Below are 143,799 nucleotides of genomic sequence, written 5' to 3'. Positions count from 1 at the left end.
GAATAACAATCACTAATCCTAATGTTTGACAATTTTGGCGCATCAATAAAAATCCGAATTCGTTTCAGATACCACCACGAATTCATACATATATCCAACGATTTCAAATTCGGCGAAAACACATTCACCAAAGAATGTGGATTCTGGGGTTGTGGCAAAGAAATCAAATCAAAACTCAATTGCAAATCTTCCAACAATGGACAAAACTCAAACATATCACGCAACATGATCGGAACATCGAGAAGATAGCATAAACTAAGCTTCTTCAAATTAGGAAGTCGAATTTTAACATTCTCAGGCAATTCAATCTTAAGCATACCAATCAATTTCAAACTTACCAGAGATTGCGAATCAAACAGACAAGCCGCAGGAACCCTAAAGAAGCTCCTGAATCCTGCATTGACCACAATTTGTTCAATTTTCCGCCTAAAAATTGTTCGAAAGCATTGCTCAGTAGCATCAGGTCGATCTAAGTTGGATTCCGATGGAAATACGAGGTGAAATCCATAAAGTTTTGGGGCGATCATCTTATGTAAGATGTTGTTGACGATTAAAAGGATTTTTGATGAGGTTTTTTCGGAGAGATCGAAGTCGAATTGGAAGCAGGTGACGGTGGTCCAAAGGTGGCGCCAACGGCGGGATAAGACGGAGGTGGTGGCGGCGGAATTGGTTGGGAGGAGAGAGAGTATGTCGGTGAGAATGGAGTCTGGAAGTGAGCTTAGCCGATCTTGTTCTTCGTTGTTTAGTTTCCGGCGAAGGCGTCTGCCATTGTTGCTGGTTGTAGGATCAATCTCTTGGAGTTTCATCTTTGAAGGAAAGAATTTTGCTAGTGTGACTTCAATTTCTCATCATACGTAGTATATGATATATATACATATTCTTTAGAAGGAATAATAAAGTAATTTGTGTTTTTAGGCCTTTTTAGTTGGGAGGGTGGTCGAGCCGGGAAAAATTCCATGTCGTGTTGGGTTGGATCGAAAATGCTTGTCTAAAATCTCAACTCTTATGGTTTTTATATCCAATATTTGCTGGTCAAACACTTTGAGAGTGAGGGAGATTGAACCTCATTAGACCAAACTTAGGTTGGTACTTGTTATCTGCTACTTCCTCTGTTCTTTTTTACTTGACCTGTTTATTTTATCACGCTTGCCAATGCAAAACTTTAACTATCAGCAACTTTGATTACCCATACATAAAAAATATAAAAGTTATATATTATGATAGTATTTATTGAGACGAATTCAAAAAGATCCAACATGAATATGTTTTTCCTTACACATTATTCACAAAAGACGGTCAAAAGAGGAGAGGTGAATAGTGTAAAAGTCAAAGCGGGTCAAGTAAAAAAGAACAGAGGAAGTATGTAATGTTCTGTACTTGTAACTTTAAAATACTAGTACAAAAAATGAAATGTTGGTATAATTTTGGTGTACTTGTGATTTACAATGTAATGTTTTGTACTAGCATAGACAAGTATATATCTTGTGTTTAATCACTTGAGTACTAAACATGTCATGTGATCATGGTTGAGGATCCCACATCAATCATAGAATTCCGTAGTTGTGTCTCGTGTTCATATATATTGGTATAGGGCGCATAGATTTTAAATGTGACAAATTACTTATTTCAGAGGATTTATTGGGTCAGTCTAATATACGAGCACACCCAATCTCAAGCTATGCTATGCAATTTTATCAAAGCTACATCTAATGTAACTCCACAATTACAAACTACTCGGTACAACTATTTTAAAATTACTATTTTAAAATTATTATACAAGTTAAGAACTTATTTCCTCCGTCTTTTAATAGTTGCAACACACACTTTTCACGGTATTTAAGAAATTTGAGGTTCACATAATATTTTATTTTATTATTTTTTAGATTCACATGATATAATACACTTTAAAATAAGATAAGTGGTTGTTAAGAGTGTAATTTTGTACTGAACTTTGCCAAATGTATCAATTAACAACCAAAAAAAAAAAAAAAAAAGGAAAAATCTAAAATTCTGACACAATTAAAGCAAGGTGCTAAACTTTCAATTTTTTCCGTGCACATCAAGATCAACATCATTTCAATTTGTTGCGGTGGTAATTGATTGTTGTAATTAGTGGCTGAAGGTGCAGGAGAGGGATGAGTGTGGAGAAGGCGGGAGAGGAGGCGGAGTGCAGTGGAGGGTCTGGTTGCCATTGATGGGCGGGAGGAGAGAGAAAGGGGAAGAAGGAGAACTAGAGAATGAAGATGGTGAAAGTCATTGACGAGTGGTGAAGGAATTGATCGCCATTGATGGGAAATTAGGGTACTAAACTTTCAATTTTTTTTTTAGAAAAAAATCGAATAAGGGTCTGTTCACATTTACTTAATTTTAGTTTAGTTCACTTCAGTTCAGCTCTAATCAGTTTAGTTCAGTTCAGCTCTAATCAGTTTAGTTCAGTTCAGCTTCTAATTTCTCTCTCTCATAAAATATTCATTTCAGCTCAGTTCAGTTCAGCTCCAATCAGTTCAGTCAGTTCAGCTCAGTTCAGTAAATGTGATCAGACCCTAAACCGGCTAATGTAAGTTGCAAATGAAAAATTTACCTGTTGTAAAGGTTATAGTACTCTATTTGATACAAATGAAAGTTCAGTTGCTTAATTAATACATTTGGCAAAGTATAGTACCTAAAAGTGTATATAAGTATATAACTCAATTTTGTGGGCTATGTGCTTTGAATAAAAGAAATAGTATAGTTTTTCCCTAAAATAGCTTTTCATTTATAGTGTGTTGCAAATATTGTATCATTTCTATTTTAGAGAAATGTTGTTAGTATTAAAAAAACGGAGGAAGTATATAACAGCATTGTGTGGGCTCTTTAGCTTGATAGGAGCTTTGACACGTCACTAGCGCCTATGAACATGTCTAGTGATTCAGTGGTATGATCACACTTCTCCAACACAAAAAATGTGCATTGCTTGATTTTAAGTGTATAATCATTTTTTCAGTTGGAAACTATTTCGAGAAATGAAAATATAATTGCTTTGAGAATATATAAATATAGGCCTTGTTTGGCAATTGGCTGTTGGCTGTTGGCTGCTGGCTGTTTAACTTGGCTTGTTTGACTGGCTGTTAGTATTGGCTGTTTGTAGTGGCTGTTTGACTATTTATTGTATGTAAACATGTTTGGTAAAATCAGCTGTTAGATATTGGCTGTAACTATGCAAAACAACCTTAAAGGGCATTATTATGTATTCTTATACATTTATTATCAGTATTATTAATTATTAATTACTAATACAAAATATTAACTACTAATTTATAATTACTTATTATTAATTATAAACTACTAGTTATTAAGTACTAATTACTAATTATTAAGCACTTAATATTAATTACATATTACTAACAATTGTTAATTACTAGTTATTAATAATTAAGTACTAATAATTACTAATTACGGAGTACTAACTATTAATTTTTAAGTACTTATAACTACTAATTTACTAATTATTAAATAATAATTATTAATTATTAATTACTAATAATAGATTATTAATTACTAATTATAAATTATTAATTACTAATTTTTTTATTACTAATTACTAATTATAAATTATTAATTAATAAGTATTGATTATGAATTACTAATTATAAATTATTAACTATTGATTATTGATTATTAATTACTATTTATAAATTATTAATTACTAATTATTAATTACTGATTACTTATTATTAATTACTAATTACTAATTAATTATTAATTACTGATTATTAATTATTAATTATAGATTAATAATTATTAATTATTAATTACTGATTATTAATTATCAATTATCAATTACTAATTACAAATTAATAATTAATTATTAATTAATTACCAATTATTAATTACTAATTATTGATTGATAATTATTAATTATTAATTACTAATTATTGATTGATAATTATTGATTGATAATTATTAATTAATAATTAATAATTAATAATTAATAATTAATAATTAATAATTAATAATTAATAATTAATAATTAATAATTAATAATTAATAATTAATAATTAATAATTAATAATTAATAATTAATAATTAATAATTAATAATTAATAATTAATAATTAATAATTAATAATTAATAATTAATAATTAATAATTAATAATTAATAATTAATAATTAATAATTAATAATTAATAATTAATAATTAATAATTAATAATTAATAATTAATAATTAATAATTAATAATTAATAATTAATAATTAATAATTAATAATTAATAATTAATAATTAATAATTAATAATTAATAATTAATAATTAATAATTAATAATTAATAATTAATAATTAATAATTAATAATTAATAATTAATAATTAATAATTAATAATTAGTAATTAGTAATTAATAATTAATAATTAATAATTAATAAATAGTAATTAATAATTAATAATTAGTAATTAATAATTATCAATCAATAATTATCAATCAATAATTAGTAATTAATAATTAATAATTAATAATTATCAATCAATAATTAGTAATTAATAATTGGTAATTAATTAATAATAATTATTAATTTGTAATTAGTAATTGATAATTGATAATTAATAATCAGTAATTAATAATTATTAATCTATAATTAATAATTAATAATCATTAATTAATAATTAATTAGTAATTAGTAATTAATAATAAGTAATCAGTAATTAATAATTAGTAATTAATAATTTATAAATAGTAATTAATAATCAATAATCAATAGTTAATAATTTATAATTAGTAATTCATAATCAATACTTATTAATTAATAATTTATAATTAGTAATTAGTAATAAAAAATTAGTAATTAATAATTTATAATTAGTAATTAATAATCTATTATTAGTAATTAATAATTAATAATTATTATTTAATAATTAGTAAATTAGTAGTTATAAGTACTTAAAAATTAATAGTTAGTACTCCGTAATTAGTAATTATTAGTACTTAATTATTAATAACTAGTAATTAACAATTGTTAGTAATATGTAATTAATATTAAGTGCTTAATAATTAGTAATTAGTACTTAATAACTAGTAGTTTATAATTAATAATAAGTAATTATAAATTAGTAGTTAATATTTTGTATTAGTAATTAATAATTAATAATACTGATAATAAATGTATAAGAATACATAATAATGCCCTTTAAGGTTGTTTTGCATAGTTACAGACAATATCTAACAGCTGATTTTACCAAACATGTTTACATACAATAAATAGTCAAACAGCCACTACAAACAGCCAATACTAACAGCCAGTCAAACAAGCCAAGTTAAACAGCCAGCAGCCAACAGCCAACAGCCAATTGCCAAACAAGGCCAAAACCAAAAAGCTAGTAACACTAGCTTTTTGTTTTTGGCGGAAAAGCCGGCTTTTTCACCTAGCTGAAAAGCCATTTACCAAACAAGTATTTTGGCTGTTTGACCAAAAGAAAAAGCCAAAAGCCAAAAGCCAACCAAAAAGCCAACTAAAAGCCAATTACCAAACAAGGCCATAATGTTAATGGAAATAGTTGCATTGAAAATTGGTACTTGTACAGTGTACTGTACTATAGAGATAAATACTACACATAAGGACTTACTCCCTTCATTTCTAATTATTTTTTCTACTTTCTCCGTTTTTTTATTAGGGTAATGCTATATGTAGCCTTAAGGGTTATATATAAGCATTATATACACTAAATTAGAAATTTAGGACAAAAACTCGTGTAAATCAGTGTAATTAATGCTTAAATTTTTATGATTTCTAAACTTTTTACGATTTTCAAGTGTAAATTTAATGCTTTATATGTAGCCCTAAGGGCTATGTATAGCATTTTCCTACTATTGCACCATACACGTTGGGCACACATTTTTTGGTAGTGGAAAAGATGAGGAGAAAGAAGGGTAAAAGTACAAATAAGACCATATGATTTAAACATAAAGTAAAGATCAAGTGTTAAAAGTAAGGGTATATTGGATATTTGCAGTGTGAACACACATATCTTGTTTCTTTAAATGGAAATGGTGCAATATTTGTTAAATTTCCTTAAAAGTCAAGTGGTGCAATAATAAAAGAACGGAGTAAGTATTTGACTTTTTGCATTTTAAAACGGTTATATCTCAATTTACACAAATGTAAAAATTACGGAGTATAAAAAGTAAATGTCAATAAAATGTACAATGAGACGTATCCAACAAGATCTCAAATTATTACGAGTATATATTTTTTTTGAAACCATCTCAAATAATTATGTTATCACTTATAGATTAAGAATATTTTCGAGTCAAAGTGCACGGAGTATAAAATTTGACTCAAATTTTTGTTTAAAATTTAGGGACAAGGGAGTAAGAGTTTAGAAATGTACTCCCTCCGTCCCAAAAAGAACGACCCATTTGGGTTGATTACGCGGGTATTAAGGAAGTTAAGTAAAAAGAAGTAAAAATATATTGGAAAGATAATTTACATGGGGTTTGTAAAAAATTAGAGAGAAAAAGTAATACTCCCTCCGTCCCTTTATTACATGCCTATTTCTCATTTTGCACGGGAATTAAGAAAGTTAAAGATTTCTTAAAACTAAAAATTGGGAGTACAAATATGCATGTGGGGTTAGAGAGAGATAGAGAGAAAGAAAAAGGTGGTTGAGAATTAGGAGAGATAAAGTATTGGGAATTGATGTAAAGTACAAAAAAGAAGAGGAAAAATGATGACTAATCATCAAAACAAGAATAATATTTATAAATAGAAACAGGCATTTAATTTTGATTACCCAAAAAGGAATACAGGCATGTAATAAAGGGACGGAGGGAGTAAAATAACATGGAAAATCAATTTTTTTTTTTTTTATATGAGAAGCTAATTTTGCACAAATATTTACTCCCTCCGTCCCTAAATTACATTCCTTTTTAAAAATTTACACGGGAATTAAGAAGCGAAGAATAAGACAAATAATAATAATTAGATAATGCAATAGGAAATACAAAGATAGAGTAGTTATTACTCATGACATGTCATCAATCCTTTGCAAAAAAAAAAGGACCAATCACATGCTCCTAATTGAAAATTTTTAACCAATCATATCCATTGTAATTTGGTACAAGGATTATGAGTGAGATTAGGTAAGGATGAGTGAGAAAGCATTAAATATATAACAGAAAAAGAGAGTTGATTTACTAAAAAAAACATACCAAAAATAGAAAGGAGGAATGTAATTTTGGAATATCAAAAATAAAAAGGAGGAATGTAATTTAGGGACGGAGGGAGTAGCAAATTGGTGGGTGTTTTAATGCAAATGGATCATTATTTTTGGGACAAAGTTTTAGCTAAATGGGTCGTTCTTTTTAAGACGGAGGGATTAGTTTAAATAAAAAAAAAAAAAAAATTGAGATCCTTGGGAGTTGGGAGTGACGATTGAGTGACTGACGACTATGACGAGTGAGTTTGAAATCCTTGGGAGTTGGGAGTGACGATTGAGTGACTGACTGCATTTGATGCAGAGAGTTTGAAAATTGAATGTCCAATTAAAATTTAAATATAATTAAGTTGAAATTCATACATCTATGATCTATCCAAATCCCCTCAAATTCTAGTCTCTCTAACTCAAATTCTAGTCTCTCTAACCCAAAGCTACCTTTCCAAGTCTGATCAAAAAATGGCGGAAAACCAGCCTAAACTCATCCCCGTGAGACGACGGCGCAGGAGGTTAACTGACAACAGAGAAGACCGTTTGAGTTCATTTCCAGTCGAAATCATCCACAACATTCTCTCGCGCCTTCCAATTAATTCTGCCGCCGCTACCTCGGTCTTATCCCGCCGTTGGCGCCACCTCTGGACCGACGTCACTCGCTTTGAGCTCTGCATTAGTGAATCACCAAACCTCACTCGCTTTCTCAGCAAAATCCTACAGAAACTGACTTCCAATAAACTCGACGTTTTCAAATTTGAGGTCAGGTCCATAACCTCTTCACTTCAACTTGAAAAACTAGAGTCATGTTTTGATCTTGTTTGCCGCCGAAATGTGCAACAATTCATTTTTCAAGGGGAAATTGTGGACGATTTTATACCAATACCTTCCTGCTTGCTTAATTGCAAATCTCTCGTTATTTTAGAATTGTTTGGTTATTTTGATTGGGATGAAAAAAGAGTTGTTCAACTTCAACTTCAACTTCACAATCTCAAGAAACTTACATTAAGCTACCTTGTTCAAGTGCCTTCTTGGTTAGGGTATTTATATGAGTCTTCCCCTTTGTTAGAAGAATTAACTTTGAAGTTTGATCTCTTATGTAACGGACAGCCTCCAAATGCAATGCCTCTTCTAAATCTTACTTTTCCGAATTTAAAGTCTTTCAAGTTGGTAGTTGAGATTCCCAGTTCGAAGCCGGGTTTTGATGAGATATCTATTGATGCACCCAAATTAACACACCTTGAAATTAATCATGTATTTGTGTCCACTTTGCCTTATAGCTTTCGCCGTAATTCAACAGCATTAGTCAACGCATGCATTAATTTGAAGAGGATGGGTGAATATGAAGGGGAACCGGATGGATTCAAGGTTTCTGAATTTTTCAGAGGAATGTCTAGTATGTACGACCTTGAACTAGAGGTGGCGAAGTGTTATAATGTATACAATTACCTTGCTTTGAGCGTGAATCCGCCCATGTTTTTTAATCTAGTCCATCTTACAACGACCTTACATAGGTTTAATGTTCATGATTGTAAGGACTTGTTGGTTTCGCTGCAATGCTTCCCAAACTTAAAGCATCTTTGGGCAAATGTTGTTATATATTATGGTAACCAAGAGGGGCAGAGGAATTGGCATGCACCAGATTTTGTACCAAGTTGTTTGCAAAGTAAGCTCAAGACGATAGAGATAAAGGGACTTAGTGGGAATGCTAGTGCACTCAAGTTGCTAAGGTACATTCTAGGTAATGCAAAAGTTTTGAAAAAGCTTGATTTAGATGTTAGTTTTGAAAAAAAGTCTAACCAAGAAAAGCTCTGGAAGGAACGTGAGTTTTGTGAGTCCTTGTTTAAGCTTCCTAGGAGCTCATCGACTTGTGAGGTTGTGTTTTCGGGTAGCTTTATGACATCTTCAAGTAATACTTTCAAAAACGGAAGGCTTACCTGTTAAATGGAATAGCCAGGTTCATTGAAAATATTCTTCCTAGAGGATGCATATGTATGGCCAGCAGGTACTGACTACTAAATATCTTTTTAATTTTGCTTTGATAAATTTAGTTTGGTTTGTGCTTACAACCGCTTGTCAATCAATGTGTTAGATCTGTGTCAATGTACAAAGCCTTAGCTTGCTATGGAACTGTAAACTTGCCTTCTACTAGGACAATGGCTATTGTAAAGTCGGGCTCTTTTGCTTTTCGATCTATATGTTATGGTTATGGTGTATTTTCTTACTTGAATTGTTTAGTTTTATGCATTTCAATTTTAAAATGCTAAGGAACATGAACTACTAATGTTCTTGTAATGTCAGTTTTAAAGAAAGCAATTCGTATTTGTTTTCACTCAAGTTTAAACTTTTTGTGACAATTGAGGGTCTGAAAGCCACAAGAGTACAAGACTCAGAATGCAGTACTAGTCAATAGACAAAGTTTGTTTTGAAAAATTTGCTCAAGATATACTCTGTCTATCACTATATCTATTTAAAATGTTTGAGCTAAAGTTAAAATGAATGTTGATGATTAAGCTTAATTTGTATTAGTTGGATTCAAGGGGGCTTGTTGAAATATCGATCTCATAGAATTATTAACCATATGAGACATCTGTGAAGCCAGAGCTACCTAGTACGAGTATGCGATGCAATTAGCTACCTAAATTGTTAAATTTGGCCAAATATTACCCTGTTATGCTATAGTTTCCCTTTTTCAATACGCCATGATACATTTATCAACAAGAAAACTGTACTATCATTTTGTACCAAGGATGCATATGGCTGGCAGGTACTGACTACTAGATTTCCTTTTGAATTTGCTTTGATAATTCAAGTTTAGTTTTTGCTTACAACCAATGTGTTAGATTTGTGTAAATGTACAAATCCTTGCTAAATTTGCCCTTCTAGTAGGACAATGGTTATTGTAAAGTCAAGTTCTTTTGCTTATTTATATTGTATGGTTATGGTGTATTTTTTTGCTTAAATTGTTATTTTATTTATGCATGTCAATTTTATAATATTACTGGACATGAACTGCTATGATAATGTTCTTATAATGTACAAGAAAATAATATATGTTTGTTGGCACTCAACCCTTTGACCTGTTGTGACAATTGAGGGTCTCAAAGCCACAGGACTCTGTTAAAAGTTTGCTTCAAATTTAGTTAGCAAGGATGAAAACAGTCGTAGTCAATAGACAAAGTTTGCTTAATGAATGTTGATGATTAAGCTCTAATTAGTATTAGTTGGACTCAGGGGAGCTAGTTGAAACTTAATCTCATAGAATTAATAACCATAGGATTCTGTGAAGCCATAGTTATCTAACAAGCTATGCAGTTAGCTACCTAAATTGTTTGTTCAAAAAATTACCACTGTTGTGTTATAAGCTTGCCTTTTTCAATACGCTGTACACAGGGGATATATAAGAATATTAGGAAGTAACACTGCACGGGGCTGCTACCGCTGCTTCTCAACATAGAAAGGGTGGCAATAGCTGGTCTCTTCTCTTGCAATCTCTCTGTCATTTGTGTGAAGGTAGCTGATAGCAAACTTGTGCTTTTTATCCCCACATGATTTATCTACAAAACCAAAGAGAAAATTGTATTATTCTTATCAATTGCAACCTATATTCATGTGAGGTCATTTACAAGCACTTTTGCTACAAGTCACATATACTGAACTAAGCCTTTTTCCTCTTCTTTGGTTACTTGAAGTTTGATTGGTTTCTTTCTATAAAAGTATACTTGTAGTTGCTAGTACTTTCTGTTTAATAAGAATGCAGACTAGCCAAGTAATTGAGGAGCAAAAAATTAGAAATCATTGTGCTACAAAGAATGGGGAAAAAAGAACTAGTATGGCAGGAATATAAATTCAATGAAGCCTTTTCAAACTTCCAAGGAGCTTCTTAACTTCAGATGTGTTTTTCACTTTTTCTAGCTAGTGTGTATGAACGTTAGAATTTAAGCCATGCTATGCAATTATCCCTCTTTACTATTACTTGTTCATTGGTAGAACGGTTATTGTTAGTTTGTTACACCAAGTTTATTAATCCGTACCCCGTACATAGGGAGTATTTTATGGAGTACTTTTATGTCGTTCATACCGATTCACTTGAAAATGAGTACTCTCTTCGTTTCGTAATAATCGCAACATTAGGGAGGGTACAAAGTTTTATGAAAATTACAGGATGAAGTCCAAAAGGAGAGGGTTTATATATATATATATATATATATATATATATATATATATATATATATATATATATATATATATATATATATATATATATATATATATATATATATATATATATATATATATTTTATACTTTGTATAAAGTAATTAAAGAGGATATATATATGGGAAGGTCTTGTATGTACATGGTGTGGCCACATTAGATTGTAAGAGTAATCTTCGTTTAAATGTATGATTAACCTCATTTTTTCATAAGAATAAACTCATGTTGTCCATAAAAGTAACCTAAATTTATTATACAAGTAAAATCAAGTAATTTAGAAATAAGTAACCCCATTTGTTCATTTGAGTAACCCCTATTATTTTGTTTTTAAAAAATGGAGTAATTCCACATATTTAATAGATAACTCCTTTTTTCCATTTAAGTAATCTACATACGTTAAGGTAACCCCATTTATTCATTACCGGAACCCTATTACTTAATTAATTACTTTATAGTTAGTGATTACATATAAGAATCTATGTTAATAAAATAAATTATTTTAAACAAGGTAATTATGATCTAATATGATCTACAAATTTCTTTTTTTAATTTTAAAAAATCAAATTATTTTTGCTAATATGATCTACAATAAATAATACGAGTACAAGTAAAGTTTGAAATAAGGTGAAATCATGACCTAAGTTGACGACTGGTGACTTGATGAGTGACTCATTTGAGTCATTCCCTACAAAGATACTCCCTCCGTCCCTTTATTACATGTATATTTCTCATTTTACACGGGAATTAATAAAGTTAAAGATTTTTAAAATAAGTAATTGGGAGTATAAATATGCATGTGGGGTTAGAGAGAGATACAGAGAAAGAAAAGGTGGTTGGGAATTAGGACAGAGAAAATATTGAGAATTGATGTTAGAGTACAAAAAAGAAAAAGAAAAAGGGGGACAAATCATCAAAAAGAGAATAATATTGTAAAAAAGTACAACATATAAATAGAAACACACACTTAATTTTGGTCATCCCAAAAAGGAGCACAGACATGTAATAAAGGGACGGATAAGTAAATTGAAAGTTTAAAAAAAAGGAAAAATTGCTTCCATTGATCTGAACTTTGGCTCGTTCGTTCAAATTAATCCGAACTTTCGATTATTATCTATCACTTCCAACTTTATGGGGTATTAATTTCTATTGCACCCAAATGACTTGCAACTGGTCAATCAGGTAAACAATTGTGAATTAAATTTTTTTGCACACGTATCAATATGTAATTGGTTGAAAAAAAAAATGTAAAAAAAAAAAACCTAAAACCAAACCCAGCCACTCATAGCACCCCGCTGCCACCAACGACCACCCCGCAGCAACCCATGACCAGCCCAACACCGTTCCCCTCGAGCGCTGCCCAGTCATCCTTCCCCCTCCTTGTGCCGGCGACGCTCGACCACTGGTAGAGGGATATTCGGTCGTTGGACGATCACCCTCAAGCCAAACAATATTTCTACCTAAACCAACCTAAGACAAGTCTAGGGTAAGTAGAGGATCGAATCCACAGGGAATGGGTAAGTACACCGAGAGTATGAAACGGTTGCAATCTAGTTCGGTCACAAATTGGGGGTTTTGATTAGATAACTACTATGGAGACAAACACTAGGGGGGAATAGGGATCGACTCCAACCAAACCAACGGATCAAATCAATAGGCAAGCACGAACACAAATTGGGTGATAGAGGGGGCACTCAATGTTACCTTCTTTCGAAGCCACAACACTAAGCATTCCTAAGCCAAACTCAACTAACAAGATAGGCCAACCAAGTCTTAACAATGAGAAGTAGACTACTAACTCGGGTTTGTCTTTCGATCGGTCCAAGAAAGCATTAAAGCACAAGCAATTGAGATTTCTCACCTAATTGTTGCAACTAAGACTACTACATCATTCAAACAAGGAACCATAATCAAGAGGAGATTAGCATAACCATAATAAGAAAAGGCTCACAACTAGACTTCATCTCTCAATGCAAGCATAGAAGTGAATACATGAGCAATAAGTGGCCATCCAATTACACATGCAATTAACCATCTCTTTAACAATCAATCATCAATCCAAAATGAACATGCAAGCACAAACATCAATCAACCCATGGCTTGGTTGGGTCTTCACCCAACCCCTAGCTAATTAACTACTCACTAAACATGGTGAGGGACATCAAAACAACAAGTTCTAATCCAAGCATTAAGTTAATAAGTTAAGAGGAGTAGTAGGAATAAGGTAGATTGGACATGCAACAACAATTAAGCAAGATCAAGAGAGAAATTAACAATTAAAAGTAAATAAAAACTGAAATTAAAGAGTAAGAGATAGAGGAAAGAGATTACTTAAAATGCTTCAAAGTTGAGAAATTGTTGAATTCAAGAGAACAATCTTCAATTAATCTACTACAATGATTGAGTTTGAGAAGATCTAAGCTAATTAATGAGGGTTGAGAAGAACTAAGAGCCTAAGAAAACTAAAGGGGAAGAAGATCCCCAAAACTGAAGCTAAGCGTCCTATTTATATGCCCAGAAATTACATCGTAAAATCCGTCAAAATCGGGCTTCAGAACAGGAGGAGCGCCCGCTCCTAGGTGTGGAGCGCCCGCTCCTGGGCTCTCTGCACGCCCTCTCCTCTTGCACCAGTTTGAGGCAGTTTGTAGGAAAACAGGGAGGAGCGCCCGCTCCTAAATAGGTGCACGCCCGCTCCTAAAAGTGCTAGGGAGGCAGAATGTGGCAGTTCAGGCAGGAGCGCCCGCTCCTAACAGGCTGCACGCCCTCTCCTCTTGTGCTTTGCTTCCAATATAGTTCTTCATGTTCATGCTATGTGACCAATTTCTCCTTGCATCTACAAACACGAACACACACATAAAAAGGAACGGGGAAGCCAAAAGTTGTAATCATACACAAAAAGGAGTCGGAAAGGGGGATAAAGAGGGGAAAATGACAACAAAATTGTGCTAAAAAATACCATGATAAGTGGACAAATAAAACACTTATCAAATTCCCCCAAACTAGCCAATTGCTTGTCCCTAAGCAATTCACTTGGCGCAAAAGAAACCAATAGATTAATCCGCTCAAAGAAAAGCACATGTAAAGATAAAAGAATCCTTAAGCAATAAAACTCGAGCATGAGGTATATGCCTAAGATCAACCACGGTCATGACTAGCCAAGGCCTAGCTAACCTTCCCGAATGTACTCAACTTTGGTCCATTCAACCAATCTTACCGCGTCCCCAACACAAAGTTCAAATTCCCCCTAATGGTAGTGTCTCATGACTCCTCGAAGGAGCCGGAAGAAAAATAGACAAAAGAAGGTTTAGAACACTCGACATCTCAATGATAAGCACCCTCTCCATATGCTTGTGAACCAACTCCCTCCACCGACTATGGCTTCAACTACTCTACTAACATTACAAGACTCAAGGATTACGGCACAAATTAAGGCATAGAGAAAACTAGAAGTGCTTTGCAATTAAAGTCAAGCTAAGGTATATAGCACTAAGAGCAAACCTAAAGAGGTTTCTAACTTTGACCCAAATTACAAAATATGAATAAACTTGAAATAAAAACGCACCCCCAAGCTTGTTTAATTGCTAGGGTGATGGCTATTCATCACTTCTTTTCTTTCCCTTCTTTTTTTTTTTTTTTTTTTTTTTTCTTTCTTTCTTTCTTTCTTTTTTTTTTTTTTTTTTTTTTTTTTTTTTTTCAAACTTGAACATTTACATCACTAACTACTAATTACAATAAATTAAAAATTGAACTAAGAAAACAAGAATGATATGCCTTAATTTGGTAGAGGGATATTCGGTCGTTGGACGATCACCCTAAAACCAAACAATATTTCTACCTAAACCAACCTAAGACAAGTCTAGGGTAAGTAGAGGATCGTATCCACAGGGAATGGGTAAGTACACCGAGAGTATGAAACGGTTGCAATCTAGTTCGGTCACAAATTGGGGGTTTTGATTAGATAACTACTATGGAGACAAACACTAGGGGGGAATAGGGATCGACTCCAACCAAACCAACGGATCAAATCAATAGGCAAGCACGAACACAAATTGGGTGATAGAGGGGGCACTCAATGTTACCTTCTTTCGAAGCCACAACACTAAGCATTCCTAAGCCAAACTCAACTAACAAGATAGGCCAACCAAGTCTTAACAATGAGAAGTAGACTACTAACTCGGGTTTGTCTTTCGATCGGTCCAAGAAAGCATTAAAGCACAAGCAATTGAGATTTCTCACCTAATTGTTGCAACTAAGACTACTACATCATTCAAACAAGGAACCATAATCAAGAGGAGATTAGCATAACCATAATAAGAAAAGGCTCACAACTAGACTTCATCTCTCAATGCAAGCATAGAAGTGAATACATGAGCAATAAGTGGCCATCCAATTACACATGCAATTAACCATCTCTTTAACAATCAATCATCAATCCAAAATGAACATGCAAGCACAAACATCAATCAACCCATGGCTTGGTTGGGTCTTCACCCAACCCCTAGCTAATTAACTACTCACTAAACATGGTGAGGGACATCAAAACAACAAGTTCTAATCCAAGCATTAAGTTAATAAGTTAAGAGGAGTAGTAGGAATAAGGTAGATTGGACATGCAACAACAATTAAGCAAGATCAAGAGAGAAATTAACAATTAAAAGTAAATAAAAACTGAAATTAAAGAGTAAGAGATAGAGGAAAGAGATTACTTAAAATGCTTCAAAGTTGAGAAATTGTTGAATTCAAGAGAACAATCTTCAATTAATCTACTACAATGATTGAGTTTGAGAAGATCTAAGCTAATTAATGAGGGTTGAGAAGAACTAAGAGCCTAAGAAAACTAAAGGGGAAGAAGATCCCCAAAACTGAAGCTAAGCGTCCTATTTATATGCCCAGAAATTACATCGTAAAATCCGTCAAAATCGGGCTTCAGAACAGGAGGAGCGCCCGCTCCTAGGTGTGGAGCGCCCGCTCCTGGGCTCTCTGCACGCCCTCTCCTCTTGCACCAGTTTGAGGCAGTTTGTAGGAAAACAGGGAGGAGCGCCCGCTCCTAAATAGGTGCACGCCCGCTCCTAAAAGTGCTAGGGAGGCAGAATGTGGCAGTTCAGGCAGGAGCGCCCGCTCCTAACAGGCTGCACGCCCTCTCCTCTTGTGCTTTGCTTCCAATATAGTTCTTCATGTTCATGCTATGTGACCAATTTCTCCTTGCATCTACAAACACGAACACACACATAAAAAGGAACGGGGAAGCCAAAAGTTGTAATCATACACAAAAAGGAGTCGGAAAGGGGGATAAAGAGGGGAAAATGACAACAAAATTGTGCTAAAAATACCATGATAAGTGGACAAATAAAACACTTATCAAATTCCCCCAAACTAGCCAATTGCTTGTCCCTAAGCAATTCACTTGGCGCAAAAGAAACCAATAGATTAATCCGCTCAAAGAAAAGCACATGTAAAGATAAAAGAATCCTTAAGCAATAAAACTCGAGCATGAGGTATATGCCTAAGATCAACCACGGTCATGACTAGCCAAGGCCTAGCTAACCTTCCCGAATGTACTCAACTTTGGTCCATTCAACCAATCTTACCGCGTCCCCAACACAAAGTTCAAATTCCCCCTAATGGTAGTGTCTCATGACTCCTCGAAGGAGCCGGAAGAAAAATAGACAAAAGAAGGTTTAGAACACTCGACATCTCAATGATAAGCACCCTCTCCATATGCTTGTGAACCAACTCCCTCCACCGACTATGGCTTCAACTACTCTACTAACATTACAAGACTCAAGGATTACGGCACAAATTAAGGCATAGAGAAAACTAGAAGTGCTTTGCAATTAAAGTCAAGCTAAGGTATATAGCACTAAGAGCAAACCTAAAGAGGTTTCTAACTTTGACCCAAATTACAAAATATGAATAAACTTGAAATAAAAACGCACCCCCAAGCTTGTTTAATTGCTAGGGTGATGGCTATTCATCACTTCTTTTCTTTCCCTTCTTTTTTTTTTTTTTTTTTTTTTTCTTTCTTTCTTTCTTTCTTTTTTTTTTTTTTTTTTTTTTTTTTTTTCAAACTTGAACATTTACATCACTAACTACTAATTACAATAAATTAAAAATTGAACTAAGAAAACAAGAATGATATGCCTTAATTTGGTAGAGGGATATTCGGTCGTTGGACGATCACCCTAAAACCAAACAATATTTCTACCTAAACCAACCTAAGACAAGTCTAGGGTAAGTAGAGGATCGTATCCACAGGGAATGGGTAAGTACACCGAGAGTATGAAACGGTTGCAATCTAGTTCGGTCACAAATTGGGGGTTTTGATTAGATAACTACTATGGAGACAAACACTAGGGGGGAATAGGGATCGACTCCAACCAAACCAACGGATCAAATCAATAGGCAAGCACGAACACAAATTGGGTGATAGAGGGGGCACTCAATGTTACCTTCTTTCGAAGCCACAACACTAAGCATTCCTAAACCAAACTCAACTAACAAGATAGGCCAACCAAGTCTTAACAATGAGAAGTAGACTACTAACTCGGGTTTGTCTTTCGATCGGTCCAAGAAAGCATTAAAGCACAAGCAATTGAGATTTCTCACCTAATTGTTGCAACTAAGACTACTACATCATTCAAACAAGGAACCATAATCAAGAGGAGATTAGCATAACCATAATAAGAAAAGGCTCACAACTAGACTTCATCTCTCAATGCAAGCATAGAAGTGAATACATGAGCAATAAGTGGCCATCCAATTACACATGCAATTAACCATCTCTTTAACAATCAATCATCAATCCAAAATGAACATGCAAGCACAAACATCAATCAACCCATGGCTTGGTTGGGTCTTCACCCAACCCCTAGCTAATTAACTACTCACTAAACATGGTGAGGGACATCAAAACAACAAGTTCTAATCCAAGCATTAAGTTAATAAGTTAAGAGGAGTAGTAGGAATAAGGTAGATTGGACATGCAACAACAATTAAGCAAGATCAAGAGAGAAATTAACAATTAAAAGTAAATAAAAACTGAAATTAAAGAGTAAGAGATAGAGGAAAGAGATTACTTAAAATGCTTCAAAGTTGAGAAATTGTTGAATTCAAGAGAACAATCTTCAATTAATCTACTACAATGATTGAGTTTGAGAAGATCTAAGCTAATTAATGAGGGTTGAGAAGAACTAAGAGCCTAAGAAAACTAAAGGGGAAGAAGATCCCCAAAACTGAAGCTAAGCGTCCTATTTATATGCCCAGAAATTACATCGTAAAATCCGTCAAAATCGGGCTTCAGAACAGGAGGAGCGCCCGCTCCTAGGTGTGGAGCGCCCGCTCCTGGGCTCTCTGCACGCCCTCTCCTCTTGCACCAGTTTGAGGCAGTTTGTAGGAAAACAGGGAGGAGCGCCCGCTCCTAAATAGGTGCACGCCCGCTCCTAAAAGTGCTAGGGAGGCAGAATGTGGCAGTTCAGGCAGGAGCGCCCGCTCCTAACAGGCTGCACGCCCTCTCCTCTTGTGCTTTGCTTCCAATATAGTTCTTCATGTTCATGTTATGTGACCAATTTCTCCTTGCATCTACAAACACGAACACACACATAAAAAGGAACGGGGAAGCCAAAAGTTGTAATCATACACAAAAAGGAGTCGGAAAGGGGGATAAAGAGGGGAAAATGACAACAAAATTGTGCTAAAAATACCATGATAAGTGGACAAATAAAACACTTATCAACCACCCTCCCCTTTCCCTGGAAAATTGGCCGCGCGCTGAAAATGACCACCAGAAAACACCACTTCTCCCTGCAAACGACCACCGAGATTTGGGGCCATTTCAATCTGATTATCCCATGAGAATTTCGTTCGTGGCTGGGCGGGATTTGGGGAAGAAAAAGGGGTGGGGGAGGGGTTTTCAGGGGTGGGGGAAGAGAAGGGGTGGCTAGGCGGCGGTTTCCGGTAGCGGAGGAGGGGTTTTCGGGGAAGGGGCCGATTTTCCGACGGGGTGGGGGTGTGGTGTTTTTCGGGATAGGGTGGGGGGCTGTGTATTTTTCCTTTTTTCAAAATTTTTGTTTTTATTTTTGTTTTTTGGACCTATCACGTGTTGACACGTTTCTAAGTAACTTACTACATCAGGTTGGATGACTTATTAGGTGCAATAGAAATTAATACCCTAAAGTTGGGAGTGATAGATAATAATTGAAATTTCGGATTAATTTGGGCGGACGAGGCAAAGTTCAGATTAATAGGAGGTAATAGAAAAGATGAAAGTCATCCATCTTCCAAATCCTGTCATATTCTAGGGTCTCTAACCCAAAAACCACCTTTTCAAATCCTCAAGAAAAAAAATGTCCGAAAACCAGCATATTCTGAACCCTGTGGGACGACGGCGAAGGAGGTTAACCGATGACGGAGAAGATCGATTGAGTTTACTTCCAGACGCAATCCTCGCTGAAATCCTGTCTTGCCTTCCAATCAATTCCGCCGCTTCCACCTCCGTCTTATCCCGCCGTTGGCGTCACCTCTGGACCGGCGTCACTCGCTTTGAGCTCTACAATGTTAAATCGCCAATCCCCACCTATTTCCTCAGCTTTGTCAGCAACATCCTAATGCATCTGACTTCCCCGAAAATCGACGTATTCAAAATCAAAATAATTACTAAATTTATTGAACCTGATAAACTAGAATCATTCTTTCATGAAATTTGCCGCCGAAATGTACAGCAATTGATTTGTAATTGGGATGAGGATTACTTTCCAATACCTACTTGCTTGCTTAGTTGTCAATCTCTGGTAATTTTGGAATTGTTTGGTTCGCTTGAGTATGATTGGGAGAAAAATAGAGATGTTCAACTTCAACTTCCTAATCTCAACAAGCTCACTTTATGCTACCTTCGACAAGTGCCTCCTTGGTTAGATTCTTTATCTGAATCTTCACCATTGTTGGAAGAATTAACTTTGATGTTTGATCTCCTTGATTATGGGCAGCTTCCAAACACAATGCCTCTTCTAAATCTTAGTTTCCCGAATTTAAAGTCTTTGAAGTTGATGGTTGAGGCTTATTATGAGGAGCAGGGTGTTGATGTGATATCTATTGATGCACCCAAATTAACACACATTGAAATAGAACATACATTTGGTTACCATTTAGGGCCTTTACCCTACAAATTTTGCCATAAACCAACTGCATTAGTCAAAGCGTGCATTAACTTCTATTATAGGGATAAAGATGAAAATGAAGATGAAGTTTTTTTTTTTTTTTTTTTTTTTTTTTTTTTTTTTTTTTTTTTTTTTTTTTGTTTTTTGAAAGAAAAATGAAGATGAAGTTGAAGATGAGGATGAGAGGATTCACCGGTTTTTTGAATTTTTCAGAGGAATGTCTAGTGTATACAACCTTGAACTAAAGTTGGAGAAGTATTGTAATATATTCACTTACCTTTCTTTGAATGTGAATCTGCTCATGTTTTCAAATCTTGTCCATCTTACAACAACCTTGGATATGGTTGACCTCAATGATTGCAAGGATTTGTTGGTTTCGCTGCAATGCTTCCCCAACTTGAAGCATCTTCGTATAAAGCCCATAAGAACGGATTATGGTAGCGAAATGAAGCAGAGGAATTGGCATGCACCAGACATTGTACCTAGTTGTTTGATGAGTAAGCTCAAGACGATAGATATAAAGCGACTACAACTTAGTGGGAGTATTGGTGGGCTCAAGTTGCTAGGGTACATTCTAGGTAATGCAAAGGTTTTGGAAAAGCTTTACTTAGATGTTTGGTTTCATGAACGTACTAAACAACAAAAACTCTGGACGGAATGTGAGTTCTGTAGGTCCTTGTATAAGCTTCCAAGGAGCTCATCGACTTGTGAGGTGGTGTTTTTGGGTAGGTTTATTACATCTTCAAGTAATACTTTCAAAAATGGAAGGCTTACCTTTCAATGACAAATTCTTCCAACATTATGGATGCATATATATGGCCAGCAGGCAGCAGGTACTGACTTCTAAATTTCCTTTTGAATCTGCTTTGATAAATTTAGTTTGGTTTGTGCTTACAAACGCTTCTCAATTAATGTGTTAGGTTTGTGTCAATGTACAAGCCTTAGCTTGCTATGGAACTGTAAACTTGCCTTTCGTTCTACTAGGATAATGGCTAATGTAAAGTCGGGATCCGATCTTTTGCTTCTCGGTCTATATGGTATGGTTATGGTTTATTTTGTATTTTCTTGAATCGTTTAGATTTATGCATGTCAATTTTATAATGTTAAGGAACTTGAACTACTAATGTTCTTGTAATGTCAGTTTTAAAGAAAGTAATTCGTGTTTGTTATCACCAAACTTAAACTTTTCATGACAATTGAGGGTCTGAAATCCATAGTACCCAGAAAGCAGTACTGGTCTGTTTACAGTTTTTTTAAAAAAATATGCTCAAGATATATTCTGTCTATCACTCTATCTATTTAATTAGTATTAGTTGGACTCAAGCGGACTTGTTGAAATATCAATCTCATAGAACTATTAACCAAATGAGAATTCTGTGAAGCCAGGGCTACCTAATACGAGTAATTAAGTGATGCAATTACCTACTTAAATTGTTAAATTTGGCCAAATATTACCCTGTTCTGCTATAGTTCCCCTTTTTCAATATACCATGATTCATTTACCAAGGAGAAAATTGTACTATTAGTTTGATCAATTGCAACCATTTTTAAAAATACGTTCTCTGTGATCATCCACGAGCTGTTTGGAATATCATCACCCCTAAGAACACCCAACACAAGAGAAGTAACAGCAGGACCAACAATACGCCAATAAGTTTGGAAAAATAAAGAACACATACCATCCGGACCGGGAGCTTTAAGAGGATGCATTTGTTTCAACACGGTAAGCACCTCATCCGCCCTATACTCCGCACAAAGAAGCTTATTCATATCATCCGTGACCCTATTATTAATACCAGCCAAAGCCGCATCATAATCCACCGTCGGGGCAGCAGTAAAGAGAGTACTAAAATAATCAACAGCAATCGCACACACCCCTTCCGCATCATCACGTCGCTCTCCATCCTCAGTCACAAGAGAATTAATTGAATTCTTCTGTCGCCGCTGACTAGCTTTCCTGTGAAAGAAGCTTGAGTTACGGTCAGCCAACCATAACGCTCTCGACCTTTGCCGCCAGTACACCTCCTCTACATGGAGCATATCAGAAATTTCCTTCACAATCTTGCGTCTCTCCCGCACCTGAGCCGCAGTTCTCCAACCCCTATTAAGCCTACTAAGCTTCCTTCTTTTCTTGCGAATCTCCCTAAACACTTTCCCAAATTCCTTATCACTCCAAGACTTTAAATATTCAGCACACACCTCAAGTTTTTTCTCAACACTATCACCCCCAATCAACCACGCATCCCCAACAACACCCTCACAATTCTCACTCTCCGTCCACACTTGCTCGAACCTAAATAATTTTTCTTTATTAATACGTGATATCTTGAGTTCTATCTTTTTTTTTTTTTTTTACACAAAGTTCTATCTTTTCTTTCTGCTACTTTATCTTTTTTTTATCCAAGAGAATTTTTTTTTTTTTAAATAAATAAATAAATAAATAATGTAGGATATATATTGAAATGAATATATTTATGATATCTACGGTGTACGGATATTCTCTATCAATTTTTATATCAATAATTATAATTATGTTAATTATGGTAAATGGAACGTTTATAATTTCATACAGTGTACTCCCTCCGTTTCATAATGTTAGTCCTATGGAACCAATCACATAAAATAAGAAAAGAAAAATATTTGAAATCTAACATCAAATTACAAAATAATTCATAATTAGTTTAACTTATTTAATTTTTTTATATTTTTGAAAGTCATAATTGCATAATTCAAGGTAGAGATTTCCTTACTTGGATCTATGTCATCAATCCACAACCAATTATTTCCAAAAAAATTAAGTTAAAAAATGTAACATATTTAATATGGGTAGATCTTTTTGAAACGCCCAAAATAGTATATGGACTAACATTATGAAACGGAGGGAATATTTTTTTTAAAAACAATAATATCCGACCATAATAGAATACACAGAATATTAATCCTATATCCTACCATAACAGAATACACAGAATATTAATCCTATAAATTTAATCTGGAATAATTGTTCTTGATTATTTTTTAAAGTATTAGCATCCCATAACCTTTGTTTTTTGACAGGTGCAATACCACCACCTTAGCCCTCAACTTAACCTACTCAATTCTGCAGTATGTCTACTGCTACAGCCTACAGGAGAATGAAGAGCAAGGAAGACAAATTGAGTTCTCTTCCAGATGATATTCTGGCCAATATACTCTCTCGTCTCCAAATCAATTCTGCCATTGCCACCTCCGTCTTATCTCATCGATGGCGCTACCTTTGGACTGGTGTCACCTTTTTCAAATTCGACAATGATGGACATTACGTTTCCAAACGAACATCAGACTTATTCTCCAATGCTGTTGTTGACATTGTCCGACAACTGACCTTTCAGACACTCCGTGTTTTCAAACTTCAGTTAAGTTCTCTGTCCTACTTATGTGACCCTAGTGTAGCAGACGCATGTTTCCGGGAAGTTTGTGGCCGAAACGTGGAGCAGATCATTATTGAAGAGGATCAGCCTTATTCTAAGGATTGCTTTCCTGTTCCGGCGTCTCTGTTTTCTTCCAAGAATCTGGTAGTTTTGATATTAAAAGGTATGATCAAGTTTAATTTACCAGAAAATACAGATATTCAACTTCCGAATTTGAGGAAAATTAGGCTGAACTATATCGTTGGCGTCCCTCATGAGTTTTTGGGGAATCTATTTAGGTCAAGTCAAAGTTTGATGGATGCAGATTTGATATTTATTAAAGACCATATATCCCAACCCGAACCCCAGATTGTTCTGAATATATCAGCACCGAATCTGAGGTTGTTGCGAATAGATTTGTTGGCATATTGGCACAGCCAACAGCCCAAAATCCTCATCTATGCACCCAAATTGGAGACCCTTAATCTAGTTAGCTTCACTTCAGATTATTACTCTATTCAGAATCCGTCGAAATTAGTCAATGCATCGATTGACATGTACTGGAATCTGAGGCATTTAGATGTACCGCTTGGACGGGAAATGTTCAAGTTTATTCGGGAATTATCTAGTGTTAGGGAGCTTTCTCTCCGGATAATGAATGATGAGCTTACCAATCATGATCCATATCATTGCCTTAACTCTGTAAATCTCGGGACCTTTCCTAATCTAGAACGTCTTGAAACGAGTTTAGGTTATGGTGGGTGGAAGGAATTGCTACTCTCGATGACATGTTTTCCTAATTTAAGGCATGTTGAGGTATGCCAAAGTATAATAAAGTATTCAAATCCCGTAATGGATCCCATAAATTGGTGTGTACCAGAGTGTTTAAATAAGCTCAAGACGATAGTAATAACAACCGGACTACGAGCTTTTGATGATGAGCTCAAGTTGCTAGGGTACATTCTAAGTAATGCACTTGTTTTGGAAAAGATTCAGATACGGCGTGAGAATTCTTATGGTTACAACTTGATGACTGAAAAAATAATTGTGCGATGGAACGTGTTTAAATTCTGTAAGTCTTTGTTCCAGCTACCTAGGGCATCTTCAACTTGTGAGATTGTGTTTCGTATATCTGGGCTAGTTAGAGTATGAAGTAATGACTGGAAAAATGGAGAGTTTATAAGAGAAATCTCCAGCCTAGCCTAATTGACTATATGTGAACAATTTCTTGATTTCCCAAAGCCAACATTAATCCAGCTTATGAGGTATTGATTTTTAATTACTCTTTTGATGTTTGTTTAATGCTTTAAATCCCTTTTCGAAGTGTTTGATGTGTATCAGCGACGTAAAACCTTGTTATTTATTCATCTTTTTGGTTATTTCTATGTAATAAACTTTACAAGTTCATTTCTTTTAGTAATTATGTGCATTGCTAGTAGTTACTGCTGGTTTGTTATTATCAGGGAAATTTTTTTTATCTAATAGGTGAAACAAAACTAGAGCGAAATCTGAAAGTTAGATGTAAATTGTTTGCTTATTAGAAGCGGATAAGGTATAAAGGTGGGATTATTAAGGGAAATTATCAATGATACCCTGCAGATTTTGACTTTTATCAATGATACACCTCATTAAACTTTTATTATCAGCGGTACTCCTAAACTTTTCCCTAAATTGCTACCGTAATCATACCGTCAAGTAAACATTAATTACCATTAGTTGATAGCGATTTTGGGCTGACTTTGCTTGACTAAAATTCCCCCCACTCAATAAGACCCCCTCCAATCCCAACCAACAACATTAAATACAAAATTTTTTATCGTTGATCTCCCTCATTTTTTCCCCTGTTCTTCTTCTTCTTCTGTAAACCTTAATTGACGTTCAAGTGAAGCAAAATCCTTGGAGGTTAATCGATTCTTTATGGATTTTAAAAGGTTAGTGCTTACTTTTGTTGTGAATTTTGGCTTTTTTGGTTTAAATTGTTGTGTTTAAGTTAATGTATGCATCTTTGCATAATTTGTAGGATTTTGTGTACAATTTGTAAATGTTGTTAGATTTTGCTCTGAATTATGCTCGATTTCCATATGATCAAGTTTGCATACTAAATTTTGTATTTTGTTAGATATAAATATACATTTGAGTAGGAAATTGTGTTTGTGTTTGCATGAAACAGTTTTACTTCTTAAATGTTGAACCTAGGTTTGAATTTGTATTGTTCTTGAGTGTGTATGTGATGTTTTGGTGTGGTTAAATTAAGGTAATTTAATCTGATTTTGCAGAATGTATCTGTTTTGATTTAAGTATAAGATGCATACTATTGACAGTGATGTGGACCCTCATATTTGTAACCTCATGGGTTTAATTATAGAATTTGAAGATAGGTTACAAAAAAGGGAGTAGTTATATTAAACTCTATTTAATTTTTTCTTATGCTTATATTGGTAAACACTGGCCAATATATGATGATGGTGGGTTACGGAGAATGTTTAGGACATTCCCAAATGCCAAATTTTATGAGATTTTAGTTAGGACAGCCCCAGAAGAAGCCATTGAAGTGTAAGAGTTGAAAGAATTCTGAAAGAGAAAGGAAAAGAAGACAAAATACATGGGAAATGAAAAAAAGAAAAAAAAAGTTGGGAAAAGGTTAAATAGGAAAGAGGGGAATATCGAAATAAAAGGAGGGAAATCTGAAAGGGAATTTTTGGAGGGAGATTAAATGGTAGGGGCATTTGAGTGTTTTCACCTTCCCAACCCATTAAACCAGCCAAAACACCCAACTTAACGTTTACTTAACGTTGTGCTTACTGTAGCAATTTAGGAAAACGTTTAGGGGTACCGCTGACAGTGAAAGTTTAATGAAGTGTATCATTGATAGAAGTCAAAACCTGGAGGGTATCATTGATAATTTCCCGATTATTAAAAAGAATCCCAAAGGTAGGATTATTAAAATCTCCAACGCTCAAAAGATGGGATTATTCCCATCAATTTTTCCAAATATTTTATATAGCTATAAAAAAACATTTTTACCATAATTTTAATCATTTTCTACATCAGTTTATATATATATATCACTACTAAAATTCGGCCAATTTGCGACCGTTTTTCTATGACCGTAATGAAAACGGTCGCAAAACCGTTTTGAATGCGGTCACAGATTTGCGACCGTTTTTAAAGCGGTCGCAGATTTGCGACCGTTTTTGGGTTATAAAACGGTCGCAAAGGTATTTAAATAATTTTGTAAAATAAAATACATGTCAAAAATAATTCAAAATTAAAATAATGCTATTGCGACCGTTAGTAGCGGTCGCAAATTTCTACAATTGCGACCGTTTAATAGTCGGTCGCAAGTTTGTACAATTGCGACCATTTAATAGTCGGTCGCAAGTTTGTACAATTGCGACCGTTTCAGAGTCGGTCACAAATCTATAAAATTGCGACCGTTTGTGAGTCAGTTGCAAAATTACGACCGCTATTGCCTGTCGCAAAAGATTTTTTTTTTTTTAAAAAAAGATAATATAAAAGAGGGACACGCCCTAACCCTAATGTACAGCCGCTCCACTTCCCCTCTCTCATTTTTTTTCATTTCTCTTTCTTCTCACGCCTCTCTCTCTTTCCTCTTCTTCTTTCCCTGATCTGCTTCCCCTTCTCCGATCTCTTTCCTCTCTCTCTCTGTTCTCATTCGACCCTCTTCCTCCATTTTCCTTATCCCCACTCTATCCTTCTCACGCCCATCCTCTTTCACTCTCACCTCCTAATTCTCTGAATTTCACTGCCGAAAATGAAGCAAAGCACTTGAGAATTGAAGAATAAGAAGCCGAAAATCGCTGCTCATTCAAGCTTTGGCTCAAATCGGAAGCTAGCTTCGCTTGTGGTGTTGATGCCGGCAATTTCTCTCTCCTCCACGCTGCTTTCCACCGTCACGACCACACACCGTAACAAGACCTCCACCGTCACAAGAACGAGCCTAAGAGAAGTCAAGGTTTTCTAGATCTGATGTTTTTTTTTTTGTGAAAACTTCTAGATCTGATATTTAATTTAGGTTTTATTGTTGATCTAGATTTATTGTTTCTAATTTCTGATTATGTATAATTGTTTTATTGTAATTTTAGTTTTTAATTTTGAAAGATCTATATTATTGTTTTATTTCTGATTTGTGTTACTTTATTGTAATTTTATTTTATAATTTTTGAAAGATCTATGTTATTGTTTTATTTTTGATTTGTGGGTAAATTTCTGTAATTTGTATAATTATTGTATAATTTTATTTCTGTTTTATGGGTAATTTTCTTATTTTTTTTTAATTTTTTGGGCGGCGGTGGGTTAAGGTGGTTTCGGGTGAGTGGCGCTGTGTTGAGGTGGTTTCGGGTGGGCGACTTTGGGTTGAGGTGGTTTTAGGTGAGCGGCGGTTGATTTACTAGTTAGGGTGGGGAGTTGTGGTGGGTAAAGGTGGTTTGGGTTGGCGGTGGTGGTGGGTTAGGTGGTTTCAGGTCAGTGGCGGTGGGTTTTCGTGGTTAGGGTGGGCAGAAGTGGTGGGTGAAGGTGGTTTGGGTTGGCAGTGGTAGTGGGCAAAGGTGGTTTCGTTGGTGTGAGGCTAGATGTGAAGTACAGTAGTGTGATTTTTCTTTTTTTTTTTTGTTTTTTTTTTAATTTTAGCGACTGCTTATGGCGGTCGCTAATTCCAAAAATTGCAACCGCTGATATTACCTGTCGCAATTTTTAGTTTTTGCGACCGTTTTCTAAACAGTCGTTGAAAATAATAATAACGGTCGCAAAAAATCTGCGACCGTCAAACGGTCGCAATAATGATTTTTTGCGACCACGTGAATAACGACCATCACCTTACGACCGTTGACGATCGCAATCATTAATTGCGACCGTTTTTACTATAATCTGCGATCGTCAGAGATGGTCGCAATTTGGCCGAATTTTAGTAGTGTGTGTGTGTGTATATATATATATATATATAAATTTTGTTTTTTCATTTACTTTTAATACTTTATTTTTCTACTTATTTACAAACCCATGTAAATTTATCTTTCTAATATACTTTTATTTCTTTTTATTTAACTTTCTTAACACCCGCAAAATTGACCCAAAAGGGTCGTTCTTTCGGGGACGGAGGGATAACAACCTTATTATAGAAATAGGTCTTTAGTTTTGATTTGCTAAAACAGAAATACATGTTTTGAAGAAAAGGACTAAGGGAGTATATGTTGGGTAACCGAGTTCCCAACTGGTTCCTTAATTTATCACGAAGTACCCGGAAATAGAACCACCGGGTCCCTTTTCAATTTCGTACCCGTCATTTCCTAACCGAATCCGATTTTAATTCCAGGTACTCAAATTTTTTTCACCCCTAGTCAAATCATAACTCTCTATTTTCGAAAGAAGGAAAAAAAATATATGCGCCATCTTATTTCCCATTGATTAACCTTAGGTGATTATGCTAAGTGATTAAGTTTTTGTTCCACGATTTATTTTTCTCACCGAAAAATTTGGTTCATGTACACAAAAAAAAAAACTTGATCATTAAAAATTGAAAAATGTGAAAACTTAGGGCTTGTTTGGCATCATTTTTGATTTTCAGTTTTCTGTTTTTTTTCAAAACTAAAAACCAAAAATAGGAAACAAGAAAATGGTGTTTCCACTTTTTTGTTGCCAGTTTTCAAAAGTATTATGATTTTAATATGTTTATACTCCCTCCGTCCCTAAATTACATTCCTCTTTCTCGGTGCGAGAAAGAGGAATGTAATTTAGGGACGGAGGGAGTATAATTCTTGATTCATTATGTGACATATATCATATACTTTCATATAACAAAAAACCAAAAAACAGAAAACCATAGCAATGCCAAACGAACCATTAATTACCAAAGTTTTAAATTAACTTATTTTTTTTGTAAACCTTGGTTACTATGGTTAGTGATTACATTTACACCATAAGGATATTTTACTCCATTCAACTCATACTTGTATATAAAGTGTCTCTAACCCTAAAACTCCAAAAGTCACATTTTCAAGCTGACAAAAAAAAAAAAAAAAAAAAAAGGCCGAAAACCGGCATAGCCTCAACCCTGTGAGACGCTGCCGCAGCAGTTCAACCGATGACGGAGAAGATCGATTGAGTTCACTTCCGTACGCAATTCTCACCGAAATCCTCTCTCGCCTTCCGATCACTTCCGCGGCTTCCACCTCTGTTTTATCCCATCGTTGGCGCCACCTCTGGACCGGCGTCACTCACTTTGATATCTGCTATTCCAACGAAACAAACCCCGTCTCCACAGAATTCCTCAAAAATATCCTTTTACAGCTTACTTCCCCGAAAATCAACGTATTCAAAATTCAGATCTGGCGGTCAATTTCATCTGCTCAAGAAGAACTAGAATCATGCTTTCATGAAATTTGCCGCCGAAATGTTCATCAATTGATTTATACTGAGGGAGATTGGGACCATGACAACTTTCCAATACCTACTTGCTTGCTTAGTTGTCAATCTCTGGTAATTTTGGAATTGTCTAGTTTGCTTGAGTTTGATTATATGAAAAATAGAGATGTTAAACTTCCTAATCTGAAGAAACTCAGTTTAAGGTACCTCATACATGTGCCTGCTTGGTTAGGGTCTTTACATGAATCTTCCCCATTGTTGGAAGAATTAACTTTGATGTTTAATCTCTTCCGCAATGAGGAGTCTGTTGATACACTGCCTCTTCTAAATCTTAATTTTCCGAATTTAAAGTCTTTGAAGTTAGAGGTTCTTGCTTCTTATGTGGAGCCGGGCGTTGATGAGATATCTATTGATGCACCCAAATTAGCACACATTGAAATAGATCATACATTTGGCACCCCTTTACCTTACAACTTTTGCCATAATCCAACTGCATTAGTCAAAGCGTGCATTAACTTTGATAAGAAGTGTAAAGGTGATGAGGGTGAGGAGATTCATCGGTTCCTCGAATTTTTTAGAGGAATGTCTAGTATATACAACCTTGAGCTAGAGGTGAGGTGTTGTGATGTATTCACTTACCTTTCTGTGAATGTGAATCCGCATTTGTTTTCAAATCTTGTCCATCTTACAACGACCTTGCATAGGGTTGATCTTAATGATTGCAAGAATGTGTTGGTTTCGCTGCAATGCTTCCCCAACTTGAAGCATCTTAATTTACAGCTCAAAAATATGGATTATGGTAGCGAAATGACGCTGAGGTATTGGCATGCACCAGACATTGTAACTACTGGTTTGATGAGTAAGCTCAAGACAATAGATATAAAGGGACTACGACTTAGTGGGAGTATTGGTGGGCTTAAGTTGCTAGGGTACATTCTAGCAAATGCAAAAGTTTTGGAAAAGCTTTACTTGGATGTTTGGTTTGCTGAACGTGAGTTTTGTATATTCTTGTGTAAGCTTGACTCAGAAAAAAAAAGACTCTGGGAGGAACGTGAGTTTTGTATATCCTTGTTTAAGCTTCCAAGGAGCTCACCAACTTGTGATGTTGAGTTTTCGGGTAGTTTTATAACATCATCATCAAGTGATTTTGATTTCGTAAACGGAAAGCTTATTTGTAAAATGGCCTAGCCAGATTCATTGACAATTCTTCCAGTATTAAAGCATGCATATGGCTGGTAGGTACTGACTACTAAATTTCCTTTTCAATTTGCTTTGATTATTCAAGTTTAGCTTTTGCTTACAACCACTGTCATTGTGTTAGATTTATGTTAATGTACAAAGCTTTGCTAAATTTGCCCTTCTAGTAGGACAATGGTTATTGTAAAGTAAAGTTCTTTTGCTTATCTATATTGTATGGTTAAGGTGTATTTTTTTTGCTCAAATTGTTATTTTATTTGTGCACGTCAATTTTTAATCGTTACTGATGGACATAAACTACCATGATAACGCTCTTGTAATGTACAAGAAAATAATTCTTGTTTATTGTTGTCACTCAACCCTTTGACCTGTTGTTACAGTTGAGGGTCTCATCTCTTTTTTTTAGGGGATCTAATCCCTTACACTTTTGTAGATAACAGTAACACAATGGAATAGGGGAGGAGCTCATTAATTTTATCTTTAATCATTCTATCTCCTTGGATGCTCTTGTGGTCAGTTTGCATCCAATTTATGCTATTCTGCTCACTTGACTCGATCTGCAGGTGCCACAGATTGAGATTAAAGGCTCCTTGTAACCCATTCAATACAGAATCAAGGAAACTGGCCTCCTTATTCTGCCTAGCCTGCTGTAGCACTCCTTGCTCGAGAACAGTCTCATCATGCTTTACAGTCCAGCGCCATATAAGACCCCTTTCTTTGTTCCTAGTGTGATAAATCCTAACTGTTGCAGTACTACAGCTCCCTTGCCCTGACACTAGTTCTAATCTCTTAAGCTGGTGCTGGTCATTACTTGTTTCATCTCTTCTTTGTCTTTCAAAACCAGGAGGCTCAGGATGCCTGTCAAAAGCTTGCTCTAAATTTACTTGAGCGTCTCATCAAAGCCACAGGAATGTTAAAAGCTTGCTCTAAATTTACTTAGCTAGGATGAAAACAGTAATAGTCAGTAGACAAAGTTTGTTTCACAATATATGCTCACCATTTACTCTTACAAAAAAAAAAAAAAAAAAAAAAAAAAAAAAAAAAAAAAAAAAAAAAAATAGTTTGAGCTACAATTTTTTTTTTTTTTTTTTTTTTTTTTTTTTTTTAAAATGAATGTTGATGATTAAGCTTTAATTAGTATTAGTTTGTATCAGGGGGGCTAGTTGAAATATCAATCTCACAGAATTAATAACCATATGATTCTGTGAAATGAAACTAGAGTTACTATTAAGTTGTGCGATCCTGATTGTTAAATTGGGCCAAAAAAGTACTGATTTGTGCTATAGTTCACCTTTTTTAATACACCATGATTCATTACCAAGGCGAAAATTGTACGGAGTACTACTTCTCTGTGATCATCCACAAACTCTATTGCTACTAAGTCACATATACTGAACTAGGCCTTTTTCCTCTCCTTTTGTTGCTTGAGGTTGGTTTGTTGTTATTTATTCATCATTTTGATGTAATAAACTTTTTTAATAAATTGTTTGCTTATAAATTTTTGATCTTAAAGAAGATATGGAAGTGATTAATCCTCTGTTTTAGGGGTTTGGTAATTTAACCTTCTTTTTATTGACAGAGAACCAAAGTTAATGATGATTGATAATATCATAGAAAACCTAGCTAGCAAAGTTCATGGGGTTGATTTAATGGCTTAGGTCGCATTGAGGTATTTGATAGAGGAATGAGCATTAGTGTATGTATCTGTCCAAGTCTCATCGTCGAGACTAGAAAGCTGGTGAAGTAAACAATTCAAGTTGTCTCTTGGCATGTCATAATGAAAAATTAAACTGTACATGAGGCTAAGCTAAATAAGCTTGTGTTCATCATGTCCGTGTTCATTTACGACTTTGCTCTTTTATGGATTAATTTAATTGGATTGAAATATGAAGGATCTCTATAAATATATACAAAGCTTCACTAATTATAATTGTCTCAATTGAAAGATTCTTTGCATTTGCTTCATGCCCATATTCTGCAATTGCATGTATCCTTGATTAACTAAGACTTTTAACTTCAATCTTTGTTGCTCAATATGAAGTATCTGTTAAATTGTAGAATATGGAGATAAGAGGAATAACATAACTCTAACCAGTGATGTAACCCAGCGGGTTCCATATTTGGTTTCTTTTCAATTTTCATAATTTTTTTGCCCTACACAAAGAGCAATGTATTCTTTTTATAAGGCTATGATTTTATTCATTTCCCCAAATTGGCTAATAAGACTATGATTTTATCATTTTTCAAGTTCTTGCCTAGGCAAAAATAATCTTTTATAATAAAAATTTCTAGTTTTTGGACGGGATAATACCTAGAGTAGGGTAAAAAAAAAAAACAACAACAATCGCTTTTATTTCTACAACTATTATTGTACATCAAAATTTATTTATTATTGCAATAACCTAAATTTTACATATATGCTAGGAGTATAAAGCAACATAGTATACTAGTGAACATGGTCATATAAAACAACATAGTAGTCATTTATAATGTACATGGACATATACATAAAAGAACATAATGTTCATTTATAATGTACATTCGTACAATTTGTATATATATTTTTTTTAAAAGAAATTTGTATAATGAAATAGATAAGTAGTACTATAATTATTTTTTTACCATACATTAATTACAAATCATTTCAATTTTTTTTTTACCAAAAGTTCACTTTCTCTCTCCAAACAAAACTTCAAACCCATTTAAGTTCCTTAAACCTCAAACAAAATTTCAAGAAATTCGAAATTTTGAGCCCAAAATTGTTCAAGATGACAAATAAAAACGAAAGGTAAGACCAAATTCGACATTTATACTTGTTTATTTGACATTCATACTTGTTTATTTTGAGTTTGAGTGCTTGTTTTTTATAAATTTGATTGAAAATTGTAATATTTGATTTTATTGGGAATTAATTGCGATTTTGATATAATTTTGTTGTTGCAATGAGAAATAAAATGAAAATCTTGAAGAAGATCAACCAATTAATATATTTTGGAAGAAGAAAGCAAGCAAATAGACAAATTTAGAAAAAGTTGTAGATCCAAATAATACAATGTACATTAAAATATAGTAAAATGTTCTTTTTTCATATACTTACATGATGCAAATAATACAATGTACATAAAACATGTAACCAACATTATAACATATATGTTCATTAGAATATAATCCAATGTACATTATAATATAGTAAAATGTACATTTTCATATGCATACATGATCATTTATACCAAATGTACATTTACTATACGAATAATGTTCTTCCTATTATCAAGTTCTTTACTAATATTACAAATGTTCTTTAGATTTACAAAAAAAACATATAAAACAGGATGATCTTTATAAAATAGCTGTATGTTCTTTACAAAAACAACTATATGTTCATTACTAAATAGCTAAATGTTCATTTCGCCTTTTTTTAAAGAACACCGGATGCACCAAGCAGGCAAGCATGGTGCATCCGCCTCCACAGAAAAAATTTCACTAGGAGTAGTATATATTTTGATGTGAGAAGTATTCTTATTGTGAGAAGGGTGAGAAGCAATTACAACCCTTAGATTTGTCAAATCCAATGGTTGAGATTTAGCCCACTTCATTAATGGCATAAGTGGTAATTTAATCAACTTTACTTGAAAAATAAAAATGCTTTCATTCATCCACTCCAACAAAAAAAACAAGCTACTGCCATTATCCCCGTTACTTCTTCTCTCTCCATTAACTAGCCGACGACTTTGGAAACCACTTTGCAACCACCGTCTCCGCTCCTTAAAACTCTTCCCCAACTTCTCACTCCTCTAATATGCCCTAAAATTATATGATCCTACCCAGATTTAGGCCTGTTTACTTCATCTTATTTTTTGCTAAACTAAAATTATTTTTACTGAACTGAAATTATATTTGATGAACTGAAATTATTTTAACTGAACTGAAATTATTTTTGCTGGTTTTCTATTATAATTCTTCTTTAAGATAACTGAATTTTACTGAACTGAATTTATTTTCACTGAATTGAACTTATTTTTACTAAATTGAAATTATTTTTACTTATTTTTAAGGAGAAGTGAACAAGGCCTTATTCATCAATAAATAATAACCTTTTTCAGTGTAGAAATTAATTTCTTTTGTAGATTGATTGAAAATGATGTTAATTAATGGCGATGAAGCCAATTTGCGGTAATTTGGAGTGGGAACAATGGTGAATAACGTAAATAATGGAGAACTAGGTTAAAACCCGTGCGATGCACGGTTTATATAAAACCTATTTTTAATTTGTATATTTTAAAAATAAATCACTATTGTACATGAATATAAATAAAAATTACGTACATTTTGTAATTTTAAATTTTTTATTTTCATCAAAATTATGATATAGTGATCAACGTTGTCTAATTCATAGTTTAATGTAGGAGGTCATATATTAGTGTGTTATTCAAAATTGTTTAAATTTCTAACGATAAACGTTGTCTAATTCATAGTTTAATGTAGGAGGTCATATATTAGTTGTAATGTAGAAGTTTCTAATATTTAAATTTCAAAAATGTAAAATGTGATAGCAAAAAAAAAAAAAAAAAAGATGATGACTTCATCATTGCATTTAGGCGGGAAATTTTTTATTGAGGGAGCGACACGTGTGCAATGATGACGTCATCAACTTCTATTTTGGTAATAATTAATAGATGTGAATTTTACTATTTTTTAGGATCATGGGCCGGACGATGACCTTGGTTGGCCACGCCACCCCCTAAATCCGCCTATGTTCGTTCTTTCTTTTGCGATAGTAATGGCATACCAAGTTAAAAACTGTTATTTATATTGAAAATTGGAATTGTGGAACACCAGTGGGACACAAATTATGGGATAGATGATTTTCTCCCTTTGTTTGTTATATCGGGAGTATGTTAATGTTACATAAATTCACTACTGAGTTTTTTATTTTTTTTGAAGAAAAATTCACTAATAAGTCAAAACTATCTTAACGTTGTTCCTCAAAGGAAATATTTGGGAGCCTCTAAAAGACAATTTTAGAGGTTTATAGTAGGTTAATGGCAATGATGCAGTTGAACCTAGAGCTGTCAATTCGGATAAACGGGTCGGGTTTGGGTCGGGTTAGTGTGGGTCGGGTCAATACGGGTTAATGTCGTAACATATGCGGGTCGGGTTCGGGTTGGGTCATGCTTGAGTCGGGTTTCGTCGGGTCATACATCTTATTGGGTTTAGGTAAGGAGTCTAAGGACAGTAAAAGGTCGGATTACATTCGGGTCAGGTGAAAAATAGGCCGGGTTAAATTCGGGTCTTTGCGGGTTTAAACGAGTTAGGGCCAACTTGAACCTATACTAGATTCAAAAAAACGAATAGGTTTTTTTTAACAAAAAAATAAAAATAAAAATAAAAATAAAATAGCTATAAGTAGTACTCTGCGCCTACCCTCTCGCAGTCTCGCTATATAACGCGCTTTCTACTAGTAAAATCCTTACTTATTAGAGTAAGATTAGCCCTAGGTTTTAAGACTATACATGACATCAGCAAATCACTTTTAAATTGTGTTAAGACAAGATCGACTTCACAAAAATTTATGCATTTATGAAGCAAAGTCTTGAACGGAACTTAAGACTCATTTTATACTTTATAATGTATTTTTTTCTATACACGTATATTAAAGCACAACTTTTATTTTGTAAAATATTATTGTTAACAATAATTTAGTTTAATTTTATTGGAAAAAAAATTTAAAGTGTAAATTTAATTGCAATTGATTGTTGTATTTATTTTTTTTGTAAAATTGTTTGTTGTATTTTAATATAAAGTATTCCAATATTTGCTATTTTTTTGTTGTATTTATATTAATTTAAAGTATTCTATTACTCGTAGGTAGTATTTGCTATCATTTTCATCAACAAATTTAAATTATAAGAAAATGTAAATTTTACGGCTATGGTATTATGTATATATAATTCATGTAATTCCATTATTATTTATAATGTAGTATCTAGTGGTTTGATATTATTTTTCAGCTATGTTAGATATACTCCCTCCGTCCACTTTTGATAGTCTCTTATGGACAAATTTTAGTCCCAAAATGTTCACCCAATTTGCTTTTTCCAACAACCATTATTATTCATTTTTTACCAAAATTCCCTTCAATTTACAACAATACTTGTGCAAATCTATATTTCCCATGTATTTTTATTACTTTCTCTCTCTACTTTTTTGCATACCCAATGTCAATTTACTTTTTCAATCTAGTTTTACTATTCTCATTTGTGTTTATTAATTCCCGTGAAAAATGCCCATAAGGGACTATCAAAAGGGGACGTCGGGAGTATAACTTACTACACCATTGCAAATTATACTATTGAAATATCATATATAAAAAAGAGAAATAACAATAATACGTATTTAAGGAATCTTAAATGAGTATGTGGAATGAAGATCTAAATTTAGTTGAATTTTAAGGATTATTAACATAATTATAAAATGATAAAAATTATTAAAATATGATATGGTATGGAAAAAAAAATCTTAAGATAAGAGATAAGACAGGGCTAATCTTGCTCTTAGGACAAAGGTTAGCGGATTCGAAACCCAGGACCTTGTTTTTTTGTTGTGTTAAAATTCATCCCCCAATTTCCAATTTACACAAAAAAATCGACACTCAAATTACGGAAAAAAGTTTGAATCCCTAACTTCTTCCTCTCTCCTCACTCTCATTGAAGATCCGCCGTTGGCCGTCGACCGGCACTCGGCTGCTCGCCTTCTCTCTTCAATTCGACGGTTCGACAGACGACAATTCAGGTTTAGTTTTTAATTTTTTTAATTGTAAATTGTTAATTAAAATTGAGGTTGATTCCATAACCTACTCAATTAAATCTGATGATATAGAATCTTAATTTGTCGCCGAAATGTACAGCAATTCATTTACATATAATGCGGAAAATGAACATGATGAATTATTCCAATACCTACTTGCTTGCTTAATCGCAAATCTCTGGTAATTTTGATATTGTTTGGTGTTCTTGAGTTTGAGTATGATTGGCATAATTAAACAGCTGTTCAATTTCAGCTTCCTTCTAGAATTGTCTGCTTGGTTAGGGTCTTTGTCTGAATTTCATACATCATTTCAATTCAGGAAAATATGGCCGAAAATATGCACCGGCATAGCCTCAACCCTGTCAGACGACAGCGCAGGAATTCAACCGATGACGGAGTAGATCGATTGAGTTCACTTCCTGACGCAATGCTCACCGATATTCTGTCTCGTCTTCCAATCAATTCCGCCGCTTCCACCTCCGTCTTATCACGCCGTTGGCGCCACCTCTGGACCGGCGTCACTCGGTTTGATCTCTACAATGTCAAAACACCAAATCCCACCGACTTCCTCAACAACATTCTTCAGCAGCTTACTTCCCCGAAAATCGACGCATTCAAAATTCAGGTCAAGTCCATAAACTCTTCATATCGACCTGATGAATTAGAATCATGCTTTCATGAAATTTGCCGCCGAAATGTTCAGCAATTGATCTTTAATGGGGAAGATTATGACTATTACATTCCAATACCTGCTTGTTTGCTTAGTTGCCAATCTCTGGTAATTCTGGAATTTGTTGGTTCGCTTATGTTTGAGTATTGGAATAAAAATAGAGTTGTTGAACTTCAACTTCCTAATCTCAAGAAACTTTCTTTACGCTCTCTTCATGAAGTGCCTACTTGGTTGGGGTCTTTATCTGAATCTTCGCCGTTATTAGAAGACTTAACTTTGATGTTTGTTCTCCTCCGGCCTGATTCTGGAATGCCTATTCTGAATCTTAATTTCCCGAATTTAAAGACATTGAAGTTAGAGGTTCTCACTTTGAGTACGTCGCGCGTTTCTCAGATATCTATTGATGCACCCAAATTGACACACCTTGAAATAGGTCATAGCTATGGTTGCACTTTACCTTTCACCTTTCGCAGTAATCCAACTGCATTAGTCGAAGCCTGTATTGACTTGAAGAGGGAGGAGGAGGAAGAAGATGATGAATTTGATTATGATGAGGAGGAGGAGTTTCACCGGTTCTTCAAATTTTTTAGAGGAATGTGTAGTATCAGCAACCTTAAGATATTGGTGGAGAGGCATTTTAATATATTCGCTTATCTTTGTGTGAATGTGAATCAGCCCATCTTTTTTAATCTAGTCAGTCTTAAAACGACCTTGTTGGATGGGTTTGATCTTAATGATTGCAAGGATTTGTTGGTTTCGCTGCAATGCTTCCCCAACTTAAAGCATCTTTGGGTAAAGCTCGATGATATGAATTATTGTAGCGAAATGGAGCAGAGGAATTTGTGTGCACCAGATATTGTACCTAGTTGTCTGATAAGTAAGCTCAAGACGATAAAGATAAAGGGACTACGACTTAGTGGGAGTATTGGTGTGCTCAAGTTGCTAGGGTACATTCTAGGTAATGCAAATGTTTTGGAAAAGCTTCACTTGGATGCTTGGTTTGATGGACATTCTGAACAAGAAAATCTCTGGAAGGAACGTGAGTTTTGTATATCCTTGTTTAAGCTTCCAAGGAGCTCATCGACTTGTGATGTTGTGTTTTCTGGTAGGTTTATTAGGTCATCAAGTGATCTTGATTTCAAAAACGGAAAGCTTATCTGTAAGATGGTCTAGCCAGGTTCGTTGACAGTATTCTTCCAACATAAAAGGATGCATATGGCTGGCAGGTAGACTACTAGATTTCCTTTTGAATTTGCTTTAATAAATCAAGTTTAGTTTTTGCTTTCAACCTCTGTGTTACATTTGTGTCAATGTACCTTGCTAAATTTGCCCTTCTAGTATGACAATGGTTATTTACGCTTATCAACTTTAAAATGTTGCTAGACATGAACTACTATGATAATGTTTGTGTAATGTACAAGAAAATAATTCGTGTTTGTTGTCACTAAAGCTTGTGGCTTGTCATGACAATTGAGGGTCTCAAAGCTACAGGACTCTGTTCAAAGCTTGCTTCAAATTTAATTAATTAGGATGAAAACAGTAGTAGTCAGTAGACAAAGTTTGTTTTACAATACATGCTCAAAATTTACTCTCTCTATTTAATAGTTTTAGCTACAAGTTAAATGAATGTTGATGATTGAGCTTAATTTGGACTCAGGGGGGCTAGTTGAAATATCAATCTCGTGGAGTTGATAACCATATGACGATTCTGATGTGTGAAGCCAATGTTCTATGCAATTAGCTACCTAAATTGGACCAAGCATTATCATTGTTGTGTTATTGTTCGCCTAATAATTGTATGCAGGGGATATATAAGAGTATTAGGTAACACCGCGTAGGGCTCTGCGTCTCGTAGAAAGGGTGGCAGACTGGCAGTAGCTGGCCTTTTCTCTTGCAATCTCCCTGTTTTTTTTGTTTTTTTTTTTTGGATGTAGCTGATAACAAACTTTTGCTTTTATCCCCACATGTTTCATCTACCAATAATAGGAGAAAATCCTATTATTCTAATCAATTGCAATTGCTCTTTTGCTCTCCTAAAAGCCTTATTCCTCTCCTTTTGTTGCCTTTCTATAAGAGAATGCTTGTAGTTACTAGTACTTCGTGTATAATACTAGCCATGAAATTGAGGAGCAAAAAAATTATAAATTGTTGTGCTAGAGAGGTTGGGGAAAAAGACTTTGGTTGGGGGTCTGGAGGAACACCATTGTTGAGCTTCTCTGTCGAAATCCGGCCTCCCCTCCTTTCTCCTCCCCACTCCGGCTGCCATTGACGGTGGTTGCCGTTTAGGGTGGATGGATGTCGGAATGGGAAGGGGATGGGAGGGTTATGGTCGGAATTCGACGGGGAAGCGGTGGAATTCGACAGGAAAAATGATTAGAGGGCGAAAATCGACGGGGAAGCGGCGAAAACGAAGGGGAAGAGGGCGGTGGCCGGGTGGAAACGACGGGGAAGCAAGGAGGAGCAAGAGACATTACACGAAGGGGAAGTGGACGGTAATGGGGTGGAAACGGCAAGGGTTGCCACCGGCCGAAAATGGCAGGGGCTGCTGCCTGCCGGGAACAACAGGGGCCGCCACCTGATGGGGTAGGGGTTAGGGTTTTGATAAATTTTTTTGATTTTTTTTGAATTTTAATTTAATTTAATTAATTAATTTATTTTTACCTATCACGTGCTGACACGTGTCTAGTAGCCTGCTACACCAAGTTAGATGACCGGTTGGGTGGGATAGAAATAGATACCCCCTAAAGTTGGAAGTGATGAATAATCCAAAATAAGGATTATTATTGGCGGATGAGACAAAGTTGGGATTAATGGGGACAATTTTTTTTTTTTTTTTTTTTGTAAAAAGGTAATTGTATGCTAAAAAACAAGATTTAAAAGGTGCTTATATGCAAAATTACTTCATTCATTGACCTAAATTTACATGTTGGTTTCCTTAAAAAAAAAAAAAAATATTTTACACGTTGGTCACATCGATACACTTGAAAAATGGAATTTGTGTGCCTAAATTGAACGCTTCAACTAAGACCATGTTCACTTAACCTTAAAAAAAAATTTCAGTACAAATAATTTTACTTTAGTAAAAATAAGTTCAGTAAAGTAAAAATAATTTCAGTTTAGTAGAAATCGGCAACTTTAAAGAGAAAATATAATAAAAAAAACCATTAAAAATAATTTCAATTTAGTAAAAACAATAAGTTCAGTTCAACAAAAATAAGGTGAGGTGAACATGGCCCAAATATAACGAAGGAACAAGGAAGTACTCCGTATTATTTTATTCCTTTGCTTAAAATTATACTTCCTCCATTTTCTTTTACTTGCAATACTTCTCTAAATAGGAAATGTCACAATATTTGCAACACACTATACAAGGAAAATTACTTTAGGAAAAAACTATACTATATCCCATATTTAAAGCACATGGGCTATTAAATTACACTTTAACAATCAATCATCCTATTTTAAAATTTATTATATCATGTAAACTTCACATTTCTTAATTACCGCACTAAAGGGTGTGTTGCATCTAAAAAAACAGAGAAAGTATGACCAAGAAGAGTGTATGGCACTTAAAAAAAAAAAAAAAAGAGTGAGTAACTTAAGTTTGGGATCCTTGGGACTTTGGGAGTGACGATTGAATTGACTAATGTGCATCATACACAGTTTTTAAAAATTGATGAATGTTCAATTGAAAATTAAATACGAGTATAATTAAGTTGAAATTCATATCCTTCAAAAAAAAAAAAAAAAAAAAAGTTGAAATTTAGTTGAAATTCATATCCTCCAAATCCCTTCATATTCTAGTGTCTCTTACCCAAAATTAACCTTTCTATTTTCCAAGTTGATAAAAAAATGGCGGAAAACCGGCATAGACTTAACCCCGTGAGACGACGGCGCAGGAGGTTAACCGATGACGGAAAAGACAGGTTGAGTTCACTTCCAGACGCAATCCTCACCGAAATCCTGTCTCGCCTTCCAATCAATACCGCCGCTTCCACCTCCGTCTTATCCCACCGTTGGCGCCACCTCTGGACCGGCGTCACTCGGTTTGAGCTATACAATGTCAAAACACCAAACCTAACCGACTTCCTCGGCGGCATCCTACCGCATTGACTTCCCCAAAAATCGATGTATTCAAAATTGAGGTCAGTAAGACAACCTACTCACCTAAACCTGATGCAGTAGAATCATGCTTTCAAGATGTTTGCCGCCGAAATTCTTTGGTAAATTTGGCAATTTCTTTCCAATACCTACTTGCTTGCTTAAATGCCAATCTCTGGTAATTTTGGAATTGTTTGGTTCACTTGAGTTTGAGTATGATTGGCATAAAAATAAAGCTGTTCAACTTCAACTTCCTAATCTGAAAACACTTTGTTTCAACTACCTTGTACAAGTTCCTGCTTGGTTAGGTTCTTTAAATGAATCTTCGCCATTATTAGAAGATTTAACTTTGATATTTAATCTCGTCGACCCTGATGATGCAATGCCTGTTCTGAATCTTTATCTTTCAAATTTAAAGATATTGAAGTTAGAGGTTTCCGGTTGGAACCTAACCGCGGGTCTTAATTTAATGATATTTATTGATGCACCCAAATTGACACACCTTGAAATAGATCATAGTTATGGTTGCACTTTACCTTACACCTTTTGTTGTAATCCAACTGCATTAGTCAAAGCGCGTATTGATTTGATAAGGAATGATAAAGATGAAGATGCATTTGGTTTTAATGAGGAGGAACTTTATCGGTTCTCCAAATTTTTCGGAGGAATGTCTAGTATTAGACACCTTGAGCTATCGGGGGAGAGGAATTTTAATATGTTCACTAACCTTTGTGTGAATGTGAATCCGCCCATCTTTTTTAATTTAGTTAGTCTTAAAGTGACTTTGTTTAAGTTTGATCTTAGTGATTGCAAGGAATTGTTGGTTTTGTTGCAATGTTTCCCCAACTTGGAGCTTCTTTCATTAAACCTCTATTCGGGTGATTTTTGCAAAATAATCGAGCAGAGAAATTGGCTTGCACCAGATAATGTACCAAGTTGTTTAACAAGCAAGCTTAAGAAAATAATGGTAATAGGACAACGATGTACTAGTGTGCTCAACTTGCTAAGCTACATTCTAGGTAATGCAAAAGTTTTGGAAAAGCTTTACTTATTTACTTGGTTTGAAAAAGATGCTAAAGAAGAACAGGAACGTGAGTTCTGTAGGTCCTTGTTTAAACTTCCAAGGAGCTCATCGATTTGTGATGTTACGTTTTCAGGTAAGTTTATTATTAAATCCACCAGATATACTATCGATAAAAGAATGCTTACCTTTCAGATGGCCTAGGCAGGTTCATTGGCAATGCTCTTCCAACATATGGCCGGCTGACTACTAAACGTGCTTTTAAATTTGATGTGATTAATTTAGTTTTGTTTTTGCTTGCAACCACTCTGGCACTCTCTATATGCTAGATTTGTATCTATGTACAAAGCCTTAGCTTGCTCTGAAACTGTAATGCCTATCTTCTACTAGGACAATGGTTATTGTAAAGTCAGGTTCTTTTGCTTATCTATATTACTAGTATATGATTATAGATTTATGATGTTTTTTTTGCTTAAGTTATTTTGTTTTGTTTTATAAATGCAAGTCAATTTTAAAATGTCACTGGACATGAACTGCTATGATAATGCTTTTGTGATGTAACATAAAATAATTCTTGTTTGTTGTCATTTAAGCCTTTGATTTTTTGTGACAATTGAGGGTCTCAAAGCCACAAGCTAAGACCTCAGTGTTAAAAAGTTTGCTTCAAACTTAATCTGCAAGAATGAAAACAGTAGTAGTCAGTAGATTAAAGTTTGACGTACATGTTAAATGAAGGTTGATAATTAAGCTTAATTTTGTATTTGTTGGGCTCAGAGGTATTAATAACCATATGAGGATTCTGTGAAGCCAAAGTCACCTAATTAGTGATGCAATAAGTTACTAACATAGTTAAATTGGGCTGAGAATTACCATGGTTGTGTTATAGTTCGACTTTGTTAATCACTGTATGCAGGGGATTGCGCAGGGCTCTGGTTCTTGTCGAAAGGGTCTCTTCTCTTGCAATCTCTCAATTATTTTTGTGGAGGTATCTGATAACAAACTTGAGCTTTTATCCCCACATGACTCATAAAATCATAAGGAGAATTTTGTGCTATTCTTATCAATGACAACCATCTTATAAGAGATTCTTATCAATTTTGCACTTGTTTATCGGTAGAACTGTTATTGTTACCCCAATTTATGAACTCCCTAGAATTTATTTGATTATATGTATATCTTAGCGAGTCACTGATGTTGTTTTAGTAAAAGATAAACACCATCTTGATCTTTATCATATTATAAATTGACCAAAGATTTTTTTTCGAAAATGTTATACATAGCCCTAAGGGCGACGTATAAGCATTAAAAACACTCTTGAAAATTATATAAATTTAGAAAATCGTGACAAAAACACACTAATCAGACTGATTTAAGGGTTATGTATAACATTACTTTTTTTTTAATACTAGAGTAGATCCCGTGCTATGCTTGGTTTTTCAATTTTTGTTAAAATCTTTTTTTTTTTTTTTTTCTTAAATATTTCTTTTTTATTTTTTATTTTTTTTAATTCTTTTTTTATCATCTTCTTTGAATACATATTATATTGCTTCCTTTTATTTTGAACCTTGATGACATTTTTATTATTCAAATATGATAATTTTTCATTCACCAACCACGTTAAGCTGAAAAATACGTATTCATGTTTTTTTTTTTTTTACTATAAATAATGATTATACATTAAACAATAATTAATAATATATGAACTTATAAAAACAAAAAAAATAATATATGAATTTGTTTATATAAAGATATGGTTAGATATTTAACTTTATAAATATTTTACGTATATTTTCTATCAATTTTAAAAAGTTTTATTAAAAAAAAATATACTAAGGACACACTAGAAGATGACATATGTCATTGCTATGTGTTTTTTAGTATATTGTTATTATTGATTGAGGATTGATATCTAATTTTTAATTTATGGAGATTTAGTTCTTAGCATCAAAATAAAAAGGTCTTTATTTGTTTCCATATCAAATTATTATAACCATTATTAGTGTCTTTACCTATGTTTATTGTATGGTAAGTCAATTATTTAAAGTCAATAATATTATAGTAATTTATTTATTTTTTTTTATTTAATTTTTTTTTTTGGGAAAAGGTTTTATAGTAATATAACTAGGTTAGTTCCTGTGCCATGCACGGTTATTTTAATTACCCCATATTTTCTTTTGACAAATTAATTTATTTATAGCATAAAATATAAAAATTGTTTTAAATATCTTGAACAAAATTGAATAAGAATGGTAAATATTATTGCTCATTTTATATATTTGACAAAAACAAACATCTTTTTAAAAATAATTTCCTTAAATAAACTATACTTCGTAGTAATTAATATTAAAAAAATAATATACTAAGTACACACCAGATATTGACATGTGTCATTGCTGGTGTGTCTATTGACCATTTATTATATATTACTATATATTATTATTATTATTATTATTATTATTATTATTATTATTATTATTATTATTATTATTTTATTTTAATCTTTGTTAAGTCTTTTATTGAAGGGTATTCTTTTTAAGTCTGCAAATATAAAATTAAATTTTCCTTATGTTTGTTAAATCAAAGATTTTTTTTAGGGAAAAATTGCATAATTATATATCACTGTATATATGTTAGGATAATCATGGTATATTTAGTGAATATTTTCTTGGTGATTATTATTGTTTCCTTAACTCTGTGAGATAATTGATGGTGGGAATATATATTCATATATTTGTCATTATTGTATCTTTGTCATGTTATTTGTTTCTTTAAATAAATTTATATTTTTTTAAAAGAAAAATATACTATGGACACACCAGGAGATGACACGTGTCATGGCTGGTGTGTCTTTTAGTATATAGTTATTGATTGATGATTGATTGATGATGATTGATGTCGAATAATTCTTAATTTTTCTTAAGTATTAACAGTAGGTCATAAGGCGCAGTTTAAACTCTTTAAAGGACACAATTACCTAACCCTCGCTTATATAAGACGTAGTACTAAATAAAGATTTAGGAGAATTTAGAAGAAACAAAGGAGTGAAATTGAGTTCTCAATAGGAGAATGGAGAGCAAGGACAAATTGAGTTCTCTTCCTGATGATATCCTGGCCAATATACTCTCTCGTCTCCAAATTGATTCCGCCGTTGCCACCTCCGTCTTATCTCATCGATGGCGCTACCTTTGGACCGGTGTCACCACTTTCAATGTACTTTACGAATGCGAACTAGCCTCAAACAAATTCTCCACCGTTGTGGTCGATATCGTTCGACAACTGACCTCTCGGACACTCCATGTTTTCAAACTTCATTTAAGTTCGCTAGCTGTCCACCTTGTCTAAACCTAGTGTTACAGACGCATGTTTCCGGGAAGTTTGCAGCCGAAACGCGGAGCAGATTATTATTAAAGAGAAAAACGGTTATGATAATGGAAACTTTGATATTAACGCTCCATGCTTATTTATTCCGGCGTTTCTGTTTTCTTCCAAGAATCTGGAAGCTTTGATACTAACAGGTACGATTAAGCTTGATTTACCTGAAAATACAGATATTCAACTCCCGAATTTGAAGAAAATCAGTCTAAAAAATATTGTTGGCGTCCCTCATCAGTTTTTGGGGAGTCTTTTTAGGTCTTGTCAACGTTTGATCGATGCAAAATTGATATTCGAGGAGGAGTATATAACCGAACCCGAACCCGAACCCGAACCCCAGATTGTTCTAAATATATCAGCGCCGAATCTGAGGTTGTTGCGAATAGAATTGTTTTTAATTTATCAACAGCCCAAAATCCTCATCGATGCACCCAAATTGGAGACTCTTAATCTAGCTAGCCTCACTTCAGATTATTACTCCATTCAGAATCCGTCAAAATTAGTCAAAGCATCGATTCGCATGCTTTGGCATCCGAGGTTTTTAGATGTACCGCTTGGATCGGAAATGTTAAAGTTTATTTGGCAATTGTCTAGTCTTAGGGAGCTTTCTCTCCGGCTAGCGGATAAAGAGAATACCAATCTATATCATTACCTTAACTCTGCAAATCTCGGGACCTTTTCTAGTCTAGAACGTCTTGAAACGAGGGTGGAGTATGGTGGCTGGAAGGATTTGCTACTTTCGATGAGATGTTTTCCTAACTTAAGGCATGTTTCGGTATACCTAACTAATATGGGTTATACAAATCCCGTAATGGATCCCAGGAATTGGTGTGTACCAGAGTGTTTAAGTAAGCTCAAAACGGTAGAAATAATAACCGGACAACGAGCTGTTAATGATGAACTCAGGTTGCTAAAGTACATTCTAAGTAATGCACTTGTTTTGGAAAAGCTTGAGATACGGCGTATAATACTTGATGTAAACTTGTGTGATGATAAAAAAGATCATCTATGGAACGCGTTTGCATTCTGTAAATCTTTGATCCAGCTACCCAGGGCATCTTCAACTTGTGAGATTGTGTTTAGTATAAATGGGCTGGTTAGAGTATCAAGTAAAGACTGTAAAAATGGAAATCTAATATGTGAAATCTCCAGTCTATTTGACATTTCGTGAAGTTCTTGCCTTCTCAAACCTGACATTAATCAAGCTTATGGGTGACAGATTGACAGGGTATTGATTTTTAAAATCTCTTTTGATGTTTGTTTTAGGCTTAGAATCACTTCTTGAAGTGTTTGATGTGTATCAGCGACTTAAAACCTTGTTATTATTTATTTATTCATTATCTTTTTGGTTATATCTATTTTATAATTTACCTTCACTAGTACAATTGTTTTAGTAATTTTGTGCATTGCTAGTTACTGCTGGTTTGTTAGCAGAAAAAAAAAAAAAATCATCTTTGAAGCAATTGGAAGTGATTAATCCTCTGTTTTAGGGGATTGGTAATTTAGTCTCTTTTTTATTGATAGAGAACCAAAGTTAATTATGATTGATAATTTCATTAAAAACCTAGCTAGCAAAGTTTAGGGTAAATTCAAGTTGATCTCTGAGATAAATGATGAGAATAAATCTCCTCACACAATTTATTCATTTTCTTTTATTTTTTAAATGATAAAAGTAAAATAATAAAGTGGCACAAATTTCAACACATAAAGTTGTGAGAGGAGATAAATTAGATTGTTAATCTCTGAGATCAACTGGGGCTCCCTCTGCTGATTTAATGGCTTAGGTTATATTGATGATTGAACATTAGTGTATGTATCTGTCCAAGTCTCATCGTCGAGACTAGAAAACTGGTGAAGTAAACAAGTCATCTTGTGGTATGTCTTAATGAAAAATTAAAGTAGATTTACATGAGACTAAATAAGCTTGTGTTCATTTACGACCTTGCTCTTTCTTGATTTAATTGGATTGAATCATGAAGGATCTCTATTAATATATAACAAGCTTTACTAATTATAATAGTGTGGATTTATTCATCTCATATAAGTGAAAAACATTCTATCATTTAGCACCTATTCTTCTCAATTGAAAGATTCCTTGCTTTTGTTTCATGCCCATAATCTGCAATCCATGTATCCTTGATCAACTGACTTTTAACTTTTCTTTGTTGCTTAATATGAAGGATCTGTTTAATTGTAGAAAAAGGAGAAAAGAGGAATAACATTACTCAAATCAGTGAAGTAACTCAGCGGATTTAATGTGTTTTTTTTTTCTTTTCAAATTTTCTTAATTTTTTTGTCCAACACATGCAAAGATGAAATTTTATAAAATAGGCGTTAGGCAGTTGTTATCAAAAGTGGTCATTTAATTAAATGGTGGTTAGTTGTTGACAAAATTTCCTTTGAGTTATTCTTTTATAATACAAAACTTACCATTTTCCTAACGTATTATTTACCCTTAAATAGGACATTTTGTGAAAAACTACCTTATAAAGCACTTTTTTATGTAAGAAACTACCTAATAAAAAAATGTTGTAAGAAACTACCTCATAAAAGGGTAAATGTTGTAAGAGACTACCCTTGGTCAAAAAGTCATCATTGACTTTTATTTTCCGGCGTTGACCACATCACGTGCCAACTAAGAAAAAAAGGAGGGAAAGGGTAAATTAAAAGGCACGTGATTTGGTCAACGCCGGAAAATGAAAGTCAACTATGACTTTCCGACCAATGGTAGTGTCTTACAACATTTACCCTTTTATATATAGGGTAGTTTCTTACAACATTTTTTTTATTAGGTAGTTTCTCGCAAAAAAAGTGCTTTATAAGGTAATTTTTCACAAAATGTCCAAGCATTTATAATGTACTACGTAGTATATTGAATTAATCATATTACCATTAACAATATGTATCAAATTGAAATTACAGATTTAAATACAATTAAACTCATTACAAATCAAAAGTTAAAAGAATTTAAGTTACCATAAAAACGTTGAGTAGGGTTTGATCATAATGATGTGTTTTGAATGAAAATCGGGGAAGACATTTACAATTGCTAGTTTTTCCGTTAGATTGTCAAATTATAACTAGGATTATTATTTGGTTGCAGTATTATTCATCAGGAACATTTTTTTTTGAAGGCCTTGCCATAGTAAAATTTTTATACGTGAGTTTTTTTTGTAATTTTAATTTTCTCGGATAAAACGAATAGTTAAAAACATTTGTAACTGTTAAAAATTTGTGTCAAATGTAATGATTTCACTTGTTTTTTCTTTAAAAAACTGATTCAGTATCCAAAGAGTGAAAAAAAAAAATGAAAAAATGAGTACCTAAAAGATGAAAAAAAATGTAGATAATAGAGCCCTTATGTCGGCTTAACTCTAAAAATTGTTATAGTTATCTCAAATTGTCTCATAAGCCTGCCTTATACAAGACTTTTTAGACTAGCTATATTATATACAGTCAACACTAATAAATAATTACTCTAAACTTTAAAATATATCTTAGTCTAGAATAAGTATAGATAATTGTCTAGATCAAAATAGATTAAGTTATGATTTATGTAATATGAAAAAGCATTCTTTGCGTAAGGTAAGAGTTCATATTTCACAATATCCATTAAAGTGTGTATACATATTTTTAATTTTGTATTATAAATTGTATATAAAAATCAATCGAAACAACTTTTAGGTTGAATATTTCCAAAAGTTGATCCCTCACAATTGTTACAGAAAGAAGAAGATTGCTTGTTCTTGTGAGTCAAATTTATATTCTTCAATTTTATTCCCGAACAATGATGTTTTGGGCTGCAATCAAATTTCACAGCAATTAATGTTGCTGATGATCCATGGATATCATCATATGTCACGTCACTTATCCTTACTCCAGAAACCTAATCACCAAAAAAATCATATTATAATAAGATTTTACAAAAAAAATAAATAAAATATTAAAATAACATAATATTAAACATAAAAAATATAGTTTAATATACCTCTCCAGGACAATCCTTATGATTGGGGCAATATTTTTGGTCGATTATGATAGGATTTCGAGCATTCTCCATTGTGAGATGTTGAAAGACAACATTGCTAACCAATCCATCACTTGGTCTTCCCCATGACTTAATTCTCACCCCATTCTCTGTATTAATGAAAGTTGATGTTTGTACCGTAACATTGTGCACTTTTGCCTCATGTAAACTTTTTCCTAAACTCCCAATACTTATGCCATGACCGGGACCACAAGTGATATCTTGAATCCACAAATTTTTAGTTCCCGGTCCAATTGAGATACAATCATCTCCCGTAGCAATGTTCGAACTCGATATTGTAACATCAATCGATGATTGGACATGAATCCCATCGGTGTTAGGACTATGGCCCGAGGCAGAAATCGTAACCCCTTGCACTTTCACGTTTCGACAATCATCAATAACAATATGGTACAATTGACTGTCTAATGAGGTTATACCATTTATTTCAATATTTTGGGAATTTAAAAAACCTAAACTCTGCAATTAAAAAAAATGGTTATGTTAATAAAAAATCATAACATATTAATAAAGATTAAGAAGATTATTTTTCATTAAATAGATGGGTTATTTGTTCCAAATTGCATGTTAAACCGATTAAATATTAATTTGCAGAAAAAAATAAATCATCACACGCTCTTTAGAATAAGTTAATAACATAACATTAACACAATAAAATACCACGGAGTACAGTATATGACTATATATCGGAATCACAGCCCCAAATCTAACAATGCTAGAGGGTAGAAGATTAAATAAAACTAATTAAATTTCTTAAAATAATTCTTTTAAAATTAAATATTAATTTGTGTGGCCCTTTAGGACTGTGATCAAATAACATATTAAGATCCTTTAATATAAAAATAATAATAGGTACATACTACAGTATATGAGTAATATGACTATATATCGGAATAACAACCCCAAATCCTAACAATGCTAGAAGGTAGAAGATTAAATAAAACTAATTAAATTTTTTAATATAATTCTCATAAAATTAAATATTAATTTGTGTGGCCCTTTAGTACTGTGATCAAATAACATATAAAGATCCTTTAATGTATGTAAAAATAATAATAGGTACATATATACTAGTTAAATTAGAGCATTACTTTTTCATGCTAGCATATTAAAGTTTAATTATACATAAAAAATAAATAACTTACTTCCACACCACGAGGACATGCTTCTTTTCCAGATCGTTTACAATTCCATAACTTAGCTCCTGCTGCGTTAAACACTCCACCAGAAAGTGTAACACCATTGACATGCTCAAATAACACCCATGTTTTTGAGTTTTGAAGCACTCGAAAATCACTGGGGGCTATAAGGGTTCCGTTAATAATAAAATTTATCTTACTACTTTGACATTCCTTTCCGGAAAACTTAAGGGATTTACTAACAAAGAATTCTCCTTCGGGAATATGAATTGTCGACTCGCCCGATGAATCACAAGCTATATTCCAAGCCTCCTCCAACGCCTTAGAAGAGTCCGAATTCGAATTGGGTTTAGCTCCAAGGGTTACTACATTATAATAGTTGTAAGTTGCTGTAACAGAGTTTAGATTGAGGATCACCAAAATTATTGACAATGTTACAGTTATGATCTTCATAATTTTTATTATGTAACAAAAAGCGACTATATAATTATTAGTGAAATTTTGGTGCGACTCTAGAGAAAGAATATGTGAAAATTTGGTGTTTGACACATTAATTTATAGATGTTGGATACTAGTTCCATAAGCATACAAACTCGTACAATTTATGATTATGGATAATCTTGTTTTTAGTCTAGATGATTTGATAAATTTTCATAAGATTCTAATCATATGTCACCTTTATTTAATTTATCAGTAATATAGTCTTCCTATAAATTGATAAGATAAAAGATATAAAAAAAAAAATGTTAAACTTATTTATCTCTAGAGCTTATATTACAAGTGATCAATCATGATTCTATTTTAATTTTAAGGAAATTTTGTAAGGATAAAAAAGAGGAGAAGTTGTGAGAAAGAACCTTATAAATTGTGTGAGGTTATGAAGAAGAGTTTTGGTTGGTTTTCCGTCTAGTAATATCACACATAAAAAAAAAACCCTTTTGTACTTTATTTATGTCAGCATTTTGATCAATAATAATTAGTCTATCTATTGCAACTCATTTTTTTTTTTAAATATACATATACTTATTACTTTTATTTTTTGAATGATTTTAAAATTTTCTTACTTATTACATCGTGTATATTTTTGATTATGGGTTCTAAATAGATTAAATGTGACTAGGTTTATGCACAATATTTTTTAATAAGAATTTTTATATTTCTTGTACATGATATCTTGAGTTCAATCTTTTCTTTTAGCAATTCTATCTCTTATTTTTCAAGAACCTTATTAGGAAAATATATATTTTTTTTTCTTCTGAGGCTAAGTTTTTTCAATTGTTTGATTAATCCAACTACTTTATTTGATAATTTTGTATCGGATAAAAAAATCTAGAATATTATGATGATTTTGTTTTTGTAAATAAAAAAACACTTACGTTTATTATTTAAATTGTGGCAAGGTGAGATGCTAGGGGATGGGATGAATTTGTATCTATTAGTCTTTTTTCTCAAAGTTTATCAATTTTGACGTAAATTGATCTTCTTTAATTATTTAAATCCCCTGTTTACTGTTTAAAAAAAATTGTCATTTATGTGTTTTTTAAAGAGAATATCAGTAGAATATTTTCCTTCTAGGTTTAGGATATATTTGTTTGAGAATATCGTTGTAATATCTACAGATAATCTCTATTTATATCAATAATTATAATTATGTTAACCATGGTATGGAAAATTAATAATTTTATAAACTTAATCGTGAATAATTCTTGATTATTTTTCAAGTATTAGCATCCATATATACCATCATATATTTTTAACAGGACCCGTATCATCATCTTAGTCCTTAGCCCTCGACTTATACAATAGATCGACAAGAAACTGAGAAATTGGAGGGTTTCAATAAACCTACTCAATTCTGCAGTATGTGCACTTCTAAAGCTACAGGAGAATGAAGAGCAAGGAAGATCGCTTGAGTTCACTTCCAGATGATATTCTGGCCAATATACTCTCTCGTCTCCAAATCGATTCTGTCGTTGCCACCTCCGTCTTGTCCCATCGATGGCGATACCTTTGGACTGGTGTCACCACTTTCAAATTCGACAGTGATGGACTTTGCTTTCACAGACTAGCCTCAATCAAACTCTCTACCGTTGTTGTCGACATTGTTCGACAACTGACCTCTCAAACACTCCATGTCTTCAAACTTCAGATAAGTTCGCTGTCCAACTTATGTGACCCTAGTGTGGCAGACGCATGTTTCCGGGAAGTTTGTGGCCGAAACGTGGAGCAGATCATTCTTGAAGAGGATCACCCTTATTCTAAGGACGGCTTACCTGTTCCGGCGTTTCTGTTTTCTTCCAAGAATCTGGTAGTTTTGAAATTACAAGGTAGGATCAAGTTTAATTTGCCAGAAAATACAGATATTCAACTTCCGAATTTGAGGAAGATTGATCTAGACTATATTGTTGGCGTCCCTTATGAGTTCTTGGGGAATCTATTTAGGTCTTGTCAATGTTTGATAGATGCAAAATTGATATTCGATAACTATATAACCCAACCCGAACCCCATATTGTTCTGAATATATCACTGCCGAATCTGAGGTCGTTACAAATAAAATTGTTGGCACATTGGCACAACCAAAAGCCCAAAATCCTCATTGATGCACCCAAATTGGAGACTTTTCAACTAGATAGCTCTAGCTTTGATTATCATTTTTTTCAGAATCCGATGAATTTAGTCAACGCATCGATTCACATGTTCTGGAATCAAGATTGTCGATGGGACATGTTAAAGTTAGTCGGGCAAATTTCTAGTGTTAGGGAGCTTTCTCTCCGGCTATGTGCATTACATGATCAGGACACCAATCTATATCATCACCTTAACTCTATAAATCTCGGGACCTTTCCTAATCTAGAACGTCTTGACACGAGTTTAAATTATGGCGGATGGAAGGATTTGCTACTTTCAATGAGATGTTTTCCTAACTTAAGGCATGTTACTCTAAGCCTAAGTAGACGTATTTTAAATCTCGTAATAGATCCCATGAATTGGTGTGTACCAGAGTGTTTAAGTAAGTTGAAGACGTTAGACATAAATGGACTATATGCTATTGATGATGAGCTCGTGCTGCTGGAGTACATTCTACGCAATGCACTTGTATTGGAAAAGTTTTATGTATCGCGTGGTAAACCTTGTACTGCTGAGGAAGACGTTCAATTAAGGGGAATATGTAATTTCTGTGAGTCTTTGTTCAATCTAGCCAGGGCATCTTCAACTTGTGAGATTGTGTTTAGTTTATGTGGGCTTGAAACATCAAGTGATGGTTGGAAAAATGGAATTACCCTTACACCTAAAAGAATCAGACGTTATTTTATTTAATTTCATTCTCTTTTGATGTATGTAGTAGTTTGTTTTATGCTTAGAATCACTTCTCGAAAGTGCTCAATAATGGTGTTAATGACCTTAAACCTTGCTATTTAATCATCTTTTTGGTTATTGTTATGTAATCACCTTTAATTTAATAGTAGTTCAATTATTTAAGTAATTTCTATTATGTGCCTCAGCATGACATGGTTATTATAGTGTGTATATGACTCGAAATGTCATGCTCTATACTTGGAATTGGCTAATTCATGTATAAGTGTTCGTTCTTAAGTTGCCTGAGTACTAAGAAATTTGATAGTCATTAGCATAGAAATATAGAATCGATATATAACAAGTGATTGCACAAGCTAAGTAGTCTATTGAATTTATTTAAGAAGATATCGAAATTATACTTCTTCTGTTTCAGGGGATTTGTTCGTTTAGTCTACTATCCGCGATCGAGAACAATAGTGTGAAGATTGATAAATCCGCAAGTAATCACGAAGCCCGGCTTATGGCTGAAACAAGATGGCTAGAAAACATATATAGATCGACCAAGGAGGCTTACGCATTAGGTGTTACAAACCCCTCAATAATATCCTCAAGCTATATTTGTTCGAATGCACAACCAAAATGATACGTCCATCAGAGTTTTAAAACATAAATACTCAAATGCAGGTTGTAATATTAAAGCCTTTCCTTATGGTTCTGTTCTTTACAAGGGAAACGGACAGTAACAAGAATGCCTTAATATGAGAGTGCCAAGTATTAAAAGATATGTACTGTGTTGCTCATCAAAATACTCAACATGATTCCCTCAAATAAAAAATATTAAAAAAAAAAAAACTCAACATGATTATCTCTCTCTAATTAACTCTATTAATTATAAAGCTTTTCCCCAACAAACAAACAAACTAAGTTTCCTTCAAGCTATTAACAACTTTATTATAGCTTAACTCACTATTACCCCTCTCCCCTAATATCGCATACCTCATAAAACATCTCTGATCATGAGCCCTCTCCTTGTCCTGATAACAACTGATTTCTTTCTAATTTATTTCTCTGTTTTCTTGGTTTGTCTAAGGTTAGCAATTTTCTCCATACCTGTTTTTATTTTTGTTATACTATGTTTTCTGCCTTGACTTTTCCTCTTTTAATTGGTATATCTCTAGCATACTCGTTTATGAAAATAAAATCTCTATTGAACAAGCAGCAGCAAATTGTCAAATAGATCAAACATTCAAAATTACTACGTATATTTTTCAAGTGGGATCAGAGTAAGATTGAAATATCGACTTAGGGAATATACATTTCAGTGGATTCTGAAATAAAAATCATTGACTGTGCCATAAATAGCAAATATTTCTGCTACTATATAAAGAGAAGTAGCAAACTATTAGGAAAAGATATAGTAGTATCGTTGCAAAATCTTAATGTTAGGCAAGATATATTTGTTAGCTATATTTTCTAGCTTATGTTAGGAAAGAATAATAATTAGTTTCATAGTATGATTATATTTGCTAAATCTCTTCCTTGTGGCTCAAGGAGAGTAATTGTATAAATATTTGAGGTCTTGGAATAATATGATCAAGTGATCGAGTTTCAATAAACCTACTCAATTCTGCAGTATGTGCACTTCTAAAGCCTACAGGAGAATAAAGAGCAAGGAAGATCGTTTGAGTTCTCTTCCGGATGATATTCTGGTCAATATACTCTCTCGTCTCCATATCAATTCCTCCTTTGCTACCTCCGTCTTATCCCATCGATGGCGCTACCTTTGGACTGGTGTCACCACTTTCAAATTCGACAATGATGGACATTACGTTTCCAAACGAACATCAGACTTATTCTCCAATGCTGTTGTTGACATTGTCCGACAACTGACCTCTCAGACACTCCGTGTTTTCAAACTCCAGTTAAGTTCTCTGTCCTACTTATGTGACCCTAGTGTAGCAGACGCATGTTTCCGGGAAGTTTGTGGCCGAAACGTGGAGCAGATCATTATTGAATCGGATTGCCCTTATTATAAGGATTGCTTACCTATTCCTTCTTTTCTGTTTTCTTCCAAGAATCTGGTAGTTTTGATATTAAAAGGTGTAATTCAGTTTAATTTACCAGAAAATACGGATATTCAACTTCCGAATTTGAGGAAGATTGATCTAGACTCTATTGTTAATACTTCTCCTTATCAGTTTGTGGGGAGTCTTTTTAAGTCTTCGAAACAATTGATAGAAGCAGATTTGATCTTCAGCTGGGACTTTATAACCCAACCCGAACCCCAGATTGTACTAAATATATCAGCACCAAATCTGAGGTCGTTGCGAATAAAGATGATGGCAGATAAGCTCACCCATCGACCCATAATCTTCATTGATGCACCCAACTTGGAGACATTTTGTGTAACTAGCTTCACTTCAGATTATTACTCTATCCAAAATCCGACGAAATTAGTCAAAGCATCGATTGTCATGGTTTGGAATGAAGGGCATTCACATTTACCAATTGGGGAAGAAGATTGTCTACAGGACATGTTCAAGTTTGTCAGGCAAATGTCTAGTGTTAAGGAGCTTATTCTATATCTAGAGGATGACAGGCTGACCAATGTATATCGTTACCTTAATTCTGTTAACCTTGGGCTTATGATAACCTTTCCTAATCTTGAACATCTTGAAACGAATTTGGATTATGGTGGATGGGAGGATTTGCTACTTTGTATGAAACGTTGTCCTAGCTTAAGGCACCTTAAAGTGGACCTAAATGTGGATACAAATCTTGTAATGGATCCCACAAATTGGTGTGTACCAGAGTGTTTAAGTAAGTTGAAGACGTTAGACATTTGTGGACTAGATGCTATTGATGACGAGCTCGTGTTGCTCGAGTACATTCTACGCAATGCACTTGTTTTGGAAAAGCTTTATGTTTCGCATGGTGTATATTTTAGTGGTTGGAAAGATGATCGATTATGGGGAATGTGTAATTTCTGTGAGTCTTTATTCCGTCTAGCTAGGGCATCTTCAACTTGTGTGATTGTGTTTAATTTATGTAGGCTTGAAATATCAAGTGATCGTTGGGAAAACGGTGTTACCCTTACACCTGAAAGAATTAGACGTTATATATTTTCATAATCTTTAGAATTACTGTACTTCTTAGAAGTGCTCGATGTATCTCAACGGCCTAAAACCTTGCTACTTATTTATTATTATTGTTAATTGGTTATGTCAACACTGTTAATTTAACAGTAGCTTAGCTTAACTATTCAAGTAAATTCTATTCCTGTGCTCAGTATGACATATTATTATGGTGTGTGGTATGACTCAAAATGTCATGATCTATGTTCGGAATTGAATTGGCTAATTCATGTATATATGTTCGTTGTTAAGATAAGCAATATGTTTCACATGTCACTGTAAACATGACATGTCAAGGTTTGCATCTAAAAAATTCTTATAACAAAACTTGAAATCAAGACCAACAAGTCTGAAGTTACAAGTCTTACCATCTTAGCCATCTATTAATTGTGATGTTTTATCCAACAAAATTATTGTTAACTTAGATAAGTTAATTGGTGTTTTATTATACTATTTGTTTCCATTATGTAATGATTGAGTTTGACAACCAAAAAATGGTTATAGCAAGACTTAAACTCGAAACTAACAAATACAAACTAGCGCCCGGGGCATCGCCCGGGCCACACACTAGTTTATATATACAAGTGATTGCAATAGCTAAGTAGTCTATTGAATTTAATTAGGGAGATATCGAAGTTATACATCTTTTGTTTCAGGGGATTTGTTCGTTTAGTCTACTATCCGCGATTAAGAGCAATAGTGTGAAGATTGATAAAACCACTAGTAATTACGAAGCCCGGCTTATGGCTGAAACAAGATGGCTAGAAACCATATATAGATCGACCAAGGCGGCTTACGCATTAGGTGTTGCAAACCCCTCAATATTATCCTCAAGCTATATTTGTTCGAATGCACAACCAAAATCATATGTCCATCAGAGTTTTAAAACATATATACTCAATGCAGGTTGTAATATTAAAGCCTTTCCTTGTGGTTCTGTTCTTTAGAAGGGGAACGAACAGTAACAAGAATGCCTTAATATGAGAGTACGAAGTATTAAAAGCAATCAAAACCAGAAGCTAATATGTACCCTCCTCTGCTTCGATATTATTTCATCAATGCCAACCCCTCCCCTAGATAAATTCGTCATAATTTTTTCAGCAATTCACCTTTCACTTGAGTTTTATAATCCTCTTTTAATTAGTTAATTCCCTAGCATATTTGTTTGTTATCAGTAATGAACAAGCAGCAGTGATTGAATATCAGCTACTGATACTATAATTAAAGCAATCAAATCTGTACGTGTTCCTTCAAGTAGAATTCAAGCAATCATATCTGTAATGTGTTCCTTCAATTAAATCTGTAATGTGTTCCTTCAAGTAGAATTAGACTATTTGGAAATATTGATTCAGGAGGTGCAAACCTTAGTGGACACTAACCAGTTCGTAGAGAGTGCTGAAACAATAGCAAAATTTACTAGCAAAATAAGGTTTAGCAGCAGCAAGCATGAAACAAGGATAACATGTGTCAAAACATGGACTTACAAAACAAAACCTGAACCAAACATCAAATTAGCTCTGACAGTTTGAAGCTTCTAAACCTGGTAAATCTTGTCAGTAAGCAGCATTACAAAAAGGCAAACCTCAATCAAATCCGCCTTGGATCCTTGACATCAGGCAGCTGGGAGCTTTTCTGCAACTAACAGCCGCTATTTGCTATCCTTTTCACTATCAATATTCTATTGCGCTGCTGGGGAATAACAAAATGCTATCAGTCAGCTCAGAAAAATGCAGGAAGAACAATCAGAGATATATATGCATTAATTCTAATCAATGTAATCACCAATTACAGCCTTGCCAATCTTTCGAGGGGAAGGGCACTCTCCCAATTCTACAACTAATCACTCATCAAAATACTCAACATGATTATCTCTCTCTAATTAACTCTATTTATTATAAAGCTTTTTCCTAACAAACAAACAAAGTTCTCCTTCATGCTATTAACAACTTTACTATAACTTAACTCACTATTACCCCTCTCCCCTAATATCGCATACCTAAAAAAACATCTTTGATCATCCAACTCCAGACCATGACCCCTCTCCTTGTCCTGATAACAACTGATTTCTTTCTAATTTATTTCTCTGTTTTCTTGGTTTGTCTAAGATTAGTAATTTTCTCCATACCTATTTTTATTTTTGTTATACTATGTTTTCTGCCTTGACTTTTCCTCTTTTAATTGGTATATCTCTAGCATACTCGTTCATGAAAATAAAATCTCTATTGAACAAGCAGCAGCAAATGTCAAATAGACCACACATTCAAAATCATAATTTTTCAAGTGGGATCAGAGTAAGATTAAAATATCGACTCAGGGAATATACATTTCAGTGGATTCTGAAATAAAAATATTGACTGTGCCATATATAGCAAATATTTCTGGTAATTTATGGTATAGCTGTAGCAGGCATAGTTTCATAAAGAGAAGTAGCAAACAGATTATTATCACTTTGATCCTTTGCCTTTGTCTTAGTATTATTTTATCCTTTTTCTTTTTTTTTTTTTTTTTTTGAGGAAATTTTATCCTTTTTCTTTGACTTCAAATGAGTTAGGAGCTGATACGAGCTTTGGCTGATAACATAATCTTCAGATAAACTAGTACCAGAAGCTATTCTCTAGTCACTACTCTCCCGTCTCCCCTTCCAATACCCTTTGTTAGGATGATATTCTTTCTTCTGCCTCACACCTCCTCCCCTAACCCTGTTAGCAGATCAGATCAAGTGGAATCCTAACTATCTGTTCCAAATTAACCATTACAGAGCAAGTTTAATTAAAATTGAACACAGGCTCAATTAGCTTCATCCAGATTTTTAATATATCACTTTTAACAAGACATTATAGGAAGTAAAATGTTACTTGTTTTTAAACTGATGAGAGATGCAAATGTACAATGGTGTTCAAGAAAAGACTACCCATGAGGAGCGAGCCTAAGATGTCATATCCTACCACCATTTCTATCACTGACCAATTCCATGGAATCCTCATGAGTCAAAGTTGTATTAATTACAAGAAATTGAAATTTCAATAAACCCTCTTGAGACCAACCTACAAACATTAACACTCGTTTTACCTGCAGCTCAAACTTTGTATAACATGTGCATCAAACCTTCAGTGAGGAGCATGAAGCTCACAATTCAGAAAAATGCAGCTGGGATAATGCCTGTAGACAGATTCTTTTCCCTCATATCTATCAAACACTTTCTACTTTACTACTTAAGACTAATATGCCATACCAGTATACCTTTCAACACTTACCACCAACAGAGGTTTTCTTTAGCTCTACTAAGAAGAAATAGAAACTTTCCTCTTTCAGTTAAAAGCTTTATTAGTTTGTAATTCCCCCAAAACAAGGGCAGCTTCCACTTACCAATAGTCATTAAATCAATGAAATCAGTTACAAGCTTCCCTCCCATCTTTTAAAAATTACTGATGAAATAAATAAAAAAAATTCTCAAGTCATATTCTAAGTTCTTCAAGTTACAAGGAGAGCTCATCCCCGCCTTCTTCAATTCATAGCCCTTATAGATCTTAATTGAACGCCTAAAATAAATGAAAAATAGGTGAGGAGACTGGAGCCTGAATTCACGTAAAAAAAAAAAAAAAAAAAAAAAAAAAAAAAAATCTTCTATGAGCTACCTATTCTCCAAACTCCTCCCACCCCCACCCCCTTCTGTATTGTCTTTCACCCGACTATTTCCAATATCCTCGCCCAACACCATCATCAGAGCTATCACCCTTGATCTCTCTCCAATTAATCTCTCCCACCTTGCCTATTATGTGATTTCATCAAATAACTTGAAGCAAACAGCCAAAAAAAAATAAACCAACTTCATATCCATCAAAAGTATGCATCCTCCCATGTCCAATTTTTTTTTTGCCTCTCATTAACACAGGCCCTTTATTCCAATTTACCCAACAAAGACCTTAGCTTCATTTAAAAATTTTAACCAAAAAAAAAAAGGTGAAATTTTTTCTTGTCTCACTGATGAGACACATAAAATGCTGCTTACACTAGTGTTTAAGCCAATATATGCCATAAAATAGTCATATTGAAGCTCTTCTCTTCAAGAATTATACTCCATATATAGGCTTTCTACAAAGTCATTAATCAACACCAATTTCTTGTTACAAATAGTAGCATAAGAGTCGAAGACTAGATATTAAAATCTTCCCTGAAACAGATCATTTGCTACAAATTCTTAAAATGTTATTTCTACAATCATGAGGTCACCAGATTCAATTAAATGATGGATATACCAAAACCAAAAGCAAAAACCATATTTACAAATGGAGCAATTTAACATGTAATAGTGAGTAATACATAAGGTGTTAATATGATGAAATACAACACAGACTCACACAGGACTTAAAAAATCAGATACATCCAACGAAGTTGATTATCAATACCTGCTGCCCAGATGCTTCACTATCGGTCTTTGGCACCAGAAGAAGTCAGTGCACAACTTCATTCAACATAGCGAACTTGACAATCAAGTACCCCATTCTTGAAGTCATTTCTTGATGCATTGATATAGTAACCTTCAAACAGAACTTTGCAAGTTGAGGAGCTCTTTGAAAACTTGAACAAGGCTTCACAAAATTTGTATTCATTCCATAGTCGAGATTCTTTACGTGAATGGTAGTGATTACAGTGTATCTGAAGCTCTTCCAAAACAATTGCATTATTTAGAATAAACTCTAGCAACTTAACCTCCTTGTCATTTCCTTGAAGCCCTTCAAGCTTTATTATCTTAAGCTTACTTAGTAAACATTCCGGAACAAAATCAGGTGCACACCAATCCATTTGCTCCACTGATTCAAACCCTATTTTACTCACATCAAGATGCTCTAAGTTGGGAAAAAACTGTAAAGAAAGTAGCAAATCCTTCCAGCCACTAAGATTACCCAGGTTTGCATCCAAATAGACTAAGTTATGAAACATTGGCATAATCCCATTACCTACAGAATTCAAGTAAGTAAATAGATTGATAAAACTATTTAACTTAAGGTGGCTAACACTAGACATCCCTTTAATAAACTTCGATATCTGGTTACAACATGCTTCTTCCTGCATACCCATATTGTTACTTTCTGGTCCAAGACACAAATCAATGGATGCTTTGATTAACATAGTAGGATTCTCAACGAAACAATAAAACCAATACGATCCAAGTATCGTAAGGTTCTCTAATTTGGGCGCATTAATCATGACTTTATCAAGCGATATTTCCCTTTCAGACATTATTTCTATAAATAAGGTTTTCAAATTGGGAGCAGCAATATCAACAAAATGATCATCCTCATAAAAATCAAACAACAAATATAAATCTTCCAACATTGGACAAGATTTAAACAGGGTTTTCATCAAATCGCGGGCATCATCCTGAAGACGCAATCCAAGCTTCTTCAAATTAGGAAGATTAACAACATCATTCGCGGTAAATGCACAATCAAGTTCAATGCAAAACAACTCCAATTTCACCAAAGATTGGCAATAAAATATAGAAGCAGGTACATATAAAGGTGCAGGAATATCTATAACACCACCAACACAAACCTTAATTTCTTCCACATTTCGACGACAAAGATGAGCAAAGATTGATTCCCAGTTGTATGCAACTAATTTGGTTCTAACCCTGAAAGTTCTGAGTTTCGGAGAAGTGAGCTGCCCCAAGAGGCAGTCGACAACGGCGGAGGACTCCGAATAGAATTTAAGGTCGGTGATTTGGGTCCAGAGGTGGCGCCATCGGCGGGATAAGACGGAGGTGGCGGCGGCGGAATTGGTTGGGAGGAGAGAGAATATGTTAGTGAGAATGGCGTCGGGGAGTGAGCTGAGTCGATCGTCGCCATTGTTGATGTTCTTCAACCTGGTGCATCTGCTACTGCCGCCATTGTTGGAGTTTTCAAGGTTTTTCATTTTTTGGTTTGAAATTACAAAGCGACGAAGGGGATGGAATGAACTAGTGGACTGGAGTGGTGTTTTCACGGAAGAATGAATGCTAATGTGGGCCTTAATTTTCTTTTTGGGCCAGACCCTATAACGTTATACTCCCTGGTGGAGATGTCAAAATAACTCAATTTAAAATTGAACCGAAAAATATCCAAGTTGTATTTCGACTCGAATAGATAATATATCCAACTTGACTTTACGGAAACCAATCCGGACACCTGAATTGACACCTCTCCCTCAATCTCACTATTTCTTGAGTATTTTATTTTATTTTTTACTTTTGAAGTATTCATGAAATGTATTGTTTTGATAAATATTTGTAGTTTGTACCTAAGATAAACATAGTCATATGGATAGTTATTAGAAATTTAGTATGAAACTAGTCAAATTTGGTGGAGAACTCTTATATGTAGCGTATGTGACTTTGTGTTATCAAATTTGAGCCACATCATCTACTATTATCGATATGGGGGTTTTCTTACCTTTCACTCTAGTGTTAATCTGTGTAAGTGGATTAACAAGTCTTGTAAGAATTGTTGATTTATTAAGGTCCAAAATACTTATATATAAAAAGACAATAAAGTGTTAACCTGTGTAAGTGGATTGACTAGTCTTATGACTTGTGAGAAATGATATCAAGATAATAGCATAAGTAACCATTTTTTATTATTATAATAGCAACAAAACTTGGATGAAGGACCAATTATACACCATTTTTAACATAATGAAGAAAACATGTAATTAATTTCCAAACCATGCTTGAAAATTAAAGCAACAAATTAAAAATAATATGCTCAAATGTTGTTGAACAAACGACCCATAACAATGTGGGGAATTTCCTGCATTTTTTCATCTTTTGGCAGCTCACATTTGCCTTGAGAAAAAGTGGATGAACAAACTAATGTATCACAGCAAGAGTCATCGAACAGCCCACAACTTTCTCCTAAACCCTTGCAAGTACTGCTAGGATCTGTCAACAATTTTAATGAAACATAATTAATTAGCTTAAATATTGTGTAATTCAAAAATATATACAAAGTATATGTTCTGTTTAAGTGTGTTCTTCACTAATTTTACAACTTTCGGTTTATTCTTTATACTATGCAAATTACTACTTGGAAACAATTAAACAAATGAAACATAAAAACATTATATTAACAATGCATATGATATGATCATATTTGTATGATGACTAATTTTTGGAATAGAATTTACTGTATACTTTTAAATGCAAAAATATGTAGGATGATATAACTTACCATATATGCATGTTCCTTTATCAGAACATTTGCCACCATTACAACAATGATGGACTAGTCCACACTCTTTTCCGATAACTCTACATTGTAGTTTTCCCTCAAAAGTCCTTTCGGCAGATATTAGTTGCACTACAAAAATGAAAAATATGAATTACAATTACAATTAATCTAGTACTAGTAATTAAATGGCCAAAAGAAATAATGTGAATTACATAAATATAGAAAATGATGATTTTCCTTTAGAAGTAAACAAGTTTAACATTTATAATTATATGCTTTGACAGACTTTGAATTGCTTAAATAAACCTGCCTCTAGATTAACAAAATTATTGATCTTTGGGTGATATAATGATGATTAAAGGAAAAAAAATTAGGATTGTAATTACCTAATAATGCAAGGATGGCAAAGATGGCCAAAAGATTTTTCTTGTTACCAATTGCCATTATTTTGATTTTTGATATAAAGACAAAGAAAACACAATATTAAGAAAATAGTATACTTTGAATTGAATATAAATATGAATTTTTTTTTTTTTTTTTTGAGGTAGAAAAGGAACTTAGTTAATAATTAAGGAGGTAGTTAAGTTTACAAAAGGCGATCTCTCACTGTGAGAGAACAAAAGTACAGTCTGATCAGAAGCACGATCATCTAGAGAGATACAGTCAGAATCTAGGTAGTTTATACAATAAGGAGGGGGACTTTGTAAAACAAAAAGCTGGTTCCGTTCAGTTGCCTCCTTCCGTGCCTCCTTTGCCATGATGTCAGCAACTCTGTTCTTCCCTCTTTCTCCATAGTATAGTTGGACCTCAGGCAGTTGAAGAAGCTGCGCCCTGCATTCAAGCAATGGTGGGGTTAGGACACTATTGCTTGTGTCATTTAGATCAAGCACTATGTTCCTACAGTCTGTTTCAATTTGGCATCTATCCCATCCATTGTTCCTGATCCATTTTAATGCAAGGGAGATTGCCTGTAGTTCTGCATCTTGTGCTGAAGGTGAGAAACCTTTCCATTTGAAACCTTCTATCCATATACCCTTGTCATCTCTAGCAACACCTGCACAGCCCACTTGTTTGGAGTGGTTGATGTATGATGCATCCACATTTATTTTAATGAAGTTTTGGGGGGGGGGATCCCAGGCAATAGGCTTAGGCTCTGTTCTGGCTGAACTAACACTGGAAAAGTACCATTCAGCAGCAGCCCAAGTGCATTGGGATGTAGATTTTTGAACAGGGGAATTTGAGTGTGAGAATATCCAGGAGTTTCTCCTCTTCCAGATGAACCACAAAGCAAAGGTGAAGGTGATGTGCCAAGGGATATTGTGGTGGCTTAGAAGTTTGTCTTTCAGGTTCCTAGATAGCCAATTTGGGAAGGTATCTAGCTGTGAGTCAAATGTAGAGGGAGGTGGCTTAAGCTCAGTCCAGAATTCCATAGCTCTTGGGCAGTCAATGAACAAATGGGTAAGGGTTTCAATGTTTGCAGGGCAAAAAGCACAATATGGTGTGGGTTTGCAGTGTCTATTATACAAGTTCCTTGCAGTGGGAAGTCTATCCCATAACAGTTGCCATAGGAACAGTTTGATTTTAGGCAGGGTATGCACCTCCCATACACATCTCCAATGGTACTCAATGCAAGGGGTGGTAAGATCTGAGTTTATTATCCAAGCCTTTGCAGCAGCACTATCAAACTTCCCTCTTTTTGTCCAACTTGTGAAATTAAAATCTTCACAGTCAGATAATTGAACACTGTTAATTCGAGCCCTGATATCCTCTGGAAATACAAAGCCTAGCTCACCTTCTAACTGTTCTCTATCACTAAGTATTGCACTGAGGGATTTATATTGTGAAGAGAGTGTTAAAGGTCCCACAATCAAAGTTCTTGGAGTCTCATGATGTAGCCACTTATCTTCCCAAAAAGTGATTTTCTCTCCATTCCCAGGTTCCCACATCAAACTATGTTTGAAGAGCTCCCATCCTTTTCCTATGGCAGACCAAATGTGGGAGCCTTTGTTAAAAGGGGTTGGGTTGGGTTTGTTTTTTACATACTTCTCAAAAAGGAGTTTTCCAGCCCAATTTGATCTGGTATCCACCATCCAGCACAGTCTAGCAAGGCTAATGAGATTAAGGTCTGAAAATTTCAGGAATCCCAGCCCACCCCTCTCCTTAGGTTGACAGACAAAATTCCAAGCTATCCAAGTTATCCTCTTTCTAGTGATATCCCCCCCCCAGAGAAAGTTTGAGCATATGGAGTCAAGCTTATTTAGGATGCACTTTGGTAATTTTACACAGTTCATTTGGTACCTGGGGATAGAGAACAAAGTGGACTGGAGAAGAGTGAGTCTTCCCCCCCTTGACAGTGTCTTTGCTTTCCAGGAGGCTAACTTCTTCCCAATTTTTTCAATAAGGCCATTTAGTTGCCTCCTAGTTGGCTTTTTCTCAGACAGGGGGTAACCTAGGTAAATGCCTAAGTCTGCAGATCTAGTAACATTTAGGGTTTGTTCAAAATCATCAATCATGTGGATGGGGGTGTTAGTAGAAAAATAAATTTGGCTCTTCTGTTCATTTATCTTCTGACCAGAGATGGAACAAAAATGTTTGAGGGTGTCACTCAGGGATTTTAGTGTTTTGCTATCAGCAACCCCAAAGAGTAGGACATCATCAGCAAAAAGGAGGTGAGAGATTGAGGTCTGGCCCCCTCTAAATCTAAATGGTTTCCATTTATTCAGGTTGCATTGATCATGGATCTGTCTGGATAAGAACTCAAGACAAAGGATGAAAATGTAAGGGGATAGGGGGTCACCTTGTCTAATCCCTCTAGATGGGTGGAAGGGGGAAGAGAGCTTACCATTTATGAGAATTTGGGAAGAGACAGAAGAGATGCAGGACATGATAAGGTGTACAGTCTCAGGTGAGAAGTTGAAAAAGAGAAGGCAGTGCCTTATGAAACTCCACTCAAGCCTATCATAGGCTTTCTCCAAGTCTAGTTTCAAAGCAAAAAGACCTCTAGAACCTCTTTTTTTCCTCATAGAGTGTAAGACTTCAGAGGCAATTATGTAATTTACCTCTGTCCCCCTCCCTTTTAGGAAACTGTTCTGGTTTGGAGAAATTATTGAATACAGGTGAGGTCTAATTCTGTTAACCAGAATTTTTGACAAAAGTTTGTAAGAGGTATTGACAAGGCTAATGGGTCTAAAGCTAGTGATTTTACATGGAGAAAGCACCTTGGGAATGAGGCAAACAACTGTTTTGTTTATTTCTGGTGGGATTTGTTTGGAGGAGAAGATAGAGTTTATTAATGACAAGCAGTCCTGATGAATAAAGGGCCAAGAGGAGTGGAAAAATGAGGCATGGAAACCATCAATTCCAGGAGCCTTGAGAGCTCCAATAGAGAACATGGCCTCCTGGATTTCAGGCAGGGAGGAAGGCCCTGCACAGTGTATACTACCAGAAGAGTGTGGGGTGGAGGGGACAGAACAGGGCTCAGAAGAGAAGAGTTTTATGAAGTGAGCAAGAATATGCGAGTGAATATGACCAGGGTCAGTGATCCAATCCCCTACATCATTTTTCAAGGCATGAATTTTGTTCCTTCTGTCCCTAATAGTTGCTGAGCAATGGAAGAACCTAGTGTTTCTATCTCCTTGTGACAGCCAGTCAGTTCTAGCTCTAGTAGCCCAGTAAAGTTGTTCCTGGTCAAGTGTTTCACTCAGAAGTTTCTGTAGGCTACTCTCAAGGTCAAACAGGAAGGGGTTAGAGGGATTTGATTGGTAAGCTAGTTGGACTCCATTTAGTCTAGCATTTATTCTTTTAATTTGGCTTCTGAAATTCATAGGGTGATTTTTACTCCAGGTCTGTAAATCTGCAGTGAGCATGTGCAGCTTGCTGTGGAGATCTCCCAAGTAAGAGGGCCAATTATGTTGGACAAAGGAAATGAAATCTAAGTCAGTTAACCAGAGAGGTTCAAATCTGAATGGTTTCTCACCAGGGAAAATTTGTGTTGCTGTGAGAGTCAGTAACAAGGGGTTATGATCAGAGGAAAGTCTAGGGAGATTTCTAACAACATTCTGAGGGTGCATTTGAACCCAGTCAGCAGTAGCCAAAAATCTATCTAATCTCTCTAAGATTGGATTTCTTTTTTGTTTGTTGAACCAAGTAAATTTGTGCCCCACATACCCCAAGTCTACAAGATTGCAGTGTTCAATGGTATCATTAAAGGCACTCATTTGATGCAAGGGATGAAGATTGCCCCCCCATTTTTCATGTTGATAACATAATTCATTAAAGTCACCACATACAAGCCAAGGTAAGGACATAGATTCACTCATCTTTTTCAAAGACTCCCACATTTCCAATCTAGCATTAAAAGAAGTAGAAGCATAGATTGCAGAAAGAAAGAATTTGTGTTTTGAATTTACCTGTACCACAGCATGAATTGCACGTGGTTCTTTACTCACAACATGGAGAGAGTTGAAACCAGAGTTCCACAGAATGAGGATGCCTCCGGAGTAGCCAATTGGATCCACCACCTCGAAGGAGTTATAGGGTAGGATTGAGAGTATGTGTTCACAGCTGATTTTTGGCACTTTAGTTTCGGTTAGGATGATGATATCAGGGTTGTGATCCCTAATCAAGCAACGGATGTTGAGTTTAAAGCCATCACGGGCTATCCCCCTAGCATTCCATAGTAGGATCGACATTCCGGGTTTCATGTGGGGGAGCTTTGATAGTTCCTTCCTCGTGGGGTAGGCAATCTGAGTGTTGAGGTCGACATATTTGCTCAGAAACGGACTGAACATGGAGGTGGTGTTCTTTTTTATCTTGATTCCCGACATTTGGGTCTCTTTCCCTTTTTGTTTCCCCCACCCCACTGAGAGATGAAGTTGTTGGGCTTCCTGTGCAAGGTGCATGAGTTTGACGTTGTTTGTGCCTGACACTGATTGAAGCACCAGCAAGTCGTCGGTAATCGACAACGCTTTTCTTACGCTCGGAAGAACGGGAACCGGGTCTAGTATGAATTGTAATTCCCATGGTACCGCCATTAGTGAGCCTTCCTTGTTCAGTTTTTCCATCCACCATTTGAATAGTATCCCGAGTGGTTCGCTGATGATGGAGACATCCGACAGGGAGGGGACATGTGCTGGAACAAGGTAAAAAGGATTGTCCGGGGACGCCATTCGCAGGTTGGAGTAGAGGGGGGACTGATCTTCCGGGCTTAGGAGAAGCCCCCTGATGCTCGTCGGCGAGATCGCATGCCATTCCCCGAACAGGCCTTGAGCGTAGAAGGACATTAGGTTGAGCATTGTCTCCGGGAAGGTTATCACCGGCTTCGTCTTGGTGATAATGTTCCTGTCCTGCGATGGTTGAAGATGGACAATCGAAGGGGGCATGATCGGAGGTCTCAGGAAGCCTCCCTGATCCGCTAGCTCGTCCGGGTCTAAATTGATGAGCTTGTTCAAGTAGTCTGGGAGAGACATGCTTGCCATGGTCGCTGTTTTGGTTTTCTTGTGATGGATGGCAGTGGTGGTAAGGTGGGAGGAGTGGTAGATAGTGAAAGGGGATGGATAAAAGAAGGGTAAAGGGTTTCTCGGAAATAGTCATTTTAAAATTTTTTATGGGAAAGGAGGAAAAATTGGTGATGAGACAGGAGGGGGAAGGGCGGCGAGAGGTAGGGGTTAGCTGTTGTTGAGTGTTGCAGGGAAGTTGAAGTGACAAGTTGGGAGAAGGTAAGGAATTAGAAGGCAAACTGTCATTTTTGGTGGGATTTATAGTTTCCTCGGGCCCCACAAGTTGAGATAAAATCTCAAATTGATTTTCCGTATTTTTGGATGAGTGTGGGCCCCACGTGTTTACTTTTTGATTTTTGGAAGCCAAATTACCGGTGGATATTACCCCCCTATTCTGTATTTGGCGCCAAACTTTTTGATGTTCCTGCATCGGCGATTTCGTTGTTGCCGGAATGGTATTTCCGGCCATTGTATCCGTTAGTTTGATGTCCGTGGAGTGCTGACCCTGGTTTCTCCTTGAGATTTGATCCAAGTAAATCAATCTCTGTTTGAATCCTCCTATCCACAGTCCGTCCTTCCTCTGTTTTTCGTAATCCATCATTACCAGGATTCGGGCATATCTGAGGTTGCCCTGCTCTAATTTTCTGGTAGTGGCTCGAATGAAAACTCCCAGTGAGTTCCCTATTTTCCTAAGTATGCAGTCATTCATGAATTCAATAGGTAGCTCCGGGAGCTCGACCCAAATTGGAATGCGGTTGATCTTCTCCTCTGAGGGTTTAAACCCTGCTCTCCATTTCTGAACATGTAAGAAGGTACCATTAATGAACCAAGGTCCGCCTGACAGGACTTTTCCCATGTCTGCCGCGTCTTCAAATTTAGATATGAAGAATCCCTTCCCAATTGGAAAGGATAGTACCTTTGCCTTTGGTTTCCATATGCGAGGCAGAGTTTGCACAAGGTATTCAGTGGAGAAGGATTTTCCATGAGGTTTGGATATAATTGCATTAATCCATGGTTGGCAAAGGGAACTATATTCTTCCTGGGTAATTGGAAGAAAAACCTCTTTTGTTTCATCGAAATTTGAGGGGGGTGAGGAGGCTGGGAGGGTGGACAAGGCCTGCAAGGGGTTCGTACTACCACCCAATTGAAGTGCTTTTTTGAAGGAGAAGGGGTGCGTGGTGGTGGGTTGTTTTGGGGGAGTTGGTGTGGGGAAGGAAGGGTGGGAGTTCTTGACGGCAGATTTGGGGAGGGGGAGAGGGAGGAGAGGTGGGTGGTGGGGTGAAGTGGTGTTTGGTGGAGTTGGAGGAGGTGGTGGATCCGGTGGCTTTTTCGAAGTGCTTGGTTTCACTCTCTCACTAGGACTCTCTCTCTCTCTCATCCTATCTATTAACTTGCTAATTTGCCGTCTTGGCTGATTGAACCACCACAGCTGGTGCACTTCCAAATCGTGTAGACAAGATTGGACCGTGAATCTTTGCTAAATTAGCAAAGTAGATGTGAGGTTTTGAAGGGTCGAACTGGTGTAAGTTTCCGATAATTATAAATATGAATTTAGGTGCATTATTTATGATGCTTTTTGTGGAGCTACTGCCCGTAATTTTGGTACCCATCTGAAAACTATAATATTTAAATGACTGCCGACATGGATATAGTAAATGACCATTAAAACCTTATCAAGGGACCTACTAACCTGATATCTGTGTACAGTATCAACCACTCAAACCTTATCCACTGTTAAATATCCAGCTAGTTTGTATTATTATTGATTTAATTGATTTTGGATGCTTCTGTCTCGTCCTCGATTCCTTACCGACCTAGAAGATTTGGGTAACAATTACATAATAGGGGTGTTATAGTTTCCACTTACCTGTTATTTTCTTAAATATCTAAAAGTAACAATGATCTTTACTCTTCTTGAACAAAACAAATGGACATTAGTTTATATGATTCATCCCCTTGATTAAACTTTAAACCAAAACAAATGGAAAGGTAAGACTTTAATGATTACAAACTCCATTCTTGTTTCTTTCCTTTCTATTTCGTTTCCAATATATGTACCAAACACCCCCTTTGTCGTTACCTCCATTCTAGAATAATTGTTATGATTAAACTTTTTTTATTTAATCCTACAAGTGTCATAATTTGACTTTTTACACTACTCACAATTTCACATACTCCACTTTGACTAATGTTGGGATCTTATTAGAAGTAAATAAAATACATTCTTGCAAAATCTTATTAGAAGTGTTTTAACGCTAGTTTTATATATATGCAAATCAAATTCCGTATAAAATTCATAAGAGATAGTCAGATAGGCAAAAAGAAGACATAAAAATTGTATCATGTACAATATGGTTCCTAAGCAAGTATACGGACTAAATGATTTTGTGCAATTCTTTGCCACGAATGTCATGATACTCTTCACCATTTTATGTTAATTTTAGCTTTACTAAGATGATATTTTTAGCTTACTACATATACTTTGTAGTTTGTACAAAATTTATGCTTCTACAAGGCTACAAATCGTGTAACTGCATTTCCAGAAAGTCAAAAACATAGTAATGAAATTTTGGTGCAACATGAATAGCGCAGTAGTGGAGTGTCTGACTTGCCACGAACTGCAGAAACAATAAGTAATAATAAGACACCAAGTTAAACAAAGCAACAAAGAGTGAGATTTTAATCTGATAAGAGGTGCTCGAACCTGTAGAGCACAGCAAAGTACAAATGATGGTCTAGAGAGAGCATCAACAGGACAAAATGCAAACACTGCAGATCAGTTTGCAAGCGATTCGGCTACGTACTACTCTGTAGATATTAATGTATTCTAAAGAATAGACGGCAATCCTGATTGGTGGTTGCAGTGCCACAATGCCACAATCATAGTCGTGAATGTGCTAACAGGGTAGACATTTCAGGTTGCATATACTGGTGGTTCAACTAACATGCCATTCTTGAACTCAGCTTAGTCTGAAAAACTTTTAGCATTGGTCAATACAAAGATTTCAAGCACTGAAACTATATGGTAAAAGTTTTGTTCTCTGATTGAATATTAGACAGTGATGCTGCTCATCAGGTTCGTGGTAATTCGATGACTTCATAATGGAGCAGAGGAAGGAGACTGTTTATAACTCGTGATTAAATATTGTGCTAAACAAACTGTGGCAATATCAGTATTAATGAATTTTTTTTTTTTTTTATGAAAGATGTGCTATGTACTTAAATTTACCTGAAATATAATTTTTACAAGTAATTTGACAAAAGTTTCTATGTGAGTCTCGCGGTACCTTTACTTTCGTTTCAAGCCATACTAGTGTGCAAGTTCTTGCACTAAACAAAAGCAGCTTTCACTTGCTCTAGCAGTCTGAACAAAAAGGGGATCAAAGGTTTCCCTAACCTCCATCATCAGTAAGTACAGCTTCTGCGCCGTCTTCGGCGTACTTTATGTTACAAGAAAAACCTCATCCCCACCTATTCTCAGAAACTTTTTATAAAAAATCCAAACATTATACAGACAAGAAAAGTAGCAAAACAGTTTGATGTTTGACTTGATCCTTAACCTTTGTTTTTCTCGATTTTCTAACGAGCCACCATCTGAGAATCCTGCTCTCATCAGTAGCTCTGATTAATTAGTTGTACAAGTTTATAACAGGGAGATGATAACAACTTATGCTACGTTAAATCTTCTGATGATGAACTACCAGAAGCTATTTTTCTAATTTCCATCCTCCCCTTTCTAGTTCAAACCCTGACCCTGTTGGCGGTTTGAGCTAAATCCTTGATCTCTATGCCAATTAACTAACTAGGAGAAAAATTAAATTCAATCAAACATATAGACAGGCACAATCAGTTTAACTAGATATTTAATTTACAAGATGTAATGTGCAATTGAATTGCATTCTAGCGTCATCAATAAGATATAATGATATATGCCAAAGGGGAAACTGGTTAGCAATGTATTTGGCAGCTTAAGTATCACAATTTGAATGAATTGGAGTAATTTTAGGCACCCCACAACCTGGAAATCCATGCAAAAGCTCCATTGTCACCATCTCATCATTCGATTTCCCAACAATAAAAAATAAAAAATAAAAAAAAATAAAAAAATAATGAAGAAAATTCAAGGATCTAAAGGTTCTAAACCACAAACTATTATAAGAGGAAGCTTTGCACTCAACTTGCTCTTTTTCTTTCCTCGCCTTTTTAAAGGCCCTTCAAACTTCACAGCAAAATAAAACGACAAGCAAAGTCATAATTGAATGTGAACACAAGCTCAGTTAACTTTATTGATTTATTTACCCCTTTAATTACATGACAGAAGGCAAATTGTTCACTTGGCATGTTTTATAGATCTTCATGAGAATTCTAGCATCTCCATCCAATAATTAATTGCTAGGGTGCTTTTGCATTATCATTACTCCTTTTTCTTTGCACATATATGTTCATAGACGTCCTTCAGAGTTCATAACACTTACACAAGCTAATTTAAGATAGTTAAACTATTTCCTAATAATATGCCTGAAGATTCGTAATATTCATAAAGAGAAGTGAAAGGACTACGATTTTGTAATCACCATTATACAGAGTAATAGTAGAAGTTAACATTTAGAATAAACCAGAAAACAAATGCATTGCAGCACAATATGCCTTTGTAACAAAAATCTAGCATTTAAAGAGGCAAGGTTTAGATAAATCAAAGTTACCAAACTACAATATCAAGATAAACTGAATAGTCAATACCTTCAGCCTATATGCTTATATGTTGTCATTCTGGAAAACAGTTAGTTGCATAAATCAAGTTGATGGACCCATGTACATTTGACAGGTAAGGTATCCATTTTGTAAGGCATTACCAGATGCTGATACAGATCTTCCTGAAACCACAACTTCGCAAGTTGAAGAGCTTCTTGGAAGCTCAAACACTGCCTTATAAAACTGACATTCTTTCCAAACTGCATATGCTTTTTGCAGTACATACTTGAGATCAAATTTTTCTTCGATATGAACATGTAACCGAAGCTTTTCCAAAACTTTTGCATTACTCAAAATGTATCCCAGCAACTCGAGCTCATTGCTAGTCCCCTCAAGTCTCTCTATTTCTATAGTCTTGAGCTTACTCACCAAACAATCTGGAACAGAACTTGGAGCGAACCATACACTCTGTGCCATAGGGGGATCACCCGTCATATCCACCTTAAGATGTTGCAAGTTGGGAAAGCATTGCAAGGAAAATAGTACATCCTCCCATGGCTTCCAGTCACTACTGAAACCAACGTCGTTAAATCCTGCTTCAAAATGAATTAAATTACGAAAGATTGGCAGAAACCCATCAGCCCCATAATTCAGGTAAGGGAATATATTGGTATCGTTGTCCACCATTAGCTTAAGGTGCCTAACACTAGACATTTCACCAACAAATTTGGACATATGCTGAAGATAATCTTCATTTCTAACCTCATCATCCTCATCATATTCTATCCCTGTCTTCACATTAATCACTGCAACAACTAATGTAGTTGGAAACTGTAGAAAGTAGTAAAATGAAGTGCAATCATCTATAATAATGCTGTTCAATTTGGGTGCATCAAAATATATTTTGGCACGTTCATTCATACTCGGAAACACCACTAACTGCATATGTATATAGAATGACTTCAAATTGGGAGCAGATATTTTCACAGAAGGCACATTCTGGGGTTTCGATAATTCGACATGCAAACATAAATCTTCTAACAATGGACAAGACCTAAATAGAGTCTCCAACCAAGAAGGGATATGAACAATGTAGCTCAGTGTAAGCTTCTTCAAATTAGGAAGTCGAAACCCTAGATTTTTAGGGGGTTTTTCCAACTTAAACATACCCACCAATTTTAAAACAACCAGAAATTGGGAATTGAACAAATAAGAAGGTACAAGAGAATACCCATCTTTGCAATCTATATCAGAGAATAAAGATTCGATAATGATCTCCTCCAGATTTTGGCGGGAAAATTGACGAAAGTATGAATTCAATGAATCAAAGTTAGGGTAGTAGGATAACTTTGAAAAGTCGAGATTAATGATGCGGAGATGATTCCGATGAGTTAGTTGCCGGAAAATGTGGGCGACGGTGGTAATAGCGGTGGAATCGGAAGCTGGAAGAGCGGTGAATTGGAGGCGGGTAACGGTGGTCCAGAGGTGGCGCCATCGGCGGGATAAGACGGAGGTGGTGGCGGCGGAATTGATTGGGAGGAGAGAGAGAATGTCGGTGAGAATGGCGTCGGGAAGTGAACTCAATCTGTCTTTTGATTCTTCTTCTTCGATTGATCTTCTGGTTCGTTTTCTGATGTAGTGTTTCAGGATTTTGCTATCACCCATTCTCAATTTTTGTATCACTACTCTGTATTTTTTGACAATTTGAAATGGGGTTTAGGGAAGAAGGCAAGCGAAAGGAGGGTATCCACACTATCGGGAAATGGTTTTGACATACCCTTTATTGATTTTGGCACACCCCTATATTATCCACTATCTAGTCAATTTCCTTTGACCAACAAATAGTCAAAATCAAGTGAGTATGATCTTTAACTGCTGGGAGTTGGGTTTAGGGGTGTGCGTAAATCGGTCCAACCGTATTTTAGACTTGGAATGGATCGGCCTAGATCAATTGATTTCAGTTTGGTCCAATGTACAAGAAAATGAAGATTTTGGGTTTTGGCCCAGTTTAAACCGGGATGATTTGGTTTGGACTTAAAACTCAAGTTATTTATAACTAGATTAGTACTCGTGCCACGGTAGTGACAATTTTTTTTCATAATTAATTTGTGATGTAATATTAAAAAAATGATGCAATTTATATGAAATATACAAATGCAATGTGTATAAGAAAAATGAAAAAATAAGGACAAAATTTCAAAATTAAATTGAGAAAAAAATTTATCGTTAATTAGTTGTGTTGAAAATATTAAAAAGTATTCTTTCAAAAAAAATTAAAAAGTATTATACATTATATTACATTAATGATGCATGTTTTTTTTCCAAAAATAACTATACAACATACTTTTTAAAAATACGCTAATACGCTAAGTAGAATAACAAAAACCAAACAAAAAAAAATGACATAATATATTATTTTGGCGTGAAAATTTTTAATGATAATTTGACATGTGTCTAAAATGATGTAAGCATCTTCTGCTTTAGTATTAGTTAATAGATTTTACTGAACTTTTGTAGTACGTTAAGCACTTAAATAGTATAATAAAATGTATTAACTGTATTGTAGTACTTGTAATCCTTGTAGATGTTGACGTACTTATAGTTTTAAATTTACGGTCTATTCAGATTGACTGAACTAAGCTGAACTTATTGGAGCTAATATGAACTAAACTGAACTGAATTGAATATTTTATAAAGAAGGAAATTAAGATAAGAACTGAATTGAACTGAACTTATTATAACTGAACTGAAAATAAGTTGAAGAGAACAAACCTTTAATTGGCCTTCTTAGGGCCTGTTTTTCAATGATTATATTGTTGATTATATTTGTAACCATAAAAATTCTAACCTGCAATATACAATTAAAGAGGTAAAAAAATATACGGGAACAATTATTTCATTGATAATTTGTGGGGTTATAACTCTCGTAAATCTCTTGATTCCTCTCTCCAAAGGTTAGGGTTTTGATATTTGTTTATAGTACGGGCCTTGTCAGCTTATTCCATACTATGTACCTACAATATTTGGTAGTAGGGAGGAGATGGGGTATTTGTGACTTGTTCCATCTGAGCCTCCTTAAACCTTAGGTACGACCCTCTTTATATAGAGTGTCGTAGAGTAAAAGATAATAATCTATGAGATTCTGAAGATAAATATCTTATATTTTTTTTTGATATTATCTCCTTATTTACATATATCTAACACCTAATAATTAACAAAATTTCGGTGTCAACAATATTTTCCGTGAATTTGAATATGTGAGTAAACTGATGATTTAAATGTTTGTATAATTCATGGTGATTTTTAAATGAAGTTTCCATTTACATTTTTCAATTTATTAGTATCTTTTAATATTCCATTTTTATTTCTTTTTTCCAAAATGTTGTCAACAGTGATAAGACTGATAACCATGATTATTCTGGTATGAGAGATTGAGAGATATATTTTTCCTAGAAGATGTATCTCCCAAAAATAGAAGATATACTTAACCATATTAGGAGATACTGATGTAGTGATATACTCTATATCTTGCGTAAATTAGGAGTATTTTGTTTACATATTGGTTCTGTTACTCTGTATATATGCACTTGCATTATATAAATAAAAAAACTTGTCTCTCTATTGAAGCTACTACTCTGCAAATTCTCATACAAAAATGGGTAACAGCAAAATCAGGAAATACCATGTAAAGCAAAGCAGTAGGACAAGTAGTGAGGAAGACAGATTGAGTTCACTTCCAGACGCAATTCTCACTGACATTCTTTCTCGCCTTCCTACCAATTCCGCTGCTGCTACCTCCGTCTTATCCCACCGTTGGCGCCACCTCTGGACCGGCATCACCCGCATTAAACTCGATTTACTTGAATCCACCCCCTTAATCGACACCATCCTACAAAAGCTTACATCTCAGAAACTTTACAAATTTGTTCTCTATGCTTTTGTTGGCGATCTGTCCGATTATTTGGAATCCAGGACAGAATCATGGTTTCGAGTAATTTGCAGCCGAAACGTGGAGACTATTAAAATCATTACAGAGGATTTCTTTTTATTTTGGTTACCCGCTTATCTATTCAATTCTGAACATTTGGTTACTTTGAAATTAATTGGTAGGTTTGTATGGCCGAAAATCGAGGATTTGAAAATTCATCTCCCTAATTTGAAGAAACTTACGCTAGATCTTCGTGTTGATGATGTCCCTCTTTGGTTGGAGACTCTAATAAGACCTTCCCCGTTGTTAGAATATTTGGATGTATTCGTCACCCTCGAATCAGATTCTGAATATGAATCTGATGATCCAGAAGATTTGTCTAGTTCTGTTCACATCATTGCTCCTAATCTGAAGACATTATCTATATATATGCCATCTATCTCCCGGAAAATTACAGTATCTATCGATGCACCCAAATTGGCAAACCTTCGCATTAGTGATTTCTTTTCAGTTTATTATTACTTTGTCCGGAGTCCAACTAAATTAGTCAAAGCGCATATTGACTTGAGTCATGCAAGAGGTGACCCAGAGTTATCAGAAGATTATCTTTGTCAGATGAACAAGTTTGTTGGAGGAATGTCTAGTGTTTGCGACCTTAAATTGAAGCTAGGTAGTGCCACCAATATTTTGGGAAATTGTAATTCTGTAAATCTGCCAATCTTTACTAATTTAACCCGTCTTCTTCTTGAAACAACTTCCTTTAAGGATTTGCTGTTTTCTTTGCATTATTTTCCAAATTTAGAACATCTTGAGGTGAGTCTATGCTTACTACCCTCATACACTCGTGTTATGGAGCAAAGGAGTTGGTGTGTACCGGATTCTGTTCCAGATTGTTTAGTAAGTAAGCTCGAGACTATACAAATAAGCGGACTCAAGGGAGTTGTGGATGACCTCAGGCTTCTAGGATACGTTTTGAGTAATGCAATTGTTTTGAAAAAGCTTGTTGTAAGTTCTGGGGCGGCACATGTCAAAGTTGCAAAAGAAAACGGGGAAGAGCAGAAGGAATGTCAGTTCTGCAGGTTGTTGTTGAAGCTTCCAAGGAGCTCCTCGACGTGTGAAGTGGTTTCTGGTTGGTATACCAGAGAATTAGGTAGTCTTCGTAGTTTTCGATATCGTACGTGTTCAACTAGCTGTGGGCATACGAACCTGACAAATTGCCTTGCTTGTTTACCAAATGCAACATTCAAGCTTTTAGATTTGAGATACTACATGCTGGGTATGTATCAGGATATGGACGTAATGTAGCCTTACAACGTACTGGTCTTTTACTCTTTTTTTATTAATTAAGTTTATATTCGAGCTGAGTTCTTTTACTTCTTTATATGGCTATGGTATATCTTTCGTTTGTTAATGCCTTTAGTTTCTGTAGTTTGAACTTTGAAGGACATCTATAATTCTATAAATGTAAGGAAGTAATACAGAAGCCCACTGATAATAATCGCTAGATCAAGAAGTTTAACTTTGATCAACGAGGCTATAAAATTTGCCAAGCATTTCGCCTCCTGTCTTTGTGTTCTGCTTTGGGCTATTTGTTGAAATCATAGACTTGGTATGAGAGACTTAAGGGGATTGCTAAGGAGAAAAGGGAAGTAGGGAAAGAGTGAGTTGACTGAAGATAAATCAAAGTAAATTGTAAACTTTGTATGGCATAAATCATAATGCTTATATATAGCCCTTAGGGGCAACATATAAAAATCAAACACTAATTACACTGATTTACGCGTGCTTTTGTCATGAATTCCTAATTTTATACAATTTCCAAGAGTTTATTTAATGCTTATATATAGCCCTTAGGGGCTACATATAATATTACCCTTAATTTTTTACCAAAATTCTCTTCTATTTGCAACAAAATTTGTGCCAGTTTAACTTTCCCCGAGTAAATTTTGTTTGTCCATGTATTTTCTCTCTACTTTTTTGCGTACGCAATATAAATTACTCCCTCCGACCCAAAAAGAACGACCCATTTGGCCAAAACTTTGTCCTAAAAAGAATGACCCATTTGTATTAAAATACCCACCAATTTGCTACAATATTTGTGCAAAACTAGCTTTCCCATATAAAAATTTGATTTTCTATGTTATTTTATTACTTTCTCTCTTTATTTTTTTACAAACCCCATGTAAATTTATCTTTCCAATATACTTTTACTTCTTTTTACTTAACTTCCTTAATACCCACGTAATCAACTCAAATGGGTCGTTGTTTTTGGGACGGAGGGAGTACCTTTCAATGTACTTTTACTACACCTTATTTATGTTTATTAATTCCCGTGAAAATTGCCCATAAGGGACTATCAATTCAATAAGACTCGGAGGGAGTATTAAGAGTTTGATTTTCTTTTTGGGTCATAATAATAGAGGAGTATCGTGAAGGGAAAAAAAATGGCAAACAAAAAATGAGGGGAGATGAATTTTGGGTTGAATTAGTGTTTATGAGTTGTAGTCTTGTAGAAGAGAGGAGAGTTGAGGTGCGTTGAATATGAAATGTAGAAGATGAAAATAAAGCCATTGTTTAGAAACATAATCTAGGAGTTAATCTCTCTCCTTTGTTTTGGGAATTACATAGTCATCATCAATTAGATGGTTGGAAAATTAAAATACAATTAAAACTTGAATGTGAAATTTCCAGTAAACATATTTAAATTTTATTTGAAAAGTTAAATGTCCCATAAAATAAAGATATTACAGAGTAATAAAATACTCTTTTGAGTTTTGACCAATAAAAAATGAGTGTACAAGATGTTAATGAGTGTACATGTATCACCTCCTTTTGACATTATGGCCTGTTTGGGAACCATAATTTCATTTGAAATTCTGGATTTGGCTCAATTACATTGTTTGGATTTACTCTAAATTTGGGAATTGGATTTGGCCCAAATCCAAGTTTTTAAAACTTAAGTTAATTTTGATTGAATTGAAATTCCAACTCCAAAGCTGTCATTCCAAATTCCAACATTCGGTCAAAAAAAGCCCAACTCTCTCTCCTATGCCTAATTTCCCAAATTCTCTTTCCTAAGGGCTGGGTATTCTATTTTCTCTCTCCTCCATTGATGAAGATTGTGACTTCGTGAGTTCTCTACTATCAAGCAACATGTTCAATTCTTCTCCATTAAAGTAACTAGTGAGCTTTCTTTCCTCCATCAAAGTGTTCTGTTAATTCTCCATTGAAGCGATGTTTGAGCTTTCTCTGCCATTGATGCGTACCTTTATCCTCCATTGTAGTGGCTTTTGAGCTCTCTTTGCCATTGAAGCGTACCTTGAATCCTCCATTAAAGTGTACCTTAATCCTCCTTTGTGTAGTGGCTTTTGAATTTCTCTACTCTTACCCTCTTTTTGATCTGAGTGATAACCTTTCGATTTTCCCCTAATTTTTGGTTGTTTAATTTTGTCAATTTGATGAAATTAGGGTTTCGATTTTCCCCAAATTTTTGGTTGTTTATTTCGTTCTTTGCTCTTCTTTATTTCTTAGTTTTTTTTCCTTAATTTTTTTTTAATCGTGCTAAAATCTATATTTTGGGGGGAAAAAAAAGCAAAACAGAATTCTGCAAATTAATGGTGAAAAAAAAAGAAAAAAAAAACAAATTTCTTTGTCTCTAAATAAAAGGAAAAAGCTACACATACATTCATTGTAAGTGGGAGCCACATACATTGTGACATGGCAGCATGTCATAGGTTCTTTGTTTGGGGCCCAAGATCCACTTATTTTCAAATTTCATTCAAATTTGAATGAAAATTCAAAGGTTTGAATTTCAAATTAATTGTCATTTCCAATGCAATTAGTTTATTATTTTTTTTTACAAAAAAAATAAAAAAAATAAAAAAATATTTCTGCAACATTGATGAACATCGCAGAGAGAAGGAACAAAATGGGCGACGAAGGAAGATGAACAAAAAGAACCTTGAAGCTGCTTCATTATACTTGCAGACGCTTAAATTTACATCAACCACAAATATTATTCGGTTTAATTGAACAAAATAATTGTTGTTTACATGAGAATATTGAGAAATTTTGAGTTAATTAGGTTTCGGAATTTTCGATTTGGGGGTTTACGAACTGGATTGATTCTAGTTAATTATGTAAATGTATATTATTATTTGCAGAGTTATTGTGTAATTGACTTATTCTTCCTCCATTAATCATATCCAATTCATAAATGGGTAAGTTTGCAAAATATACCCATTTTCAATTGATTAGTGAAATGAGTCTTCTCTTCCTATCGATTTCAAATGGATTTGGATTTTTTGTTGGAATACTATAATTGTTAAAGGCACATAAGTAACCGATTGCATATTGAATATTAAATAATTAAGAGATTTGAAGTCCGACAACAACAATGGTTGAAACAGGGCTTAGGTCGTCGATGACGATGGCGGAAAACCCCCCAAAATATTCGAACAATTTTATTAGATATTTTTTTAGTAACTCAGGAAACTATATTTGGTACGAAAAAAAATCTGAAAACATTATAACAATTCATACTATGATTTTTAGTAACATAGGAAAGTATATTTGGTGAGAAAAATTCATATTATAACAATGGATTTGGATTTTTGTTTGGAATACAATAATTGTTAAAGGCACACAAGTAACTGAAGTCATATTGATAAATAAATAAATTGGAGATTTGAAGGTTGACAACAGTAATAGTTGAAAATGGTCTTAGGTCGACAAGGTCGTCGACAATGGCGAAAACCCCCAAAATATTCAAACAATGCTGTTTATAATATCTTTAGTAACACAGGAACTATATCTGGTAAGCACATATCTGAAAAGGACACGACCATTCTGTAATTTTTAGTAACATAGGAAACTACATTTGGTAAGCACATATTGTTTCCGAATTACATAATTCCTTAAAAGCGCATAATTTTTCCCTTTGGGATTTTTTTTATTGTTACCTTTATAGTGATATTGTGTAATTATTTTTTTTTTTTTGGTAATTATAACTTCCAAAGGTTACAAAAAAGGAATTTATAATATTAGAGTGGCGTCGACCTTATATAATTGTATTTGCTTAAAATAAATTCATGTTTTGAGGAAAAAGGTCCACCTATCAAGTCTTTTGAGAATTAGATAATGTGACACCATCAATGAAAAGTAATAAGAAACCATGGTGAAAAAGTAAAGGTAATCAAGTAAATATTATTTTTCTTAATTTGTTCAATAGGTTAGTACATTAATTAGTAACCGTATATATGTTAGAGGAAAAATGTAATATATATAACTTGTTTTTCTAGTAATGGGGGATGCTAATTCATGAAATTAGTTGTAAACAATATGGATTATTAATTTAGCAATGATAAGTTTTTGTCAATTGAAATAATTATTTAATGTAAGATGTCATACATGATCAAAATAATGAAATTAAATAAACACTATAAATTTTGTTAGACGATCACCTTAAACACTTAAAAACTGTTTACTTGTCAAAGGACCTTTTTATATTACAGAGTATAAAAATGTAATAAATGTAATATTTCTTTTCAAATCCTTACTAGCATCACAATATGATAAGTTCATTTAGGGCGTGTTCGGCAAAGTATAGCTGGGAAAGTAGCTGTAGCTGTGTAGGTAGCTGTTAGCTGTCAACAAGCTGTTAGCTGTGAAGATATATAATTTAGATATGAGTGTCCGGTAAAGTAGCGATTGACTAGCTGTTACATATAAAAATCAATATTTTATTTTTAAAACTATAGATTAAATTTTCAACAGCTACCTCAAAAGCTACCTCTAATTTCAAAAGCTAATCTTTCTAACTTTTCACAAAAGCTACCTCCACCACTAAAAGCTACCCTAACCACTATCTTGTCAAACACTCACATTTTTTGTTAAGTAGTGGTTTGACCAAGTCAAACCACTAAAAGCTACTCAAAAGCTAGCGCCGAACACGCCCTTAAAAAGATAATCGGTGGCTTCTATTTCATTCTATATAAAAGATTTAACTGAAAAGTCTTCATTTGTATATAGTCCTTATTGATATATGACATATCTTATACTTCCTATGTTACTATTTACTTGACTAACATTTCTAAAATAAAAATGTCACATTACTTGACCCATACTATATTTGGTATGCTTTTGGTAGATAAATTATCTAAATTATCCTTATAAAGTGCAATTAATGGTAAATACGTAAATAAACATATTAGAGGATATACTCTCATCTATTAATAAGAGTTTAATCATTAAATCACACAAGGCAAAAGTTTAGATGCAATTAACATCATATCATGAGGAGCTTAATTATAGGTAAACTAACATTATTAGAATATAAAAGTCCTCACACTATTCATAAGTGTTTTATCATACTTAAAATGTAGGGACATATATTCCCACATTATTAAATAGATTTTCCCCTTTTATTTAGTATCTTAATTTGTAGTCGTGTATGTGTTATAGGTTTTAAAAAAGATATAAACCGTTTTTTTAGTAACAACACTATGAAAAATCAAATATTTTTAAGGGAAATTCTACGTGGCGGCCTCCAACTTTTACAAATTCTATATGGTGTCAAAAAAAAAACACATAATCTCTAGTGAACCCAAAGTTTCATTAAACTCTATTTAGTGGCCAAATCTCACTTAGAATCGGTTAACCACTCGGTTAGGGTTAGATTATTAACTCTAATCAAGTGAATTACTAACCTACCCCCATTTAAATCATATCCACCTTTTTATTTCAACTGATTATATTAAAACCATTGCAGGCTCTTAAAATCCTCCCATTTTCTTCGATAAATTAGGGTTCTTTAAAAAAAAAAAAATCTGACTTCCTAAATTTGCAATTGGTTTAAATGGTTTTCGAGCAATTGGTTCAAGGTCCAAATCCACCATTACAAAAACGAAGAGCTTCAATTTCTGATCGCCTTCAATCGCCGACTATTCCCCTGTTCTTATGCTCAAACGACGACAAACTTGAACGCCTAAGGTGATCTATTTATGCTATATATCTGAAATTCTAGTGTTTTTGGGTAATTTCTGGTTTCTGCTTGATTTGGTGTAGTTTAATTTTATTGATTCTATTAAACTCCAATTTGTGAAATTCAATTGCCCTTTTTTGTAATGATTTCTGGGATTTTTGTTTTTTTTGCTTGGATTGGTGTAGCTTAATGTACTGGTGAAATTCTCTTTCATATCATGTTACTTTGCTTGATTTTTGAGTAGATTAATTACATGAATTTTATTAAAGATGCTGGATTTTTGTAACTAATTTATTGTTTAGGGGAATTATGTTGGAAGTTAAGGAATTATGCTCATGTTAAGAACTAAAAATTAGATTAAGATAGTTGCCCCCCTGGACTTGCATATAGATACTTTTATGTATTATGAAGCTATTAGAATGTGGAGTTGCTCTTTAGATTAATGATAGTATTTAACCTTTAAAAAGGAAACCTCAACCCAAACGCTTTTTATCATTTCAAATTCTATATGCCTCCTTTTCTCTTTGGAGGCTAATGTAGGAAGAAAAACAATTCAAAGTATGTTTTTTTTTTTTAAATTTATTTTTATTTATTCTTTGCAGTACTTTAGTAGCTTATTTGAATGTTGATACAGGTTACCAACATGTATGCTGTAAGCAGTCGTTATGGCACACCAGAAGACTTCAAGCGCTTGATTGATGAAGCTCATGGTTGTTACCCATCTTCTATGATAGTATAAGCAAGATATCAATTACTCTTTATAATACTCTATTCTGAAAAATTTGGGTGATGGGAACTCTTGACTTTGATTTATAATCTTATGGACTATGGATAAGTATATTTTCAAAGAGTTATAGTCCATGCTATCAATGACTTATCCAGTGTTTTTTGGGGTAAAATGGTCATTGGTCATGCAGTAGGTACCTCTTTGGAAATAAATTAGCCATCAACATATTGTGATCGAACCCATAATACGATCATTAGAGGTTATATACTCAATAATGACTTGTCAAATGCATTATACTATTGTGATCTTATGGTTGGGAAAAGATTTGAAGCTGATGCAGACACTTTGTCATTGTTTGTTGGCCTCTTGTCTTCTGATAAATTAAGTGACTCAAACAAGAATTTGCTATCGAAGTTTATCAGCTGAATTTCAGTTAAAATGTATGCAAAGATTTTGGACCTTGAATATGTTTTCTGCAGAGAAAATTGAGATGGAGCAGGATGCTCCTAGACAATCTATGAATAACAGACCGCTTTTAGCTCCAATTGGCATGTTTCTTGTATGCTTTGGTGCAGAGATCACCAAAGAACAATGATATCTTGTTTGTATCCAGATACTTCACTACTTGGTTTTGTAAATATTTTTGTACTTTAATGTTTAATGTATATATTATGCTCCTTTACTTTGTTGTTAACAATGTAATGCCCTGTGAGGTTCATTTGCAAAAAAAAAAAAAAAAAAAAAAAAAAAAAAAAAAAAAAAAAGAACTAAAAATTAGATTATTTTTCAAGGCTATTAGCTCAACGGGTAGAGCAATGTACAGTAGTGTACATGGTGTGGGTTCAAGCCCCGCATAGCCTACATAACACTCCTACTGGAACAGCTTTTATGTCAGATGTCTTAAATAAAATCGTTTAATGTCACACCAGACAGACTCCAACAGATGTTAATATGTATTTAAGTATACCAGTTTTGATGTTCCTTTTAAGATTGAAACAACCTAAAAATAATAATTTTCTTAGCTTTACATTTCACAAGTATGTGAGACATTATGTATATAAATATGCCCTTTAACATGTCATTCAGCACAGCAAGTACTTAAATAATTTCATGACATAAACAGGACTAATTGTTGAACAGAAGGCATTGCAATTTTCCACCAGTAGAATGATATAGATTGTAGATAAGATATCACAGCTAATTGAAAAGCATACTAGCCAAACATAATCTGCAAAGTAGTCACATGTATACAGCAGCAGATCTGGCTGGACTATCACTAAAGTGAATGTATGTAGAAGTTCAGGAATCAAAGCAACACAAGATTAAAAGTAGATAGCAGCAGTCTGACAAATGCCAATTGATGCATAAAAAAATGTTTCAGAAAAGAAAAAAAAACATCAAATCTAGTACATAAGTTGACCTTTATTTACTACTAAATAAAAGATACTCATGTTGAAAAAACCAGACCCCAGGCTACATTTTCTCTTTCCCTTTGTTGATGTTCCTTGGCTTGGACTGAGATGGCTGAGAAACTGGCTCTGGTTGGGAAGAAGATATAGTTAAGCTTCGTGTAACATTAGCAGTGGTTGGCTGGGATGCAGAGGCAGCATCAGTTGTCTTTTGTTTTTTCTCGGTACCGTGTGATGCTTTCTCCTTTGCCGTCATACCACCTTTGCATGTTTGCTTGTTATGGCCATATGATTTACAGAGTGAGCATTTGACTGTGGTTGACCTTTTTTCTTTATCTGGTTCATCATCAGCTCTTCTTCTCTGTCTTGATGGTCTTCCTATTCCTCTCCTCATTGTAGGAGCTTGAATTGTTGGCTGGTCAATTTCTGGCCAATGCTCAATGTCTGGAATTGAGTTGATGGCATGTGAATAACATTGTTTGTAGGCTGCAACTGAGTACCATGTGCTAACATACTTATGAGGATCATGTCCTGCAGCTAGTATAGCCCTTAATGCATGCCTACAAGGGATGCCTGAAATTTGCCAAGCCCCACATATACAACTTCTATTATTGAGTGACACCGGGAGCATTGACTTACCCTCTCTTATTTCATATTCTCCCTCTTTACTCTGGAATGCCTTGCAAGTTCTAGAAGCATTGATCAGCATTTGGATTCTCCTTACAATGGTAGGACATGGATCAGAATCATTCCAATCTTTACATTTCTGTCTTCTACTTGACATCCTTACCATACACATTCTTCGTATGCCTGCAAAAACCACATATAACCAAGCATACAATTCAACATAAGAACCAAGTTATATTTACAAAAATAATTATAAGGATTAAGAAAGACATAAATTTTTACCTTCCAAAAGAGTCAGAACAGGTCTGCATCTGTCCACTCCTAAAGTGGCATTGAAACTCTCCACAAAGTTTGTTTTATTCTCATCTGTGCATATCTTTGGGTCAAACTTGTGTCTTGACCACCTCTCTTGATCTCCTAGATTAGCTAACCATATTAGTGCCAAGTGGTTTGTCTTCTGAATTCTTTCCATAGCCTTTTTAAAGGTGAATGTTGAAGTAGCACTACATGCCAACCAAAATAAGGAGTGCATCAAGGGTCCTGGAAAAGCTGATTTCCAGTTTTTAGCTAAGTGCTTGTAGCAATACCTCCTCCCTACTTTTGGCCATAGCTCAATTAAAGCAAGATCTATTCCCTACAAGAACACATATGAAGAAATTAACACTAATAGAGTATACTTACTGAAATTAAGCCAACATATGAGACACTAACCTTTTGCCTGTCAGATATAATGCACCAATCATCCCCTCTATTTAAGTCTTTCAAGATTTGCTTCAAATGCCAAATGAAAAACTTCCAGTTCTCCCCATCTTCAACTGAAACTATAGCCCATGCAAATGGATGTAGCTCATTATTTGCATCTATAGCCACCACAGATAGCAAAACCCCTCCATAGTTCCCTTTCAAGTGAGCACCATCAACCCCAATCAAACTTCTACAACCTGCACCAAGCCCATCTATTGCTCCCTTGAATGATATGAAAATGCTAGAGAAAGTGAGTGACAGTTGGGGATCATTCTTTCTCCATGCACAGATAGCTGCTGAACCAGGATTAGTTTTCTTAACCATTTCACAGTACCTAGGAAGATGGCCATAAGACTCATCATGCCCACCATTGATCTCCCTAAGAGCAATACTCCTCATTTTATAGAGAGTACTAGTGGCCATCTGCACCCCATACCTGGTCCACAACAAGTCATTCAATGTTTTCCCAGTTATATCATTGTTTGCCCTTATATCATCAATTAGCTTACTTGCAGCCCATTTCACATTAACTAAAGGATTCCTCTCATCCAAACCCCTACAACTGTGCTCTTGATCTTTTATACTCTTTATGGCCCAAGTAGTGCCATCAGGGAGTACACTTGAATGTATCCTCCAATTACAGTTCAATTCCAAGCACTGAGCAGTGAATCTAGCTGGACTAGATCTATCCACTACAATGGCAAACCCAGATTGTATACAGTAATCTCTTAGAACAGATAGGAAATGTGCTTTATCAGTAAATATCATCCATGGTTTCAGAACAATACTTCCAAACTCAACATTTTCAGCAAATTCTCCATTCTTGTACATTTTATTGACATAAGTGTCATCATCAAGTAGTTTAGTTTGCCATACATCAGATGCATAAGCATCATAATTGTCAATGATCTCACCAAATTCCTGATCTTCTTCATCTGAGACACCACCTCTTTCAAAATCTATGTCTAAATCTTCATCTCCAATGTTAGCATTCATTTCTGGCCGTAAAGTTTCTCTATGCTCAAACCTCCTATTAAACTCCTCTTCAGTAATCACTTGTGCCTCTTTTCATATAATTTTTTCATCAAGCCCTTCCTAGCAGCAGTAGTCTTAGGTATTTTATGAACAATCAAGGTTGTGTTCACTAGTAGAAAAATTGAAAAAGACACCGCTTAATGGCCACCGGTTTTTAAAAACTGGTGGCAAAAAGAAGTGGAAAAATGGGCGGGGTTGTGGGGATATATTATTGCCACCGGTTCGAACCGAACCGGTGGTTAAAACATTAATTCCACCGGTTCAAAACCGGTGGCCTTCTTAAAAAAAAAAAAAAAGCCCGTCCCTTTATAAACCCCTAACCCTAGTCATTCTTCCTAAGCGCCCCCTCCTTTTTCTATTTCCTCCTCTCTCTCCTCCTCTTTCTCTTTCCTCCTCTCTTTCCTCTCAAACTCGATCTCAAGTCTCAAGTTCTCAACCAGCCTCCTTCTTTCTCCTCTCCTCTTTCTCCCTCCTCCTTCTCTCTCCGATCTATAAGCTTCAATTCGAGGGTTCTCTCTCCTCTCACACTCTCTCTATAAACCAAACCCTCTGTTTCTCCTCTCAAATTTCTGCATCTCTAACCAGAAATCACGCATGCACCAGTTGGCGTTCTCAGTAAGCATTCTCTTTCTCTCACCCTCCTTTGATTTTCTCTCTTTTTCGGTTGATTTCTTCGTTGTTAATGGATTTTTATTGATTTATGTATAATTAATGGATTTTAATCGATTTTTTGTTGTTAATTCGATTTTTCTGGGTTTAATTGTGCAATTTTAATCGATTTGGGCTTTTAATTCAATTTTTCTCAAGTTTTCTCGGTTTAATGTTGGGTTTTATCTAGGGCTGGCAAATGGATCAGGTCGGGTTGGGTTCGTGTTCGGGTCAGCTGATTTCGGGTCAGCTACCCCTCAACCCGAACCTGATCCATTTAAGTTTTCGGGTTGAGAACCCTAACCTGAACCTGATATTTTCGGGTTCGGGTCAACCCGAAAGTAACCTGAATTGACCTGATTTTTTTATTTGGGTTTAAATCAAGTCATTTTGACCTGATAGTAGCCGGGTTCGGGTCAACCCGAATTTAACTTGATTTATAAATTAAGTTATTTAGCAAGTCTAATTAAAAATTAGATACAAAAATATAGTACACTAAATAAATTACAAACTAGAATTAATGTTTTTAATTTTTTTATAAGACTTTATACAAAGTAGTTCTCAAATAATGTACAATGTTGGAGACTTGAAGCAAGTTGAAGCAGGGGCTATGTATGTTTGTGGCGTGTGAGGATGAAAATCTGCCAAAATCAATAAAAGCAAACATCAATAATAAAGGACTCAATTCCTACAATACAATAATATAACAAACACAAACAACAAATAACAAAAAATACAATATCATATAAATTATGGTTTGAAAAACAATTAAAACAGCAAACAACATCAAAATTAGGCTTTGAATAGCAAAGAAAACAACAACAACAAACATGCAAGAATATTCAAACAAAAAAAAAATCGTATAAAAGCAAACTTCAAAATAGCAATTACTATACCGTAAAAGTTGAAGTGGTAATTCTTTAAACACTTAAATTATGAAGGAGAGGAAGATCTAAGGATTATAAAAACCGAGAATTGTTGATTTAGATCTGAAGTTTGAAGAGTTGAGAGTTGAAGAGAGAGAGAGAGAGAGAGAGAGAGAGAGAGAGAGAGAGAGAGGAGCCTAAACGGCTGATTGTGTGTGAGGAGGAGGCATTTAGGATTTTAGGGTTTTAGTCTTTTAGATACTAGTTACATATATTATTGGGCTTGGGCTGAATTTAATCAGTTTTGGTTTTTTTATATATTTTTTTTAACCTTAAAATGTTCGGGTTATCAGGTCGGGTTCGGGTTGACCCGACCTGATTTTGACCTGAAATTTATTTCGGGTTAAGTGGGTTGTTTTCGGGTTGAGATTTTCAACCTTAACCTAACCCATTTAATTTCGGGTTCGGGTTCGTGTTGGCCCATTTAAGTTTTCGGGTCGAAAAATTCAACCCTAACCCGCTTTTTTTGGGTCGGGTTCGGGTCGGGTTTTCGGGTCGGGTTAGTTTTTGCCATCCCTAGTTTTATCACACGATTTTTCTGGGTTGTTTTTGGGGTTTTTTTTTTTAGTTTTCAGGGTTCAATCAAAACGATTTTTCTAGGGTTTTTGTTTTGTTAATTAAACGAATTTTCTGTGTTTAATCAAAACATGCCTGCGGATTTCTGGGTTTTTTCGGGTTTTCTGGGTTGTTTTTTGAGGTTTTTTGGTTTTTTCGGGTTTCTTGGTTTTTTGGGTTTTCTTTTTTTTTTTTTACTTTTTTTATTTTGGGTTTTCTGGGTTTTCGAAATTTCTGGTTCGTGACTTTTATTAATTTTTCTTGTTTTTTTTTTTTTTTTTTTTTTTTTGTCAAGTAATTTTTTTTGTTTTAATTGGTGCAGGTTAATTGATTTAGATTTTAATAACTCGAAGAATCAAGATGAGAATATAAGTTGAAGAATCAAGATGTTGTATTTTTTTGTATATATTGTAATTTTTTTTTTTTTGGTGATATTAGACTCATTTCATGTGAATAGTACTAATTCGTATTATCCTACATTTGACTCAATTTTTGACACAATTTGGTTTGACTGTTTTTTGGTTTTGTTTTTTCAATTTTTGGTTGTTGATTTTCTGTAATTTAATTTATTCGTTATTTTTCATTTTCATGTTGTAATTTTTTTTTTTGATTATATGTATGTTGTAATTTTTTCGATTATAATGAATGAAATTGGTCGATTATATTTAAATTTGATGTTAATTTTTTTTTTTTGAGTTCAATAATATTTAAATTAGCTAATGCCAGAGGATCTTTGCTTGATTCGACTTCTGCCTTGTTGAAAAAGACAACAAAAAAAAAAAAACCTATAATTGCCACCGGTTAACCGGTGGCAAATGTCTGCCATCCCCCCCAAAAAAACCGTCAAATATAATTGCCACCGGTTAACCGGTGGCCATACTAATAATTACCACCGGTTAACCGGTGGCAATTAGTTATTTTGCCACCGGTTTTGAACCGGTGGCCTTTTGTTCTAGGATTTGCCACCCCCCAACTGACCACCGGTTCAAAACCGGTGGCATAGGGGGGTTTTGAACCGGTGGCCAACTTGTATTTTCGCCTAGTGGTTGTTTGATGAGGTTGGATTCAGGATAGTTTTTTCAAGCAAAGGAGCATTGGAAAAAGTAGTAGTGTCAGCTAGAGTAAGTGGCTCATTAGTAGGTAAACTCCTTTGAACAGGTAACTTAACCCTAGGCTTAGGATTGCCCTTTCCCCCCTTTCCCTTCTTTTTAAGTGTCTTACATCCACTCGCTTCCTCTTCCATTCTTTCCCAATTGTCTATAAGTGTTTCATTTAACCTAGGTGGACTAACATCAGGCATGTCACTAGTCCCAACATCAAAGCTTTGGTTGTTTTTCTTAGGTGGACTTAGACCATAATGCATATTGGGTTTGTTTTTCAATGACTCTTTAAGATTCCTAGCTGCAACTACACATTCAGAAGGTGTTTCAACTGAACCCACATACACTGTAATCACTTTCTTACTTCCTCCCATTCTATCTAACATAGACATTAAATCACTATCACTAGTAATTTTAACATCCTTCTTATTATAACAGTAATGGAAACTAGGATATTTAGGCATCATATACGCATTTTTCCTAAACAATTCCTCATACTCAATAATCAAATCAATCCACATTACTTTATCAACATCATCAACATTAATATCAACCACATTCTCTGCCGTTTGAAATTTTAACACAATTGAGTCCATTCTGCAACATTAAACCAAACACACAAAAATTCCAAATAAATCAAGGAAATGCTCAATAAAATTCTCAAAACTAAGCTAGCTGCAAATCGTACAAAAAAAATCAAAAAAATGCTGCAAATCGCACAAAAAAAACATAAAAAAAAACAGAGTAACCAGATAATTTAGCATGCATATATGAGCAAAATTCAAAATTTATTGAAAATATCTTCAACTGATTACCTTGAAGATGTTTACCACATTAATGTTCAGTCGCAAACCGTTATTTTGCAATGAATCCAACAGCAAACCCTAGCCGTCGATTTGAATACTCAATCGCAAAATTGCCAAAAAATACAACACAAAACAGAGAGAACTTTGTGCAAAATCTGTAAATAATCAATTTACGTTCTCAAAATTTGCTCAATTTCAACGAGTTTGAAGTATTGTTATAGATTGCACTTTGAATTTTAGGGAAGAAGATGAACATGTATATGAAATAATAGGGCAGTGGAAGAAGATGAACAGAGAGATCACAGTGCGTGAAATATAGTCAGCATTAATGAAATAAGAGGAAAGGATTATAAATAGGGGTATGTTAGTAACTTCATAAATTAGAGTTAATAAAGTCAGCATTAGTGAGTGGTTAACCGATTCTAAGTGAGATTTAGCCACTAAATAGAGTTTAATGAAACTTTGGGTTCACTAGAGATTATGTGTTTTTTTTTTGACACCATATAGAATTTGTAAAAGTTGGAGGCCGCCACGTAGAATTTCCCTATTTTTAAACAGTACATAAAATAATCCTTAAATGTCGTTTAATTAAATACTATAATTTGTACAATGTGATATGTTTGTATGTTTTTAATAAATTTAATAAATAGCATGAATAATGGGTTCTTCGCTTCTTCCTTTATTGATTATATTAACCAATAGGTATTAAAACATGTGGTTTGTTACTAAAAAAAATGCCGTTGTTACTAAAATAATAGTACTATATAAAACTTTGCAAATAAAAAAGATAAATTATAAACACACGAGAGTATTTAGAAATAAGCGATAAAAATTTGTGTGTAACCTTAACTTTTGTGATTTCATGTTAACTTTCAATTATTTGATTAAAAACCTTCAAGAAATGAATAAAACCCTCCAATATAATATATGAATTAATCCGTACAACACGTACTTGATCATTGTATAATTGTAGCTAACACCTATTTAATTTTATATAGTTCCTTATGCGTAATAAATATATGATATGTACTTTTTTTTGGTATGTTTGAAATTTTTATAGTAACAATAATGACAAATTACTAACCCTTCTTTAAAAAAGTTAACAAACATAGTAAGGTTAAAATTGTCCAACTTCATAAATTTTTTGAAAATATATCGATATGGATGTCTATAAAAAGATCTTTAAAAAATAATTCCATTGGTTTTTTTATAATAATTTTTCGATTTGTAGTTTGTAAAGTATCGTTAAATGAAGTATTATTCGAATCTTATAATAAACATCTCTCTTCATTAATTACGTTGACTAGGATGCTATTTTCTCAGTAACAAAATTGTATATTTTAGTAACCTAAAATATTTATTTAGTAACAAGAAAGATTTTTTGGCGCCAATGAAATTTGTCCCGCCTTGTTATGGTAAATGGTGCCAAAAACAAAAAACTTTTCCCTCTCATTTTTTTAGCTAATGATGAGTTGTCAATTTTTAATTGGTAATGTATGTTGGGACCACATACATTCAATGTATGTGTATCATTTCCCCTAAATAAAATAGGATTTGAATTTCTTTGTTTCCCCAAACAAGTTTTTGGAATTTGAAATTCCAAATTTGAAACTCTTAATTTGCCAAACAAGAAACTTGGAATTAAATTCTAGAAATTGAAATTTTGAAATTGAAATCAATGATTTCAAATGAAATGCGATTATCCAAACACAACCTTAGAGAAATTACAATTCCTAGGAAATTTAAATGAGTAAAATGACATAGGGGGAGGTGGATAAATGAATTCATCCACAATGTATTTATGTGGGAAGTTGAAATTCCAAGCAAAATTATGAGATACAATCTCAGAAAACGAGTGATAAAGAGGGAAGAAGAAGATAGGTTGAGTTCACTTCCAGACGACATTCTCACCGACATTCTTTCTCACCTCCCAATCGAATCCGCTGCTGCCACCTCCGTCTTATCACACCGATGGCGCCGCCTCTGGACTGGCATCACATGTGTCGAACTCTTTGTTGATGATACAAAATTCACCCCTGCCATAATCAACCACATCCTGCGACAGCTTACTTGTCGGAAACTCCACGAGTTTGTTCTCGATGTCACTGATAATTTATCTGATTATCCGACACCCATTGCGACAACATCATGGTTTCGAGAAGTTTGCAGCCGAAATGTGGAGAATATCAAAGTTGAAACAGAGTATTATGGTTACTTTTTCTTACCCGCTTTTTTGTTTAATTCTCAATCTTTAGTAACTTTGAGATTATGGGGTTTGTTTGATTTTCCTAAATTTGAGGATTTGTGTTTTAATCTCCCTAATTTGAAGATACTTAACCTAAACCTGCTTAAAGATGTCCCTCTTTGGTTGGAAACTCTAATTAGTTCTTGCCCGCTTTTGGAAAATTTGGATTTAGGCCTTAATCTAGATTTAGATTCACATTTGTCTAGTTATGTTGTGATTATAGTTGGTCCAAATTTGGAGTCACTAACTATACGTCTGCTAGCTGAACCCCCGAGTAAGAATCGGCACCTTAGAGTATCAATTGATGCACCCAAATTGTCTAACCTTGACATTGATGATTGCAATTCAATCTATACCTTTCTTCGGAATCCAACTACATTAGTCGACGCGCGTATTATCTTGAAGAGTGATGATGGGTTTGAACCGTATTCGGAAGATGAAGAAGAGGAGGATAATGGCTTGTTATATGTACCACAAGAAGAATATCTTCGCCAAATGGCCAAGTTTGTTGGAGGAATGTCTAGTGTTACCAACCTCGAGCTGAAGCTAGAGAGTTGGACCAATATTTTGAGATATATTAATCCTGTGAATCTACCAATCTTTTCAAATCTTACCTATCTTGAAACAAATTGCTTCAAGGATGTGCTGATTTCTTTAAATTGTTTTCCCAACTTAGAGCATCTTGAAGTTGACTTAAGTTTAATTCATGATAAAATGGAGCAAAGGAGATGGTGTGCACCAGATTTTATTCCAGATTGCTTAGTAAGTAAGCTCAAGTCTATAAAGATTAGGCGATTAAAGGGCATTGATGATGAACTCGGGCCTCTGGCATACATTTTGAGTAATGCAATTGTTTTGAAAAAGCTGTGTGTACATTTTTGTACAGTGGATGGGTTATATATTAAAAATGAACGTGAAAAAGCATATGCAGTGTGGAAGGAATGTCAGTTCTGTAGGTCATTGTTAAACCTTCCAAGGAGCTCCTCGACGTGTGAGGTTGTGGTTTCTGGTAGGTCAGTCACAGCAGCAGGTAATGCCGTACAAGGCGAATTCCTTACATGTCGAATGTATTTGGATGAATATACCTGACAGATGCAACTTAGCTTGTTTTCAAAATGCAACATTCTAGTGTATGGGTTGCAGACTTGCAGGTGTCGACTACTAAGTTCTGATTGATTTTTGGTTTATGCATAATTACATGTAGTTTTGGTTTAGGCATAACAATGTTTCTAGAAATGCTGAACATGTATCAGGGTATGTATTGTCGTACGTAATGTAGCCTTGCAATGTTAATGTAATGGTCTTTAACTCCTTTCTAGTATTAAGTTTATATGTAATATATATATATCAAAGTCATTTCACTTCTCTATATAGGTATGTTAATCTTCATTCACTAATGCCTTACCCTTTTATATTAATTTAAAAGTTTGTTGTTCACGTTCAAGTTCAACGTTGCTCTATTTTATTTTGTCTGTCTAAAGTCTGAGGTTGGTTCTTTTAAACATTTGGTAAGATAAAAAAAATGGAATATGTCAATTGCAAAATCTTCTTGAGATACTACTTGATGGTTTTGAGTCTGATCTTCTTACTCTTGAACTCACTATGTATCTTCTGCTTTGGGTTGTTAGTTGAAATTATACACTAGCTATAATAGGCTAATTTAAGGGAAAGAAGGTTAAAGGACAATATGGAAAGAGTGAGTTGATCAAGGATAAAACAATGCAAATTTTGAATATATACTTGTGAACTTTCTAAGTTTCTATGGTCTAGTAGCTCAAGGAAGCTCATTTGCATTAGCACTTATTATTTCGTATTTTCGTGTAACACATGTTTAAATTTCCTGTCTTGTTCGTATATAACTGAAAAAATTAAGGGGGAGAGGGAACTCCGTGTGGCATCAGAAACTCCAATGACCATGAAGATTGAAGAAGCATATATGTCCAACCTATGATGGGAGCGCGCGAGTATTCGTTCTTTGTGCTCGATGTTCAACTGTTTGTATACTACTATAATATTTTTAAACTTTTCTTGTGTAAATTTCTCCGTTTAGGGCCTGTTCACATTTACTTAATTTCAGTTCAATTCAGTTCAGTTCAGCTCTAATCAGTTCAGTTCAGTTCAGTTCCAATCAGTTCAGTTCAGTTCAGCTCTAATCAGTTCAGTTCAGCTCTAATCAGTTCAGTTCAGCTCTAATCAGTTCAGTTTCAATCAGTTCAGTTCAGTTCAGCTCTTAATTTCCCTCTCACATAAAATATTCATTTCAGCTCAATTCAGTTCAATTCAGTTCAGTTCCAATCAGTTCAGTTCAGCTCAGTAAATGTGAACAGACCCTTAGTCCATCCAAACCATCCTTCCTAAACTTTTCTTTAAAAGAATTTATCTTAAACAATATTTAAAGTTTCCTAAAATTTGTACAATGCAAGCTCCTTTTAGCTTCTAATTGACAACATATATTTTATATCCTTGTATTTCAAGGTTTCCTAAAAACATTAGGTTTCATTATATTTTGTAACTTTATATATTCTAAATCAAAGAGTTTCACAAGATTTTACACCTTCTTTAAACTCCATATCATAACTAATATGTAATTGTAAAATCATGGAAGACGAAGACAGGTTGAGTTCACTACCAAACGCCCTTCTCATCGACATATTTTCTCGCCTTCCTTTGGAATCCGCCGTCGCAACCTCCGTCTTATCCCACCGATGGCGCTACCTCTGGACTGAACTCACCCACGTTAAAGCCAAAGTTCTTAAAACAGAACAATGCGCCATCATGTTGGACCGCATCCTTCAACAACTTTCATCTCCGAAACTTCACGAATTTCATCTTCATCTGCTATACGGCCATCGCTCACTGAATACAATTAATTTTCTGGACTCACTTTGGTTCCGCCACGTTCTTAGCCGAAACGTGGAGAATTTCACTGTCCTTACAGAGTATGATAATTTTATTTCTATACCCACTTCTGCTTTCAATTCTCGATCTCTAGTAACTTTGAAATTATGGGGTTTGCTTAAACTTAATTGGTCGAAAATTAAAAATTTGAGTTTTCATCTCCCTAATTTGAAGGAACTTACTCTACATCATCTTAATGATTTCCCTCTTGGGTTTGAGACTCTGATTAAATCTTGCCCGCTTTTGGAAGATTTGAGTTTAGCTTTTAAACTATATCCATATTTGAAATCGATGTCTAGTTCTGTTGCGAATATAATTGCTCCCAATTTGAAGTCATTATTCATATGTATGGAATCCTTTCCGTTGAATAAGGAGCTGCGTACTAGAGTATCTATTGATGCACCCAAATTGGTAAACCTTGAAATTCATGATTGCTTTTCGTTTTATGAATTTGTTCGCGATCCAACTACATTAGCCAAAGCGTGTATTGACTTGAAGAATGAAAGAGGGTATTGGAAAGAAACAAGATATGTGCGCGAAGATGAAGAGGAGGAGGAAATTTTGTTAAGAGAAAAATATCTTTGGAAGATGACCAAGTTTGTTGGCGGATTGTCTAGTGTTACCAACCTTGAGCTGAAACTAGAGACTCAGACCAATATACTTAGATTTCGTAATCCTGTTAATCTCCCAATCTTTTCTAATCTAGCCCGTCTTGAAACAAATTGCCTTAAAGATTTTATGTCTTCTTTACATTGCTTTCCCAACTTAGAGCATCTTGAGGTGTGCTTACGGTTTGATAATCATACAATGGAGGAAAGGAGTTGGTGTGCACCGGATTTAATTCCAGATTGTTTAGTAACTAGGCTCAAGACTATACAAATAAAGGGACTAAAGGGTGTTCATGACGACCTCAGGCTTTTGGCATACATTCTGAGTAATGCAGTTTTTTTGGAAAAACTTCTTGTAGACCTTTGTAAGGTGGATGGGGCATCGATGGAAGGTCAGTTCTGTAGGTCTTTGTTGAAGCTTCCAAGGAGCTCCTCGACATGTGAGGTTGTGGTTTCTAGTAGTTATGTCAAAGCATCAGGCAATGCCTTACAAGACGAATAGCTTACAGGTCTGATCTATTTGGGCAAATAGGCCAACATGAAATATGCAACATATTTTACAAATGCAATTTTCAATCTTATGAGTTGCAGCTGTCAGGTATTGGCTACTAAGTTCCTTCTGATTTATGGTTTATGCATAAATGCATATAGCCATATACTAGTAGTTTGGTTTAGGCTTAACAATGTTACTTGAAACGCTGGATATTTGCAATGTACTGCTCTTTTACTCTCTTCTGTTGACTTTTACTTTTCTATATGGAGATTCTTTCATTTTTTAATACCTTAGTGTATGTATTCTGAACTCTGAAGGATGTCTATGAATTGTAAGGAAATAATCCAAAAGCTCACTGATAATAAATCAATTAATACGAAGCTTAAATTCCCACTCTAAGCTAATTTAATGACTTTCGTTTCCCTATATATTTAACTTGTACAGCTGACTAATAGAAATCAAAGGCAGAGGTTCAAAGAAAGAAACTGCTTGCATTGCTACTTTTCTGTCTTTATAGATGTTTGACAATTTATATTGAGAAATGATTATTAAGAAAAGATGGGGGTGGAGATTTTTTGAAACAGTAAGATTTTCGAGGACAATGCAGAAGCTGAATTAATTGGTGCTGAGAGTTTGAAAAGCCTCTATTTCTTCTTCTGTTCGGACTACTTAAGTTATGCATCAGCTCTTTGTGCTTAAAACAGTCAACCTCAAATTTTTGCATTCAGTTAATCATCTGATTAAAGCTGCCTTCTTGTAGATATCAAAGGAAGGTGTTGTGAATCATATATGACCATAAACTATTGTCTACTTGTTGAAACATTTTTTTGGATAGAAGTACAAAAAGAGGGCTAGGCCTCTCTCCGCTCTAATGACAGCTCTTTTAACATTTCCCTGCAGTGTACTAAATACTAAGCTAACACAGTGTAGCATGTTTATCAGGTCCTTAATTTCTTTTATAGCGCTCCTACATACAGTCTTTAGGGCCTTCATCTTCCTCTGTAAGCCGCCAACTCAAGAGTCTTAAGCATGCTTTGATGTTTACTTGTGCTTCTTATGTATGTTCTCCCCTCCCTGGCAGATGATATATTGATGTTGTTTTATTAGCCTGGCAGCTGCTCCCCTGCTTCCTCTATTCCAGACACCAGCAAAAATGATGCTTACTTTGGTGCATTGACCATCCTCATAGATTAGCTAGCGCGTCTCTTCATTTTTTCTTACTTGTTGTAGTCCCCATCTTTGCTATGGTTCTTCGTTGAATCGCCCTGCCCTGTGTCTTCTAGGCCTTTTCAGCTGTTCTGAATTACAAGTGATCTTAAGGCTTGCCCTGCTATTATGCCTATTTTCACTAAGATACTAGTAGAGCTTTGAATTGCCCCCTGAAAATATTTCTATTTCTTGCTGACCATATCCCTTGAAGGGTGTTTTTTCCATGAAAACTTTATATCTCCTGTTCATACCACTTACCAAATTAAATTAAAATTTGTTTTAAAAATATATTAAGATAATTTTGTAGTATCCTATTTTAGTTAGGATACACGTATTAGGCTCAAAAAAATAAAAGATAAGGTTTGATTATTTTTAGTGATAAACTTGAGTTTATTAGGACTTTATTATCTAGTTAGGGCCTGTTCACATTTACTTAATTTCAGTTCACTTCAGTTCAGTTCAGCTCTAATCAGTTCAGTTCAGTTCAGTTCCAATCAGTTCAGTTCAGCTCTTAATTTCCCTCTCACATAAAATATTCATTTCAGCTCAATTCATTTCAGTTCCAATCAGTTCAGTTCAGTTCAGCTCCAATCAGTTCAGTTCAGCTCAGTTCAGTAAATATGAACATGCCCTTAGTCGACACAAAGTAGGAATCTTAGGCGCATAGTAGTCGGTGTAATTGGGTATATATACCCCATCCTACCTTTAATAAACGCATATTATAAAGTTTAGACCAAAAAAAATTCATACATATTTTCGTGAAAATATGGATATGAAGAGGAGAAGAACAGAACTAAAAGACTTAACAGATGAGACCTTAATGGAAATTCTTGTTCGAGTACCGGTGAAATCAGCCCATCAATGTAAACTCGTCTCGAAGCATTGGCTCGGCTTGATTTCGAGTCGATACTTTGTTCGTAGTTATCAACGACAACACCAACATAATCATCATCTACACCTTACCAATTATACTAGTACAAGTGATCCCTCTAGTATGATTATTAGTCCATCTAATCCTTTTATAATGACAATTGAGGTCCAAGTGTTACCTAAGAACCACCCCTTAATATACTTAGATTTCCTCAATCAACAATGGCCTATAAATATGTTATGGTGTGTATCAAATGATTTACTCTTGACAGTGTCGGATAGTGGGTGTCCTGTTGGATATACTCCCATGGCCCCCTCGTTAAATCTAATTGTATCGAACCCCTTAACCAAGCAATCTTATAGGCTCCCCAGACCTCCAGCTAGTTTCTCGGATAATCCGGGATCTCAATTCAAAGGCATCATATGTAGTGTTGATGATCCCACCCTATACAAAGTGGTCATTATAAAGGACACGCCGAGGCTTATTAGGCGTGGAGGTAGCATTGTGCGAAGTAGTGAGATCTTGAACTTTTATGTCTTCTCTTCAGATACTAGCAGTTGGTGTAACTTTCAAATGCCTGCTCCACCAACCTTTCTTTCAGTGAGTATTGTAGATGAAGCATTTGGTCAATACATTACCACGTTAGATGGGGCGCTGTATTGGTGCACCAATATGATCATGGTATATAATCCATTCGACAAGGAAAACCCCAAGCAATGCGACTTTATTGAGCTTCCTCAAGAAGCTAAACTCGACAAGATGTGTGGCAAGAGAGGTTCAGCAGATCAGCGTAGTTTATGCATAGCAAACGTTGAACAACGCCTGCGCCTTTATCATTGGAACTATGTGACCGCTTTTACTAAAACACTCACCGTCTGGGATATGAAGGACTACACAAGGGGCTATGGCGGTACTTGGAATATAAAGCATTTTGTGGATCTTACAAGTATTAATTGGCTATGTGCTGATGTGTCGATGTCTATCAAAGGCTTCGATCCCTGTGATGGAGACGTTCTATACGTTTTTTCTCAAGATCATCATCTACTGGCTGTGAACCTGAGAAGCAAGACTGTGCAATTAGTCTCCGACTTCAAGTCCACTGTATCATCTTTCCTCCCATGCTTCAGATTGTATCCTTATTGTCCACCTCAATGGCCAACCCCTATCACCAACAGGATCACTGCTACTCCTACTAAGGCACTGTGATTACACTTTCAACACTGTCTAGTTTTTAAAGAAGATCGATTGAGACTCTAATTAAGGCTTGCCTACTTTTGGAACTTTTGAATTTGAATTTCAATCTATATATTCATATTCAAATGTTATTTGTTCTGTTGTGACTCTTGTGAGTATAATTGCTCTCAGTTAAAAAGTCGTTTACTAGCCTCACTAAGGCCCCGTTCTCTTCATCTTAATTTTACAAAGCTGAAATTATTTTTGCTAAACTTAAATTATTTTTACTTAGCTGAAATTATTTTCACTAATAAGAGGTGTGCAAAAGAAGAAACTGTATTCTTAGCAATGTAATTTTAAAAGGAAGCTCATATTTTACACTTCAAATGAATTGGAGTAATTTTAGGCACACTCTACTCACCTATTAACCTGGAAAGCCATGCAAGCTCCATTGTCACCGCCTCATCAATAGATGAATCAATACACGGGAACACATCATCTACATGAGAAGAGGTCTCTGCGGTCTACTCAGATTTCTATAGTATGATATAGGACTATTCCTCACAATATCGAAAAAACAACTTTCAGAAAACCTTAAGCTAAAACATATTTTTGTTAAGGAGAAGACCTGGAGCTGGACTGGCTTTAAGGTGCCTAAAAACAGGGATTGCAACCTGTTTATGAGGGGTTTAGTAAGTGCCAAAAAAGGCTCCGTAGTGCAGTAAAGTATCCGGTTGTTGGGTAGCTAAGCGTACATATAAGCCCTAGGCCAGTAAACTGTTGAATCAGAATATTACTATCTGCTCTGGATGCAGTAATATTACTACAGCTTCTAGGGGCTTAAACTACGCAACCAAACTCAATGAGTAGATCTAGGACAAACTTCCTTTGCATCATTTTACCACCAAGAGGTTCACCTAAAAACAAGATGATCAAGACTTTGAATTTAGACTGTCTATCAAGGAGCCACCAAGTCTTTTATCTCAACCAAATGATATCCAGTGACTAAGATGTCATCAACATAAATAGCTACAATTCTACAATGATGGCATGATTTCCTATTGCTTGTAGAATAAAGAATAGCCACTCTTGAGTACTGATAAAGACATATAAGATGACTAGCACACAGAAGAAGAAACTAATTGATATCTTAAGATTTTGAGAAGGATGCATCTTTGTGAACTACACACAAAAACTTTAGATCAGTAACAGTCAGAAGCTACTCACTACCCTTTATCTCAATACATTATTTAGCTTAAAAAAACTTGAGAAGAATACATCTCAATCGCTTTACTTGATAAATTCTTACTTGTTCCCCATCTATTCTCTCCTCTAATACTGTTGGCCAGCAAAGCCTAATCAATTTAATAATTAGACATTAACACAGGATAATTAGCCTATAAATATTTCAGACCACATGCCAGGAGGCAAAATGTCCACAGATACACTATTATACAAGCACCAAAGCAGCATATGACATTAACTCAATCAAATTAAGTTGTACATAGAAAAGTTTACTCCAAAATCCCAAATGAATTTGGGGTTGGCATTCATCACAACATACATTCTCAATCACTAGAAAGAAACAAAATTACCATACCCCCTGAAACAGTAAATGATTTCAGCATCTTTAAACTTCAATTTACTACTCATCTAATATCACTAATCTATTTGCCTTTAGTCCATTTAAACTTCATAAAAACCGAATTCTATAGTGGATTCAACATCATCAATTGTTATGTAATACTTATATATCAAGGATCAGTACACACTGAGTTTTTTTGCTTGCCCGTTCCAAGAATGTTATCATGATAAGCTTATTTGAGTTGTTTCCTGTAGTTATCTAAAACGAAAAAGTGTAAAGCATAATTATTTTAAGTTATGTATCATGAGTGCACCATAACATACCATATAGAATTATAGAGGCACACAAAATATATAAATACTTTTGGTAAATGAAGTTAGGATTTAGAAATAACCAAATGACATACACATAGCAAGGTTTCATAAGCAGTAGCAGTTATATCACTTCAAGAAGTGATTTTAATCATGAACAAAACTATGCTTACATAAAAAGGAATTTATCAAAAAGTTAATACCTGCCACCCATATGCTTGAAGAAACAAATGTTGCAATTGGAATGGCAATCAAAAACCATAGATTTCACACGCAAGGGATCCTTCTTTATAGGTTTTACCTGAAGCTTTCATACGCCTACCCCTAAACATAATCTCACAAGCTGAAGAGCCCCTTGGAAGCTTGAATAATGAGCTACGGAATTTACATTCATTCCACAGTCGAGATTCAATAAATTCTCTGTTGGTATCTGAACCAATGGATACATGAAGCTCTTTCAAAACAACTGCATTACTCAGAATGTAAGCAAGCAACTTGAGCTCATCATCAATCCTCTTAAGTCCTATTATTGTTATTGTCTTGAGTTTCCTTACCAAACAATCTGGCACAAAATCTAGTTCACACCACTTCATGTTCTCTAAAGGAAGATCATCTCCCGTTTTGAGGTACACATCAAGCTGTGATAAGTTGGGAAAGCATTGCATAGAAAGTAGCAAATCCTTCCACCCAATTAGACCAACATCAACCAAGCTCGTATCAAGATAGACTAAATTATGAAAAACAGGCCGAAGTTCATGCTTCACACAATGAAGGTAATCATATACATTGGGTTTACCCTGTACCCAAATGTCAAGCTTACTAACACTAGACATTCCTTGTACAAACTTGGACATCTGTTGTACATAATCTTCTTGTCCATCCATCCAAACCGGACCCTCTCGAAAGTCCTCATCCGGGATCAAAACAACAACTGCTTCAACTAACCCAGTTGGAATTTGGACAAAATGATAGCAAGAAGTTCGATCCGTTATACACAGCTCAATCAATTTGGGTGCATCAATATATATTTTAGTTCTCTGGGTTGGAATATGCGAGTGCATCAGTATTCTCAACACCTTCAAATTATGACCAAATATGTAAAATAGATTGGGGGTTTTCTGGGGTTGATTGAAATGCGACAGATTGAAACACAGATTTAATTCCTCCAATAAAGTGCAAGACCTAATTAGAATCTCTAACCAAGGAGGAACATCAAATAGATAACCCAAACTTAATTTCATCAAATTAGGAAGTTGAATTGCTGCATTTTCAAGCAAATTAAACTTAAGATTAGCAAATAATTCCAAAATTACCAGAGATTGATGATCGAACACAAATGCGGGTATCACAAGGAAGCAATCTTCGTATACATGATGAGGGCCATTAACAATGATTTCCTCCACATTTCGGGAGCAAATTTCACGGAAGCATGATTCTGATACTCCCTTTTTACAGAAATTGGAGAGAGAATCCAAGTGAAGATCAAGAACACGGAGTTTCGGAGAGGTTATTTGTCGTAAGATGTTGATGAGGATTGCGGAGAATTTCAGTGAGATAGTTTCGTCGAAAGAAGTGAATGCGAAGCGGGTGATGGTGGTCCAGAGGTGGCGCCAACGGTGGGATAAGACGGAGGTGGTGGCGGCGGAATTGATTGGAAGGCGAGAGAGGATTTCGGAGAGGATTGCGTCTGGAAGTGAGCTTAGCCGATCATTGTCTTTCATTGCTGCCATTTTTGCCGGTTTTGTTCTTACAGTCTCGCTGCTCATACTTGCTTGTAGGTTGTAGCAAGGGTTACAGTTCTTACAGAGTCACAAGCAAAACTCTCTTTCTTTTTTTTTTTGAAACAAAGAGGACGGGATTACGGGATGAGGTCCACTTTCCACCTAAAAAAAGACTTCCATGTTTAAAAATTTTCAATTAAAGGTTTTGGAAATGGATTTTATTGAAAAATTATCATTAATAATAAAATCTTACCCTTCTTTTTTTAATAAGACAAAATGTTTAGTTAGTGGGAATTATGATATAAAATGGGAATGGAATTGGGATTAATTAGCTTTTATTCCCTACATTTTATTACTTGGAGGGGGTAGGTAATATTTTGAAGGGAATTCACTAAATTGTTAAAAAGACAATATTACCCCCTCTTTTGTGACATATATATACCCTACCTATATTATAAAAGAGCAATCTTGTAAATTTTGCATTTAATCCCTCTATTATTCCCACGTACCGAACATAGGATTTAAAATTTCTCAATCTTATTTCCAAAATATGCCAAACAAGGGATTGAGATTATTTCATTAATTTCCACCTATCAATTCCCATTCCCACTCTCATTCTAGATTCCCCAAATTCCCATTCCCATTTACCAAACGCCCCGTTTGGGATTTTTAATTTTAAACTAGCAAAAATCGGTTGTAAATTGTTTAATAGGTTAACTATGCCACATGTTTCCCTATAATTGGCTTAAATTTTTTTAAAAAAAAATTCTCTCTCCTCCCCACCAACACCACCAATGCACGGCTGCACCACCTCTGATGACCCGTCTTCCTCACCAAACCATTGAAAATGTGCCGCTGACCTAGCCCTTTAACCGTCCTTCCCCTTCGCCACAACAACTTGCCTGAAACCCAACCCCGAAAACCAGAAGATTAGCCTGAAACCCAGCCCCATAAACCAGAGGTTGTATTATTAATGACAATTTTTCCTTATTTTAATTCTTAACTAGTGTGTGGCCCCGGGCGATGCACCGGGTTTTGCTTTGAATATCAATACATATATTATTTGGGCTATAAAATCATATACTATATAATTACAAAAAATAAGTGGACAATAATAACTAATAAAATTAAATAAACGCTCTCAAATTGATGTCTTGTAAACTACAAATTAAAGTATTTAGTGTATTATTATTGAATATGAAGCACAATAAAAAGATAGCAAAGTTGGTAATAACATTACTTTATTTGTTATTGGTCTTGTGTTCAAACCTTGTGATAAACATTTTTATTGCAATTGAAACATGTTCATTCATATTACAATGGATGATGTGGCATATTACAGTGATGTGGCATACTTCTAATACATGTGAAGGGTGCCACGTGGCACATATCTTGTATTAGGAACGCATTTTAATATATAATAAGTATAGATATAGATATAGATTAAAGATTCAAACTAATAGGTGACCTAATCGTTATACTAGATTGCTACTTTAAAACATACAGAGTACTTTTTTTTTTTAATCATGCATTAATGTTAGTAAGAAAGAGGATAAAGAGAATATCTCTCTATTGTCTTGGAATTGGTGAGGTTATTCCTCTTTATTTATTTTTACCAAGCTACACAATTATTATTTTTTTTATTTTTTATTTTTTTTTTTTTTTTGTGGCTGTTAAATATATAATTATTTATGTGCATTAAGAGATTATAAATTACTATTGGCTAAGATGATAATAAGTGTGATTTCATATCCACCATGTATAGTGTGTTGGGTGTTTTTTTCTTATTTATAATGACGCGAAGTAATTGTTGCAATGCTAGTGTAGATTTACATGGTTCATGAATGCTTTTAGGTTTGCTTTTTAATGCGAGTATACAAGTATAGAATGGTCTCAGAATTACCTTTTTTGCATGTCATTATGTTTCAAGGGAGAAAATTATTTAGTTAGACAAGAGCTTCACAATCAACAAGCAGCTAACTCAAATCTGTCTATTGCCTCACCACTTACTGCAAGCTCAGCTAATTCACATTGATTGCAAAGGCATATGAGCTACTACAGATTGACATTACAGTTCCAGAGGTCAATAAACCAAGCAATTCAAGTCTGTATATGCTGATCTAGAACTACTTTTATGCAACCTCTAACCGAAGAGAGATTAAAATAAAAAGTAGGCTCGCTTTCTCAGCCTGGTATTTGCAGAGCTAAATTACATGCCCTCTCTGAATTTCAGTTCTTTTTTTTCCTGCATATTAAGGCTTAACTAAAGCATAGTTTTCTTGCAGTGGCTCCCTAAACCTGTGAAGCAAAGGTTTAGAAAAGGGAGCTGGGCGTAACGCACTAACGCCTTTAGATGTTTTCATTCTCTGAGTTAAACTTACATCCTTTTGACACTTGACGGAAAAGAGGTTAATAGGCTATTAGGCTTTAATACCCCCTCACCCCTGGATTCGTCAACCCTGTTCTGTGAATTTTTTTACTTCACACCTTATTTTTGGTCATTCCCTAATCTCAACAAAGAACCTGAAGCAATTGAGATTCTTTCCGAACTGAAAGATGTAAATTTTAGGAAGAGGAACAGAGAAAACTGAAGCAAGAAGTGCTTCTAATTACCTTATAGGATTATATACAAACTGTAGGTTAAGAGATAGCTGACTATATAACAGAACCAACTCGGTATTACACCTAGAAAGCCAGGAAAGTTACAATGTCAGACTCCTCAATTCCTCACCAGCTCATCAATTGATAATCTATCATCTAAGTAGAATGGTCAAATGGACCAACAAACCTAGACTTTCCACAAAATAAACTCAGAAATACCTACTACTCAACTAGTGTTTAAAAGAAGACCTTGCGCGAAATTGTCTTTAGGATGCCTGAACACGCCTTGCAGCCGAGTGCAAAAAATGGGTGATGTGCTTGTACAGTACAGAAAATATCATCTCCGGTGTTTGTCTATAAGCCTATGGCAAAATAGCTGAATAAATAAATAAATTAATCAATCAAAGTCTTAATCCCATAAGTGGGGTTGGCTAACATGAATCAAATTTGATTATTCCGTGAAGTCATCAACTTAAATCTTCCTCCTCCATTTCTTACGGTTCAATGCTTCATCCTCATACAAATCCATATACCTCATATCCTTCCTAACTCCTTCCAACCAAGTTATTTTTGGTCTCCCTCTCCCTCGTTTAAGCCCTCCATTGTCCCACTCTTCCATTCTTCGAACCGGTGCATCCTCGAGTCTCCGTCTTACATACCCAAACTCACGCAAGCGATTTTCTCTTAGTGTATATAACTCCAATTTCTAAGGGATCACCAGTAGCTGAATAAATAAATAGAAAAAACCTAATTATCTGCAGTAAATATAACTCCAATTTCATTCTAAGGGATCACCAACACTAGTTAAAACTTTACAATCAAACTCAAAATTACAAGTTATTTTTTATATTTTATTTTTTTTGTATAACACCATGAGGTTTATGTAAAAATAACACAAATATCCTTTATCTACTCAACTATCAAGAAATACCTTCACCCAAAGACTTCCTGTAACTATAATGCAATAAACATAGAAAACAACAATAATGACATGATTTTACATTTTAATTGCTTGTATAATTCTAAAAAAACTTCAGATCTTCACATCTTCATATCTTCAAGGACTTATCTGACTTCCACACAGAAGGGACTGGTATATCCCTTATGCTGACTTATTAAATATCTCACAACTCTTATAGTAGTCAATTTGACAAACAGAGAGATTCTATAACAGAGAATTCACCATCTTAAAGCTTACTACAAGACAGTTCTAGTTGCAACATTCTATCCAGAGTTCATCTGCTTGTGCAATTTTACAAGGCGATAAAAGCCTAAACTTTCTTTTAATCTCTCTATAAATCGTTATACAATGCTTCTCAGCTTGTACACTCTAAGCTCCCAAACTACTCCGCTCAGTGTTTTTCCAAATAAAGCACATCAATCCTACGAAAATTATCATCAGACTAAACTGCAATTTTACAATTAGCCATCAGAATATGCAAGGCCTTTGCAGCTCATATTTAACCATCAACTGCTAGAGTGCTAACATATAGAAGAAGTGCCTTGTGTTTAGATCAGGGGAGATATTTATAATCACATACCTTAATCAGGCTGATACTAGCCATATTACAGCTTACTATAAGACAATTCTATTGGCAACATTTCAGTGCAGCCTTTATATGCCCTTGCATTATTAGTTTTATAACACAACTACTTTTGCCTAATTACTACGTTATATTCTTAACCTCTTCATGCATTATTATATAAAATGCTCCGCGGTTTACGCACTCTAAGCTCCAAACTTATATCATTCTGCATCTTCGTGATGAGGCACACTATTCCCGCGAAAGAAACAAACAAGACATTTTCTTTATAAACATGTAAGACCTTTACACCCATAATTAGCCATTAGCTGCAGGAACATAGGCCAAACTACCTTGTAATTTTTACCAAGGAATACTTAGGAATACTCCTATAATTCTAAACCGACCTTATCCATAACAAATTAAGCAACAAAAATAAATAAATAAATAAATGAAAAGTCATAGCTCAAATTTTGTCAACTTACCAAATTTTGAAACTGAATTACAGGTAAGCTTAGATAGTTCTTTTTATAAGAATCAAAGCAGAGCATTACAAAGAGAGATAAAAGAAGTAAAAGCATTCATTTCGAAAGATCTTGTGCCATCCATATTGCTGCAAAGTCAATTTAGATTATAAGGCTTGGTAAAACCAGAGAGACAATATCAGCTTTTAAAAGCCAGTCAAATTCACTATCAAATCTCCTAGTAAATCCGTTGTTGTCCTTGTACATGTCTATGCTAATTTTTTCAGGTCTTTTAAGATCTTTAACCTGTTTTATAAAGAAGCTTGATCATCCATGAATTTATCAGGGTTGTTTAAGGATACAGGCAGTCAGGCACCTAAGGATCAGAAAGATATATAGTATGGTAGTTTTTACCAAGTCTGTATATCAACTTCCAGATGAAAAGAGGCACGATACTGATTCAAGTTTTAGATCCAATGTCTAAAGCTTTTGCAAAGATCCAACTGATGGTAGGAGCACTTCTGCAAAAAAAATTCTCAACCTAAAACATTCACCTTCATAGTTCAAAGGAAGGTACTATTGTAATCAAGTTTGAATAATGCTCGGTTTGCAGAAGTTCTTAATCAACCTAAATCAGAACTTCTTCAGTAAATTCAGCTATTCAAGTGAACCAAGAGCTTTTAATCAAACTAACTCTAGCCAGTTAGAAGCTTTTAAACCAAGCTATTCTGGTCGGTACCATCTAACTGAAATCAATCAAATTCAACATGTTCTTTACCACCAACAATAAATGGTAATTTATTCAAGAAATACATACACAAATAATAAAGTTGTGAAATCAACCAAAGGCATAAGAGAAGTCATATAAAGTATATTTCTTCATAATAACTCAATAAATCAGGCTTTCTAGGTAATCATCAATAATCACTGACTTTTACTCTCAATTACTAGTACGAGACAAAATTATAAATCCCCTGAAACACAAGATTTATTAAATTTAACATCTGGTTCAGATTCAAAATTATACTCATGTTTGCATCCATCACTCAAAATCCAAGTGCACAAAATTATGGTATCAAATTTCAGAATGACTCTGAGATCCTCAATTGTCATGGCAAGTAAAGTACTTTGAAAATTTTCTTTCCAGTTTAAAAACTGATCATACTTCGTATTAAAGAGCATCACATTAAAGCATTAATAAATCAAAGATTCACCATAGACATATAGAGAAGTGAAAAAGCTGGAATTTGACCAATAAATTCAACAAAAAAAGACCAATGCATTGCAAGGCAGTAATACATTGATACATGTCCAGCATTTCAAAAAACATTGTTAAGCCTAAATAAAACTATAACCAATAGTTAATAGGAACTTAGTGATAAATACCTGCAGCTCATAAGCTTGAATGCTTGCATTTGGAAAACAAGTTGCACATATTAGGTCTATTTGCCCACATACATTCGACAGGTAAGGTATCCGTCTTGTAAGGCATTCCCAAATGCATTGACAGACCTACCAGAAACCACAATCTCACATGTTGAAGACCTCCTTAAAAGCTTAAACAATGACCTACAAAACTGACCTTCCTTCCACACTATATGTGCTGCTTCACGATCATTTTTAGCTTTAATCACATCCATCATACGAACATCTATGCAAAGCTTTTCCAAAACATTAGCATTACTCAAAATGTACGCTAGCAGCCTCAGGTCATCGCCAACTGCCTGTAGTCCCTTAATTTTTATAGTCTTGAGCTTACTTAATAAACAATCTGGAATAGTATTCGGTGGCAACCAATACCTTTGCTCCATTGGAAGACTAGCAGCTTGACACCATATACTCACCACAAGATGCTCTAATTTGGGAAAAAATTCTAACGAAAACACCAAATCTTTGAAGAAATTTGTTTCTAGATTCACCACATTAGAAAATATTGGCAAATTCCTGGTATTAAGGCAGCCAAATATATTGCTACGGGTTTGGAGCATCAACACAAGATTGCTAACACTAGAAAATCCACCAACAAACTTGGACATCTCCTCAAGATAACAAGTAGTTCCTTCATTAACCGCCTCTCCACACCATCTCTCCAAGGACATACGCGCTTTAACTAATGCAGTTGGATTCCGAACAAATCTATAAATCGAAATGCTATCATGAATATTAAGGTCTGTCAATTTAGGTGCATCAATCGATATTCGAGTGCACCGCATCTTTCTCCAAGTATGCATATGTATACACATCGATTCCAAATTAGGAGCAACTATATCAAAATAATGGGGTGGGGGATTATCATCCAAATCGAACGACAAAGATAAATCTTCCAAAATCGGGCAAGAACTGATTAGCTTCGATAACCAATCTGGGACACAATTAAACGTACACAAAGAAAGTAGCTTCAAATTAGGGAGATAAAAAGACGAACACAAAGACGAATCCCCATTTTTAGGCTCCTTCGATTTAAGCACCCCACGTAATTGCAAACTTACCAGAGACTGAGAATTGACGAGGCAAGCAGGAATACGAAATGGGTAATCATCAATTGTATTGAGAGTGAAATCCTCCACATTTCGGCGGCAAACTTCACTGAACCATGGTTCTGAATCACTGAATCTTGGAATGTCGGATAGCATTGTTGAGTAATCGAGATCGAAAACTTGGAGTTTCGGAGACGTGATCTGGTTTAGGATATGGTCGATTGTGGAGGAATCGTTGGATTTTATAGTTTCGTCAGTTTCGTGATCACCGAGTTTGAGGCGGGTGATGGTGGTCCAGAGGTGGCGCCAACGGTGGGATAAGACGGAGGTGGTGGCGGCGGAATTGATTGAAAGGCGAGAGAGTATGTCGGTGAGAATGGCATCTGGAAGTGAACTCAATCTGTCTTCTTCGGTTGATCTTCTGGTTCGTTTTCTGATGTAGTGTTTCAGGATTTTGCTATCACCCATTCTCAATTTTTGTATCACTCTTCAGTCTTCACTATTACTCTCTGTATTTTTTTTTTTTTTTGAGAATTTGAGTTGGAGTTTAATAGGGAAGAAGGGGAAAGAAAGGAGGGTGTCTGGTCAATTTCATTTGACCTAAAAATAGTCAAAATCAAGTGGCATCCATACACTACGCTTACGATCATAACTCAGTCCTCATACCGTCATACGGAGTACAAATGTATAATCTCTAACTGCTGGGACTAGGATGAGTAGGATCTAGGGGTGTGCATAAATCGGTCCAAGTATATTTTAGACCTGAATTGGATTGGACCAGACAAATTGATTTTAGTCTGGTCTCCGATCCAAGAAAATGAATATTCCTGGTTTCTGGTTTAATCTAACTTGGAATAATCTGGGATGGACCTAAAACTCGAATAATTTTCTATTTGTTGAACTTTTGTACTCCCTCCGTCTCTAAATTATATTCCTGTTTGGAAATTTACACGGGAACTAAGAAGGAAAGAATAAGACAAATAACAATAATTAGACAATGCAATGAGAAGTACAAAGATAGATTAGTTATTACTCATGACATGCAAAAAAAGGGACCAATCATATGCTCCTAATTGAAAACTTTTAACCAATCATATTCATTGTAATTTGGCACAAGGATTATGAGTGTAATTAGGTAAGGATGAGTGAGAAAACATTAAATATAAAACAGAAAAAGAGAGTTGATTTACTAAAAAAAAAAAAAAAACTTACCAAAAATAGAAAGGAGGAATGTAATTTAGGGACAGAGGGAGTAGTCTAATAAACACTTAAATAGTACAAGTATATAAAATGAAAATGTATCCATTGTATTGTAGACTTGTAGTCCTTATAGACATTGTTGATTTTTAGTTTTAAACTTAAAGCCTGTTTAGTTCAGCTCCAATCAATTCAGTTCAGTAAATGTGAACAGACCATTAATTTTGTTTAATTTATATAATTTTATAAAAATTTCAATTAGAAGAGTACAAAATAATATTTTCTATTAATCCACGTAAAACTCCGATCCGTGTTCGAAAAAATGGAGCAAGTAATAATACCGAGGGAGTAACACAATACTACTTTGTCCTACTCGGGATAATTCAAAAAGGGTTTGTAATATAAAATGAATATCTAATAATAAAAATTGAAAATATTGTATGACAGTCATATCTATCTTTTACTTGCCTTCTTTTACTTTTTTTTTTTTTGGCTATATGTGTATGTTATATACAATGTAGTATAGACGTATAGATATTAAAAGAAGATACTATGAATCATATATGACCATGACACAACGCCTTTGGAATACGTATTTTTTGTCCAAGTATATCTTGTCTTTACCACGCCTTTGGCAGCATTCGCTAATTCAGAACTTAATTTGAAAGCCATATATTGACCCGGACGTTTTTGGGCTGCCACACGGGGGCACACAGGGACGTAAAAAGAGAAGAGACTAAGAGAGGGGTGGGTTTCCCTCTCTTTTGGCCAACTTTTCTACTTTTTTCCCTTCTTCAAGAAAAATAGAGAAGTTGCTAGGATATCTGTATGGCCTTATGTTTACTTGTGTACTACCTGGGTATTGAGTGGTCAAACACTCTTCTTGCTAGAGGTTGCTCAGTTGGCTCAATAAAAACCATGCTACTGCTGCTTTGACTCTGAAAATTCTGAACTCTCAAGTGTCTTAGATTTATCCTGATCATCCTGAATTGCATTGCAATCTGCATCAGTCACTTGCATGAGGCAAAGCTGCCCTGCAGAATCTGACATTTTTACAGCTGAACACCATTCACAGATACTGAAATCCCAATAGATAGGCCCTAAATAACCCTTCAGATTGCTCTGCAAACTGAATGAACTCCATTCTGAGTTTCTGAAAATCCCAATAGATATATAGACCCTAATAACCTCAACCATTGTATTCTAACTTTCTAAGCACCATACAGGAAATTAGCAGAACATCAGCTTCAAGCTTGTGCCCTTGCATTTCTCATTGTCCTTTACACGTGCTGACCTGGAATATGATTACCATCTGCTACAGAAATAGCTTGAAATGGAATCTGATCCAACTTGCACCCCAACTTATTAGCTACATTCACATCCACAAAAATATGAGTGCTACCCGAATCAATCAAAATATGCAAGTCTTTTCCATTTACTACACCCTTTACTCTCATAGTTTGAAAAGATTGGTAACCAGCCAGAGCACTCACTGAAATTTGAGGTTCTGAATTACTTTTCTGATTTTGAATCCATCTCTGCTTCACACTCTTTTCCTCAAGAACCAGAAATTTCAACAAAAAAGCCGATGCTCCTTGAACTGACACTTCTGCTCTCTTGAGTAAGGCAGGTCACATTAATAGAATAATCCCTTGGGGATCTTATCTTGCCTAACATCAGCTGGAATATGCCTATAATTTCTTGAATTTTGTGATGTTTTAGTCAAGGAAGAAGAATTAGGTTTAAACTGAGTGGGTAGCAAGGGTGGTATTGAACTAGGCAGTGAAAAATAACTATGGTTCAAATTAGACCCAGGCAAATTTTGCTAGTAAAATTTATAGTTTTGAGCAGCAGAACTCAAAGACTCTTCTTGCAGTGTGGCATATTCAATTGCCTGAGTAGTTGTAGCTGGCTTAAAGTGATTTAACTTTCTTGACTCTACATTGAGTGTCTCTCTGGTTTTACCAAGCCACTAATATTTTATAAATGACTTTGCTGCGATATTGATGGGACTGGATCTTCTTTCGAAATGAATGCAATAACCTTTCTATATCTCTTTGGAAGTCTCTCTCTTCCTCTTTTTTTTTTTCCTTTCAGCTCGTTTAGAATCTCAAGTCTCAACTGCTTCAGGTTATTTGATGAAATTAAGGGCTGACCAAGATCATAGGGTGAGCCTTGGTGAATTTGCATAAATCTTTGTGTCATGTGTTTAAGGAGCTGCTGGAAGTAAAATGACGCTAGAAGTATAGCTCAAAGTCGAGGACATCTATTGCATTTTCAATTCCATTGAATGAATGTAACCCAAAGTGAACAAGATCTGGAATCTTCTAGTGTGCAAGTTTTTTACCTTAATATGCTGAGTTTAGATGTCCATTGCTATAAATCTAAGCCCTAATCACTAATTTCTATTCATAAATGTATACAATGTACTTGAATTAATATATCTGTGTAAGATTTGAGTTTATTTCGCTGAAAGCTTATGTATGGAACCTAAAAAGAATGGCACAACATGGTTTTGTGAGATGGGAATTTGTGGAATTATTGGTATTAGATGGTTCAGACATATCTCCAAGAAAAATTGGTGTTGTATGAATCATGATGGGTATCCAATTGATCGGCTTTAATGACATGAATCATGATAGACTCTAATGTATATAATGACATGAATCATGATAGACTCTAATGTATATAATGACATGAATCACAAAAGAAAAGCATAGGAAAAGGTTCAAAGTGAGGAACTGTACTGCTTGCCATGTCTCTTCTTACTTTCTTAGTATAATGAGTTTATATTGTATAAAAATAATTATATAGAGGTGAAATTGGGTTCTTCAACATGTAGTAATTTGGCTAAGCTAAAGTTCCTCTGAATTCCCATTCTGTTTAGACTGCTAAAGTTAGTTACTTGCTATCGGTGCTCAATTCATTCATAATTCTACACTCACCTTTTGTTTTCTGCGCGTTCTTACAAACCAATATGGCCAGAAATTAAGAAAATGGTAATGACAACATATTATCATAATCTTTTGTGAAATTCCTTGTGAATGTATTACATCTTTCCAAAAAACTGCTCAAAATTTCCAGTTTGTTTAGCACGATACTTCACCATATGGTATAAACGAGTCATGTTCCTCTGCACCGCTTATAACTTTTGATGATAATGGTGTGAAGGGATCAACTTTAATATCCAAAGTTCCAAACAGAGAAAAAGATTATTATGGTGTACCAGAGTCATATTATGGTGTAACAGAGAAGAAAATTTTAAGATGCCTAAACCATGCATCTTGAAATGCTGGATGTTTCAGGGTGTATTGGGTTGCAATGTATCGGTCTTTTGGTTTATCCTATACTCTCTATGTTCACTTCTATTTGATTATAAAAATTCTAGCTCTTTCTACTTAATTGCTCTATTGACTGAAGGATGAAAACAGTAGCAGACTAGCAGTCATCTGATTTCAGAGGGTCGTGTGCTTTTGTCATTACGTCTACTCTTACAAGTAGCCGAGAGTAGAATTAGAGTTCTCAGGCAACTTATAGAACAATAAATAGCCTATTTGATAGAGTGCTCCGTATAATATTTGAGGATGACAATTTTACTGGGGACTAACGCTTAATGTTACAAAAATTGAATTTGATGTTCATGCTGCAAAATAGCCTATCCTATGCCATATATTGTGAGTCTTGTGACACTGAAGTATTTTGGATGAAGTTAGGAAGCAGGTCAGCCAACATTTGTCCTCGACGCATTAATTATCTGTACGTGCTATATGTTTTATTGTAATTAAGGTCTTTCTTGGTTAGTTTGGAGTGAAGTATCTATGTAAGTGTGAGGAATGTAAGAACCCAGAAGAACGCTAAACACTGAGTACTTGTTACAATTAGATGGATTTCTAGACAATTTGAGGTTTCTTTACACTTTACCAAGAAAACTGAATCCGAAATTCTCAAATTCCCCAAAATCAAATGCACAAAGCAGCATATCACACAGTCAAGTCACATAAAAAAGGACTTACACACCTAAAAGGATCATATTCACTAAACATCAAAGATCTTCATTATTACTACTTCTCTAAGTAATACAGAGTACGAAAACGACTTTATTCAACTTTAATATCTCATATGGAACAATCAAAATCCACACAATTCAACATCATTCGTGTGCTTAATACTTATGGTCAAAAGCATTAATACATCGAAATAAAGGGATCTTTCCACGTTAACAATCACAATATGCTTCCCGAAAAAGGAAAAAAATGGAATATTTTAGTTTCCAATAGTCAAGGTAACTGCTGAATTTCAGAGCAAAGAACAACTAGTTGTGGCAATGAAATATAACAAAATTTCAATAAAGGTCCCAAAGCAGACGATACAAAGAGAATTTAGAAGTCAAATGACTCAAAACTATCATGTGATTTCTCGAAAAGATTTTGCACTAGACATGCTACTTTTCCTTTCTAAACTTTTGAAATTACCTTGGATTTCAGACCAAAACATGTAACAAAGAACAACGATAAGATTGAACTTGAACACAAACTTTGTTAGCTTTATTGAAAAAGATATTTGATTTTCATAGGTAAAAGTCAAGAGACAACCTTCAGAGTTCATTCTAGAGAAAGCATTAATAAATGAGAGATTCACATAGCCATAAAGAGAAGTAAAATAACTTGAATATAGCATATAAACTTAATACCAAAGAGGCAACGAAGAGTACGTTACAAGACTACAAAACATACATATTCATCCTTTCTAGAAACATTGTTAAGCCTAAACTAAAAATCATTAGGATTTAGGAATTTAGTAGGCAATACCTGCAACCCATAAGCTTGATGTTGCATTAGAAAAACAAGGTCTATTTGCCCAAATACATTTGACATGTAGGGCATTAGCTGATGCTGTAACCACAACCTCACAGTCACAAGTTGAGGACCTCCTTGGAAGTTTAAACAAAGACTTACAGAACCGACATTCTTTCTCCACTGCATACCAGCATATGCTTCTTCACGCTCATTGTCAAGATTAATCCTATCTACCACTCTATGCAAAGCTTTTTCAAAACCTTTGCATTACTCAAAATATACTCTAGCATCCTCTGGTTATCGTCATCGTCAGTCTCCTGTCTTCCAAATATTTGAATAGTCTTGAGCTTGCTTACTAAACAATCTGGAATAGAATCCGGTGGGAACCAACGGTTTTGCCCCATTAGAAAATCAAATGTGTCTACGGGTTTTGGCCATAGATACACCACAATATGTTGTAAGTTGGGAAAACAATGTAAAGAAAACAGCAAATCCATAGAGCCGTTAGTTTCAAGATGAGTTAGATTAGAAAAGATTGGCAGATTCACAGAAGTACGATATCTGAATATATTGATCCAACTCTCTAGCTTCAGATCGCTAACATTAGACAATCCTCCAACAAACTTAGTCATCTGGTAAACATACTCATTTTTTGCTCCTTCTAACAAGCCATTATCCTCCTCATCCTCTTCATCAAAGGCATTATAGTCCAAGTCAATAAGCGCTTCGACTAATGTAGTTGGATTCCGAAGAAAGTGATAGATAGAATTGCCATCATGAATCTTAAGGTTAGCCAATTTGGGTGCATCAATATATACTCTAGGGCGCTTCACCATACTCTGGTACCGAATGTACATTCTTATAGACAACGACTTCAAATTGGGAGCAATTATATTCACACCAGAACATGACAAAGTTGAATACATCCTTGAACAGAACACTACATCTAAAAGTTCCAAAAGTGGGGAAGCCTTAATTAAAGCATTAAACCAACAAGGGATATCATCAAGGTAATTTAGAGTAAATATCTTCAAATTAGGGAGATGAAAACACAAACCCTCAAATGTAGGCCATTGAAAGCAAGCATGTAATTTCACAATTACCAGAGATTGAGAATTGAAGAGACAAGGGGGTATACATAAATAAGCCTTATGTGACGGTGCCGTGAATATGATTTTTTCCACATTTCGCCGGAAAACTGCTCGAAACCATAGCATTGATGATACTGCTAATTTGTACTGTCTGGAGACCTCCCGGTAGTCGTTAAAATAGTTCAAATCGAGAACAAACTGGTGGAGTTTCTGAGATGTAAGCTTCTGTAGAACGTTGTAGATTATGTCGATGGACTTTGATACACAATCAGAGAAATTGACGCGGGTTACGCCGGTCCAGAGGTGTCGCCAACGGTGGGATAAGACGGAGGTGGCGGCGGCGAATTTGATCGGAAGGTGTGATAGAATTTCGATGAGGATTTCGTCTGGAAGTGAGCTCAATCGATCATCTTTGTCTTCTTCCATTTCTACAGTCTGGGTTTCCGCCATTTTCTACACTCACTCTTGAAAGACAGAATACAGTGGTAGCAGCAAGGGTTTTGGGAGGGTTTTGGGTGGAGAGAGAAATCGAGGGAAGTTGGTCTTTTTTTAGGACAGCCGATTTTTTATTTTTTTTTTTTATTTTTTTTTTTTTTGGAGGACAGCCGAGTGTATTGTTTGGTACATGGAGACATGGATATTGAACACTCCCTCCGATTTTAATACTCCACCAGTTTTTCGGAGTACTTGTTCTACTTTTGTTTTTTTGGTCGTTTTTAAATATTTGTTCTATTTTCTTATTTGGAAAACTTTTACAATATTTAATTCATTTATCTAACCTAGTGGACCTAACAACAATCATATTTTATTAATTTCATATTCTCTTTCCTCCAATTTCTCCACTGCTTGCTTTTTACAATTATTTATTCTTCTAACAACCCCACTACCTCTATATTTTATTACTTTCTCCAATTTCTCCTAAAATTCTGCGCATGGAGACATGGAGCAAGTATTTAAAAACGGAGGGAGTAATTATTAAGGGGCCATTTGGTTCGCATGAAGTAATCGGAATGGAATGAACAAGGGAAAAAGAGAAGAATGGAATAAAAATACCTAAAATTTGCCATGTTGTTTGTTTTAAAACAAAGGGAAACAATCCCAATAGTCCCACCACCACCACACAACAACCTAAGTCATTAGCTTTCCACTTTTTTCAACCACCAAACCACTCACCGCACCTCCCCCACCGTTCGCCGCCCTTCGCCAGCCTTCCCCCATCCCTCGTCGACCCAGCGGAGGTCACCCCTCCCCCGAAAACCTCCTTAGCCCAGAAAAACCCTAGCACCGCTGAAACCCATTGATAAACCTCCTCACTCCCCGTGAAACCTGTCGGCCGGCTCTCCCCCACCCTCGAAACCCTAGCGCCTAGGGTTCCAATGGTGGGGGAGGGCCATTCAGCCGTCTAACAGTGAAGAAAATGGGTTTTTTAAGGTTTTTTTATGGTTGTGGAGGCTCGGGGAAGGGGCGGCGAAGTCAGTGGAGCCGTGGAGGTGCGATTGGGTGGTAGAGGTAAGGTAAAAGGATGGTGGCTAGGTGTAGGTGTGGTGGTGGAGGGGTGGCTGAGGAAAGGGAATGGAAAAGTCTAGGGGGGATGGGGAATTAAGTTGGAAGGATTTAGGGTAATGGAAAGGGTAAAGGGTATAAAAGAAAGTGCTTAAGAAACAACAACAAAGGGAATCGGGGCAGTTGATTCTCATTCCCTTTGTTGAATACCCCCAGCCAAACGGCCCCTAATATTATTGACTAAGGATTGGAATTGGAACTTTAATCCAAATGAAAAAGGGAAAATGGCTGGAAATAATACCACATTTTACTGATTTTTAAAAATAAAAATGACTGTTTGATTATTTAAAGATAAAACGAATTTTTGACACGCAAATTAATTTATGGGTCCGGGTGATGCCCGAATTATTACATGAAACTGATTATTAATATATGTTGTAATTTATGATTCAATTTTCTTGTAATTAAATTTGTTGTTCATATTGTCATTTGCTAGATATTAATAGTTTGTATTTAAAATATCACATAAAAAATTATATAGCTTGGTGTAAACAATTAGTTCTAGAATTAGAGGTTGTGAACTCAAATCTTATGGTGAATTTTGTTTTTTTTTTTATTTAATTATTTTTAGATGTGCATGATATATAATGAAAACAAATGGAAGGAAAAGTTTCGTGGCGTTATGAGCAGTTGTATGGATGACATGGTGTAATGAGGAGAGATTATATGACACGTGGACATTTTTAGAAACATCTTTTAATATATTAGTGTACATAGATATTTAAAGTGGTTAATAATCTGTTTAGTAACTTAATTATAACACGTGTCACAATATAATTGATAATTTTTTTTTTCTACTTACAATTTACTTTTTACAAAAAAAAAATTGATTACAAATTTTTAAAAAGATAACCCTCTTAAAGCACCTTTTAAATAATAAAAGTATAAAACCACCAAAAGTTAAGACTGGCTTAACCACCAAATCTAAACCACTACTATCACCTCCTTAAAATACCTTTAAACAATGAAACCACCGTTATAATCTCCTATCACCTCACGGAACCGCCATTACTATCACCTAAACCACAACAACATCCTAAGGACTTCTTCTCTTCACCTGAAACAAGTAGATTTGGTCTGAATTTTATAAGGTCCGCTCTGAATTTTTCTAATCTGGTCTGGTCTGATCTGATTTAATAGTTTGACTAAACTTTGACCGCATTTTAATACTAATCTATAAAGAAAAATATCATCAAAATAAATCTTGTTAGATTTGTCTCACTATATATGAACTTTTTAAATATGTAATTTTTATAAAAAAAAGTTTAATGCACAATTAACGATAAGTAAATGATAATCAAAAGTTCTGATCTGGTCTGATCTGAATCTTTCTGATCTGATCTGAATTTGTAATAGAATAAGTAATAAGTATCTGAAATAAGATGAAGAGAACAAGTCCTAAATCACAACAAACACCTCTTAAACCCACCTAAATCACAACCGGCCACCTCCAAAATGGTTGGATTTTTTTACGGGGGTTGAGTTTTTTAAGGGTAGTGGGAGGTTATATATAATTCATTTCCCTAATAATTGCAGAAAACATAAGTGGATGGTTATATATAATTTGTTGGGAAATTCCCAATGGTAACCCCCAACTTTTGCTACGCACCAATGGTAACCTCCCCTTTTTTTTTATTATACAAAATGACCTCAATTAAGAATTTCATCTCACTTATGACATTAATGAGTGTTATGTAGTTAAAAAAAAGTTAACTATGGTTAGCTTTGTAAAAAAAAAAAAAAAAAAACACCAACCCAACCGCCACCTCCACCCTCATCCCTCCCAGACCTAATCAGCCCACCTCCAACCTCACCGGGACCTCACCGGAGCCACCGAACAGCCTAATCCCTCACCAGACAGCCGAATCACCCACCTGAACCACCGAACAATTGCCTCCCCCCTTCCCCCGCCTAGACCCAACCCTAACCTCGCAACCTTCTCTCTCCTGTGGCCGTTTTGGTCAAGGAGGGGCGGTGGGTTTAGGGTTTGAGGTTTCGATTGTGGGCGGGATCGGAGAAGGCGGAAGGTGAAGAGAGAGAGGGTGGAGGAGAGGGCGGAGAAGAAAGAGAAAGGGAGGATCGGTGGTCTGGGTATTTTGGTGTGGTCTGGGGTGATCGTGGCTTGGGTTCGGCCATCTGGGGTGGTTGGGGTTCTAAGTTCGGAGATCTGGGAGGGCTGGGTTGTTCGGCTGGGGTGGTCGTGGTTGCGGTTTGTGTTCCGTGGTTTGGGGGAGGTCGTGGTTTGGGGGTGGTCGTGGTCGCCGGAAAGGGAGATGGTGGCTGGCTAATTGGGGTGGCTGGTTTATGGTGGTTGAATTAATTTAGTTTTTTTTTTTATTTATTTTTTAAATCTAACTATAGTTAATTTTAATCAACTATTTAATGAAATATGGTTATGAGTGAGATGAAAATCTTAACTAAGGTCAATTTGTATAGCTAATTTTCAAGAGGGTTACCATTGGTGCGTAGCAAAAGTTAGGGGTTACCATTGGAAATATCCCTAATTTGTTTCACTGATAATTGCAGAAAACATAAGTGGATCAATGATTATGTCGTGTTTAATTTATTCTCTAGACCAGAGTTTGAATTTCACTATAGCTCTTGGAGGAAAGTAAAAAAGTCAAATTTGTCAATGCTAAATTCATTCAGATCTTTTATTAGACTATTATAAAAGTCAATAATATTTTAATAATTTTCATAAACAGTTATGCTAGGGAATTAACCAATTAATAAAAGAGTAAAAATCAGATCAACAAACAGAGTTTAACATAAAAATATAAGGAAGAAAACAGGTACCAACCATTACCACTTTCACAGAATAATCAAAAACCTGTAACATAACTGTCCTTCAGAAACATTTAAGACCTTTGCTTAGCCATCAACACGGCAATATTTGCCTCATTCTTTTGTTCAATCTTTCTATACATCGTTATACAATGATCCTCCCTTTGTAGTTCATACCCTCTAAGCTCTCAAGCTAATCCATACAACGTTATCTAGGTGAAGCAAATTAACTCTTCAGATATAACAGACAGACCAAGCAGCAATTCACAATTAGCCATCAGAAAAATGTAAGACTGGCAATTCATAATTGGTCATCAACAAACCTTTATCTTATACCAAGGGACATACCATCGCTTACCTTAATAATAAGAGCTTACTATGAGCTTCAATTTGTCAAGCTACTAATTATACTAAGGCAAAAAAGACTTCATTCAATCCCAACAATATACCACATATATTGCTCGTCTAAAAGACTAAAAACTTGCTTTAAGACTGTTCCACTTGCAGCATTTTTATCTATATCTGCTCTTAGTATCATATTCAGATTTTTGCCTAATTCTAGTCTTAATCTCTCTATACATTGTTGTACAAGTGCTCCTCAGTGTATGCACTCTAATCTCCAAACTATTCAATATGCATTTTCAAGAAGAGTCACATTAGTCACACGAAATAAATAAACTGAACCTTTCTCCAAAATCATTAAGACCTTTGCTCATCATAAGTAGCCATCTGCTGCAAGAAAAACAGAGTAGACTACTCTGATTTTAACATGCTTGGGGACATCCTTATTATAATAAACTGACCTTTCCAAAACAATTTAACAAGTAATAGTTGGTAAAAATGTCATAGGTCCAAATCCAACTCAGTCAACTTTGCTAAGTAGGAAACTAACTCACAGGAAAGACAGTTCAGATTATCATGATATAAAGTATCAAAGTATTAACCTTGGTAAAACCAGAGAATGTTCAAATATATCATCATTTAGCCTCTCAAAAACCTATCAATTGCAGTTTCACTATCCAATCTCCTTATTCTATTTTATTCCTCAATTATACGTCAACGCTAAATTTCTCTAGTCCAATTTTTAAGGAAGTTTGATCATCCACGAACCCACCAGACAACTTTTGAATTTTGATCAAGTATATAGACACCCAAGGAAGCTAATTTTCACAAAATATAAGTTCAAAATCTTTCAACTTCTAGATGAAAAGAGGCACTCTACCATACTGATGCAAGTATGTTATAAACCCAACGTGGAAAGCTTTAGCAAAGACTAAACTGATGCTGGTAGGAAACTAGGAATGGTGGCAGCTGCATAGGTTCTTCTCAAGCTTAAACATCCACCTTCCTGATTCTAAGGGAGGATCTATTGTAGTCAAGATATAAGATGCTCATTCTTAAGAAGTTTTTAATCAACCAATACTTGAAATTCTTCAGAAAATTCAATCATTCAAGTGAACCAGGAGCTTCAAATCAAGTTGACTAGTCAATTGGATGATACAAAACCAGGATATTCTAGTTAACGAGTCACGCAGGACCTTCACAACTAACTGGCTCAAATCAGTCTGTTACTTCACCACCAATTGCCAACTCCACTAAATCCACCTCAGTTCTAAAGGCGTATGAGCTAAAACTGATTGACATTACAGATTTACAGTTCCAGAGGTCACTAAACCGAGCAACTTAAGGTCTCTCTCTTTGCTGATATAGAACTAGTGAGCTATTTATGTAGCCTGTAAGTGATGAGATATTAAAATAACAGTATAGTAAAACAGTAACATGTATGATATACCTTCAAATTCCAAATAACATCATGCATATTTCTCCAATAATACTCTAGAAATAAAGTGCATTAGGTAACTAAAATTCAAATGTACAAGTGTTTATCAAACAAAAATAAAAAAGATTGACAATAGCCATCCCATTCTTTATGCAAGTGATGCTTTACCATCGTTTATGATTGAACAACTCTACTAAACTCAATAAGCCTTCCTTGAGTCTAAGCTATACTCTCTGTGTCCCCCAACGATTACCCTATTTTCTTTTCTAGTTTGTCACCAAAAGATTGCCCCACTTCATTTTTATTAACAAGGACCCTAACATTCCTCTCTACTACATTTCTTACCTCACATAGTGAAGGAATAAAATATCTACCTGCCCAATACAACTTTACAGAAAACTGGGAATGGGGCAAACACAAAAGGATGGACTGATGGAGGAAGAACATCTTTAGCATAAGATTCAGTCATTTTAGTTTGTATTAAAAGACATTATAACATAAAATTGATAATTCTACATGATTGAACTCTCCAAACTCCCCACTAACAAAGATAATCTTATACTTGAAAGCTTCCACATTCTTCCATAAACTCTAGAGTAATACAATGTAATAAAAAGGAACCTACCTCTTTTTAATTCCTAGCTGTTCTAATTTGTACTGAAAGGCAAGGAGAAGCTATACCACCTACTTATAGTAGTAAGAAAGAAAAAGATAAAAGGCCTCCCTCCCATCATCAGTTGGACATGGGTCAACATGGTTTCCTAAGTTCTTTGATGCTACAAGGAGTTCTTCTATTCCCCCAATATTTTTCAGTTACTGGGAAAATAAGACAAGAAGAAAAAAAAAAAAAGATGAAGTATTAAAATGAATACTACACCATACTATCTATTTTAATACTTCTTCACTTTAATAAGCAGTTCTAGATTCGAAAACAGAGACCTTGAGTTGCTTAAATTAGTAACCATCTAACCACTTACCTCAAGACTTGTTTGTCCATCGTTAAATACGTACGTTAATGGAACAATGGGATTGATATCAAGAGGTGCTTGATTTACTAATTGTATACTTCGTATATTTTTTGAACTGGATGTGCTAACTAAATGTGCAAAAAATGGTTCATAGGTCCACATTTCAAAAGAGAATCAGACAAATAATAATACAATGATAGCTAGTGATTAACCTTGGTTGATTAATTATTTACCCATTTTCGATCACACAAACAAAAACCCCTCAACATCAATATTCCAAAGCAGCAATTATCTACAAACATACAAAAAATTACACATACTTTCTAATTCAATAAGGAGTACACACATATACAAACAGTTGAAAATCAAGCAATTACTTAAATTATCATAATAAAATTTTAACCCCTACAAGGATCATATTCACTAAATATTCAAAGTTCATTATTTCTACTTCTCTTCTAATAATATAGAGAACGAGTAAGAATTTATTGAACTAAAATATCTCATATTGAACAATCAAGATCCACATTCAACATCATCCCTACTCTTAATTCTTATGCCCAAAAAAGGGGGAAAAAGGGAAGCTTTTAGTTGCCAGTAGTCAAGGTAATTGCCAAACCTGAGTTAAGCTAATCACAAAAAACAATTAAGCTGTAGCAATGAGAAATTGGACTGGCATTTTATACTTCCATGAGTTCCATCCCATCATAAGTTGGATATGCTTCCGTGTAGTCATCAAAATTACGCTACAAGGAGCCCCTCTCCCTCCCCCCACGGCCACACCATTTTTTTTTTTTTTTTAAATATTTTTTTTTAGTTATACAAAAACAAGAACAAGAAGTCTAAACATACATTACACACACACAATTACAAATGAGCTTGCTTGAGCTACTGCTAACTACCATTCTAATTTATGGCATTCAAAGTTTACAATTTGCTTTTTTTTATCGGTCAACTCACTCTTTCCCTGCTCCCCTTTTCCTACTTCAGTTTAAGTCTTTCATAGAATCATAAGAAGTCAAAATTTCAAAATGTCCCATAGCCGAAGATATAAAGAAAATTCAAGAGTCAAAAAACACAAAACCATCATGTGATTTCTCGAAAAGATTTTGCACTCAACATGCTCCTTTTTCTTTCCAAATTATTTCAAAAAACCTCAGACTTCAGACGAAAACATATAACAAAGAGCAACGTTAAGATTGAACAGGAACATAAACTTCGTTAGCTTTATTGTAAGAAAATATGTATATCTATTATATTCATAACCAAAAGACACGAGGCAAAATGCTAGGCATTTTTAGTAATCTCTACCAATTAATTTATAGTGAGCTTTTGGATTTTTTTCATAAGACAACCCTCAAAGTTCACACTACAAACAGCATCAGTAAATGAAAGATTGCCATAACCATAAAGAGAAGTAAAATAACCTGAATTTAACATTTAAACTTAATAGCAAAAAGAGGCAAAGACCAGTACATTGCACGGCTACAATACATACAAAATTACATATCCATCATTTCTAGAAACATTGTTAAGCCTAAACCAAACTATATGCAATGCATAAAACAACAATTAATAGGAACTTAGTAATAAAATACCTGCAACTCATAAGCTTGAATGCTTGCATTTGGAAAACAAGTTGCACATATTAGGTCTATTTGCCCACATACATTCGACAGTTAAGGTATCCGTCTTGTAAGTCATCACCTGATGCTGTGACATAATTACCAGAAACCATAACCTCACAAGTTGAGGACCTCCTTGGAAGTTTGAACATCGACCTACAGAGCTGACATTCCATCCACAATACATATGCTTCGTGATGGTCATGTATGATATTAAGCCTTTCAAAATCTATGCAAAGCTTCTCCAAAACATCTGCGTGACTCAGAATATACGCTAGTACCCTCAGGGAAGCGCCGTTCCTCTGTACTCCACTTATTAGTATAGTCTTGAGCTTACTTGCTAAACAATCTGGAACAGAATCCGGTGGCAACCAATCGCTTTGCTCCATTGTAAAATACAATGTTGGTAAAGTTTGTGGCCATAGACAAACGACAAGATGCTCTAAGTTGGGAAAACAATGTAAAGAAAACAGCAAATCCACAGGGCACTCCGTTTCGAGGCGGGTTAGATTGGAAAAGATTGGCATATTCGCAGAACTACAATGTCCGAATATATTGGTATCGAACTCTTGCTTCAGCTTCAAATCGCTAACACTAGACAATCCTCCAACAAACTTGGTCATCTGGTGAGTATATTCTTTTTGTAATGCAGGTAACAAGCCAATAGTCTCCTCATCCACCATGTCCTCGTCCTCCTCACAATACGACCAATCTCCATTATTCTTCAAGTTAATACAAGATTTGACTAATGTAATCGGATTCCGGAGAAAGTAATAGATTGAAATGCAATCATCAATTCGAAGGTTCGCCAATTTGGGTGCATCAATTGATACTCTAGTGCGCAGCAGCAAACTCGGTGAATGAAACTCCATATTTATAGACAATGACTTCAAATTAGGAGCAATTATATTCACGACAGAACAAGACACATCCGAATATCTTTCTAGAATGAAGAATAAATCCAAATATTCCAAAATTGGGGAAAACCTAATCAGAGTCTCCAACCAAAGAGGAATATTATAAAGGTAATCAATGATAAGTTTTTTCAAATTAGGCAAATGAAAACGCAAATCCCCAATTCTTGGCCAGTTAAAAGAACCGTATAAATTCAAAGTTACCAGAGATTGAGAATCGAACAGAAACGAGGGTATATGGTAGATACAATAACTATCTCGCGGAACATTGAATGTGATATTCTCCACATTTCGGCTGTAAACATCTCGAAACCAAGATGATTTGGGGTTCCTTTTGTTCAAATAGAGAACAAAGTTGTGGAGTTTCCGAGATGTAAGCTTGTTTAGAACACGGTCGACAATGATGGAGGATTTTAATTTGTCATTCTTAGAAACAAAGAAATTGAAGCGGGTTACGCCGGTCCAGAGGTGGCGCCAGCGGTGGGATAAGACGGAGGTGGTGGCGGCGGAGTGGATTGGGAGGAAAGAGAGAATATTGGTGAGGATTTCGTCTGGAAGTGAGCTCAATCGATCGTCTTTGTGTTCTTCCTTTTTTAAAATCTTGGTTTTCGCCATTTTCAACGATCACTCTTGAAAGACTGAAGTGGTAGCAGCAAGGGTTTTGGGTGGAGAGAGAAAGGGAGAGAAGCCGGTCAATGTCAATCTAGTGTTTTGTTTGGTACATGGAAATTGAGGATTTGAGGGTGGATTTTAATCCAATTTTTGAAAATTTGGGTTTGATTAAGGGTTTGTTACTTTCAGTTTAATTTCATTTCAGTTTAATTGAGTTGTTTTTAGTAAATCGAAACATATTCTAAATATTGTCATCCAAATTTATCCAAACCGCCTTCATTCAAGTGAAGGGTCATTATTGTCTTTACAAAACAACAAACGCTAACTCAGTTTTTCTCCCTTTTACTTTTGGAAATTTTGATTTTTACCACCTCCAAAAAAAAAAAGATTTACTTTACCACCTCATAAAAAAAAAATAAAACATCAGTTTTACCACCAATTACCTCCAACTAACGGATTTTGTCCATAAATCCATTAGTGGGGCCTACCTTGCACACGTGTCGCCATATTATTGGGTAAGTTTTAAAAAAAAACAAAAAAAAATTAAAAAATCAATCGTTGGTTGCTACCACCGTCGGGACCCCCACCGCCGGACTGGCTACGACCAACCCCACCACCTAACTGTTACGACCAGCCCCCACCACCTAACCGCTACCAGCCACCGTCAGGACCCACAGCCACCGGACCGATTTCGACCCCCTTTCCACCAATTTCCGACCTCAAAACCCTAGCGACCACCTAACAACTACGGCCAGCCCCACCACCAAACCGCTACCACCGCACCGCACCGCACACCACAACCGCACCGATTTCGACCCCCTTTCCACCAACTTCTGACCTCAAAACCCTAGCCACCACCTAACAGCTACGACCAACCCCACCATCGTTCAAACCCAGACCAAAAACCACCGCCACCCAGACGCGAAACCACCGCGACCCGAAACCACCACCACCCAGACGCGAAACCACCGCAATCCACCCCAGCCAACCTAACCCCAAAACCAACCTAACCCCAGACCAGAAATCACGCCACCAAGACGCGAAACCACCGCGACCCGAAACCACCACCACCCATACCCGACCTGAAAATAGCGGGTTAGGGTTGAAGTTTTCGACACGAAAACTTAAATGGGTTGACACGAACACGACACGAAATTTAAATGGGTTAGGTTAAGGTTGAATATTCTAACCCGAAAATGATCCACCTAACCCGAAAAAAAAATGAAGGAAAAAAAAAACTTATTGAAGTCAGCCCAAGCCTACATTTGGGCCCTAATAAAAACTAAAACCCTAAAATCTTCTCATATGCTCACCCCTTTCAGCTGCAAGAGCTATCTTTCTCCCTAACATTTCATTTTTTCCTCATCTTTTATCTCTCTTCAACTCAAGAATTCAAATCCTAAAGACTTAAAATTGTTTCCCTTTCCACACCTTCCTCTCTTTCACAAACATAACAGTTCAAGAGTTAAACCTTCATCAATCACCCACGGAGCAATTTAATAATGAAAGAATGAGCAGTACGGTGTCGGCGGCACTACTAATGACAGCAAGGGCTGGACATTTACTAGAACACATTATAATTAATGCTAAGGAAATGATGTAACAGCCCAATAATTCTCCCTTTTCTAAACCACTTGCTTTAAATAAAATAGTGGAGGACCATTGGCATGTTACCGCCACGTGTTAAAACGTTAAGGCTTTATCAAAGTATCGCAGCGGAAAATCAAACTTAAGTCTTTAAAATAACGTAGTTTAGAAAATCAATAAGTCAATGCTTACAAATTGGAACCATATAAGACCCTTATTTAAAACCAAACCAATATTAAAAATCTAAAACATAATCAAAATAGTAAATCATAAATAAGTTCAACACAAAGAACGAATATTCTCAATCACACCAATCCCTTGACAATGCGTATGTCAAATCCCCGAACTTCACATCATCAAGCTAATCTGTGCAATACTGCTCCCCAATAATACAAGTGTAATAATTGGATCATCACAGGGTCATTGAAAGGCGAAGGCCATGACCAAAAGAAAGACACACACAAAAGCACGCAATCAGCAAAGTTGAGTACATACAAGCTACAACGTACCAAAACCAGCAAGCTTAACTAATTAAAGTAAATAAACATACAACTCGAATTCATCAATCAAGACTCCACACTTAGACAATTCAATTGACTCAACATACTTACTAATTAATTCCAAACACTTGACTCTATATTTAATTTAATTAATTTAGTTTGGAGTAAGCAATAGATCAGGCTGTCCAATCCACCAAATCATTTTGGTCCCAAATGACCATTTGAAATAAAAGTTTAGCGCGATGCAAGAATGGGCGCGACTCCATTCTCACAAAGTTAGTCTAGGATCTCATCTAACTTTCATTATAAAATAAAATGTAAATACCAAAAGAGAAGAGGACATGTTGATCAAACAAGCCTCGAAAAGCCACGGGCTACCACCGTGTACCCCAACCCATAATTGTCAATACTCTAGAAGTGCACGCTTTCCACAGTTTTATTGCTCATCCATGTTTCACTTTACGTGATTACAATTTTAATTAATAGTCAACTCAATCAAGAAGACCATACATAACAATCATACATCAATTCATTTTTAATCTTATTTTAGACAATGGTGATCACATCACAAATTGACCTATAATTCTATTAAACTTCCAAATTATCCAAAATTGTTGAACATAGTCAACTCACCTAGCCATTTCGGCTTAATCCACCTTTACTCAACATACTAACAAGTTATGATTGAGTAATAAATAAATAATAATAACCTTGTGGAATAATTAATAAATTCATTCCACTTAAACCATTCAATTCCAATCCTTTAATAATCCAAATGTGGTTAACAAACCAATCCAATAAAATTATGCTTGTATCAACATTCCATACAAACATTTTATCCAATATAATTCAACATGTTTGCATCCATAATTCCATACAAACATAATCAATTCACCAAAACATGTCTCATAAACATAAGCACATGAATTAAATCAATGTGTAACCAAACAATTTCCATCCAAGTGTTCCCTAATCATGAAACTAAGTTCTTTCCTTTTGGTACCTAAACATGATACTACTTATAACGAAGTAGACATGTACGTACCTCGTACAAACAATCTTTTGAGCCACTTTTAATCACTTAAAATTCTCCTAGGGAATAATCACTTCCTAGAAAACAACCAACAATTAATATTACTATATCAAGTAATTTCCAACAATATAATATGATGAAAAACTTATTAAAATAATAAAAAAAAAACATATTTATATGCTTAATTAACTTTAAACATAATTAATTTTATTAATCAAACTCAAGGATAAAATTTTAAGCATAAAAAAAACTTCGTTAAAAATGAAAAACTGCCCGAAAATCATATTTAGAGGCAGAATTTGGCCACGAGAGGGTGGTGCTCACTACCAAAGGTACCAAAGGTAGTGAGCCTTTCTTAAAACATCGCTTCCACATAGAAAACACTACTTTTTTGTCAAAATCGGATGAGTTCAGAACCTGATCGGGATTAAAACGGGATTAATATTAACGAACCGAAATCTAAACATTAAAACACGAATTTACGTGTTCAAAATAATCTGGAAACTAATTAGTAGTATAATCACCAAAATTTCAAAACATCATTACTATAAAAGCCCTAAATCAATTGTTCATAAAAACCCTAAAATCATGATTTTCAATAATTAAAAACCCTAGGTTATTAAATTTACAAAATCTGAAAATTATAACATTTATAAAATCTGAAATTATAAAGTTTAATCATCAAAATATAATTTGATACTAATTAAATTAATTCAAACAATAAAATCAAAACCCATAATCAATAATTATAATTAGACAAATTAATAAAACAAAAGAGAAAGAAAATAAGACTAACCTTTTGTGTGGGGAAATTTTGGGGATGTATAGGGTATTTATAGGAGAGAGTGGTGTAGGGTTAGTTTTAAGATTGAGCCTCATAAAATTAATGGGCCAATTAAGAAAGTAAAGTGGGTTTGGTTTGTTTGTTGTACATAAATTATTGAAGAAAGGTTCATAAAAAGTTCTTTGTAATAAAATCGTTCATCAAACCCAAAAATAATTTGAAACTTTTGATATTAAATCGAAAAAAATACAAATAAATATTATGAATAAAATATAATTTCATTAATAATATATTTAAAAATACGGGGGATTACATATGATGTGATGAATCAGATGATGTATGCTATTTTCATGTTTTTGTTATACATCCTGTAATGTATAATTAACAATGACCCTTTATGATTATTCGTTCAACACACTTTTTTTTTGTTAGACTATGTTGTTTATTTTGGTTTCAATTGAAGCACTGATCCTATGAACTCCGTGTGTGAAAAAATCAGGGAGTATGTAAGTAGCAAGTTATTTGTGAAAAAAAATCGGGTTAAATAAGGTCAAATTCGGGTTGACCTGAACCCGAAAATATCAGGTTCAGGTTGAACTTTTCAACCCGAAAAGTTAAATGGATCAGGTTTGGGTTGAGGGGTAGCTGACCCGAAATCAGTTGACCCGAACACGAACCCGACCCGACCTAATCCGTTTGCCAGCCCTAGACACGTGTCACATATTGGTATTGCTTTTTCCTACAAAATTCCCCTTCCCTTTTTAACTTTTTTTTTTTTTGGTTAATATTTGATTCTATGATAAAATCATCCCAAATCTTTTATATTATCTTTATGACATATATATTCCTTTATACTTGGTGTTCATAATACTTACCTAAATAATTATTTCAATTTCTTTTTAATTATCTTTTAAATAGGGTGTACTATTAGATTTTAATTTGCCAAAAAAGTAATAATAAATTGATTCATATAATAGATCTTATAGAAATTACTTTAAAATATTACTTAAATTGTTTTTTTTCATTAATCTCTGGCTAATATTTTATTTCAATTTCAATATAAATATATATTCAAATTAATTACAATTTTGTTTTTGAAATAATTTTACTACTACGTATATATTATCACAAATTAAGGATTTGTATAATATAGTGTGACTATTAAATAAATGTTGTGTTTGACAATTATATCATATGTCTAATTCTAGAGAAAGCTAAAATATCATTTTTGTATTTTTTTTTATTTGTAAATTACGTAACTTTATATGTAGAGCATCAATCCATAAATAAAAAATGTAATAATACAGATTAGTGTTGCCCAATTATTGATTATTATTTGCCTAAATGATCAAAGTAGTATTTATTTCCATAGAAATGATTTTTAGGTATAAAATGTGATATATTATTTGTAATTAATATATATGTGTGTGCACGTGCGCGCGTTCGTGTGCACACACTTTTGTTCACTTTTAATAACAGTTTTAGTGGATATTTTAGTCTGTTGTTTGAATAATTATGATTTTTTAAAAATGCATTTATAAATAAGTATTTAATAATATAGCCACTGGACCTGATCAAACCAAGTGCCTCGCCTGGAAAAATTCTCGGATTTGGGCAACCTAAAAATCCATTTTTGTTTTTTTTGCTTTGCCTATTAAAACATATTATGACATTATAATTAATATATACTAGATGAAGTACGTACAATGCAAGGTTTAATTTGTTTGAATTTTTTAAAATAATTTTTTTAAATTTATGTGCTAAAATTAGTTTTATATTTAGATAAAATTTCTAATATCAAAAGATAATATTTTATATTTAATTAATTTAAATTTAGAAATCTCATTGGCCAATTTTACTTATGTGACATTTGAATTATTTAATTATAAAAGATTTTAATAATCTCTTATTTAATTGGCTAATACTAAAATTTATAATCTTACATGGCGCACTAAGAAAATTAGATCGTACGTGGCTCTCTTAAAACTCGGAAATAAAACCCTTTATATATATATATATATATATATATATATATATATATATATATATTAGATTTGATGTGTATTATCAAATTTTATTTGTTGGATATAATTAATCAATCAACTACTATATACTAAAAGATACACCAGCAATGACACGTGTCATTTTCTGGTGTGTCTTTAGGAAAAAAAATTAAAAAAAATATAAAGTATAACAAAGTTATGCATAAATAAAAGATTTGATGTATTCTTGACAACTATACAAACTTATGTAAAATGAAAAAAAGAAAAAAAAATTCAAACTTCAACATAATTTTTATCAAACATAGAATAGTGTCATGTACTTCAATAATTAAATTTATTTTTTTTATTTAATATCTTTATGAAATAATAAAGTATATTTAGAAGCTTTAAGAAAGTAATTAGAATATTCAAAATACTTAAAAAAAAAAAGATTTGATAAATCCTCCATTAACAACTACGGAGTATAAATTTTAGAAAAAAAAATTCTTAACATGTGACATACTAATAATTGTAATGTACTACGTTTATTACAAAACCAATTTAATTTCTAAAAACAATTAAAATAGAAATATATTTACGGGTTAACTACGATGTAGTACATAGCTTTAGATTACAAAGAAAATTATTAGCAAAGAAAACAAGATAGAGGTAGTAGATGCCACAATGCTCCTGATAATAGTTCGTAGCATGATAATAGTTCGTAGCACTTTAAAATCAATAAAACTTATAAGAACTGGCATACAAAATATACAACAAGTTAAGTCATATGTAAGAAACCAGATGATGAATTAAACATAAGATTTTGGTCACGCATCAAGATAATTAGTTGAAGTGGTGACTTCTTGTACCATTCTTAGTTCTTTGGACTCAAGGACTCATCCTTTATTGGCAGATAAATGCATTAATAATATATAATGTGTTTGGATATATTAGGGGGAGGAATAGAAGGGGAGGGAGGAGAAGGGTTGGGAAGGGAAGAGGAGGCGAGGGAAGAATGAAGAATTTTCCTTCCAAATATCTCCATTGTTGGAGAGATCAATTTCTTGCAATTTGATCCCTCCATCTCTTTCCCCTCCAATTCTCTTCCTTCCTCATTTGTTATCCAAATGAGAGATTATATTTCCCTCAATTTCCCTTCCCTTTCTTTTCCTTTATTTCCTTCAATACAAATAAAGTGTAAAGGAAATTAATTCAGAAAATTCTTCCAAGTTTATAAATTAGACTCGTAGTAAATTGGTTATTCGTCTCTTTCTTTCTTCCTTATAAAAGTTTACACTATCCTACCATTAACAAAAACAATCCTAAAGTAATACATTTTCCTAACACTAATGTAATCAGTCTTCCTTATTTAGTGTTGTTTCTTATCCATCTGCTTCTCCAGTTGTTTCTTTTGTAGTGAAATACTAATCAAGGTTGTTCTTTTTTTCAATCTCGTAAAAAATCTCAGCAAAAGTCATGTTCCATTTTTCCTCAGGTACTTCTAAATGATTTCCAAGTAGTAACTTTACGAAAACACATGACACTGCAAATGAAACATAAGATTCATCATAGTCATGTGACTCAAATAAAAAATTAAACCTCGTAGCTTTTGTTGAATAAGGGCTACAGTTTATTGAGTCGAGCGGTATTTGATGTAGGATCCTCCCACGGTTCACATAACAATCCATATTCAATTGACAATCTGTACAAATATAACCAAATTTAAAGCAATAGTGTTCTATTGAATGTCATTACATAAGGAAAGTAATAATGCTGCTTAAAAAATATAACATATGTAATGAAATTAGGTTGATAAATGTAAAATATAGCAATATTAAACTCTTTATCAAGCAAATGCAATCTTCCCTTATAATATACATTATCATATTTGGAAAACGACATGTCCACGACATTCTATTTCTTAATGGTGAATCTAGCATTTTGTTTTATAAATAGGCTCAAATAATATAAAAAACTTATATTTATAATTATTTATAAATTAACAAATTACGTAAAACTACCTATATATATATTATTGCACATCATTGACACATATAAAATTATGTGTATTCATATGGAGAAGATAGTAGAGTACTCATCATTTTTATATTGTTTTCTCAAACTAAATAATTCAATATTATATAAATCATCTTTTAAGTACTCCCTCCGTCCCCTTTTGATAGTCTCTTATGGGCATTTTTCACGGGAATTAATAAACACAAATAAGAATAGTATGGTAATCGGAACAGGCATAACAAAAAAATTGAGCGTTGCTAAAACCCACACATCCAGGATTACCAATTTTTCGAAGTTGATGAGTAGCAGGGTTCCACACCCAAAAATGACTGGATCCGTCTCTCTCGCAGTCAAAGCAAACAAGCCCATCACAAGAACCCACTAGACACAATTCATCAGTGGCATAAAAGTCGCTCATATAATCGACGAAATTAAAATCGCTAAGCACAATTTTAATCAACTCATTGATTTTACCAAAGGCCTTATTATAAAGTAACAAGTAAAACGGAGGATCAGTCCTAATGAATTTGTCCAACGTTCTGTCAATCATAAGAAACTTGTCGCATGAAGGGCTAAATTTAAGGCACAATTTAGCAAAAGTATCAGAAGATATAGTAGTATACCAGCTCTTTGATACTGATTTGAAGCGGATTAGCTAGTTTACCTGGAGTTGAGGGAGAATTTCCCGCATTATAATGCAATGAGGAAGATCTGGGATTTGCGAGGACTCCGCCATATCAGCAGTATATTTTACATTTATCAACCTAATTTCATTATATATGTTATATTTTTTAAATACTCCCTCCGTCCCTTTTTAATAGTCTCTTACGGGCATTTTTCACGGGAATTAATAAACACACATAAGAATAGTTAAAGTACATTTAAAAAGTAAATGGACACTGGGTATGCAAAAAGGTAGAGAGAGAAAGTAATAAAAGTACATAGGAAAATAAAATTAACATGGGAAATTTAAATTTGCATAAGTATTGTTGCGAATTGGAGGGAATTTTGGTAAAAAAAATTAATATTAATATTTGTTGGAAAAAGCAAATGGGATGAATATTTTGGGACTAAAATTTGTCCATAAGGGACTATCAAAAGGGACGGAGAGAGTATTTTAACAAATTTTTTTTTTTAAAAAAAAATTAGTGGAGTCAATTGATCACATAACTTTGATCTTAAATTCGCCCCTGCTCATTCTCTATCAATACTATATACTAAAAGACACACCAGCAATGACACGTGTTATCTCCTGGTGTGTCTTTAGTTATTATTTTTTATGTAAAAAAATCTATTAATAAAGGAAACAAATAAATTTCAAAAATAATTTTATTTGTTGTACATATTCCATATTCATGTAGTATATTTAAAATAAAAAGATTTCACAAATCTTTCTAAAACATTAAAATTGGATAACTATAAACCAAAAATTGTATTCTTAAAAACTGATAGAGTATAAAACATATTCCTGCCCGTATCACAGCTTTAGGTTTCGATCCTAAGAATTTTTTTTACCACAATTTTTTTTCCTTGCCTCCGCTTTAACTCACTGCCCGTTTCCTTCTTCACTGATTCAATCTTTAATCTAGTTTCTAACTATGGCTAAAGATGGCGACACCCCTCCTCTACCGCCACCTTCACCAGTGAACGAGTTTCACTCGGCCCTCACAGTTAACAATATCAAGAACGTGATCCCGATTACCCTTGACTATGTTGATGTTCAATACTCCAGTTGGGTCGAATTATTCGAGAACCATGCGTGTGCTCACAATGTTCTTGATCACATCGATCCCAAAACACCGAAACCAAGTGACATCTCTGATGCTCTATGGACTCGATTGGACGCAATAGTTAAACAACGGATTTACGGAACAATATCAATCGATCTTCTCAACACTGTCTTGGCTCCGAAATCCTCTGCTCAGCAAATTTGGGACCGTCTCAAAGATATTTTTCAAGATAATAAGAGTACAAGGGCAGTGTATCTTGAAAACCAATTCAACACTCTTCATCTTGATAATTTCTCTAACGTTACTACCTTCTGTCAGCAATTAAAGGCTATCGCAGATCAATTGGCCAACGTCGACCAACCCGTCTCTGAGCAGAAGATGGTTCTTCGACTAGTTGCAGGTTTGAACAAGACCGACTTTGACACGGTGGCTACTATGATTGCTCAAACCGACCCGTTGCCTTCGTTCAACACAGCGCGGTCTCGACTCTTGCTGGAAGAGACGCGTCGGAACTATGACTCCACACCACCACAGCAATCTTTCGTTGCCCAGCAACAATCGCCTAACTCCACGGACTCCTCTTCACAACAGCAGCCACCTTCTTCAGGCGGCAGGGGAGGCACCAGCTCCGGGAAAGGCCGCGGTGGCGGTGGGAAAGGACGCGGCAAAGGCCG

The 143,799-nt window shown here is 34.6% G+C and overlaps 21 protein-coding genes and 1 pseudogene across 23 annotated transcripts in view; 13 read left to right on the top strand and 9 right to left on the bottom strand.

Moving 5' to 3' along the window:
* LOC145595587 (F-box/FBD/LRR-repeat protein At2g26030-like) overlaps positions 1–821 on the bottom strand; it is a 1,700-nt gene extending 879 nt beyond the window's left edge. The window contains exon 1 of the mRNA XM_081652002.1: positions 1–821. This exon is cut by the window's left edge and continues 879 nt beyond it. Coding sequence (XP_081508128.1) covers positions 1–806 — 806 coding nt within the window. The 5' untranslated portion in view covers positions 807–821.
* Positions 822–7,645: 6,824 nt separating this feature from the next.
* LOC145594049 (F-box/FBD/LRR-repeat protein At5g22660-like) lies at positions 7,646–9,121 on the top strand. The gene has a single exon (XM_081650396.1). It carries the CDS (start codon positions 7,646–7,648, stop codon positions 9,119–9,121), a length of 1,476 nt encoding a protein of 491 aa, XP_081506522.1.
* Positions 9,122–19,732: 10,611 nt separating this feature from the next.
* LOC145594048 (putative FBD-associated F-box protein At5g53635) lies at positions 19,733–21,389 on the top strand (annotated as a pseudogene).
* Positions 21,390–23,649: 2,260 nt separating this feature from the next.
* On the top strand, positions 23,650–25,083 carry LOC145594047 (F-box/FBD/LRR-repeat protein At3g26920-like). Its single transcript, XM_081650394.1, has one exon. The coding sequence runs from the start codon at positions 23,650–23,652 to the stop codon at positions 25,081–25,083; it is 1,434 nt and encodes a 477-aa protein (XP_081506520.1).
* Positions 25,084–30,465: 5,382 nt separating this feature from the next.
* On the top strand, positions 30,466–31,500 carry LOC145594046 (putative FBD-associated F-box protein At5g22720). The gene has a single exon (XM_081650393.1). It carries the CDS (start codon positions 30,466–30,468, stop codon positions 31,498–31,500), a length of 1,035 nt encoding a protein of 344 aa, XP_081506519.1.
* A 7,141-nt stretch (positions 31,501–38,641) lies between these two features.
* LOC145594045 (FBD-associated F-box protein At4g10400-like) lies at positions 38,642–40,159 on the top strand. Its single transcript, XM_081650392.1, has 2 exons — positions 38,642–39,485; positions 39,681–40,159. Exons 1-2 carry the CDS (start codon positions 38,642–38,644, stop codon positions 40,157–40,159), a joined length of 1,323 nt encoding a protein of 440 aa, XP_081506518.1.
* A 7,015-nt stretch (positions 40,160–47,174) lies between these two features.
* On the top strand, positions 47,175–48,651 carry LOC145594044 (F-box/FBD/LRR-repeat protein At5g22660-like). Its single transcript, XM_081650391.1, has 2 exons — positions 47,175–47,318; positions 47,434–48,651. Exons 1-2 carry the CDS (start codon positions 47,175–47,177, stop codon positions 48,649–48,651), a joined length of 1,362 nt encoding a protein of 453 aa, XP_081506517.1.
* A 2,493-nt stretch (positions 48,652–51,144) lies between these two features.
* LOC145594043 (polygalacturonase-like) lies at positions 51,145–53,120 on the bottom strand. The gene is made up of 3 exons (XM_081650390.1): positions 52,674–53,120; positions 51,469–51,987; positions 51,145–51,366 (listed from the first exon to the last, which is right to left on the bottom strand). Exons 1-3 carry the CDS (start codon positions 53,118–53,120, stop codon positions 51,145–51,147), a joined length of 1,188 nt encoding a protein of 395 aa, XP_081506516.1.
* A 1,435-nt stretch (positions 53,121–54,555) lies between these two features.
* On the top strand, positions 54,556–55,986 carry LOC145594042 (F-box/FBD/LRR-repeat protein At5g22660-like). Its single transcript, XM_081650389.1, has one exon. The coding sequence runs from the start codon at positions 54,556–54,558 to the stop codon at positions 55,984–55,986; it is 1,431 nt and encodes a 476-aa protein (XP_081506515.1).
* A 1,613-nt stretch (positions 55,987–57,599) lies between these two features.
* LOC145594041 (FBD-associated F-box protein At5g60610-like) lies at positions 57,600–59,096 on the top strand. Its single transcript, XM_081650387.1, has one exon. It carries the CDS (start codon positions 57,600–57,602, stop codon positions 59,094–59,096), a length of 1,497 nt encoding a protein of 498 aa, XP_081506513.1.
* Positions 59,097–63,563: 4,467 nt separating this feature from the next.
* Positions 63,564–65,015, bottom strand: LOC145594040 (F-box/FBD/LRR-repeat protein At1g16930-like). Its single transcript, XM_081650386.1, has one exon. It carries the CDS (start codon positions 65,013–65,015, stop codon positions 63,564–63,566), a length of 1,452 nt encoding a protein of 483 aa, XP_081506512.1.
* Positions 65,016–65,691: 676 nt separating this feature from the next.
* LOC145596001 (uncharacterized) lies at positions 65,692–73,395 on the bottom strand. 3 transcript variants are annotated; one of them, XR_014103060.1, is made up of 4 exons: positions 70,717–73,395; positions 66,694–67,138; positions 66,308–66,436; positions 65,692–66,018 (listed from the first exon to the last, which is right to left on the bottom strand). XR_014103060.1 is itself a non-coding variant. In XM_081652428.1 (4 exons), exons 2-4 carry the CDS (start codon positions 66,749–66,751, stop codon positions 65,843–65,845), a joined length of 363 nt encoding a protein of 120 aa, XP_081508554.1. In that variant the 5' UTR covers positions 66,752–67,138; positions 70,717–70,975; the 3' UTR covers positions 65,692–65,842. The 3 variants fall into 3 exon arrangements, 1 of the variants encoding a protein (XP_081508554.1); XM_081652428.1 differs by having other exon boundaries at positions 70,717–70,975; XR_014103061.1 differs by lacking the exon at positions 66,694–67,138.
* Positions 73,396–76,599: 3,204 nt separating this feature from the next.
* Positions 76,600–78,162, bottom strand: LOC145594038 (F-box/FBD/LRR-repeat protein At1g16930-like). Its single transcript, XM_081650385.1, has one exon. It carries the CDS (start codon positions 78,160–78,162, stop codon positions 76,600–76,602), a length of 1,563 nt encoding a protein of 520 aa, XP_081506511.1.
* A 1,990-nt stretch (positions 78,163–80,152) lies between these two features.
* On the top strand, positions 80,153–81,730 carry LOC145594037 (F-box/LRR-repeat protein 13-like). Its single transcript, XM_081650384.1, has one exon. It carries the CDS (start codon positions 80,153–80,155, stop codon positions 81,728–81,730), a length of 1,578 nt encoding a protein of 525 aa, XP_081506510.1.
* A 7,877-nt stretch (positions 81,731–89,607) lies between these two features.
* On the bottom strand, positions 89,608–91,910 carry LOC145594036 (uncharacterized). Its single transcript, XM_081650383.1, has 3 exons — positions 90,882–91,910; positions 90,453–90,804; positions 89,608–90,353 (listed from the first exon to the last, which is right to left on the bottom strand). The coding sequence occupies exons 1-3, from the start codon at positions 91,908–91,910 to the stop codon at positions 89,608–89,610; spliced, it is 2,127 nt and encodes a 708-aa protein (XP_081506509.1).
* A 5,905-nt stretch (positions 91,911–97,815) lies between these two features.
* LOC145594035 (F-box/FBD/LRR-repeat protein At5g22660-like) lies at positions 97,816–99,318 on the top strand. The gene has a single exon (XM_081650382.1). It carries the CDS (start codon positions 97,816–97,818, stop codon positions 99,316–99,318), a length of 1,503 nt encoding a protein of 500 aa, XP_081506508.1.
* Positions 99,319–100,827: 1,509 nt separating this feature from the next.
* Positions 100,828–102,237, top strand: LOC145594034 (F-box/FBD/LRR-repeat protein At5g22660-like). Its single transcript, XM_081650381.1, has one exon. The coding sequence runs from the start codon at positions 100,828–100,830 to the stop codon at positions 102,235–102,237; it is 1,410 nt and encodes a 469-aa protein (XP_081506507.1).
* Positions 102,238–104,203: 1,966 nt separating this feature from the next.
* LOC145594033 (putative F-box/kelch-repeat protein At4g22430) lies at positions 104,204–105,514 on the top strand. The gene has a single exon (XM_081650380.1). It carries the CDS (start codon positions 104,204–104,206, stop codon positions 105,512–105,514), a length of 1,311 nt encoding a protein of 436 aa, XP_081506506.1.
* Positions 105,515–106,510: 996 nt separating this feature from the next.
* LOC145594032 (F-box/FBD/LRR-repeat protein At5g22660-like) lies at positions 106,511–109,107 on the bottom strand. Its single transcript, XM_081650379.1, has 4 exons — positions 107,679–109,107; positions 107,077–107,084; positions 106,747–106,836; positions 106,511–106,663 (listed from the first exon to the last, which is right to left on the bottom strand). Exons 1-4 carry the CDS (start codon positions 109,105–109,107, stop codon positions 106,511–106,513), a joined length of 1,680 nt encoding a protein of 559 aa, XP_081506505.1.
* A 6,021-nt stretch (positions 109,108–115,128) lies between these two features.
* Positions 115,129–116,631, bottom strand: LOC145594031 (putative F-box/FBD/LRR-repeat protein At5g44950). The gene has a single exon (XM_081650377.1). The coding sequence runs from the start codon at positions 116,629–116,631 to the stop codon at positions 115,129–115,131; it is 1,503 nt and encodes a 500-aa protein (XP_081506503.1).
* Positions 116,632–131,996: 15,365 nt separating this feature from the next.
* On the bottom strand, positions 131,997–133,496 carry LOC145594030 (FBD-associated F-box protein At5g22730-like). The gene has a single exon (XM_081650376.1). The coding sequence runs from the start codon at positions 133,494–133,496 to the stop codon at positions 131,997–131,999; it is 1,500 nt and encodes a 499-aa protein (XP_081506502.1).
* Positions 133,497–142,993: 9,497 nt separating this feature from the next.
* LOC145594029 (uncharacterized) overlaps positions 142,994–143,799 on the top strand; it is a 1,716-nt gene continuing 910 nt past the window's right edge. The window contains exon 1 of the mRNA XM_081650375.1: positions 142,994–143,799. This exon is cut by the window's right edge and continues 910 nt beyond it. Coding sequence (XP_081506501.1) covers positions 142,994–143,799 — 806 coding nt within the window.

Source organism: Chenopodium album, chromosome 19, assembly GCF_948465745.1.
Source record: "Chenopodium album chromosome 19, dcCheAlbu1.1, whole genome shotgun sequence".
Classification (NCBI taxonomy): Eukaryota; Viridiplantae; Streptophyta; class Magnoliopsida; order Caryophyllales; family Amaranthaceae; genus Chenopodium; species Chenopodium album.
Note: the sequence above shows the minus strand (reverse complement) of the source record. Positions and strands in the feature narration are given on the sequence as shown.

What these genes read in the sequence shown, in the direction of transcription:
- LOC145594049 (XM_081650396.1), top strand. Translation starts at nt 7,646, where the DNA reads ATGGCGGAAAACCAGCCTAAACTCATCCCCGTGAGACGACGGCGCAGG.
- LOC145594041 (XM_081650387.1), top strand. Translation starts at nt 57,600, where the DNA reads ATGTGCACTTCTAAAGCCTACAGGAGAATAAAGAGCAAGGAAGATCGT.
- LOC145594043 (XM_081650390.1), bottom strand. Translation starts at nt 53,120, where the DNA reads ATGAAGATCATAACTGTAACATTGTCAATAATTTTGGTGATCCTCAAT. An exon ending in CATGTCCTCGTGGTGTGGAA is followed by an intron (nt 51,988 to 52,673) that starts GTAAGTTATTTA and finishes TTTTAATTGCAG; the next exon opens with AGTTTAGGTTTTTTAAATTC. An exon ending in ATAAGGATTGTCCTGGAGAG is followed by an intron (nt 51,367 to 51,468) that starts GTATATTAAACT and finishes TTTGGTGATTAG; the next exon opens with GTTTCTGGAGTAAGGATAAG.
- LOC145594044 (XM_081650391.1), top strand. Translation starts at nt 47,175, where the DNA reads ATGGAGAGCAAGGACAAATTGAGTTCTCTTCCTGATGATATCCTGGCC. An exon ending in CCGGTGTCACCACTTTCAAT is followed by an intron (nt 47,319 to 47,433) that starts GTACTTTACGAA and finishes TAAGTTCGCTAG; the next exon opens with CTGTCCACCTTGTCTAAACC.
- LOC145594042 (XM_081650389.1), top strand. Translation starts at nt 54,556, where the DNA reads ATGAAGAGCAAGGAAGATCGCTTGAGTTCACTTCCAGATGATATTCTG.
- LOC145594047 (XM_081650394.1), top strand. Translation starts at nt 23,650, where the DNA reads ATGTCTACTGCTACAGCCTACAGGAGAATGAAGAGCAAGGAAGACAAA.
- LOC145596001 (XM_081652428.1), bottom strand. Translation starts at nt 66,751, where the DNA reads ATGGCAATTGGTAACAAGAAAAATCTTTTGGCCATCTTTGCCATCCTT. An exon ending in TGCCATCCTTGCATTATTAG is followed by an intron (nt 66,437 to 66,693) that starts GTAATTACAATC and finishes TCATTTTTGTAG; the next exon opens with TGCAACTAATATCTGCCGAA. An exon ending in TAAAGGAACATGCATATATG is followed by an intron (nt 66,019 to 66,307) that starts GTAAGTTATATC and finishes AATTGTTGACAG; the next exon opens with ATCCTAGCAGTACTTGCAAG.
- LOC145594030 (XM_081650376.1), bottom strand. Translation starts at nt 133,496, where the DNA reads ATGGCGAAAACCAAGATTTTAAAAAAGGAAGAACACAAAGACGATCGA.
- LOC145594036 (XM_081650383.1), bottom strand. Translation starts at nt 91,910, where the DNA reads ATGAATGCTAACATTGGAGATGAAGATTTAGACATAGATTTTGAAAGA. An exon ending in TTATATCTGACAGGCAAAAG is followed by an intron (nt 90,805 to 90,881) that starts GTTAGTGTCTCA and finishes GTGTTCTTGTAG; the next exon opens with GGAATAGATCTTGCTTTAAT. An exon ending in TGTTCTGACTCTTTTGGAAG is followed by an intron (nt 90,354 to 90,452) that starts GTAAAAATTTAT and finishes TGGTTTTTGCAG; the next exon opens with GCATACGAAGAATGTGTATG.
- LOC145594045 (XM_081650392.1), top strand. Translation starts at nt 38,642, where the DNA reads ATGGCCGAAAATATGCACCGGCATAGCCTCAACCCTGTCAGACGACAG. An exon ending in AACTGCATTAGTCGAAGCCT is followed by an intron (nt 39,486 to 39,680) that starts GTATTGACTTGA and finishes TTTTTAATCTAG; the next exon opens with TCAGTCTTAAAACGACCTTG.
- LOC145594034 (XM_081650381.1), top strand. Translation starts at nt 100,828, where the DNA reads ATGGAAGACGAAGACAGGTTGAGTTCACTACCAAACGCCCTTCTCATC.
- LOC145594038 (XM_081650385.1), bottom strand. Translation starts at nt 78,162, where the DNA reads ATGGGTGATAGCAAAATCCTGAAACACTACATCAGAAAACGAACCAGA.
- LOC145594031 (XM_081650377.1), bottom strand. Translation starts at nt 116,631, where the DNA reads ATGGGTGATAGCAAAATCCTGAAACACTACATCAGAAAACGAACCAGA.
- LOC145594040 (XM_081650386.1), bottom strand. Translation starts at nt 65,015, where the DNA reads ATGAAAAACCTTGAAAACTCCAACAATGGCGGCAGTAGCAGATGCACC.
- LOC145594037 (XM_081650384.1), top strand. Translation starts at nt 80,153, where the DNA reads ATGGGTAACAGCAAAATCAGGAAATACCATGTAAAGCAAAGCAGTAGG.
- LOC145594032 (XM_081650379.1), bottom strand. Translation starts at nt 109,107, where the DNA reads ATGGCAGCAATGAAAGACAATGATCGGCTAAGCTCACTTCCAGACGCA. An exon ending in TTGAGATGTATTCTTCTCAA is followed by an intron (nt 106,664 to 106,746) that starts GTTTTTTTAAGC and finishes TTTTGTGTGTAG; the next exon opens with TTCACAAAGATGCATCCTTC.
- LOC145594033 (XM_081650380.1), top strand. Translation starts at nt 104,204, where the DNA reads ATGGATATGAAGAGGAGAAGAACAGAACTAAAAGACTTAACAGATGAG.
- LOC145594035 (XM_081650382.1), top strand. Translation starts at nt 97,816, where the DNA reads ATGAGATACAATCTCAGAAAACGAGTGATAAAGAGGGAAGAAGAAGAT.
- LOC145594046 (XM_081650393.1), top strand. Translation starts at nt 30,466, where the DNA reads ATGAAAAATAGAGATGTTAAACTTCCTAATCTGAAGAAACTCAGTTTA.